Here is a 144,179-nt window from a genome sequence, read left to right on the forward strand (position 1 = left end):
CATCCTCTTAACATTGGAAGCTGCATTCTACAGAGCAAAACAGAAAAGAGCATAAACTCGGGGGTCTCGCTAACGGCCGGGGCACCAAGGACGCCGCTTCGCGAGGACCGCTCCAGTCCAGGCGGTAACCTGCAGCCAGGGCTTTGCCGCCCTAGCCGCGCCGGCAGCTGAGGGAGCGGCCCCAGCAGCGGGCAACACCCGAGCCGCGCACGTGGACGGCAACCCGCGCACGAGACCGGCTCTGGCGGGGCGTGGAGAGAGGCGCGCGCGCCCGGCCTCCCTCCTCCCGGCACGCGCAGCCGTTACGCTCCTTCCGGAGAAACCGAAACCACCTGTGGGCGCATGCGCAGGTTTCGCGCGAGCGGGGGCGGGGGCGCAGCAGCCGGGCCGAGGCGGGAGCTGGCGCAGGGAGGAAGCGGAAGAAGGGAGCGAACGTGGGTCGGGTCGGGTCTGGCCTGGCCATGGACGCGGCGGCGCTAGAGCTGGACGCGGTGAAGTTCGCCCAGCTGGCGGTGCAGAGAGACCAGGGCGGGCGCTACCAGGAGGCGGCCTTTTACTACAAGGTGCCGGGACCCCTCCCCCCGCCGCTGCAGCCGGGTTCGCCCCCCCCCCCCCGGGACCCCCCCCTCCCCGCCGCTGCAGCCGGGTTCGCCCCCCCCCCTCCCCGCCGCTGCAGCCGGGTTCGCCCCCCCCGGGACCCCCCCCCTCCCCGCCGCTGCAGCCGGGTTCGCCCCCCCCGGGACCCCCCCCTCCCCGCCGCTGCAGCCGGGTTCGCCCCCCCCCCGGGATCCCCCCCTCCCCGCCGCTGCAGCCGGGTTCGCCCCCCCCGGGACCCCCCCTCCCCGCCGCTGCAGCCGGGTTCGGCCTCCCGGGAGCTCCCTACCTCCCCGATTTCATGTCTCTGCCCCGGGTGATCCCGTCTCCTGAATGGATGCCCCCCGCCCGCACACATTGTCCGCATCTGTGTCCCACACGCCGTGAGGGTCCTCGCCCACCCAGGGGGTTAGTCCTAGAACTGGACTGTGCAGGGACTGGAAGATCGCCTGGGCGTTTGACACTGACCGGGCATGGAAGGGGAGATGGGGGGCGGGGGAGGTTTGATAAGCGGAGTTCTCCTCCTTGAGTGCAGGCCAAGGTGTAAAGTGGTGGCTTGGGGGAAGATATATTATCCCAGATCCCATGGTTGTTTGTCTCCTCTCCCTTCAGTCAGACAGTCTTCCTCAGAGCAGTGAGTATTAAATGCCTGTAGCCCATCTTCGAAGAAAAGGGACCTGAGTGGCTATGCATGCAGTGGGTTTCCTTTTTGATCTCATCACTGCCCATTTTTCGTCCCTGTGTATTGGGGGGCTTTACCATTACTTTGGAGTACTTGTGGCACCTTAGAGATTAACAAATTTATTTGAGCACAAATGGGAGTGGATGGAGTTCCAGCACACAGAAACCTTAATGTGATCTCATTGCAAAAGGAAGAGAAATACAATGTTCTTCTTCCAGTTTTGTGGTGCATTTCACTGCTAGCCCCTGGAGACATTTTTGCATTTGATCAATAGTGAAGTGGGAAAATTTATCTCTTTAACATCCGAGATCTAAGAACAAAGTATGCTAGAAAACTGCAAGTGAACAAATTTGGGCTCTTAAGTTCTGTACACAGCAGCAATCAGCCTTAACTGTATCATTTATGCATACATAAATGCGAAGCCCCAATGCAAAAGGTTATTAATGGGATGATTTCAAACTACATACTACTTGTGTATTCCCATATAATGATTCTTGGCTTATACTTATGCAGCCGGGTTCGCCGCGCCCCTGTCCCGGGACCACCGCCCTCCCCCCATCGCTCAGCTGGGTTCGCCCCCCCTCCCCGGGAGCTCCGTACCTCCCCGATTTCATGTATCTGCCCTGGGTGTTCCCATCTACTGCATGGATGCCCCCCCGCCCGCACACATTGTCCACATCTGTGTCCCACATGCAGTGAGGATTCTCACCCACCCAGGGGGTTAGTTAATCGAACAGCATTTTACATACCTAACTGCACTCTGAGGTCTCTGTTTTAATACCAGCTGTATAGCTGTGTGAGGTTAGCATGGAGAGGTTACATGACCTCACATTCTCACCTCACATTCGTGGCACTCAGAATAAAATCCTGACTTCCAGTCTCTGGCCACAGCTGCTACACAACACTTCCTCTAAATTATTTTGATTATGTTGAGTTGGAAGTTCTAGTCCAGTTCAGATGTAATACATCAACTTTATGGTATCTGCAGAGTATCCACACTATTTTTTTTGTTTTATTTGGTGCACTCTTGTCCTATCAGTAGGAAATAAACTTTTAAAGACTGACTGTGCAATACTGATTGTTTTCTGTCTAGATTTCTTATTGACTAGCAGTAGTAACTCTGACAGTATGACCCTTCTACAGTTATAGTAAAGTAGCTCTGGATGTTCATCTTTTGAACAGCTACCTTTGTGCTGTAATGGTGCTTATCAGTCTTATCTTTTGAAGACTTTTGCCTAATCAGAAGTGATGGTTTGATTATTATTAGCTAATTTTCTTGTACATTTATTTTGACCTTTGTTCCAAGTGGTGTTTTGTTTTTGTTTTTCGCTGTCTGGGACTACTGTCTTGTGGGAGAATTAGGTCTATGTACTTCAATCAGATCCACTAAGGCAGACTACAATAACTCCTCGCTTAATGTTGTAATTATGTTTGTGAAAAGTGCGACTTTAAGTGAAACGATGTTAAGTGAATCCAATTTCCCCATAAGAATTAATGTAAATGTGGGGTTAGGTTCCAGAGAAATATTTTTCACCAGACAAAAGACTGTATTTACACACACACAGTATAAGTTTTAAACAATTTATTACTGTACACAGCAATGATGATTGTGAAGCTTGGTTGAGGTGTTGAAGTTAGAGGGTGGAAGAGGGTGGGATATTTCCCAGGGAATGCCTTACTGCTAAATGATGAACTAGCACTCGGCTGAGCCCTCAAGGGTTAACACATTGTTGTTAATGTAGCCTCATACTACAAGGCAGCACAAATTGAGGAGGGGAGACAGCATGGCAGAGAGAGACACCCTGTGTGTGTGTGTGTGTGTGAGAGAGAGAGCCGCATTGCCCCTTTAAGTACACTGACCCACTCTGAGTACATTACCTTTTTAAGTAGATCAGCAAGTTGAGACAGCAGCTGCTGCCAGCAAGCTCACTCCATCTGTGTCGCCTTCCCACCGCCTGCTCTGTGGAGATGGGGTGAGTAGGGGAGAGGGGGACACCCTGACATTAGCCCCCTTCTTTCCCCCTCCCTCTTCTCCCCCTCCCACCACACAGCAGGCAGGAGGCTCCGGGGAGGAACTCCAAGGCAGTGGGGAGAGGGACAGCTGAACTGCCAGCAATTGATAGTCTGCTGGGTGGCTGCCGCACAGGAAACTTCGGGGAGCTGATAGGGGGCTGCCGGTCCGCCCTGGTTCCAAGCCCCCACCAGTTAGCTCCAACAGGCCGCTCTTCCTGCAAGCAGTGGAGAAAGCAGGCAGCTGCCAAACGACGTTATAAGGGAGCATTGTGCAATTTTAAACGAGCATGTTCTCTAATTGATCAGCAATGAAACAACGTTAACCGGGACGACTTTAAGTGAGGAGTTACTGTACATTGTTTGGAGCCCTACTGTAATCATTCCATGTTAGTAGATCTTAATTCAAGCTCTATAGGCCTTAAGTTAGATATCGAGATTCTCTACAATTGGTGACAATATAAGTATAATGAGGTTTGCACAAGGAGAACTTGCAAGATCAGGCCCCAAGACAGCTGTGCCTATGTGGAGCCCCGTTCATATCTGGTACAACTGCATGGAGCAGCTTGCAGAATTGAGGCCTGTGTTTGCTATGCTGCTAAATGAAAAGCATGGCTAACTTAAAGTGCAAATTTGTACTATATGCTTTGCACAGTACTTGCAAATTCTTTACAAACTCTGCTAAATTCTGTGTTTTTTTTTTCACAAAAACACGGTGAATGGATGTACAGCTTTCTTTAGCTGATAGCATTGTAAGTACACTTGAAATGAGACTGGTATTGTAGGATATGAAAATCCTTAAGTACTGTGCATCCAGATTTGAGCTGTACAGTCCTTTCTTGTTCAAAACATCCATTAACACAAGTTCATGTTATGTGCATACAAAAACTGGAGGATGAGGCTCCAGGAGCATTCTAGAGTGGTGGACTGTTAATTTTATTGTACATGAAGATTTGGTAGTGTTATGCCAGCAAAATTAGTAGAGTCATGATTGAGATGTTTTGTTTTTCTAATGTATGTCTTACTTTAAGATTCTTGTATATTTGATTTGCTTCTCTTTCAGACTGAAGTTCTTTGTTTTCCAGTCAGAAGTAAATTGATAAATATAGGGAAAAAAACAACTTCAGTTATGCACCTGTCTTTTTTTTTCCATTTTCTGAATCTACAATTATATAAAGAGATCTGAGTCATTAAATAATGAGTGCAGATAATTGAATATTGAATGGGCAACAAGCTCTTTTTAAAAATGCAGGGAGACTGACTTCAGTGGAAGCGAGGCACCTACATAACTTTTGAGGATCTGGGCTTTAGTGACTTGGGCTAAAGGTTTAACTGATTTAAGTGTAGCTACATTTGAGGTTTGCGCTGGTACAGTTAGGTTGATGATTTTTTAAAAATCTATTTAGTTAAGCCAGGGCACTGATCTAATATAGACAAGTTCTAAGAGATGGTTTTATACACTCTCAGGAAGCTCATTTTAATTTTGCAGGTCACTCCATGTGCTAAAATATTAAGTGGAAGGAAAAACAACAGAGGCCTCAGTTGTGACTTGAAACAAGTTCTGTGCAGGCAGAGCCTCCTTGAAGTCATTGAGGCGCTTTGCAGGCCCAAGGGCTCACCTGCATGGCGCTCATTGCAAGTTCATAACCCAGTATTGCAGAAAGGACTTCTTCTTACAGCAAGCAGATTTATTGCATGTTAACTTTTCCCCCAGGAAGCTGCCCAAGCCTTGATTTATGCTGGAATGGCAGGCTCAAACTTTGAAAATATTCAAGAGAAGATAAATGAGTACTTGGAGAGAGTTCAAGCTCTGTATTCAGCAGGTTGGTGAAGAGCTTTCTAATTATATATGTTAGATTAAATTCACGGAGTGGGAAGAGGTATGGTCCTGTCAACCATAAAACTGAATTACCATATTTCATCCGATATCCAGAACCCCCCAACACTTGAGTAAGCTGAGTGTTAAGATGCATCGCAAGTGAAGCTTATGTGGGGGCAATTATTTCATATTAACACGAATCGACTTTTCTTCTAAATATTCTTACATAAGGAAGTGGAGCACTTCTGTCATGGTAAATTTGAGAAAATCGTTTAGCCATAGCGCGTGCAAAAAAAAAAAAGTGCCAAGGACAAATAACACATGCATTTAGGCCCCATTTCTGTACTGAAATCTATGCAGGTGGACTCCTTCTCCTATGTGGAACGCTGCGTGGTCACGGATACACTTGTGATTTCATTGCAGTATTGGTGCTTGGGCCTACAACACACACAACCCCCACTGAGTCGTACCAAGTTCATTTATCTCAACAGGAGTTTTTTCCACCAGAAGTACAGGATCTCACCATATTTTATAGAAAACAATTATAGCATATATAGAATTAAAGTTAACTATATTCATATTTTTATTTCAAAATCACAGTACCCTGACGCACCATGTCTCTAGTTCCTATGTTGTTCCTTTATTGTATTGTCTTTTTAGCTTAGAATCCGACAGGATGTTTAAAAGTGGTGTTGGTTTCTGGCCCGTGAGCAGACATAAGCTGTGTGACTGTTGTGTTCTTGCTTACCTATTGTAATAAAGATTTTTCCACCCAAACAACTATCACAGCTAGCTAAATGCTGTATTTTTTAAAAATGTAGTTCAATCACAGAACACCGACCCTTTGAAGTCAAAACAGCAATTGGACCTGGAGCGTGCCCATTTCCTGGTTACACAGGCTTTCGATGAAGATGACAAAGGCAATGCAGAAGAAGCTATAGAATTGTACTCCGAAGCAGTGGAACTCTGTTTGAAAACAGTATGTTATGCTACAAGTTAACTTGGTGGAATTATGTGTTGGTAAGAAATTCTTCCATTTACACAGGTGACTGATCTTTAGAGGCTGGCTTAAAAATGTAGTACCTGTATTTTGATTTTTGTTTTGTTTTTTGGTGTTTTATTTGCCTTCTATTCTCTACATCCCATTGAAAAATACTTTGCATACATTGGCTACAATCACTTGATCCTGCACTGTTCTTCAACAGTGTAAAATTGATATGTGGGGTTTTTTCTTCCTAAATTCTCTTTAAAATGTATATAAACCCTATAAATTTGCTGGAATATTCTTTTGGAATCTATAGTCTGTAGCCAGTAGAAAGCTAAAACAGTTTAAAGTGTAATTATTCTTCCAAGAAGAAGGTCCTTTAATGTGTCATTGGAGACTTTTTTTTTTAAATATATTAAAGGCAAATGCTTTTTTTTTTTAAAGTAACACTTAACATAATTTAAGTGTTCCTACAGATTTTCACTAATCTTCTTTTAAGACATTAACACTGTACAAATTAATCCCAGTTAAAATAGAAATAAATAATTGCCTAATTACTTTTAGTATTTAAGTGTAACTAAATAATATTACAGGTACTGCTTTTTTCATACTAAGTCCAGTAGCCAAAACTAATTCATTAGAGGAAGAGCTCACCATCATGATGTAACTCCACCAAGCCTGATTATCTTCTTCTGCCCATTTTTTGTGACGTGATATGTTGGGAGGGTAACATTACTATTTCTCAAGGTAATATTTACATAAAACGTTTAAACGTTTTGGTCTGAATCCTGCAAATACTTATGCATATGCCTGACTTCACTTAGGTAAATAGTACCGCAGAAGTGAAAGGGACTGTACAAGCTATGAAGTTAAGCACTTGCGTTTGGTTTTGCAGGATCAGGGTCTAATCAAAGACTAAATGTTTTTTCCCTTTGATTTGTTGGCCCTGAGCTCTTTCTGCCTATGTGGGTATTCATCATATATCATTTTGTTGTCTCCTACTCTCTGTTGTTACCATGTGTTGCCACATATCTTTAGATTAAATATTGTGCATACAATTAATATCACTTTTTAACCATTCTTCTCACTTGGGTCCCTCATTAGATGCAGCTGGTGTCTGAGTTTCCCTTCACTTTGGGTAATCTGTTGCTTTAGCAAGGTGATAGTTTTATGCTTTTGGCACTGCAGGCAGTGCAAGAAGGTTCCTCTCCCCCTCCAAGGTAAAAGAAAGTCCAAACAAACCGTCCGTTCACACTCTTGGCTACAATGGTTCTATCTAGTTCCTTAGCTGTAGGGCTTTCTGCCTACCATATCCAGGTGGAGAGACCAGTCTGTTCTTCTACCCAGGCGGTATGCAGAGAGCAGTTATCTGTTCCAGCCTGAATATTCCATTTCTTACTTCTCCCATGGTCACTTCCCACCCTCAACCTCCACTGGCTCTGTTCCCAAGCCCCTTCCAGCCACAAAAAACTGGAAATGAGACTTTAACTTGTAAGCTGAAGAGTTTTTAAAAAATGGAAGAAAGTCTTCTGATTTCTTTAATCATAAGTTTCTCTGATTTGTGTGTGGGGGGAGGGAGTCAGTTGGAAAACTTGAAGGGACACACTCAAGTTCAATGGTGTTTTAACGTAACATCTTTAATAGTTGCTTTTTTTCCCCTGTAGATTTTAACTTGATTTATTTTCCCCCAGCATTCTATGTGAATTTAGTGCTTCCCATGCTGAAAAATTTAAAACAGTACCTTGCATTCTAACAAATGGTGCACTCTGAGACAATGAGAGAAGCAGGTTTATTTATCTTAGTATGTGGAGTTTGCTTTTTTCTTTTTCTTTAATCTGTGTAGGAAGTATTGACTGATTTCCAAAAAGACAAATTTGGAGGATTTCTGAGGTTAAAATCTACAGGGGAAAAATAACTAGTGGGTATTTGGCAGTATGACTTGCACATCTGGAATTAAATTGACAGGTGTGGTTTACAATGCCTGCTATTTTATTTTTTCTCTTAAGGCTAATGAAACTTCAGATGCAATTCTTCAGTCAAAACTCAAACAGCTGGCTAGACAAGCACTGGATAGGTGAGTACTTACAAAATACTCATGCAAACTATTGGTATTGGGTTACAGTGCATACTTTGAGCTGGATTCTCTGGTCCACTCTGTTCATTTTGTGTTGCTCAGGTAGCACAAAGGGGATGGATTCTAGCTTGAAACGGCCCATGGAGAGCTCTTCTTTTGGAGGAGAGCGCCCCACTGGCATAAAGCTGACAGAATCAGCTCCTGTGTCTACTGGGGTATGGTGATATGCTGGGGTAGGGAGAGGACAGGCTAAGAATGGAATGGAGTTTCATAATGTCAGTTCTCGGCTGACACTAGGTCCCTTAGATCTCCCGCAGCGTAAATTAGAGCAGCCCCTTGGCTACTCTAACTAATGCTGGGGTCGAGCCAACACTGAGCCAACCCCTCCCCTGCACTGAGTGGAGCTTTAATGCAGGGGAAAATTGAACACTTTAGTTTAATCTGTACATATATTTGTGTGTGTGTGTGTATATATAGTAGATTTAGTGGGCTGGATTCCAGTCTCAGTAACACAGGTATAAATGCAGAGTAACTCCGCATAAATCAACAATTGAAATTAAAATATGGTCTGTAGTGTGTTGAGTTCTGGCAGATGTTATTTCAACACCCTTGTCCATCTCAACATGATAAATTAAATCTCTTCATATCCACATGAATAGTGAACATCCAAATGGATTTTGATTTTTGTGTTTAAATTCCAAAACATACGTACATTTTCACATAAATCCTCGAACTAGCATAATTTTAAAAGCGACAGAAACTTGAAAATGAATTATGCCTAAATTGTTTTATATGCTAATTACTTTTGGTGTATTTTTGCCATTCTTACTACAGGAGAAAGTAGAGAGAGATGCTGGCATCAGGAACTTCCTGAGTATGCATTTCACATCTACATGAAGTGACTTCCTTAGCAAGAGCAAAATAGGTGGTTTTGTTTGTCTCTCTATCTGATGTTAATTATATGGAGGCATGAACAAGCAAATTAATAATTAAACCATACATTTTTCGTTGCTGTAAACAAACATAGAATATTTGTTTTAGAGCGGAGGCACTGAAAGAATCTACGTCAAAGTCGTCTCAGAAAGACAAACAAACGGCAGCTAAACCGAATCAGCCAGTCAGAATGTTCTTTCCTTTGGGACCAGATTTTTCCTTGAATGATAAGCCACAGACTATCAGAACGGTGCAAGCTAGTGAACCTCAAGGTCAGAGATACACTGCAGAGGAGATTGAAGTGCTCAGGTAAGATAGTGTCCAATTTTCTCAAATTTTATTATTCATGTAAATCTAGTGCAAAGTGCTAGATAGAGACATGATTGGGTTTTGTGAGGGGAAGGAGGGCTGGGTGTTTCTGGTTTGGTTTTGTTGGTTGCTTTTTAAGGAGGTGGGAGAAACATTTCTGTAGCACTCATTACCACAGTACAGTAGAACTTCAAGAGTTATGAACACCTCGGGAATGGAGGTTGTTCGTAACTCTAAACAAAATGTTATAGTTCTTTCAAAAGTTTACAACTGAACATTGACTTAGTAAAGTTTCAAAGCTGTATTATGCAGAAGAAAAATGCTGCTTTCCCTTTATATTTTTAGTAATTGACGTTTTACACAGTACTGTACTGCTTGCATTTTTTTTTCTTTTTTTTGGTCTCTGCTGCTGCCTAATTGCATACTTCCAGTTCGAAATGAGGGGTGTGGTTGACTGGTCAGTTCATAACACTGAAATTCGACTGTATTGAAAGCTAACACGTTCCAAAAAATAATCTCTTTGTGAGTGAACGCAGATGGCTCCTTGTCAGACGGCATTCTTTGTAAGATGTATTTGATAGAGAATTCAATTCTTCTAATTGGTGAAGTATTTTCTCTGTTTTCTCTGTGTATTCATTATTTCTTTAGTGCAGTACAGAACATAGACCCCACACATTTCATACCTGAATGAGTGTATAATCTAGGGGCCTGACCCTGTGAGCTGCAGAGATCCCTGTAATATTTACAGAGTTCTCTCGAGTAAAATTGACTTCAGTGGGAATTAAGGGTGCTTATCCTCTTGCAGGATTGGGCCTTTACTTAGGCTCACTCCTTCTTGCGTTAACTTTGATGGGAGTAAGATCAGACACATAAATTGTACATGCTTTGGTGTTCAACAATTAATATAGAATATCCTGAGTTGAAATTACAAGTATTGAAAACTCCATCAAATGCATCTTAGGTTACGTCTACAGTGACCCACAGTTTGGCCTGCAGGGGTGTGACTACAGTGCTGCACTGTAACTCGCCTGTGTGGGTGCTGCACGTGCAAACTAAAAGGTTCTTAATTTGTGTTTAATGTAGTCCTCTTCAAAGAGGACTACGTTAATGTGAACCAGGAACTTTTTAGTTCACACCCGTAGCGTCCTCGCAGAGGAATTACGGTGCAGCACTTTGGTGCATACTGCTATTCACATCCCCATAGTCCAAACTGTGGGGCAGTGCACTGTAGAAAAATCCTTCCAAGCGCTGTCTGGACAGATGCACTCTGCTTTTATTTTCAAACAGATACCGGAATGTAAGATTTCAGTGGAGGTTAGTAGTGCCCAGCTCTGTGCCTAAAAACTTAACTCCTGATCCAAAGCCCACTGAAGTCAATGAGTCTTTCCATTGGCTTCGTTGGGCTTTGATCAGGCCCTAACAATATAAATATGTTTGCACAGGAAAAGTTTGACAGTTGTATGAACCAGTTTCGTTTTAAAAACAAAGTTTGCTTTTTTATCTTAACTGATATTTGTGAAATGTAAACCTTTCTAAAGCTTCAAAGAGAACTTTTTCATTGCTTTAAATCCTGTATTTCTTTTGTTTTTGAAAACGTTGTTGTTTTGACTACCTATTGTTCAACATTGGTTACTGAAACTTGTTACGGTCACATCTGACTTGTACATATTTCTTTATTCTTCCTGATCTAAAATAGCCCCTATCTATAGCCCTGTGTGCACTTGACTGTCTCTTTACAAATACACTAATAAATACATCTAGTGTTATCATTTGTACCTTTACTATTTGACTATTTTTTTCATATTCATCCACTTTTGATCAGTTAATCTCTTTAAAAAGTGCCATATCAGTTGTTAGTTATAACTATATCGAAATATATACTTTGTGAAAAAAGAAATTTAAAGACATTGTTGAAAGTAAATTTAAACAAATGTATTTTAAGGCCTTGGATCTCAATGCTACAGATTGATGTGCAGGCAGCAGACTATTGTGCGTCTACAGAGGACCATTGGTCTGCTTTTGTGCATATCTTTGCAGGATTGATGCCCAGTCCAGCAAGTACTCCAGCTTTAGAAATGTGGAACTTGTAGTTATTGCCTATTTGAGGCAGAATGCCACAGTCCTCAAGTGCACCATTTCTTGGCTTCTGTTTTGTCATTCCTTCATTGTTGTTTCCTGGGTGTTGTGCTCTGGAAGGTGGTAAAAACCAAATAGCTTTGAACATTATGGTTCCCACTTTGACACTTACAATCATGTTCTCCTTTTATGATGTGCAGAAAGACATCAAAGATAAATGGTATTGAGTATGTCCCGTTCATGAGTGTTGACCTGAGGGAGCGTTTTGCCTTTCCAGTGCCATTTTCGTAAGTGAGCATCAGTTACTCCAGTTATTTTTGTGCTTGTTTTCTCTCAAATTTTTCCTGTCTTCATTGCATTTCCTTTCTCAAAAATCCAAATTGTTCAAGTACAGCTGTAGCTCAGCCTCTAACTGTTGCCAGCCAGTGGAATGTGCCATTCGCACCAAGTTAGTCTGACAGTAGAAGAGAGTGGTAACAGCGAAAACTGAGGAGTTGCATGCAACTCCTGCTTAAAACTCAGCCATGATTTTCATAAGTGACTATGGATGTTGGGTGCCTCAAACTCTGGATGCCCCACTTGACACCTTAATGAAGCCTGACTTCAAGAAAGTGCTGAACTCCCAGCTTCTGAAAATCAGGCCCCATTAAACAAATTGTCTCAAAGTGAAAACCCAAAACCACCTGCTAATGGAAAATCCCGGCCCTCCTTTGTATTCTCTGAACCTGGTGTTGCTCAATGCATGCTGATCCTACTGTGCTGTGTTTTTTCGCCTTGTCTTATTCAGTTGCTCTTCCAGTTTGTTAGAAATCTTTGGACTTTGGGGGTGCGGGTGGGGGGGGGGTATAAGCCTGACACCTTCACCACATAATTTCAGAGGGCAGCTTTAGTTTCTCTTCAGAGTGGAAATGGAAATGTGGTTTAGTGCAGTGGTTCTCAACCAGGGGACCCGGGGCCCCCAAGGGGCCGTAAGTAGGTTTCAGGGGTTCCACCAAGCAGTTCCAGCATTAGACTCATTTGGGCCCAAGGCAGAAAGCCGAAGCCCCATTGCATGGGGCTGTGGCATAGCAAGCAGGGCAATTGCCTGTGGCCCTATCTCCCAGTGCCAGCCCTGGCTTTTATACGCACAGCTTATTGTGGCACAGGTGGGCCGTGGAGATTTTATAGCATGTTGGGGTGGAGGGGGGCCTCAGAAAGAAAAAGGTTGAGAACCCCTGGTTTAGTGGATAGAACACTGAACTGGGACGTGGGAGGCCTGGCTTCTGTTCTTGGTTCTGCAGCTAGCATTCTGGATGAAGCTGGGCAAGTCACTTCACCTCTCTGTCTCTGTTTCTCCACCTGTAAAATGGGGATAGTGATACTGACCTATTTGTAAAGCACTTTGGGATCTATTGATGAAGTTGGTTGTATAAGAGCTAGGTGATATTAGGAGAGCAGCAACGTGGGACTCAGGTGACTTCCTTGGAAGAGGGGACTGCACTGGGGACAGACACTGCTTTTAGTTCAGTTATGTGAAACTGTTGGGAAGATTTATAAATGTAAAGTTCAATGACAATATGGGGGAGATGGGAAATTATGAGTTACAGTCCAGTGTCTTGAGACCTGCCAGGCCCTGAGTGGAATAGCTCAGCACTTTCCAGCACTGAGTAAACTTCTCCAAGTGCTGATCCAACACGTGTGATTTAAAAAAAAAAAATTGATCTTTGTTGTTAAAGATGGCTACTGGAATTCCCCTCTCCTATTTAGTTGCATATGGGAGGGAAACGTCAACATTTAGTATTTTATGTTTTACTTATGATATGTCCCAAATAATTATTAGCTTTGCAAGGCTATTAACTTAAACTACTTTATAGCTGTATTTACATATGTCATAGAATTATAGAAGTGTAGGACTGGAAGGAACCTCAGTAGATCATCTAGTCCAGACTCCTACACTCAAGTCAGGCCTACATACTAACTAGACCATTCCTGACAGGAGTAACCTTTTCTTAAAAATCTCCAACGATGGAGTCTCCAGAACCTCCCTAGGCAATTTGTTCCAGTGCTTAACTACCCTTACAGGTAGGAAGTTTTTCCTAACTTCCAACCTAAACCTTCCTTTCTGCACTTTAAGCCCATTGATGCTGCTTCTGTCCTCAGGTGAAGGAGAACAATTTTTCACCCTCCGCCTTTTAACAACTTTTTATGTACTTGAAAACTGTTATCATGTCCCACCTCAGTCTTCTCTTCTCCAGGCTAAACAAACCCAGTTATTTCAGTATTTCCTAACAGGTGATGTTTTCTAGAATTTTAATGTTATTTTGTTGCTTTCCTCTGGATTTTCTCCAATTTATCCACATCTTTCCTGAAATGTGATGCCCAGAACAGAACACACTATTCCAGGTGGGGCCTTATCAGCTTGGAGTAGAATGGAAGAATTACTTCTCCTGTCTTGCTCACAGGTTTCAGAGTAGCAGCCGTGTTAGTCTGTATTTGCAAAAAGAAAAGGAGTACTTGTGGCACCTTAGAGACTAACCAATTTATTTGAGCATAAGCTTTCGTGAGCTACAGCTCACTTCATTGGATGCATTCAGTGGAAAATACAGTGAGGAGATTTATATACACACAGACAATGCAAAAATGGATGTTTACCATACACATTGTAAGGAGAGTGATCACTTAAGATGAGCTATTACCAGCAAGAGAGTGGGGTGGGGGGAGAGAAAACCTTTTGAAGTGATAATCAAGGTGGGCCATTTCCAGCACATTTCCAGGAGTTAACAAGAATGTCTGAGGAACAGTGGGGGGAGGGGGAGGAATAAACAAGGGGAAATAGTTTTACTTTGTATAATGACTCAACCACTCCCAGTCTCTATTCAAGCCTAAGTTAATTGTATCCAATTTGCAAATTAATTCCAATTCAGCAGTCTCTCCTTGGAGTCTGTTTTCGAAGTTTTTTTGTTGAAGAATAGTCACTTTTAGATCAGAAATCGAGTGACCAGAGAGATTGAAGTGTTCTCCGACTGGTTTATGAATGTTATAATTCTTGACATCTGATTTGTGTCCATTTATTCTTTTACGTAGAGACTGTCCAGTTTGACCAATGTACATGGCAGAGGGGCATTGCTGGCACATGATGGCATATATCACATTGGTAGATGTGCAGGTGAACGAGCCTCTGATAGTGTGGCTGATGTGATTAGGTCCTATGATGGTGTCCCCTGAATAGATATGTGGACACAGTTGACAATGGGCTTTGTTGCAAGGATAGGTTCCTGGGTTAGTGGTTCTGTTGTGTGGTATGTGGTTGCTGGTGAGTATTTGCTTCAGGCTGGGGGGCTGTCTGTAAGCAAGGACTGGCCTGTCTCCCAAGATCTGTGAGAGTGATGGGTCATCCTTCAGGATAGGTTGTAGATCCTTGATGATGCGTTGGAGAGGTTTTAGTTGGGGGCTGAAGGTGACGGCTAGTGGCGTTCTGTTGTTTTCTTTGTTGGGCCTGTCCTTAGTAAGTGACTTCTGGGTACTCTTCTGGCTCTGTCAGTCTGTTTCTTCACTTCGGCAGGTGGGTATTGTAGTTGTAAGAATGCTTGATAGAGATCTTGTAGGTGTTTGTCTCTGTCTGAGGGGTTGGAGCAAATGCGGTTGTATCGCAGAGCTTGGCTGTAGACGATGGATCGTGTGGTGTGGTCAGGGTGAAAGCTGGAGGCATGTAGGTAGGAATAGCGGTCAGTAGGTTTCCGGTATAGGGTGGTGTTTATGTGACCATCACTTATTAGTACTGTAGTGTCCAGGAAGTGGATCTCTTGTGTGGACTAGGCCAGGCTGAGGTTGATGGTGGGATGGAAATTGTTGAAATCATGGTGGAATTCCTCAAGGGCTTCTTTTCCATGGGTCCAGATGATGAAGATGTCATCCGTATAGCGCAAGTAGAGTAGGGGCATTAGGGGACGAGAGCTTAGGAAGCGTTGTTCTAAGTCCACCATAAAAATGTTGGCATACTGTGGGGCCATGCGGGTACCCATAGCAATGCCACTGATTTGAAGGTATACATTGTCCCCAAATGTGAAATAGTTATGGGTGAGGACAAAGTCACAAAGTTCAGCCACCAGGTTTGCCATGACATTATCGAGGATAGTGTTCCTGACGTCTTGTAGTCAATCTTTGTGTGGAATGTTGGTGTAGCGGGCTTCTACATCCATAGTGGCCAGGATGGTGTTTTCAGGAAGATCACCGATGGATTGTAGTTTCCTCAGGAAGTCAGTGGTGTCTCGAAGATAGCTGGGAGTGCTGGTAGTGTAGGGCCTGAGGAGGGAGTCTACATAGCCAGACAATCCTGCTGTCAGGGTGCCAATGCCTGAGATGATGGGGCGCCCAGGATTTCCAGGCTTATGGATCTTGGGTAGCAGATAGAATACCCAGGTCGGGGTTCCAGGGGTGTGTCTGTGCGGATTTGATCTTGTGCTTTTTCAGGGAGTTTCTTGAGCAAATGCTGTGGTTTCTTTTGGTAACCCTCAGTGGGATCAGAGGGTAATGGCTTGTAGAAACTGGTGCTGGAGAGCTGCCGAGCAGCCTCTTGTTCATATTCCGACCTATTCATGATGACAACAGCACCTCCTTTGTCAGCCCTTTTGATTATGATGTCAGAGTTGTTTCTGAGGCTGTGGATGGCATTGTGTTCTGCACGGCTGAGGTTATGGGGCAAGTGATGTTGCTTTTCCACAATTTCAGCCCGTGCACGTCGGCGGAAGCACTCTATGTAGAAGTCCAGTCTGTTGTTTCGACCTTCAGGAGGGGTCCACCTAGAATCCTTCTTTTTGTAGCGCTGGTAGGAAGGTCTGTATGGATTAGTATGTTGTTCAGAGGTATGTTGGAAATATGCACGGGCTGAAATTGTGGAAAAGCTCCCTGGCTCTCATCAGCACAGCAGTCTCTCCCACCCCTCGGCAGCAGCAGCCTGCTCTGCCTGCCTTCCTATGGTTCTGTGGTTCCCTCAGAGTTCTCCCACAGCCGCCTCAGCTGCAGGGAACAGCATCCTAAGCAGCTCTCTGAGCTCTCCGTGCTGAGGAATGTCAAAGCAGCACAACAGTAGTCCCCCTCACTCCCAGCTGCCTTCCCCTGTGTTCTTTGTGCAGGGGCATTCCACATTAACTCTTTGTTGCTGGAGCATAGTAGCATGCTCAGCTGTCAGATACTTCTGGGAGCTTTGAAAGGGGAGGGGCGCTTACCTGCAGGGCAGCAGAGATCAAAACACTGAGCAGAGCAGTCATGGCGGGCATTGCAGGATGCTGATGGAAACCAGTTATGTCGACAAAACAAACAGCAATGTCTATGCTGACACTTTGACGCTTTAACTTTGCCACAAAAGCTTTATGCCTCTCGTTGAGGTGGTTTTATTTCGTAGGCAAAACAGAAGAGTTTTGCTGCCAAAAGTAGCTTTGCAGTGTGTACACCTCCCCTGTTTTGTTCGGCAAAAGGCAGCTTTTGCCGGAAAAACTTTGTAGTGTAGACAAGGCCTTAGAGATATGTCATTAGGCCCTGCTGACTTGAAAACTTTTAACTTGTGTAAGTAATTTTGAACTTGTTCTTTCCCTATTTTAGCCTCAGATCCTACTTTCAATGGCATTCACTATGTTAGATGTCCAATCACTACTCATCTTTTTGTTGAAAACTGCACATTTAGCATTTCCACATTTTCTGTCTCTCTTCTCCCCCCCCCCCCCCCCCCCAATTGAGTAATGGACCTCGTTGAGTAATGTCTGTGACTGCTGTAAAATGAGATAAACCATGGAAAGTTGTTAGTGATTCTGTCTTTGGTTGATTTTAATTATTTTTTTATTATTTTTAAATCCAGAGATAAATGTGGCAAGTTACCATTGTCACCCAAACAAAAGGCAATGTTTTCCAAGTGGGTGCGGCCAGATGACCTAACAAATAACCCTACAATGATCTATACTGTGTCAAGTTTCAGCATAAAGCAGGTAAGTTGTTTCTAAAATGAAATTTACACCAGCTATTCTGATAATTGCAGAATGAGTTCGGGGTCTTTTAAAGTAATGGGGTACTCATTAAAACCTAGCAAGTAGGAGAACTTTGCTTTGCCCTCTTCTAAGACCTACATTTGTTTTCACTGTGGATCATTTGACTTTGTTACGGCTGTCAATTAATGACAGTTAATGCATGCGCTTAATGGAAAACAAATTAACTAGATAAAAAAATTAGTCATTAATTGCACTGTTAAACAATAATAGAATATCAATTTAAAATTATAAGTATTTTTGGATGTTTTTTCTACATTCTCAAAAATGTTGATTTCAGTTGCAACACAATACAAAGTGTACAGTACTCACTTTGTTATTTTGATTACAAATATTTGCACTGTAAAAAAGATAAAAGAAATAGTATTTTTCAATTCACCTCATACAAGTCCACTCAGTCCTATTTCTCGTTCAACCAATCGCTAAGACAAATAAGTTTGTTTACATTTGCAGGAGATAATGCTGCCCACTTCCTATTTACAATGTCACCTGAAAGTGAGAACAGATGTTCACATGGCACTATTGTAGCCGGCGTTGCAAGGCATTCATATGCCCCTTTATGCTTCGATTTGTAGGCTCTAAAGTTTTACATTGTTTTGTTTTTGAGAGCTGTTATAGAAAAAAAATCTACATTTGTTATTGCACTTTCACAGTAGAGATGGCACTATAGTACTCATATGAGGTGAACTGAACAATGCGACTGAAACGATGATTGATCAAGACTGTTTTTGTATCTCATGATTAATTGTAATTTTTTAAAATTGTTTGACAGCCTTACTTTATTTACTTATGAGTGTAAGAATAAACAGAGGGAAAATATAGGTAAGAATGGACTACCTATTGTACACCTCAGATCTCCATATCCAAAGGAATCTAGTTTAAACTACATTGGGCAGCCATGTATTATGAGCAGCCCATTATAGACACACATGGTATCTGCCTTCTTCAGACCTCTAAGAATCAAGAGTCATTGATCTGTTAGCTGTGGGATGCACGAGGTAAAACTGGACAAGGGGCAGAGCACTCTAGCTTCTGACATGTTAACCGTGAAAATAAAAATCTGTGTTTGGCACCATCCACGAGGGGGGGCACATACAATGGGTTTTTTGAGCAGCAGTAAGATGAATTTCAGAGCTTGCACTGTCTAGCCTGACCTAAACTGTTCTATCCTGCAACCAGCCACAAGATGGCAGGGCCCACCATTCAGCTAGCTTTAATCTCTTTCCATCTCCACTTGCTTCCATGGGTTTAAGACTAGTAGGAGTAAGGTTTGCCCTTTTGTTTCCTAACAGTAGCATATTACACACTTGCTTATTAAAACATATGTAATATTAAACCGTGTGTTTAATTTGATGTCTGTTTGGTTTTTTTTAACCCTTGCTAGGAAAATTAGTGGCAATTTAAGTTATTTTTCTTGTCTACCAAAGATATAACTTTACACTGAGGTTGGTGGAGTTTCGTAATTCGCAATTTTTGCTCTACCAATCCGAATAGCTGTGTCATTGCTCCATTTGCAATCTGAAGTCAGACAAAACTAATTGGTCCTGACAAATGATTAACCAGATTCTGTGCAGGTAAATTTAAATTTAGGCCACTTAAATGGAAACAGAAGTCAGATCACCGAGAATGGTGGAGGGTTTCTGTGGCAAAACTATATAAAATCTGTCCCAATATTAAGCCACATAGGGCCTGATCCAGAGTCCTCTGAAATCAGTGAGAGATTTTCCCATTGTTCACACTGGACATTTAGGAATCATCTGTCTCTGGTCCTCATTCAGTTAATTCCTTACTTCTGTCTCAGTTTATCAGGTTTTAGTTTTGAGGAAACTTAGGTTTCCCAACCCTTTGGGAGTACCTTTGTTATACCAATAAAATAAAAACCAGCAGGATCTTATTAAAGAGGAAAAGGCAAAATACCACATTTATTGTGAATACAGAAAGAATCATAGTAAGCAGTTAGTTATAGCTATAACATTCCATTCAATCTCATATTTATTCACACATTCATTCCTACAAACACACACACACAGGTTCTGCAAGGTTGTTATCCTAGTTACCAGCCTTAGAGTTGCTCATGCCAAGCCACTGACCAGGTGGCCTGGACATGAGGAGGGAGCAGGGCCTTGTCAGAGGCTCATCTGATGCTCCTGGAAGTTGGTTTGCAGAATCAGACCCCAAAGTTCTCACTTTTTAGAGTCCATTTTTATAGGAATTTCTTCCTATGCCAGTCTATGGGAATTGCTTCATCATGCTGTTGCTGAATCAATCAGCAGATGGCACATTCCTGAGGGCTCCGTGCTGCTAGATGTTATCTTGTTCTTTGGTTCTCCCATTCTTGAGGCTGTTGGATGGATTCCAGTCTGCCCTCCGGGGGTCCTCTGGTTATTTCCACTTGACGCCTTCTTCAGCCAATGGACACTGGATTCTTAGGCTGGCACCTCCCTGATCATTCATTTATTATCCACACCAAGCATCCATCCACATACATCCTCTATCTCTATTTTAATCACAACTGTTAATACAACAAAAGGGCGGGGAGTCTCTGGTGCTGTTTCTGTTGTTACAGAGTATTGCTTTGAGTCTCTCTCTGTGCGAATTGCTTTGAGAACAGACTCTGTCTTACAATGTACTAACGCAATTAGCAGCTTGCAAGTTTCACGCACAGAGGGAGAGAAACAGTACCAAAAACCAAGAGACCTCTTAATTAGTAATACCCTGGAATTTAAACTATGGGGAATCAAACTCATTTGTGATTTTAATACAGAACTTCTTTAATATGATCCAACACCTTTGCCTCTCTTGGTTCAGAAATCCTTTTATTTGTTGGAAGCGCTTCTAATTGAACTTTTAACTGTTTAACCTTCACTAGTGTCTTTTTTTGCTCCTAGACAATAGTATCGGATTGTTCTTTTGTGGCATCACTAGCTATCAGCGCAGCATACGAGAGACGGTACAACAAAAAGTTGATTACAAGGTAAATGGCTATTCCTGTCTAAAATCTTGTCAGTTATGCAACATGTTTAAAGCCTGTCTCTTTTTAACATTGGCTATAACAGATAGAAGGCTATATTATGGATGTGATGATTTAACATAGGTTTATGTTAAGCTTGCTTATAAACATACATAAACCTGAGATATTACATTTTGTAGAAAGTCAAAATGTAGACATTTGGTTCAAAATGTTCAAGCTTACCTGCCTAAGTTAGGGACATTTTTGTTTGGGTGCCCAAATATGAATTTAGGAGCCTATTTTCAAATAGGCTGTTGATGTCACTGGAATTTTTGCTGGTCAGCACTTCTGAAAATAAACCACCTTTTTGTACATGCTGAATATGGTTTTTGGATCTTAACTTTAGACACCCACGCTTGGAAAATTTGGCCATTTGGGAGGATTTTTTATTTCACTTTTATCTTCCTTAATCATACTTTGTTCGCTTGTTTTCACTCTTTACTATGCCAACTGCTGTACAATACATGCCACATTTTTACCTCTTGCTTCAGCATTGATGTTAAGTAGAATTGAGATGTTATCAACTAAAGTCCCGATCCCATGATGAACTCCACATGGGCTTAGCAGTCTGTCACATGGAGCCCATTGTGGGATCAGGACCCAAGAGGTTTTTTTGAAATTTTGTTTTAATCAAAATTAGTTTTTTAGCAGTTTTTTTCCCAAACTACTGTCATTTGTCTTTTTATTGCCTTATCCTTTGGGCAATGGTTTCTTAAAACCTTAACTTCTTCACTCATGGTCTTTGATTTGCAATGCATACAAATATTGTATGTATTCAGAAAGATGTATAACATTGCTTGAATGGTAAAGTATACAGTTGCATGCATTTATTTTATTCGATTATCAATGAATGACTAGCTGACTGAGTGAGTGACTGTAGAAAGAATGAGGTATACAGATCTTGTTCGAAATATAAATTAAACCAAGAAAATTTAGTTAAATTTCTCATGCTGTGATTTACACAGAAATTCTAGTAACTTGAGATGGTGGCATGCATTTTTAAATTCCAAAAATAGATCAAATTGATGTAATACTTTTTTAAACATCATACAGTATGTATACATACAACACATTGTTCACAGATACTTTATAATTTTTTTCTTTTTCTAATAGCATAATTTACCCTCAGAATAAAAAAGGAGAACCAGAGTATAATCCATGTGGAAAGTACATGGTGAAACTTCATATCAATGGTGTCCCTAGAAAGGTAATTAGCTTTAAAGAGTGTAGTATGATTATTGGATAAGCTAACTACCTTGAAAGTTCATTCTGTTTCATTGTGAAGGTGTGTTTTATTTCTCAGTAAGAATTCTAGATATACGTTTGTCGGAAAGCATATGCAATTATAACACCTTGCTATATTTCATTCTGGTTACATAATAATGTGTAATATCGTATAGGTGCTTGACCCTCTAAAGATGCTGTAACACTCTGGGGTTCAACGCAGAGCAGTAAGGGGTTTTGCCACCCCCTGCCTTTTAACCCTGGGTGCTGCTGGTGTGTGCTTTGTAGCACAGTAGCCTTACCCTGAGTTTCACCAGCCTGGTTATTCCTTGGAGGGTGACATCAACACCCTTGCAAATCCAGGTTCTCCCCAAAAACATCTTTCTCTGTAGTGCTCAGCCCCTCTTACTGTGGCACCACAAGACATTATCACATTTGCTGCTCCTTTAAAGAGACAGTACTCAGCAGCTTATTCACTGAAGTGGACAAACTCTCCACTTCAATCAAAACACTGACTTGGTTTGTGGTACAAGTAAAACAAGTTTATTCCTATCTCCATTTGTTTTAAATTATGCCAAGTATAAGCAATAAGGATAGAAATAGTTTCAAACAAACAAGTAAAAATACACCTCAGACTGAAACTCAACAAACTAGAATCTTTGGTTCAAAGAAGTTTTGTCTCACCACTGTTCTTCCAGCATGCCTGGCCTGGCCTTTAGCCAGGATCCAGCATATGGAGCTCAGATTACTTGGTTTCTTTGCCTCCTTAGATGAGGGATAAATTATGGGTTCAGTAAACCTTTGAAATGTATTCTTAAGTGTATCCCCAGGTAAAGTTGCTTTCCCTTGCTGAGTGTAGACGCCCTGCTTTCTGGCATAGACACTGTGCTGACTTCACCCTCTGCTTGTGATTTTTACAGTGCAAATGATCTTTCTGCAATCTCCAATACAAATGAATAGCCCATTGTCCTTGGCCACACCTGGCTTGAGGTGGCATCTCCTTTCCTTTGTCTGGAAAAAACTGTTTATCATCTTTCCCTGGCGTGCCTGGTTTAAACACATTTTAGTTACGCATTTCCAGCACCTCGGTATATGTGTTTGTAGGTTAACCATCCATCACGCAAGAATATTAAGGGTCAGTGAGTTATTAGTTTTCCAGTGATATATTACATGATACTTCTTAAATAAATATCATGCCAACTATAGTGTGTCAGCTGTGTTGAGCAGGCTAAGCCAGCTGAGTTTTACATAGCAGGGAGCCTCTTGCCAGTTAGCATTGGGTGCTCCTAGGGTAACACATGCATGTAAGTATCCTTATTCACATGAATGAGTCCCATTGAAGTCACTGGGGCCACTCAGGAGAGTAAGGTTATGCACGTGCAAGTTTGTGGGGTTGGGCCATAAGTATGTGCTTCATTAATGGTCTATACCAATGACAGATTAGTGTCATGGTGAAGCTGAGATATTTTCTTTGTGAAGCAATTACAGACCCTTTTTGGAGTAAAAACTCACACACCGTTCTGCCTAATTTAAAACAAGAGATTTTAATCATTTCAAAACCACCACCATGTGGCTGCTTCTTTCAAGAAAAGGCAAAACTACAAACAATCGGGAATGAAGGAACTGGAGATAACAGATGTGATGAAGTCTGAGGACCTCTTCCCTTTGGACAAATAACTAGTCATATTTCTGATTGACTGGGTGAGGGGGTTTTGTTAGACTTTTCTATACATTTAATAATAATACCTAGCTCATGTATAGACCTTTTCATCAGTAGATCTCAAAGTGCTTTTCAAAGTTGGTCAATACTAGTATCCCCATCTTACAGATAGAGAAACTGAGGCACAGAGTGAAGTGCCTTGTCCACGGTCACCCAGCCTGCTAGTGGCAGAGCTCAGACTAGGATCCAGGTCTCGCAAGTCCCAGTTCAGTGCTTTATCCACTAGGCTACACTGCTGTTATGAATTAATTGTTGTGTTTTTAAGTCAGGGAATGATGTTTAGTTTCCTCAGTCTGAAAGCAGCTATATGAAATAGAATGAGCTTCTGAGGATTTTCGTCTGTTAAGAAAAGTTTGTTTGAATTATCACTTTATGATAATTTCTGTTCGCTTCTTTTGCTCAGGTGATAATAGATGACCAGTTACCTGTAGATCACAGTGGAGAACTCCTCTGCTCTTATTCCAACAATAGAAGTGAATTGTGGGTGTCCCTGATAGAAAAAGCTTACATGAAAGTTATGGGTGGATATGATTTTCCTGGATCCAATTCTGTGAGTACGAGATTATTCTTTGCAAGAGGCAAAAATGTGCATGAGGATCATCCCATAGTACATAGCTTTCCTTTGAATGAATAGTGAAGAGATCTAAATGAATTGTTTGAGGAAAGGAATGACTTTTCTTTTTGTATGCTGCTGTCTGGGTTTATTTTTATATATCGATTTTAAAAGTTATTTTGATGATTTTAGTAAATATAAATTAAGTTGTTTTTAGCATCTCCCAGATCGCATACGTTAGAGACCATGGGCCCGATCTTGCAAATGCTTACACACGTACTTAACTGTACTCAGGAGGAATAGTCCCATCAAAAAGGGGGAACTGGATTTCAGTGAGACTGCTTGTGGGTACAGTTACACAGGGATAAGTCTTTTCAAAAATACGCCCCACACCTGCAAAGTACATGTGTTTATTTTGAGAAGTTTCATTAGGGCTCTTGAATGTTTCATAAAACCATAGTTTTATGCCTTACACTAATAACCCTTTTGGTCTCTAATGCCATTTGTATAATAAGTAAAGGAAACATTCTCCCTTATTAAGTTGAGAGATTGGCTAGGGGAGGAGCACATCAATCCTTTTATGGCTCTTATGCACATGGTGGGAATGGGCACATGTATAAGTTAGTATTATTCTATCAAATAATACTAACATACATAGTTATGTAACTTGGTATTCATATAGTAGTTTCTTTAGCAACCGCAACATTTATATAATGCTCAAGTTTAATCTGAGAAGCAAAACACTTGCAATGAGAACTGGACCTATTTTGCTGAGCCAACCAGACTGGTCTCTAATCACATGAAGAAATGCTTCCTAACATTTGAACTCTCACAGCATATTTCTCAGTTCATACCAAGGTTCACAGCTTGATGATGTCGTGAAAACCAGACTTCATTGCTTTTTATTTTGGTTGCTCATCTTCTTTTGATCTTTTGGGTTGGTTATCGGGGAATTTCTCGTTGAGTTTGGTCTTGTGTAGAGAGTAACAATAGTGTAGATTTTTCTAAGTTTGTTCAAGTCACTACCATGACACACAATTTCAGAGAATAGGGAAGTTGTCCATGACCAGGAACAACTTGACTTCTAGCATTTTTTCAATTAAACATAGAAACTCCGGCTCTTGACAATATGTCTCCTCCTTTGCATAATCAGAGAAGCATTTCCCAATGCCTGCACCGGATGTGTTGCTCTCCAAGGCCTATCTGTCAGTATTGTCCTTAGACAAGTTGGGAGGCATTTCTTTGCGCTTTCATAGTCCTGCTTATTTGGGAGGGAATAGGAAAAAAGACCTTTTTGTTTTAAGTATTTTTGGGGGAGTGAAGCCCTGTATTATGCTTGTAAAGTGCACTACTGCTAGTTAAATTGAAATTGCTTTTATTGTTCAGGCCTTTTCACCATGTAAAGCTAGTTGTGTCTTGGAGACTGTGACGGGTTGGGTCATAGAAACCCCTTTGGGACTGCCACCTGATGTGCTGAGACTACCTCTGAGCCCATCTTACTTGGCAGCCTGGGACATCAGAACCCTGCCTTGTTGAGCCAGACACACCAGTCTGCTCCACCACAGACTCAGGGTCTGAACCACGCTCCCCAAAGCTGCAGACTTAACTGAAAACAGCTTAAGTGCTCCTGACTCTAGCACCCAGACACCTAGCTCCCAGTGGGATCCAAACCCCAAATAAATCAGTTTTACTCTGTATAAAGCTTATACAGTGTAAACTCATAAATTGTCCGCTCTCTATAATACTGAGAGAGATGCACAGCTGTTTGCTCCCCCAGGAATTAATTGCTTACTAAGTTACCAAGCAAAATAAAACAAAAACATGCAAGTCTAAGCCTAATATATTTAAGAAACTGAATACAGGTAAATCTCACCCTCAGAGATGTTCCAATAAGCTTGTTTGACAGACTAGACTCCTTTCCAATCTGGGCCTAATCCTTTCCCCTGGTACAGTCCTTGTTCCAGCTCAGGTGGCAGGTAGGGGATTTCTCATGACTGCAGCACCCTTTATTCTGTTCCACCCACTTTTATAGCTTTGGCACAAGGCGGGAATCTTTTGTCTCTCTGGGTCCCCACCCCTCCTTCTGAATGTAAAAGCACCAGGTTTAAGATGGATTCCAGTACCAGCTGAGGTGGTCACATGTCCGGTGAGACCCCAAGCCTTCATTCTTCCCGGCCTTACTCATAGGAAGGCTTGCAAGTAAACAGAGCCATCTATAGTCAATTGTCCTGGTTAATGGGAGCCATCAAGATTCAAAACCACCATTAATGGCCCACACTTTGCATAATTACAATAGGACCTTAGAGTTATATTTTATATTTGTAGTTTCAGATACAAGAATGATACCTTTATACAAATAGGATAACCCAGTAGATTGTAAGCTTTGTAATGTAAGCTTACAAGAGACCTTTTGCATGAGTGTATTCCAGTTACATTATATTCACAATCATTAGCATATTTTCATAAAAGCATATAGAGTGCAATGTCACAGAGACAAGCTAGAGTAAAAGCTAAACTATTGAGTCTTGCCACAAAGTGCACCTTTGACAGAGGCTTGTTTTGGGAGCTCACTCTGAGAGTGCTGGGCATTTGAAACCATGAGCTTGAAACACTAATGATTGTACTTTAAAAAGATACCAGTGAACAGTTCTGGATTATCAAGCCACTTGTTCGAGAGAATCATTTTTTATGCTTAAGCACAGCCTAGTCTAATGAAAAATTGCTCTCATAAGTGTTATGAGGCTGGTGCAAAATAACTCTGTGTGTACAATATACACTAATTTTATATAAGGCATTTTAAAATACACTTAAAGGTAGCTTAATGTGTCTCTTATGACCAAATATGCTTGCATTTCAGAACATTGATCTCCATGCACTGACTGGCTGGATACCAGAGAGGATTGCTATGCACTCAGACAATCAGGCTTTCAATAAGGACAGTTCTTTCAGAATGCTCTATCAGAGGTAGACGTTTATTCTTCCTTGGTGACAGAAGATGCTTTCAGTGAAACAGATGTGTTAATGATATGAAAGTGACTAAAAATGTGATGGTCTTTGTCACTGGCTCTCAACACAAGCATTGTAGTCCTACCACATATGATCCTTGTAGCCCCTCTCTGTGCTCTCCTTTGAAATCAGCTAGAGGAATAGAGTTATTAATGGCTTTGACATCAGAGGCTAATGGAGAAACAAGGGGGCTCTGTTAATAGATGGAGAACGGGATCCCCATCTCTAGCAGAACTATAACTTTAAAAAAAGAATAGTCCCTCTTCCCTGCCAATGGTGCGGTGGGAGGGAGGAGGCAGATCTGGAGAAATGGGGAGTGGAGGTTAGAATCTTCCCATAGGCTAGATTCAGGAGGAAGCAGGAGCCAGAGAAAGGAGGATGGATTTCCCAGCTATGCAGCATGAAGCTGACTTCAAAGTGGAAACAGGTGTGGTGAGGTTGCTCTAACGGTGCCACCAGAGTCCTTACTAACTGTGCCCAAGCAATAGATCTCCTGTGGAGGAGCACAGAGGTGCTCTGTACCTGTCAGGACCATGATACTAACCCGGGACTTAGTGTATCAATCCTACTGTTGTGATAAGTGTGGCCTAGTTATGTTTTCCAGCTGCAGGCGTTGTTCCTTTTTCCCCCTCCCCAAATTGAGAAAATTTAGCCAACCACTTTCTCCTCATTGTCAAGAAATGCAGAGCACCAACATGATGGGAAAGGATCTCAGCTTGGCCAAAGCATTAAAACAAGCAAACACTGTACACCTGACACAAAACCTCACATTTTCTTCAGTAGATTTGTGACCTCCCGGTACGTTGACAGTCACTCTTACAATCTGTTTCTCTGTATTTAGGCATGGGGGGCTAAATTCTCAGACACTACAGACCTACACTGACATTAAACCAGCATTTGTGCACACAAACTGATGTAGGAATATGGAAGCATGTACTTTTCACCCTCTGGTTCTTAGAAAATTTGCCCCCAAGATCATAAGTGCAGAGATGTATGAATTTCAGTTTGTTGTATATAGCAATTGACTAGCATCAAAGGATCGTACAATGTGTTAGGTAGAAGATTTATTTCACTGAGTATCTTTAATAAGTGACATTGTCAGTGTAAGACTGAATCTGACACGTTGTTTTTATGACAACAGTAATTTTCCTACTAGAGCCTGATCTTAAATATTGAAAAGTAACGATTATACCTTCTTTTATTGAGCTTGTACAAATAATTTGTCTCCTTCAGAAAAGATTACTTACACTCCAGGTTTGCAAAGTTGGGTCTTAACAATACAACAATTTGGAAGAAGAGAGTTTAGTGTTCAATAAATAGAATATTGTTACACTGGTCATTTTACATGTGCTAATAACCTAAACTAAGCTTCCTTAATTTCCCCCTCAGATTTCACAAAGGCGATGTCCTTATCACAACAGCAACCGGAGTGATGTCTGAAGAGGAAGGAGAGAAATGGGGTTTAGTTCCAACCCATGCATATGCTGTTTTGGATATTAGAGAATATAAGGTATCCAGTAAAACAAGAAGCTTTGTACTGGGTGCTTTTTACTTACCTGTCATCAATTGTAATAGATGGTGGATTTAAACATGACTGTCCAGTGACAGTGGAGTTTTGCTCAAAGAAGGGGCTTGAAATCTTTATCTTGCTCAAGAGCTTTATCAAGTTATTCCAAAAAACTTAACAACACTGTATTTTCTTAAGTGTTTAGTTTGTGTACCTAGTAGGTAAGATGCATCCGATGAAGTGAGCTGTAGCTCATGAAAGCTCATGCTCAAATAAATTGGTTAGTCTCTAAGGTGCCACAAGTCCTCCTTTTCTTTTTGCGAATACAGACTAACACGGCTGTTACTCTGAAACTAGTAGGTAAGATTAACAATATGTTCACTCTTATCTTGACAAGATAACCAGATGATTTTTTTTAATTTACTGTTTCTCTAGGGGCTTCGATTCCTCCAGTTGAAAAATCCCTGGAGTCACTTACGCTGGAAAGGAAGATACAGTGAAAATGATGTGAAAAATTGGACCCCAGGCCTACAAAAATACTTAAACTTTGATCCAAGAACAGCTCAAAAAATAGACAATGGTAAAATGAATTAAAAGGATGGTGTCAAGTCAAAAAGAATCATACTTCTCTTTGACTGGGTTTTTTTTTTTTGTTTACTTTTGTTACAAGTAACATTTGAAGATACTATCACTAGAAAATTAGGAAAAAAGATCTTATGTCAATTTGAGTAATTGAGAGCAAGTATGTGGAGGGGGGTCAGTTTCCTTGTTTTTGTGGGTCATTCACACAGCAATAGGGGGAGGACAGTAAACAAGTCTAAAGTAACAAAAAAATGGCAAAGGCAGGGAAGAAGTACCTGATATTACTTTAAACTTATGTTTCAAAATTGACTAGATTTCAAGTAGAGTGGGTTATTTCATATATTTTAAATTTAAGAGGTTATTTCTTAGTATTCGCTTCTATTTTCCTTTTTTTAATCATGTGGTTTTTGCCATCCTTAATACTTCAGAACACATACTGAGAAACCTCATAATACCGTTTACTAGTACATGAGTGGACTCTTCAGTACTTCATTAGCTGTTTTCCTTGCATTCAGAAATACACGTTCATATGCTCCTTGTAAGGAATGTTTTATTTCCTTACACCGAAGAGATCCATGATGTCTGTACTGGAGACTTCAAAATTTTCTCCCTGTGCTACACTTTAATGTACACGAGTCTTTAGTTGCATGCACTTGTTGACTGGATGACTATAAGTGGCTGAGATATTTCTTTGAGCCCAAGAGGATTACTACATAATTATGTAGAGAGATTGGTTGAGCAATACCAGGCCTGTCTTGTTGCTCCATCATCCCCCAGGAAGAACTAATGTACTGTGTCAGGGAAATCAGCATGGGCTTCCCATGTGGCAAGGCAAAATGCTACCACTCGATCAGCCAGTTTCCAAATGCTACAATAGCTGCTCCACTTTGGAAATACAATGTAGTTTTTTTTTTTCCTTTATGCTAACAGTTGTCTCTTGTCTCCCCACTGTAATTAATTAACCTTTTTTTAGTCTGGTGTCATATTGTTTACAAAATGATGGACACAGAGGCACTGAGATTCCATGTTGAGTGTGGTGTAAATAGCTAGGTGGAAAAACGTTATTTATTAGCAGAAAGTAATTCCATCCTGACTCTGGCTTCACTTGACAGTACTTGGATTTAAATCCCTTGGTTCTGAAGTACATTTGTAAAGATGTTACTTTTTATGATTGGATTGGTATCTGACTAGTCTTGGTATCAAAATGTACAGTTCCAATGGCTGGATGTTCTTTGTACTGTAAGTCTGAAATAATCTGTATTAGCAGCTTGTGTTACAGTGCTGTGATCATATGGAGAGTTCAAGGAGCAGGATTTTAGTAGTAGTAGCTTTGGCTGTGGTTGCAGTTGGGTACGCTGGGGAGAGGATAATTATTGCAAGTGACTGTTGTAAAGATAAAGCAAATTCCAGTGTGCGAGAGCGCACCCAAATGAATGTTAAGTGGAATGCTAGGGAAAGATCTCAAACAATGCCATGCGTACTTTCCTTTCAGAGTAAGAGCTTGTTCTGCTGGACAAGTGATGTCCCCTCTCTGATGGACTTTCAGTTAAATAGGTAGAAAACAGTGAGCTAGATGGCCTAAACTGGAGGTTACCTATTAATTGTATCTAATTTTTCAGAATCCTAAGAAAGTAGGGGGCAGCACAGAAGTGATTAACATTGCCACTCTTAGGAGGGCACAAGGATTACAGCTTTTGCTCATCACTTAAAAATACAAAATATTCTTTCTGCTGAGGAAAAGCAAAGGCAGCCTAACCGATCAGCAGAGACAGTGACCAGATGGTGACTCAGAGGTCAACTTCAGTCTCTCTTGGTTTACCAAACTGGCCTGTTTTGGAGGTTGTTTTTAGATAGGGAAGGTGAACAGCATGGACACTTGTATTCAGGTTTACGAGAATGAATTTTATACAAACCTTGGAGCTTGTGTTTAATTAGGGTCCTGCAAAATGCGTAGAGCAAAGATATTTTACAAGCAAACAATGAAAAATGTGTTTCCTTTATAGGGATTTTCTGGATTGCCTGGGAGGATCTTTGCCAGTATTATGATGTTATTTATTTGAGCTGGAACCCAAGTCTTTTTAAAGAATCAACATGTATTCACAGGTTGGTCCAACAGAAAAGATTGAAATGTTAAGATCTACAACATAGTCAAATATATGTATATATTTTAGTAAATATTAATTTGAAGTTTAAAACAACAATATTGATGTGGCATTTTCCTTCTCTCCATTCTCCTCATCAGTGTGCAATTTATGAGCATTGGGTGGAGACCAGTCTCTTCATTCAGAGCCTGACATCCCACTTTAAAAACCATGGTCCAGATTCTGTTCTTCATTGCACTCACATAAATGCAGTGTAACTCCACTGACCTCAGTACCAACTGCTGAGCGGTTGGACTTGCTGTAGCCTTCTGCATCTTCCATCCACGTTTTCCCTGAATACAGTAACCCCTCACTTAATGTCATCCCAGTTAATGTTGTTTTGTTGTTACGTTGCTGATCGATTAGAGAACATGCTCGTTTAAAGTTGTGCAATGCTCCATTATAACGTTTCAGAGTAACAGCCGTGTTAGTCTGTATTCGCAAAAAGAAAAGGAGTACTTGTGGCACCTTAGAGACTAACCAATTTATTTGAGCATGAGCTTTCGTGAGCTACAGTTCACTTCATCGGTGAGCCGTAGCTCACGAAAGCTCATGCTCAAATAAATTGGTTAGTCTCTAAGGTGCCACAAGTATTCATTATAACGTTGTGTGGCAGCCGCCTGCTTTGTCCACGGCTTGCAAAAATAGCAGCCCGTTGCAGCTAGTTGGTGGGGGCTTGGAACCAGGGTGGACCGGCAGCCCCCCATCAGTTCCCCTAAGTTCTCTGTGCAGCAGCTGCCCATCAGGCTATCAATTGCCGGCAGTTCAGCTGTCCCTCCCCCCACTGCCATGGCCTGCGCCTGTCCTCTGCCTTGGAGCTGCTCCTGGGAGCCTCCTGCTTGCTGTGCAGGGGGCAGAAAGAGGGGTGCTAATGTCAGGGTGTCCCCCTGACCCCATCTCCGCAGAGTGTGTGTGTGGGGGGGGAGGGGGCAGGCGGGCAGGCGGCAAAACATGTCAGGGCTCAGGACGGAGGGAGCTTGCTGGCAGCAGCTGCTGTTTCAACTTGCTAATCTACTTAAAAAGGCAGTGTACTTAGAGTGGCATCAGCATCCTTAAAGGGAAAACACACGTCTGTCTGTCCACACTCACACTCTCTCTCTCTTTTCTCCTCCCCCACCCCCCCCCATGCTGTCTTCCCTCCCTCCATTCATGCTGCCTTGTGGAGTGTGAGGCCAAATTAACAACAATGTGTTAACCCTTGAGGGCTCAGCCGAGTGCTAGTTCATCATTTAACAGTCAGGCATCCCCTGGGAAATATCCCACCCTCTGACTTCACCACCTCAACCAAGCTTCACAATCATCCTTGCTGTGTAGGGTATTAAATTGTTTAAAACTTACAGTGTGTATATCTTTTGTCCAGCTAAAAAAATTTGCCTGGAACTTACCCACCCCATTTACATTAACTCTTATGGAGAAATTGGATTCACTTCACATCATTTCGATTAAAGTAGCATTTTTCAAGAACATAAATAGAACATTAAGCGAGGAGTTAATGTAGTCTGCTGAGGGTGCTTGAAGAATAGGGCAGTTACTTTTACTTATCCCATGTTCCTGGGATGTTAGTATGTAGCTTGTGCAATGAATGCAGTCTCTCCCAGATAAATTAAGAATATTTGCACTTTTAAAAAATCACTGAAATTATTAACTTGGGATGGAGTCATCCCATGACCCTAGCCATAACTCTGCATTTCAGCATTCACTGTCATAAGTCATCTTCCTTGTCCATTGATTTGATCACCTCACCCCCCGCCTAAATCCCTCCGGTGGCTCCCCATCCTCTGTCACATCAAATTCTGGCTTCCTGTCACTCCCTTCTAAGCTGTGTGTAACTCTGTCACTCCTCACTGCTCTGAACTCCTCTCACTTTGTGTTGCCACCTCCCCTTTTGCCAGTGTTCTCACCCTGTTGTCCCATGTATCAGATTTACACAAACCTCTTCATGCCGCCTTCTGTGCCACTCGGTGTGCATGGTACAACTTTTGCAAAGGCTCTTGCTGTATCCACATTTAATTCAGTCTTGAAGACCCACTTCTACTGTGCTGCCTACAGCAAGACTCTTTAATGTGTATATTAAGTAAAAAAGAAAGGAAAAACATTGTTTCCAATTTCCCAAGTGTCTGGCTGTCCTTCTATTGTTGGGGACTGTTCCTTCTCTGTCAGGAAAGCACCTGGCACGTAGTGGCCATTACCATAAAGGTGTAACAGTAATAATTGGGACTTGCTAGTTCATAATGCAGCATTCCATGGATCACATCTGAGTAAAATGGAAAATTCTAGACAAGAAAAGAGCCTGCATCCCCATGTTCATCCGTACAGTGTTCTAGGCTTTTTAGTGAAGCATTAATCCCCTTCTGTTGTTTTTCACATCAAGCATCCTCCTCCAGGCAACACACAAGGTGGTGTGAAAGCTTTGAAATTATGATTCAAACTGCTGCTGGTCCAAAGGTGGAGCTGCTAATTAAAACTAAAAAGTCCCCTCTGTGTATAAAAGGGGAAGAGACCAATGTGTGTAGGTTTTGGATCTAACCATATTTTAATAGCTTTTAAACAGTCCTACAATTACAGAAAGTACAGGTTCCCTTCCACATGCCAGCTTTTATGCCATACATGGCAATAACTCATTACCCCGTGGGTGTGAATAAATCATGGTTTTAGCTTTTATAGTGTGTTCTGCATGGTTGTCTTATTCACAGCGCTGTTCCGATTCAGTGTTTGTACTGCAGTACAGCCATCTGTAAAAGAAAGTGTTAGGGATAGTGTTTCTCACATAGCTGTGCTTTGTAACCATTGTCATGCTTATGGCTAGAAGTTATGCAGGTTTCAGTGGGAAATCATTTAGCTTTTGTTACTTACTACTCAAGGAAAACTATCACTTCTGTGCAGGATTTGCAGTTACTTGTAGAAATATGAATTAGTATCTTATTCATCAACTTCTTATTACTTTTAGTACTTGGGATGCAAAACAAGGCCCAGTGAAAGATGCTTACAGCCTGGCTAATAATCCACAGTACAGACTGGAAGTACAGTGTCCACAAGGTGGAGCTGCTGTCTGGGTTCTGCTCAGCAGACACATTACAGACAAGGTATTAAATTATTCTTCTGATTGATATAATACTATTTTTCCTGCAGATTTATTATAATTGAGAATATAGTCAGATCTGGATACAAGATTGTCTGTCTGATTCTCTAGATCCTAGTGATCCTCACTGTCTTTTTCAACTGCAGAAGTAGTGGGGAATTCAGATCATGGTACATAAGTGTATGTCATACAGCTTCTGTTCTGCCCTAATCATGGTGTTTAATTAGTTCATTATGGTAAGATGTATGTAATCTCTCTAACAGTTTTTTTTATTCATATATTTTAAATAAACTTGTCGTGAAATTACTTCTCCTCCTCCAAGCTGTCACGCTGTAGTGTAGACGTGTTACAGCTATAGAAGGATTTTTTCCATCATTAGTAAATCCATCCCTAATCAGGCGTAAGAGCAATATGCTAGAGGCCTGATCTGTTCTCAATGAAGTCCTTGGCAAATTCTTTACTGGCTTCCGTGGGAGCTGGAATAGGCACCTCAGTAAATATAAATGCCAAATCAAGCTACGTTTTTAATAAAAAAGCAGCAATGGAATATGAATTTGAATTACACAATGCATTAGTAGTAGTTTTGGATCTGTGTTCTACTCATTTTAATAATATTTTTTTAGGATGACTTCGCGCGCAATCGGGAATTCATCACAATGGTCGTGTACAAGACTGATGGGAAAAAAGTTTACTATCCAAGTACGTGTGTTTTTTAGATGTCAAACTGATGCTCACGAGTGGATGAAGACTTGCTAATTTTTTTAAGAAGCTGGTTAGAGTCATTCATGAATGGGAAACCCCAAGTCTGAAGGGGGGAGGAGGACTCAGACTTCAGTGTGGTCAGTTGCAGCTTTGATTGACCAACCAATAAAGTCTCAATGTATACTTTGGCCTACTTCCATTGTGGAGAGACCTAAGGGGCTCAGTCCTGCCCTCAGATATACAGAAATCCATTGCCACTTAAACAGGCACCGTTTTTATATCTATTTCTCTTGTAAAACCAGCTGCTGTGCCTGCACAGACAGAGGGTAGTGAATGTTAAAAGGGAGGTGACAATGTGCTCCTGATTATCTAAAGGCACAATCATTCCCTACTTTTGTGGAATAAAAAACTGCAAAAAGTAGAACTTTTTTTTATGGCTATTTGCATTGAGTGGAAGCTGTGGGTGCTCAGCACCGGCTGATAAATGCCTTTTATTTAAAGATCCAGTTCAGCAAAGCACTTAAATCTATACCTAAGGATGTACTTAGAGATAGGCACATGTTTCAGTGCTTTACTGAGTTAAGGGTGAAGTGTTTAACTATCGATTTTCATTGTCTAACTTTACCCCCCCAAAATTGAATGCCTTGGCCCTGGTCACTATGGGCTAAATCCTGCTTGCGTTGAAGTCAATGGGACTGTAAGCCTTTGTCTTCATTGCAGTAATAGGTGAGGTTTCTGTATCAAGATAGCTAACTAAAATCGTAGAGCCCATGATATGGCAAGTCAAGGTCAAACCCAGGTGGGAGGGTATAAAGTTGATCTTGATTTGCTTCTTCAAGGTAGAAACTACCTGTGCCTCATCTCCACTGACCTCAAGCTAGTGATCTCAATGTACAAACCTCACCTCTTGTTGCAGTGAAAACAATCCAAGCAATCAGGACTAAGCCCATTGTTGGTTACAGCCAGGCAGCTCCCTGCGTAAAACTGGGTTTGAGGTTGGGTTGCTGGTGGCTCTTCATGCCCTTTAGGGGAAAGGTTAATTATACTTATACACTACCTTTTTGGTTTTATTGCAGCAGTTGTTAATAAGGGCTGAGCCCATCATCTGCCAGCTTGTTCAGTGAACTCTGCCAATGAGTTCCTCTTTGATTCCAGGCTGTGTTTCTGCAGTGAAGGCCCTTTGGGACCTAGGCAGATAGTCATCCATTTTTGCAAGAGCTGATCTCATTAAAACTGTTTGTGTTCCTTCCTGCTGTATCAGAGACATGCTTCTGGTGTGACTAGCAGCAGCACTTGCATGGCGCGTTAGACCAAAAATATTCTCACCTAGTGTCAGTGCATTTGTACAGTGGAGGAACTGAAGGTTTCATCTGTGTCTGAAAGATCATGAGCGATCTTCCAAAGAGGCTGTTTGACCTCTTACTTTCAACACATGATCTATCCAGTTTTTGTTTTATGGCCCAGTTTTTTTAATGGAGCTTTCAAACTGACAGATTCATCAAACTGCTTTAAAACACTCTTTCCGCTGAAACTGGGAATTGCAACAGATTTGTAAAGCTGCAATATTATTTCACCCGTCTGTTAAAATACAGTTTAATCCTTTGGCATGGAGAGGTGGATTTCCCAAAGCTAAGCTTCAATTTGTTTTCTATTAATCCCTTCCCCCCCCACCCCCCCACCCATTAAAAAGAACAGAGTCCCTTGTCAGGAGAATGAAGGGCCTGATCCTGGACCTATTGAAGTTAGTGACTAGATTCCCAGTGATTTCAGTGGAACAGAAACAATCCTGAAAAGAACCAAGATCCCTGTAAGAGGCTGAATATTCCTGAAAGGTTCTTAAGCATTATCTGTCAGATTATGTCACTGTATTATGTCACTATAGTAAAGCAAACATTTAGACTGCAGCTATGTGGGTTGATAGTGGAATGCAGTCTACAGTTGCAAAATTAGAAATGTACTGTGTCCTCTCTTCTAGGAGAGTGGGGGTAGAGTGAAAAGGGGAATTGAAAAAGAGAAAATATAGCATGTTAGGAAGCTTCACCCTTAAAACCTTTGGACACTTCCACAGCCCAGATCCTGTCTTTTTATTCCTGAACTTGTCTTGCCAGCCCAGCAGGGAGCCTCCATAAGGAATTCATCACAGGAAAAAGTTTGAGAGGGTCTCTTCCCCTCAAATATATTTTAATTTAAGATTCTGGGTCTTATTTAAAATGTCTACTTAAAATCACAATAGAACTCTCTCTAGAGTAGAGATATTGGGCCTGATCCACTCCCATTGAAGTCACTGGAAGTTGGATGAGGCCTATGATGCAAGAAAAGGGCATTAGGTTGCATTTCCCAGTGCATCCTGAAAAGGCATCTATGGCACAATGAGTGGATGCCATATCATACCCAATTCCCAAACACTGGTTGGAGTTGCTCTTGAAAGCCTTTTGAGTGTTTCATTAGTGAAAGTTGAAGATATTATTTTTACCATTAGCTAGTCTGAATGTAGCTTGTATTCTTGAGTCACCAGCTTGGTGCCAGCAGAATGACTTTCCTAGCATAAAGCCCAGTGATGAGACAGAATGGATAGAGATTTTCACCAGTGCTGGGGTTTTTTTGGTGGTGAGGAAACATGCATCTCTTTCTTTCCAGCTGATCCTGCCCCATATATTGATGGGATTCGTATCAACAGTCCCCACTATCTGACCAAGATAGCGCTGACATCTCCAGGGTCCCATACGTTTACACTGGTGGTGTCCCAGTATGAGAAACAGAACACGATCCACTATACTCTCAGGGTATGTACTATAGAGAAACTACAATCATATTATAAGTGGAGTATTTCAATTCATTGGGAAAACATAGCAAAGAGAAAATCCTCCCCATTGGTAAGAGTGATGGGAAGTGTCTGTTGATCCTGGGGACCATTTTTAAGTTGATTGCCCTATATTTCAAAGTATTTATTTTTAGATGAATATAGTTGTGTTTTTGGAAGGGCTCGGGGGAAGATGTGAATCATGGATGGGACGCTCTGGAGAAAGGGAAGCACTGTGTAGGTAAGTGCTTTGGTGCATGTCTGTAGAGCAGCTAGGAGGTGAGATTCCCAGCTCAGACAGACACACTAGCTCAGCTTGAGGTAAGGTGCTAAAAATAGCAGAGTGGCCATGATGGCACAGGCAGCAACTCAGGCTAGCTGCCCACGAACATACCCAGGGGTCAGGTAGGACTATATGCAGGTGGCTAACCTGGGCCACTGCCAACCCTTCTGGCCACGCTGCTATTTTTAACATGTTAGCTGAGCTATAGTGTGTATGTCTTCCTGAGCTGGGAATCATACCTCCAGCTGCTGTGTAGACATACCCATATATGGATCTCCATCTAGTGAGGGCAATATAGAATCAGTTCTTGCATGCAGTGCTTTGTTACATTACCACAGTCCAGAACCTCTCTCGATCATAATTTTATAAGAGGACTAGGTTAAAAAGATGAAAGTATTTGTTTTATTTCCCTCAGCTAAAATTGAACATCTGCTTCCAGGTGCTCTAGCCCTAGCTCATCATTGCACTACCCAGCCTTCATCCACTTCATATTTCACTAAAGATGGTTTAAAGTATTTTCTTCCCTAAATCCTCACATACATAGTAATCAGAATGAAAGGTCATCGTGTAACTGACAAATCCCATGCTAATGTGCTTGCATTTCCTTTGCCACTACAGAAAATAAGACCATTCATACCCTCTCCCCCTACATTCTTTACACTACAGAAACGTGACACTGCATTGGATGCAGTTCAATCGTGCTTGCCCCAGTGCACCTCTGGCCTACTGGATTTCACTGCAGGCCACTTTGACAAGCACTGGTGGAAACGGAGGACTCCACTGCTGCTGTTTTGCACCTGTGTTGAGCTCTGCATTTAAAATGACTGCTCACAAACAATGAGAAATGAGCTGCGTTCTCAACAAAAGAATTGTGAGAAGGACATAGTTCAGAGCAAACAACTGCCCCTTATTTCACTACTCAAATATTAGTCTCAATCCCCACCCAAAAGCATTCTGGGGGAAGGGAGGGCAGTGGAGGATAATAGTTGGAGCCCAAGCACTGTAGCCCAGGTCACCCTATGGTGACTTTACATTTCAAATACACAAACTTTGACAGGCATGTTATTCTGGGTGGTATCTGCTGCTTCCCAGTACTCACTGGGCAGAAAGTGTTTCTGGTTCTCATTTAATGTCACCAGCCTTTTCCTGTCCATACATGATCTGCTTGGTGTCCCTCTGCTCTGCACACTAAACACATTGAGTGGCTAGCTGGAGCTTTAGGGGAGCATGCACTGTGCTATACTGTGTTAAGTATCAGAGAGCATATTAAAGCACCGCTGTAGGTGTTCACAGTTTGCTTTGGTGAAGGGACTAGGGCTTAATAGTTGAAAGGGAAGGAGTACGGGTGCCCATGATTCCGGTTATACTCTGTGCCCTCCAACCATTAGTAAGGTTTGAAGGGTCTGTTTTTTTTCCCCAGTACAAGGAAGAGGAATAGGGAATGTTCTCCACTATATATTGACCGCTATAGCTGATGTCTGATGTCCGTCTGCATGTTTTACCTATCAGAGACAGATGGGGACTCGAAATCTCCAAAGTTGCTGTGCACATAAAGCCACTTTTTCCCCATAATGATATTCGGTCATGGCTTCACACTGTACGTGCTTGGTTGGTTTGTGTGACTGAATTCTTCTTGCACAATCTAGGTGTATTCAGTGTGCAAGTTTACCTTTACCAAGATCCCTACCCCATACACCATCTCCAGACGGGTAAGAAATTGGATTTTCTTCCATAAATCAGTGCTTGTTGTTAATCTGCTATGGGCGTGTGGAATTCTGTCTCTGGGGTTGTTTTATATAATTTTGTATTAGTTAATTTCAAATTATTTTGTTTGGTATTTTCCATGCAAAATGAGCCTCTTGATGAAACACAAATGTATGCTTTGACTTAGAATGTCTGTATTGTGAATCCTCTACAGTAGTGTGATTGGAATAACTTGTGAGCTTCATTTTTTATCTATATCCAGAAACTCTTGCTCTTTTTGGGTTGTTAGGACTAGAAGGTAGTGGCCTGAATATGATCAAGGAAAATATAGATACTGAATTGTTTAATCCAAATGAGAAGGGGTCTGAGGCTTTGATCTAAATAGCTTTAATATTTGTTGAAGTGGAAGGCACTATATAAAAAAAATTGAATTTTTTCTAAACACTGAAAATAATTCTGATCTTATCTATGCTGCTATAAATCAGGAGTAACTATTGAAATTAATGGAGTTACACAAGTAGTCAACTGAAATGAGAAGAATCCAGGACTTCACTTTTTTATTTCTCTGTATTGAAACTAGAGAGAGAAAGCAAGATCTGCCTGAAATAAAAAGGCACCATCTGTTTTGTTTCTTGTCAGGTTAATGGTCAGTGGAAAGGTCATAGTGCTGGAGGCTGTGGAAACTTCAGAGATTCCTACAAAAACAACCCCATTTACCAATTTCAGCTGGAGAAGACTGGGCCACTGCTAATTGAACTAAGAGGACCAAGGTTTGTGAAGAATAAATGCTGTGTATCAGTACAGTTAGAACATGAGATATAGATCAAGTGTAAGCTTTTTTTTTAACTTAACCTGTCAGAACAAACTTTAGCTTTAAAGGCCACTTAATTTCCAGCTGAACCAATCCTTATTACTGGGTTTCCCCCTCATTCTATTTCTCAAGCAGCTTCCACTCTCCACCCAGCTGTTAAACAGTGAATCATTTTTTCTCTTGAAAATCTTTCCCTCTTGAATTCTCCCTATATGCCAGAATCCCCTTTCTATCTGCTGGTTAGGGGTCAGACCACAGCTGGGCCTTGCATGGCACAGGGGGCCTTCCTTGCCCTGGCATGGCCCTTAGGATGGCTAGCCATGCCTGTGGCCCTTTCACCCCTGCAGTAGTCAACATGCAGGAGGACTTCCTCTTACCCCTGCAGGTGTGACAAAAGACATGCTCTCTCGGGATGGCAGGCTACAGCTCACGTTCTGTTTGTGCTCTAAGGCTGTGCCAGTCCACACTGTCACCACCACTGAGCTGCATGCATTGAGGGAGGCATGTATGTAGCACCTAGAGCACCATTCATCCTGAAAGCTGCACGGAGCGTTTGCCCATCACTGAAATGCACTCTGCTCTGAGGTAGCACGTGGTAATTGTGCATCCCCCGTATTGCATCTACTTCCTAAGAACAACTTCTGCTGTTAAAACTGTAGGAGGAATTTGGGAAGGCAGATTATAATATAGACACTGAGGCTACAACCCTTACAACCAATGCAATTCCAGTGACTCTTCATGGTCATGTTATGACCTCTCCCATCAGAAGGCCGGTGTTCATGTCTTCACTCAGTAACAGGTGAAGCAGTGAGTGGCAAGCCGCCTGGCCCCCACTGTCACTTTCTAGCAGAGCCCCAGTAGCAGGCACCTATGCATGCTTCCTAACTGACACTAGAGGGTCCGTGTCTGGTCACTGAACAGTATTATAAGGAGGAGACAGGTAGGTAGGTGTTAGTTTTGGCAAAGCACTCATTCATATTGCTTCAAGGTACATAAGCAACACTTGTCTCTCCAAAAATGAGGATCTGTAGAAGCAGTTTCATGTAGGCAAGACTCGGTTAGTTACTTGTCACAAGCCTGCTGCAGCAGTAACTTGGCACTTTCCTTATGGCGCCCCTGCTCCTTGAGATTTGGATTCCAGGTTGAAGGGGAAGAGGCATGCACCTCCTCTGATGAGTAGAGCCAACTTGTCCTCAGTTAGAGATGCAACTTGGGGAAAATTCCATGGAAGTCAATGAAATCTGGACACATGTAACTTAATTTGTTCTGTGGTCTCGACTATTCATTCAGCACATGCACTGATCTATACAACCACAAGCATAACCCCCTTCGTGTAGTGGATGTGTGCAGCCTAACTGGCATCTCCCACCTATTTCAGTTCTTGGACGGAAAGCTTTTTTGCAGCCAAATATTAAATTTGTGTCTGAGTTTCTGAATGCAAGTGCTGACAAGTGTACTTAAGTGGCAAAAATAATGCTCTAATTAAGAACAGAAATAACTTGCAGATGTGCTAGTTGCTTGCAGTTGTCTTCCAGTTATAGCTCAACTTTAATTTGGTAAATCTTCTATTTGACATTTAAAGTAAGGGTAATGAAACCTGTCTTTACATGTAGGCAGTACAGTGTGGGGTTTGAACTTGTCACAGTCTCTACAGTAGGAGATCCTGGTCCCTCTGGCTTTCAGAAGAAGAGCAGTGGTGACTACAGGTAATGCTCATTTGATTATCGATACACTTTTCCTTTCTCCCTTAAATACACCTTATTAAGCTGGCATTGTATTTTTTTAATCAGATGTGGATTTTGCTACATAGAGGTGGAGAATGTACCAGCTGGAGTTTACAATATTATTCCCAGCACGTTCCTGCCTCAGCAAGAGGGTCCTTTCTTCTTGGACTTTAATAGCGCTACCCCTCTTAAGACATCACAACTGCAATGAGGTGGCAAGTCTCTACATTACTCTCTAGGGAAGAAGTCAAGAGCTAGAGCAATGCCATCTCCTGAAAACACTGGGGAAAATATATCCCCCAACCATTGACACAAGATGCATAAAACTGCACTCTACCTGGAAAAAGTAATAGCCCAAGGCTTGGGCCACCAATCTCACTGCATTAGCCACTTCAGCGTTTACTCATGCTTTTTGCTGTGCAGCCATTAGGGTGAGAGAACGCTTCAGAACCATTGATGGTAAATTTTTGCGTGAAATGTTTGAATGTAAATCTTATTAATCAATAGCAGGCCTTAGCTTACTGCAGTTTGGCACCTTATACCTCATCAAGTTTTGAATTCTTTCCTCTCCCCCCACACAGGGTAGCTTAGTTCTAACAATCATTGCTTAACTTTTACAGTAAACATTGTAGAGAAAAAGGAAGGGGGCTGTGTGCGTCTAGAGCAGGGGTTCTCAAACTGGGGGTTGGGACCCCTTGGGGGGCATGAGGCTATTACATGGGGGGTCATGAGCTGTCAGCCTCCACCCCAAACCCTGCTTTGCCTCCAGCATTTATAATGGTGTTAAAGTGTTTTTACTTTAAGGGGGGGAGAGGGGTGTCACACACAGAGGCTTGCTATGTGAAAGAGGGCACTAGTACAAACGTTTGAGAACCACTGATTTAGAGCCCACAGAAATAATGAAGTAAAAGGCAGCGGGTGCTGTTCTGGATGTTTAAAAAGCACAGTTGTTTATACTGCCCCTTACTCGGATGGTTTTAGGGGGAGAAAGTCAAGTTGTACTCTGATAAGAGCCACTAATAGGGAGCACACTGTACAAGCAATACAACACTCCCGTATTCTGCTTCAGCGGTTGAATAGGTTAGCCAGAGGAGCTGTTGATCAGCTTTAACAAGAAGTTGTCATTTAAATACTAGCTATTTAACTATCCTTTCTGCATGAGCAGGGCTGTGTGGAGTTAGGATGGGAGAGATAAGAGGCTACTCCCTTTTCTATAATAAACCACACATCTGCAGCACTGGCTTTACACCACCACAGACAGAAGACTGCTTAAGACAGCCTTCAGTTAAAGAAGGAACCTTCTTAAGCTGTAACCAGCCAGGAGACCCTATATCTGCAGCTAGGGGTACCAACTGTCCAGGAATTAATTTTTAATTAAAGGTTGTCATGTGATGAAACCTCCAGAAATACATCCAGCTGAAATTGGCAATCCTAGCTACCTACAGCCTTTGACCGTACTTCCACTGGAATCAATGGTAAAACATTGACATTGTGGGGAGCAAGACTCAAAACAACCAATCAAACCCACCAGCAACTTTGGGTTGTTTTTCCCCAAGACAGCACCAGTGCATGAGTTTGGAGAGATTAAGCAGTAAGATTCTCCCCCATTAAAGTTCGCTGCTGCAAATGCATCTAGCACCTTAATAGGCCAGGGATACTTTGCTTGTTTGGTCTCCTCTGGTTAGACAGCAGCTTTGAGGAGAAAGTAGTTTTGGAAAAAAACATTAAGATGTGCCTTTTAATTGCAGTTTTCTGAAAGACTATCTGGGTTAGGCATTACATCACACTGCATCCATGCCAGTAACTAAGTCACTGCTTATCTTCTTGGCAAGGAAGTTGTAAGATAAAAAGTTGTACTGTAGGACAGAACCATTGATTTAAGAGCTGTCCAGTTGCAGATGGTGGGGAGAGGAGGGAGAGAGTGTGAGGAAGTAGCCTATTATGTTCAACTGCAGGAAGTTGATCTTTATGGGCTCTGCAAGATGGACTCTGCCAGCTTGAAGGATGGCTCTTTAGATGCAAAGCTGAATGTCCCATTTAAAACATGTTGTAGGGTAAGGTTTCAGCCCTTCTTGTGCACATACAACTTCGTATGTGCAGAGGACTGCAGCTACAGTTTAGGTCACTTACTCCATTTACAGCAGAGGCAGGCAAACTACAGCCCGGGGGCCACATCCAGCCATTCAGACATTTTAATCTGGCCCTCATGCTCCTGCTGGGGAGCAGGGTCTGGGGCTTGCGCAGCTCCTGGAAGCAATGGCTTTGCATGTTGCCCCTGCCCCAAGTGCTGCCCCTACAGCTTCCAGTGGCCGGGAACCACAGGGGCAGTGCGCAGACCCACCTGGCCGTCCCTCAGGGTAGGAGCTGGAGAGAGGACATGCTGCTGCTTCCGGGAGCTGCTTGAGGTAAGCGCTGCCCAGAGCCTGCACCCCTGACCTCCCTCTGAACTGCTTGGTCCCAGCCACGCCCCCTTGCAACTTAACCCCCTTCCCCAGTCCAGAGCCCCTTCCCACACCAACCCGCAATTTCATGAGCATTCAGAGCCTGCCCTACAATTTCCATACCCAGATGTGGCCCTCAGGCCAAAATGTTTGCACACCCTTGATTTACAGGCCAGGAACAGCTAAGGGGCCTGAATTGGGGGTGTTGCTCCACCTGCTGCTGTTTGCACTTCAAAAAACACATGTTGGCCAATATTTTTGTAAATTACTAGTCCTACCCCTTCAAACCTCTGTGCCAGGCAGGCAGGCAGGCAGGTTGTGAATTTTTTCTTAATTCCCGGTCAGCAAAATAGTAAATTGATTTGCCCAAATCACCTGTTACATCGTCCTCTTTTGGTTAATACGATACAGGCAGTCACTTTTTCCCTCTAATCACCAACATCAGTAATTTGACATGAACAAGCTTGAGTTTCAGCTTCCATGTACTAGTTCACCGAATTTAGTATAGATTAAATAAAGGAACAAAATCTTCAATCTCTACCTGGATTACAAGCTGATAACTGTCCCTGATGCCAGGGCAATATTTGCTACTCAGAATACAAAAGGGTAGATAGGCTGTAAATGCCTGCAGTGGGCCAGTGCTACAAAAACAAAGCATTACAATTTGACTATCCAGATCCCCATTAATATTTAAGGCTAGGTATGCAGAATATGAAAGTCAGTTATATTCTAAAACCCTCTCAAAATATTGCAGTCTTGGGGCTCTCTGACCATTTAGAACCATTTTATATCACGCTACTTCTCTAGGGCACGGAGCACCTTAGCACCAAGAAATTTTCAGTCACAGAACCTCAGACAGTAGCATAGGTGCATGCACTGGCTTTGTGTATGCTAGCCTTAGCTTTATGCCACAAGGACTTGCTTTTTACACTTCATTTAAGGAGTCTCTTCAAAAGAGGAAAAGCAGATTACCCAACTACTAATAAAAGCAATCAGCCTATTGCATCTTTTAATCTATTTCTAGAGAGATTTATCAGATGTAAACAGGTTATTGGGAAATGACTTTATTGCACAGCCAGGAAAAAAAAACTGCTCAGCTAAATCTCCCCCCATCATTCAGAGATTCTGATCATTAATATTAAAAATATTTGTAGATGTTGAGGTAATCCTTCTGGAATGCTCCATTCTAGCACTTATAGAAGGGATGGGAGACTGACTTAAAGGGATATACAGATGTCTGTAAAGTTGCTTGCAGTCAGTTTCTTACTACACAATGATGGATCAGACAGTCTGGGCTGGAATTTGCACATTGTAATTTGCTATTTTGCTATATTTCCAACAAACAGTCAAATATGAGACTCCTACTTTCTTTCTGTATGCAACTGTATCAACTCAAACTTGTTTTAAAGCATAGAACTATAAAGATTCACATTAGTATGTACTGCACTTAGCTAGCTGGTGATTGAAACTACTCTAGTACAGTGCTTCTCAAGCTATCTGATGTGGGGGACGGCGATTTTTTTTTCCAATGTGTGCGCAGACTGGCAGCCGCTGGCTCGCGGACCGGCACCGGTCTGCAGACCACCACTTTGAGTAGCACTGCTCTAGTACATGACAAAGGTGCTACAGCTAAGGAATTGTGTGTACAAGGAGCGTAAGTCACCAGATGCAAACCGAATGCCCTAGAAATGTCTTTAAAGAAAAGGAATGATACTTACTTTGATCCTCTAAGAGCAGGAATAACTGTTTACTGGGTTGCACACAGTAGGAGGAAGGATACTTTATAAAGAGCTGTTTTCAGTATCCTTCAAAAGGATTTTTGGCATGTTGTACACTTTCCCCTTCAATTTAGACACTGTCTGTCTAAACTAGTCTAGACTCTACATAGTTTGCTAGTGAATCCTACCTCAGAGCTGCTGAGGACATCATGCTTTACCTCCGTAGGGTCCAGACTTGGGCCTTCTGTTTTTAAAAAGCTATTAGGTTAATCATCCTTGCTTGATCCGTCTGAGTTCAGAAAGACGGACTTAATGCATGTAGCTACCTTTCAGGGACTGTACTAGCAGCATCCATGTGGTTCTAAAACACAGTAAAGCTGAGAGGCTCCATTAGAAGTTAGACCTCTCCTGCACATAGCAAAATGTTTGAAATTAACATTTTTACGCAGTCTGACGAGATTGTGTATATGCATATTTTGTACAGCAGAAATACCTAAGGCTTCTGTACCCGAAGGTGAACATGCTGCATACAGAAGAGTTTCAGAAACACATTAGAACAGCCTCTGAAAAATGTTAAGATTAAAAAAAAAAATACACTGAGTACCAGTGCATATTACCGAAAGTATGAAGAAGCTTAAAAGGTGAGAAGCCATCAAGTCACCACTCTTTGGTAAAGCTGTTTACATTGCATCTCACTTCAAGGCTGCTAACTTGTTACCACACATGCTTTAAATGTCAAAGGCTTATTTTTATACTTTCAACACCACACTGCCAGCTAGTGTAATATTAAATTAAAGGATGTTTTGAGCAGTCTAACGAAACGTAACTTGACAGAACTTGCGCCTTTGGTATTCCATGGTAATCTGTTCATATCCATTTGTCGTTATGTATTTGATATACAGAATTGGCATTTATAAAAACTTTAAAAATAAAATGGTCACAGCAATTATTTATGAAACTGCATTTTCATTTCTACTAATGTCTGTGCTCCCCAAAACCTGCCTGAACACAGCAAAGCAAGCTATGCACACACACTTCAATTGTAGAGTTAGCTGCTGAATGCCGAGGTGTCCAGAGGAAGAGGCCTTTCCACATATTTACTCTTTAAAACTTAGTTTACCCTTCTGCTGTAGGTTTGCAGGGTACGAGCTGCTAATTTCTTGGGCCACATCACCCCCCAACATACTTTCTGCTAGTAATGTCTCACCCTACTGGAATCTGCCTAGAAGTTTCATGAAGGTACACTGGGTAATAAGGAAAACTTTCTGTTTTGGTGTCCTGTGCAGCACAAATGAGAAACTTTCCAAGAGTGCAGGTGTTTTGGAACTTTAATTAGTAACTTACCTTTTAATAGTAGGAAGGATTTGATGCCAAGGGAAGAAGGAAACAAGGAAGTGCATTTGAGAGTTGGCATGTCTGCAAAAGTAGGTACTCAGCACTTAATTGCTTGGTTGTTTACCTAATAGAGGCAGAATAGACAATTGGTTTAGCTACAAAGATTAGGTGACAACATGAAAATTATGCAGTTTTATTGAGACACTTCCGTATTTTATTTAAGCTACAGTCTATCCATGTTTCCCAAAGTAGTTGTTACTTTGTAAACTGGAGATATAAACATGTCTTCCTAAGTATTTGTCTAGCTCAAAGAGGCTAGTGATCTAAGGGTTAAACCTTTGTTCTGCAAGTTCCAGATCATTGAGCCCATCTCTGCAAATGATCGGTAGGTGTAACACACTGAATCACCATTAATTCTGAGGACAGGCTCCCTTCTCTATGACTTTGCCTTGCTTTGTTACAGCTTTCCATAGTGAAATGAAGCACGGAACTGTTAGTATGCAGCGGGGGAAGGACTTATACATCGTATAAGTGATCTTTCAAAAAAGGGCAACACTGTATACAAAGTTGGCTAATCTTTGGTCATAGGAAATTCATAATACCAAATGAGTCATGCATATAAATCTAGTTACAAAGCTGTAATGAGACAATACCTGTCCACATACTGCAGGGTATTCCTAGTGTTAGGTCTTGTTTGAAAATGTACTGTCCTGATTTGGGTATTCTCCAATACACTGATTCTGGAACTGCATTAAGCCTCTGTTTTCATTTCACTAATTGCCAGTGCATTTGGCATTGGAATCGCGAGAGATGATGATGATTTCATTGAGTGAATGTGGACCACGTGCACATTTTAGTCAAAGTTTTAAATATCAGATTCTGGTTTTACTATGGAACTACGTTTAGAACAGCTACTGAAATATTTAGTACTTAAAATACACTGAAACTGTACAACACAAAATAAAATGTGGAAAACCAAAATGTTTACTGTAGTGTGAAGAGTTTTACATTTACTTTGAGAATAGATACACAAGCCAAGGGGCTGGGACAAAATACACGAGGACTACAAAACAAGGAATAGAAAATATTTTGGGTGATGCTAAATTCCCATCCAATTAACAACAAAAAACTGAATACTTTAGATATAGTAGGATACTTTCAGAAATGTTCAGCCACCAAAACTGAATTGTCCTAGGATTTTTGCTACCACTTATTAGCATAACTACTAGACACCACTACTGCCTAACAGCTGCTGCCAAAACATGCCCCCATTCTCTTTCTATTTTTAGTGAACAGTTTCTCTAGGGGATACTAAAATTATAAGTCCCTTAAACAATTCTAAAACCCCACATTACAACCTACAGAGAAATTAACACGTCATCAATCCACATTAGCAACTCCTTTTCTTCATGCGTATCTTAAGGACAAGCTTCTACTATTCGGTAGGTCGAGATCTAATACGACTTCTCGCTGGCACACGTTAATTCATCTCATTTTACAGTAACAACACTTCAGGTGCTGAAAAATGATACTCAAATTCTTAGAAACAAGTTAAATCTGTCATTTTGGCACTGAATTCACCCTCAAAGTCACCCCGCTCCCCACCTGAAAAGTAGGGGATTAGAAGGAGCACGCAACTATTGAGTAATAATGCCACCCTCTCGGGCCAATACTTTAGGTCATGACTAGCTTCCTCATGAGCACTGGAGGCAGACCGAAGACTTCTAGACCCACACATGCAACAGCTTCCTTGTATACAAAATACTTCTACAGTTTCAGAATAATACAGACAAATATGGTTGTTTAAAGGATATGCCAATTACACTTCAGAGATCCACTGTATCTAAAGTGCATCTCATTCTACAAGACAAGCCAAACTGCTCACCACAAGTGTTTGGCTTAGATTTCACACCCTTACTGGCATGTGTTTATACAGGAATAATGCTAGTTATTGCTTCAGCCAGGCTGCTACAAAACAATTTACAAAGGCTGTGAAATACAGCAAGCACAACTTACACATTTGACAACTTGTCTGTCCTACAAAGATTTTACTGAAAAAAACTTCAGCCCTCAACATCAAACTTCTTTAGTGCAGTTTTAAATTTGTAGAGTAAACGCTTAAGATTTGGCATATATTAAATAGTTATTGGCACAATGTTCTTCAGACATTTTGAAGTTCATGTATATTTATACTCCCATTAACCAGAGCAGCAGGAGGACTCAGCCAATTTGTACAGCTTTTCTATCTGCAATGATCCCCTCTTTGACTTTCATGCACTGGAGCGAAAGCTGCTTCATTCGGTTATCCAAAGCCAGACCTTCAGTGGAGTTGCCACTGCTGCTCCTATTCTTGTTCACTTTGTTGCTGATCTTGTTCTCAGCCCCTTCTGCCCTTTCCCCTGCAAAGACACAATTAAAATGTTATTAAACCTTAAGTCTTAGAATGCTATATGGGTCAAGTGGGCACTCGTACAACTTCCTTCACCAAAGTATCTAAGAACCTAGGACAGGGCTTCTCAAACTGGGGCTCAGGACCCCTCAAGGGGTCACAAGGCTATTACATGGGGGGTCGCAAGCTGTCAACCTCCACCCCAAATCCCACTTTGCCTCCAGCATTTATAATGGTGTTAAATATATCAAAAAGTGTTTATACGGGGGGAAGGGGGGGGTCGCACTCAGAGATTTGCTATGTGAAAGGGGTCACCAGTAAAAGAAGTTTGAGCGCCACTGACCTAGGACAAAGTGTAATATACTTAGGGCTCGTCTACACTTACTGGAGGATTGACGCTGCAGCAATCGATGCATTGGCAATCGTTTTAGCGGGTCTAGTGAAGACCTGCTAAATCGACCGCTGATCGCTCTCCCTTCGACTCCTGATCAAGAAGAGTATAGGGAAATCGACAGGAGAGCATCTCCCATCGACGTCACCTAGTGTGGACCCTGCAGTAAGTAAATCTAAGATACGTCGATTTGAGTTACGCTGTTCACGTAACTCAAATTGCATAGCTTAGATTGACTTTTCCCTTTAGTGTAGACAAAGGCCTTAAATAATGGATGTTGGCCTTCCAAGCTGAGTTTTGTCTTGTGCCCTGAATCACCAAATGCAATGACTGACAGACTTCAGTAGGAGAGCAATTAATCCTCTAAGCTCCGTTTCTCCTTTGGCACCTTATTTGATCAGAACTGGGCAGCAGGATTACATCATTACTTCCCCCCACCTCCAAAAAAAAAAAAAAAAAACAGCTCAGCGCTTATCCTTCAAATAATGTAATATCAGAATCCAAATAGTGGAAGGCAATAACTGATGGATCAGTTAGTTACTGCTACGCCGCTAACATCGTTGCTGTATAGAACATGGGGTCAGCCAGGAGTGAAACTGGGGAACCTCTCATTTTCGGGAATAAATAACGACGTTTTTAAAGAGCAGTAATACTGTGGGATGAAAGTAGCTCTGGCCCCGCCCAGAGAGCAGACCGTGTGTCTGAACCCAATCAGCACAGCATCCCTGCAGGAGTTGAGCACGTTCTTCTGCTCCTTTATAAAGCTGCATAATAAATTGGTCCTGGGCTAACCCAGCTCTACTTACCTCTTTCAACTTCACATTCAGGCGATGATGCCCCACTGCATTCACTTCGAGGGCCTAGAACAGGAAACATCATCCCAAATTCGGACAGGGAGACAGGACTGGGCAGGTCCAGGCTTCCAGGTCGCGTTGCTGGAGGAAACTGAGTGGGCATCTCATAGGGACTTGTAGGACCAGAACTGAAACTGGACACTGACTGGGCCTCAGAATCTTCTTCAGACACAAAGCTGCTGCAGTTGTCATCCTCAAACACTTCAGAAGCCACTGTAATGTTTGGGGGGGAATTCCAGTTAGCCTTCCCATTTCCACAAAGCAGCTTGTTCACCAGCAGGATGTACATTGCTATCTTAAGGGCTGCACTTACACGTAGAGTTTAACTATTTCTCTGCAGTATATTAACATTGCATCTCATTAGCAGGCCTTGGGTGAGGGGAGAAAGATTCCCATTTCTTGAGAAGCTTTTGGGAGAAACAAGCTAACATGATGTACCATCCAATACTGTAGCGACAACTCCTCCTCCTCCTCACTGTGTTGAGATAAAAAACAAGCCTATTTGTACTATGCCTCCCACTTGTATGTCTTGTCCACCTATTATAGTCTGTTGTAAGCCAGACAAAGCAGTTTGGGACAGTGACTCTCTCTGTAATAAGTGTACTGTACCCATCACAATGGGATACCTGACTGGAGCCTGTCAATATTTATCTGTAGTAATATTTTAAAGCCAGATGTGGCAGAAGGTGGGAGCTCAGCTACTGCATATTATCTTACTGCTTATGCAGCTAAAATCCAACAGGACTCACTAGAACAGCGGTTCTCAACCCGCAGCCCAATCAGCACACAGCTGCGGCCCATGTGACATCTTCAGGGCAATACAGGTAGTATTGGTTGCCCACAATGGTAAATACATTGGGAGCCACTGCACTAGAATCTGCCTCGGCCCAGGGATCACTAAGCAACACAAAATCTGTCTCCTCGCTCATTTTGTGTGCAAAATTACAATTAGCATTAACCATGTCAAGAGCAAAGGATAGAGTAAGCCACAGACTCCTCGTTGAGTGTGGGGGTGGGGGAAGAATAAATCAGTAATGTTCCATTTTGTGCATTGTAGGTGCAGTAGGTCTTGTTAAAGCTAAAGTTTCCAGTCTTTGGTCACTGCAGGATTAGGACCCATGTTGCCAAAGGCTTATGCACACATAAGAATAGCCATACTGGATCAGATCAAAGGTCCATCTAGCCCAGTATCCTGTCTTCTGACTGGCCAATGCCAGGTGTCCCAGAGGGAATGAACAGAACAGGTAATCACCAAGTGATCCATCCCCTGTCGCCCATTCTCAGCTTCTGGCAAACAGAGGTTAGGGACACCATCCCTGCCCATCCTGGCTAATGGCCATTGATGGACCTATCCTCTATGAATTTATTTAGTTATTTTTTGAACCCTATAGTCTTGGCCTTCACAACATCCTCTGGCAAGGAGTTCCACAGGTTGACTGTGCATTTTGTGAAAATAATACTTCCTTTTGTTTGTTTTAAACCTGCTGCCTATTAATTTCATTTGGTGACCCCTAGTTCTTGTGTTAGGAGGAGGAGTAAATAACACTTCCCTATCTACTTTCTCTACACCGGTCATGATTTTATAGTCCTCAATCATATCCCCCTTAGTCATCTCTTTTCCAAGCTGTCCCAGACACAAGTAGTCCCATTGCGATTAAAGGGGTCACTCATGTGCATAAGCCTTGGCAGGACTGATGCCTCTGACAGAACCATGCAGGGCTGAACAAGCCACACAACACGGAATTTATAATGACCGGAAGTTATCTTCAGTTACACTTCCTTGCAGTTCTTGCTATTGAAAGCAAAGTTCACTCAGAACCCAGTTAAAAGAACACAAAGCACAATAACAGTGTTAACAAGGAAAAAATTCAAAGAAAAAATTCAAGGCGTCTTTTCTATTTTCTTATAAACCTCTGGCTCTTGCTCATTATTTATAAACATAAAGGGTACAAAAAAGAAACACCCACCAGCTTTGTTGTTTCAAGGATCTCCAGCCTCCATGTACTAGATGTTACAGAACTGACCTAAGAATACTTCAGCAGATGATAGATGGATAATTACAGCAGCCACCTCCTGATATTTTTAAACATTAAGTCCAAGACTGCACAGCAGAGTTCCGTCTCCTCCAGACATAAAACTGGTATGTAACTGGTTCTTCCCACTCCCCATGTTTTATCAATACATGTGGGGCAGTGCCAGATAATTTTGCAGGGGATGAGCAACAGTGGCTACACAAAGTCGTTCCTATTTGCAGAAATGATCTGCTTCGTAAGTAGCACTAATCTGCTAGTCTAGGACAAATACAACTAAAGAAAATTACAGTTCATATTTAATTACCAAAGACAAGCTGTACCAAGTAAGAAACTGAACAGTATCTACTATTGCCAACAAAGATCAGTGTATGCTGCTTACAAGTTTCACCTAAGCCCAGACGACAGAATTTTGTTCTATATTCAAGAAATAAACAGTCTTGGGTAGAAAGGTATCACCCATTATGATGGGCAATAAATTAAATTTTCTGGGTGTAATGTTCTTATTGGACTGGCAGGTCTTTAATCCACAGTCAGGCCCTGATTCTGAATTCTCTCTCTCCAGTGAGAGTCAGGAGTAACTCCACTGAAGTGGAACTATTTGGTCCAGGGTAGACTGATTTAAATCAAAGCAATTTAAATCGCTGATTTTAAATCACCAAGCAGAAAACCCGAATTTAAATCTTGTTTTGCATTTGTTCTTCATAGTGGTCTTTCTAAAGAAAAGCTGATACTCATTAGTTAAAACATGTTGATTTGCAACTAAATATAGCCTTTATGCTAAATTTGGTACTTAGTCTATCCTCCTGGTGAGCAAAATGTCTATGCACATTTAGATATGCAATTATATAGCTTAATATACATTTATTCAGAGTTATCAGCTACGGAATAAGTGCATCATTCACCATTTTAGTGTGTTAGAAAGTAAAGTATTAATTTTCTTTCCTTGTGATTTGTGTCAATGTCTATCTGGATGGAAACTGGAATTCAATGTATAAAACAGCATTTTAATTGTTTATGTTAGTTAATTTTATTTGTGTACTGGATACATAAGAAGTTTATTAAAACATTATTTGCATTTAAAATTGATGTATTAAACAAAGGCAGTATGATCTGTAGTCAGAGAACTGAAGTGATGGTTGCTGTTCACCATGTCCTTCAAGATTTTAGAATTAGTAGATCTCATTCTTTCACACCTACTTTTTATTCATAGTTTGGCAGAGGGAAACACGCTTTCCTGCTTTTTCAAATCCCAATTGGTTTCTGTACTAGTCACTGAACTGAACTAGTTGAATAAATTGAACTAAATAAAAAAAATATTCTCTGCACCTGCAGAAGGGACTACTGCACTGTCAAAAACTGGCTTAGCACTTCAACAAACTCTGGTTCCATGTGCTTAGCCAGTGGCTTCCACCAGTTCAGTTGTTTGATTTTCTTTAAAACTTGGCAGCAAACTGCATAATATTATTGTTTATATTTAATTTAAACGATTTTAACATATTATAAGTATAGGCCTTAACACAGATTGCCATACTTTCACATAAAAACAAAAAAATTTTAAAAATCTGACTTTTTAATTTAAATCGGGGGAAGGGTTTAATCATCAATATGTATTCACCATTATATAGTAATAAGATTGGTGTGAGATCAGAACCAGGCCCGATATATCCCTCTACACAGAATGAGTTGTGGAGTAGTTGTCCTAATGCATCTGATCTTGGGAAGTGTGGGCAGCAAATTGGACACTGCATGCATTTTTAGCTCCTTTACATCCCTGGCCACCAGAAGCGTGCACTCCATGAATGAGATGTAAGCATCAACTAACAGACAATGCAATATTGAAGAAAACTAAATCTAATAATGCCAAGGTGGTGGGTGATATGGCATATACCAGCTTGTATTTATATACAGGGAGGACAGACTGTCTAAAGAAACAAGCCCAGTAATACTTTTGGGAGACCTGCCTCAAAATTTCAAGAAGCCCTAATGGCTGGCTTATATCCATGAGGGCAGCGTATTAGAGCTGCAGGGAGGAGATGTGACTTGGTTATGTAGTTATGAACAAGTCCTGTGATCAGCAGCACTTTGACAGGGTTTTTTCCTCCAGACAAAAGCGGAGATACAGAAAGAAGGGAGCTGTGGGATTGGATTTACAGAAGAGATCATTTTTGGAGCAGAAAACTATAACTGGGGGCGACAGAAAAGGAAGCCTCTTTTCAGTCTCAAGCTATTTTAGTCTCTCCTCTTTAGCAGCTCATTCTTCCTAGTAGAGAGGGGCTTGAATCAGAAACCCAGATCCAAGGCTACACAGAACTTGGGGAATGTTCCAATCTTTGCAGCTCAATATCATCTCCACTAAACAGTGTGACTATCTGGGCCTGCTGCACAATCTTACTGCTGTTTGTCTCTCAAAGAAGATGCATCTCCAGACCTGACATGCAGCACACTGAGCTAATATGTTCCTATTTCTTTGCTTCCCTTATTCAAAGTACCAAATAAAAGGAAGTTCTTCTTCACACAGCACACAGTCAACCTGTGGAACTCCTGACCTGAAGAGGTTGTGAAGGCTAGGACTATAACAGGGTTTAAAAGAGAACTAGATAAATTCATGGAGGTTAAGTCCATTAATGGCTATTAGCCAGGATGGGTAAGGAATGGTGTCCCTAGCCTCTGTTTGTCAGAGGGTGAAGATGAATGGCAGGAGAGAGATCACTTGATCATTGCCTGTGAGGTTCGCTCCCTCTGGGGCACCTGGCATTGGCCACTGTCGGCAGACAGGATACTGGGCTGGATGGACCTTTGGTCTGACCCAGTATGGCTGTTCTTATGGCTGCACTATTCACATGGCAACATATCAAAGGAGCCCACATAATGAAAGCAGCTTGTGTAGACAAGGCCTAAAGACAAGAGTTGTACTGCTTTAACTATACCACAATAGTTTACTATATAGATGTACCAGTGATGTTAAAGCAGCACAGTGCCCCCCAGTATGGATGCATTGGTATCAGTAACCCAGAATACTGGCATAACTGCATCCAAAGAGGGGTTGTACTGGTATATTTCAGTAAAATAAATAAATAAATAAAAAATAAAAATACCACACCAACAGAAACAGTTCTGCACATCATTTTGTAATGGTATATCAGGCCCTAGAGTTACGGCATAAACGTTGTCAGTTGTGCCCCTTTATTTATATGCTTTGAAGTGTATTCATTCTGTTTCTTGCATGCATCACCGTGGTTTGCAACAGCTGTAATGCTAGGAGAAAATAGAGAGTTTCCATTCTTCTCCATTTCCCCTGAGAAGGGAATTCTCAAGTGCATGGTAAATTGTGGGGTTAACAGAAGGTGCAACTGAGTTAACTGAAGTTGTAAAGTATCTGACTAATCACCAGCTGATCAGGGGCGGGGAGTTATATCTCCATGTGGTGCCTTGGCACCAGCAATATTCAGAGCCCAGGGGCCCGGCCCCACCAATATTTGGGGTCGGGTGTCCCCCCAGCCCACTTGCCACCACCTCCCCCAGCTGTCCCCCAACCCCCACTTGCTGCCCCCACGCATCTCCCCAGCCCCGGAGCAGAGCATCCCTGGCTGCCTCTTCCGAGCAGCTCCATGCTGCCTCCCTGCAGCAACTGCTGCCGCAGGGTCCTAGTGCCCCCCATCTCCATTACCAGGGCAGACTAACTGAGCTTGCCCTTCCACCTCAGACCCTTCCCTTTTCCGGCGGGACCCTCCACCAGCACAGGGCTCCCACCCCGCCCCCAGTCACCGCTCCTGCCCCATGCTGGGCAAAGAGAAAGCCCCATCCCTCACCCCCAGTGAGGCTACAGTGAGGGGCAGCAGGAGGGGAGGAGGCGCTCGCAGCACCCTCAGGCACCCACCACGGGGGAGGCGAGATTCCTGGACCTGAGAGGGGCCCTAGGAGCACGTATGGTGACAGTGGGGGGGGTGAGTGTGCTGCTGGGGGGGGCGGGAAAGGTAGGCTCCTCCCCCAGAGCTCGCTGCTGCTGGCAGGGAAAGGGCTGGGGGGAGTCCTCCTCTCTGGCCCCTGTCCCAAAGCAGCCTGCCTGCACCCCAATCTCCTCTTCTCCAGCCCTGCCCCACCCCAGAGCCCACACCGTCAGCCAGAGCTTTCACCCCCCCACGCACACCCTCAACCCTAGCCCTGAGCCCCTCATATACCCCAAACACCTTATCCCCGTCCCAGCCAGAGCCCTCATCCCCCTGCACTCCAACCCCCTGCCTTAGCCCTGAGCCTCTCCAACACCACAACCCCCCAGCCCCAGACAGAGCCCTCATCCCCCACACTCCTACTCTCACCTGGAGCCCCTCCCACACCCCAAACCCCTCATTCCCAGCCCCAGACAGAGCCCTCACCCCCTACACCCCTACTCTCGCCCTGAGCCCCTTCCACACCCCACAGCTCTCACCCCACATCCCACAGCCCTTACCCCTGCACCCCCTCCCATCCCCAAACTCCCTCCCAGAACCTGCATCCTGCACCCCAATCCCCTGCCCCAGCCTAAGGCCTGCACCCCAGACCTCCTCCCCCACCCAAACTTCCTCCCAGAGCCTTGGGCAGGTGGGAGGCGGAGTTTGGGCAGGGGCAGGTTCTGGGCACCACCAAAAATTATACAAACCTGCCGCCCCTGCCAGCTGTAGAATACAAACAAGGTCCTTCATTTCAACCCTCCACTGCCACATACGACACTTACCCATGGGAATTTCTGAACACACAACTTTATACTTACTAGAGATGGAGTCTGACTCCAGTTTACATGCTGAAAGATCTTCCAACGAGGTGTTACTGCCTTCCGCACCCACACCACACCCCCGGGGTCCCATGGCAGAAGACCGTCTTCTCTCGTGGATCTCGTCTGAGATCATCTCCAGGTTTTTCAAGGCTGTTTTGTACTCTCCCTTGGCTAGGGCCAGCTTTGCCTGCAGGTCATCCACAGTCTTCTTGAATTGCTAAGGAGGAAGGCAGATGGGGTTTCTTTAAACTATTGCGGATTTCAAACAAATTCTCATTATATAAGGAGAGACAAGGGGGCTTCATTTCCCCAGCTAAGCAGGCAACACGGCCTAGTTGATAGAGAACTGGACTGGGATGCAGGCGACTTCTATTCCTGGCTTAGCCACTGCCTGCTGGGTGACCTTGGACAATTCATGTCACTGCTCTGTGCCTCAGTTCCTCATCTGTAAAATGGGCACAGTGGGGATCCTTTGTAAAGTGCTTTGAGATCTACCAATGAAAAGTGGTATATTAGAGCTAGGTATTAAATAATGAGTAGATACGTTAAAATGTAACTAATAATTTTGGTGCACAGATGATGAGAGGGGTTTTTTAGTTGAAAAGTACCCCAATTATGCAAAAAGCTAGGGAAGTTGTGAGGGGATACATGGGGAAAAAGCAAACAGTTGTGGTGTTCCAGTTTGAATGAACACTCCAGTGCATTGGAAAGGATTCTGTGTGTGTCACATAGCCAAGAACGGCGTATAAACCTCTATTAGCTGAGGACAGGGTGATCCATGTTAAGATGAAGAGCTAATGAAAGTGCTTAATAATAGACTATGTTTATTTTGACCATTTATTGACGTGAATGGACATGCACAACTAGCAGAAAACTACTTGGGACAGTTCTCCAGTTCCTGATTATCTAGACTGGGCTCTGGAGCAATTTGAGGCATTATTGCCACATGTTGGAATAAATGCCTAAATCTGAATGTGCCTGAGCAGAGCTATCGCATAGCCCCTCAGCAATTCACTAGCTGACAGCATGAATGCTAACAGTCCTTGCCTCTCCCCCTACAGGATCGGGGAATAGGAAAGGCTGAACTGCTCACTTGGCTCCAAACAGATGCAGGAAGTTTTCCGGGCAGAAACAAAACTAACCCATCACTTCCTGGTCATTAAAACTGCACACATGCGTTCAGACCCAGGTTGCAGCAAGCTTCAAAGCCTTGAATATTGTAGTGTGCAGCTTTAACTGCCCCCTTTTCCCCCCTTCAGGCACAATCCCCACTCCACAGCTAGGAGAGAAGACTGTTAAGGAGTACAACAAAAAGCAAACATGAAATAAATCTTGTTACAGGATGGGATATGACAGTATCAATTTATGAACTCCATTTTGTATTGTATGTTGAACACAAGACAACTTGTCTGAGAGCAACCTACTGTACTGCAGTTTCGACAACTGCCCGGTGGCATTTCAAAACCTGGGTAAAAATTACTAAGCTGTCACTTTAATTTTCAGGGGGTTCCTGCTCCTGCTCGCAGGCTAGAGGGCTCTGTAGAAAAGCATGCAATCGGTCTGTGAATAGACAGCCTAGAGGAGCGGTTGGCAAACTACGGCCCGCGGGACCATCCTACCCAACCCTTAAGCTCCCGGCCGGGGAAGCTCGCTCGCCCCCAGCCCCTCCCCTGCTTTTCCCCCTCCCCAGTAGTAGCTTGCGCCCGCCCACCTCCCAGGGTTTCCAATGAGCCTGTCCTGCCACTCCATGCAGCCTGGTAAGGGTAAGGGGACGGGGGGAGGGCAGGAGGTCCAGAGGGGCAGTCAGGGGACAGGGGGCAGTTGGACGGGGCGGAGGGTCAGGAGACAGGGAGCAGGGGGGATTGGATAGGGAGCGTTGGATCGGGGGTGACCATCACTCCACATAAGGACGATGTGCAGGAGAGAGGGGACAGCAGGGATTCTGCCCAGCCTGAACTGCTGACGAGCCACAGGCTTACGGGAAGGGTGAGCTCAGACTAGGGGAGGAAGCGCGCTCCAGTACTGCAAGAGTCAAGTCTCTACGGTTAACAAAAACTCCTTTACTGAGCCGGTGTCCCTTGCTTTCCTGTCACCCTGTCCCAGAAGGGGTTACATTCGGGCTCACTGCCTAGATGGAGCTCTGGGTGAGCATGTGTAAGTGATGAGGAGGCAAGGGAGTGGGCACCTCGGAGAGCTCAGATGCTGATTTCAGGGTTTAGAGGAGCTGGATGGGCCCCAAAGAAGGGCCCCAGATGAGGTCTGAGTCTGGGTCTGCTCAAGGGTCCCAGAGCTAGAAAACAGAGACTAGACTCTACCAGACTCAGTTGGCTTAGAAACACATGGGATCCAGTGGTCCATTTACAGACTGGTGCCTGCACAGCTGGTTGCTACGCCAGGTAGAAATATTGCTAATGTAGCTGTTTCCCTCCCCTGCGTGCCCCACAGGTACTCAGCAATCCCTCCACCGTCCTCCATTGCCTCCATGCACGCACATGACGCACTTCTGTCCTTACTACCATCAGTAGAAATAAACTGCTACTCTAGCCACAGATCACAGCTCCCAGGACACTTCCTGGAGAACAGTGAATACTGCCCACCTTTTTCTGTGAATATTCTACTTTTCCCAACCAATTCACTGTGTATGTGTTTGCCCCCTCTTTAGCTCATTATCCTAGCACAAATTTTAAGCCCGTATCTGAGCCCTGATAGAAAGCTTACTTAAGTGTGCTTTCTGCATATTTGCTACTGGAAACTTGATTGTAAGAACTCTCATCCGATCACGGAGGAGAAATAGTATTGTGTGACTTCAAACACTTAAACAACTTGAACTGTAAACCAGAGAGTAAATGAAATTCACACACTTCAGATTCTGCTGAAAGAGGCAAAATTGGTCAAGTTATTCGCTCAGTTCCAGCAATAAGCAGCAGGGCTCTAATGGGGTTTTGGGGCCCGCCTACTTCACAAGTGGAAACAGTCTTTTTTGGCCTTTTATTTTTAAAATAGGCTTAGTGTATTCCTCAGCATGAAGCGTTTGGAATGGAATGTACTTTGTACAGAAATGCAGAGTGATTATAGCAGCCCGTTGCATTGTATTTAAAATTTTTACTGCAAGCAGTCATTACTAGATCTGAATTAGATACATACCTCTAGCTGTACATAGTACTTCGCCTTCAGTTCAAAATAAGGCCTGTGGAAAAACAAAGAATAATTTGTTACAATTGCTGGGATAACACCAGGGGATTGGAGTATGAGAGAGGCTCTGGCCCAAAGCATTAAAGCAGTTATGTCTTATGCCAGCAATTTAATCCTCAGGGGTTGCCTATCTAAAATGTAAACATCTATGTTTGCACGCTGCAATTTTTTTTTAACAAGACCCCTGTTCTAAAAGTTATACTCTTGAACAATACAGATTACTTGAGCTGACAGAATACAAATCTTTTAGGCTTTGGTTCTGCTAAGTACTTAAGCACATGCCCAACTGTAAGCACAAATAGTCCCACTGTAGCAGTGTGCTTTCAAGTTAGGTAAATGCTTAAGCACCTTCTAGAATCAGGGTCTTAACCTTCTAAAAATGGGTAGAATGCCCCCCCTTTTAAAAAACACAATTCTTGGAGCATATACACAGATCTTTGGTGTGTGTTTTTTTAGAATGCTGGAAGTAAAATGCCGGTCTCTCTCCAGACTACAGGAAGGATTCAGATGAACATCTGCACATTTTTCCCTCCAGCTGCACGACACTCCAAGGTTTTGTCCTTGCTCAGTCACAAAACAGAAAGATTCTACACTTGAGCTGTTTCCTGCTTTATTTATATCATCAGATATCAAGTATACAAAAGGCACAGTTTAGAGCCAAGAATCCAAGTTCTATTCCAAAGCTTTGAAGACAGTCATCAATTTGATGCTACACGGGGCAATAATAAAATTATCTTATTCAACTGAGATAGACTTTTCAAGTACTTGCACATTTCAGGAGCTGTCCCAATCACGGCCAGGCAGTTGAACAGTCAGAGAAGTCCTCACATACAATGAAGACTTCAACCACTACCCTGTATTTCCATACTATGAGCTAGATTCTGACATGCCAAATACCACTGAGTGGCACCTCACTCTGCAAACAGTCCCACTGAAGTTTGTTGGGGAGCAACATGTTACTGAATATAAGGGTGCCAGAATCCAGCTTTCAAATACTAGACACATAGAGATTGTTAACCCTGACCCATAATCTGAGCTCATCTAATAAAACCTGACCTGCACATAACAGCCAAATTCTAGATTTGTCACCAATTCTTTGTTTAGCTGCATCGCACACTCTTTGGGTCCCGTACAGCCCACTGTGCACTACAGCTATCTGTAACTCAACAGCCCTTGCTCCATTACTGTAACACGTGAAACACGCATCTGTTTACTGCATTAACAAAAACATCTAGGGCTGCACCACAACTCTACACCCTCAGGTAAGTCACTACTCCACTGGTGGGCCCATTAAGGACTATTCATATGGCAGTAACTGCCCACCATTGGAAGGAGAGATTCACAATCTGGCTCTAAAAATTAAGAATTCATTATCCTCTTTCCATTTAGCCTCCCCACGTAACTTATCCTTACAAAAGGCGATTAACCTACTCTGAAATTCAAACACATTATATGGGATCTATACACAACTCTGGTTCAATGTGAAGGTTTCTCCTGAGGCCCTGGGTTCCACCCTAGTTTTAGGCTAAACCATGAAAGCCAGTCAAGTCCCACTGCCCTCTCTACTGCAGAGCATGGGAGCAGAGCAACAAAGCTTGGCTCCTGATCTCATTCCTTGCGGCATCTCACCATCTCTTAGCATGTGTGAGAAAATCAGTCCCTTATAATTAAGGCTGTGAGTTTGTCACGGAGGTCACGGACTCGTGACTTCCGCACTGGCTCAGGGGCAGCCCCTGCGCCAGGTGCACCGGCCGCTGCTGGGGCAGCCTCCCCCCTCCCCTCACCCCCCCATAAGCATTCCCAGCAAATGGGAACTGCGAAGCCAGCGCTCTGGGCGGAGGCAGTGCTCAGAGCTGCCTGGCCACACCTCCGCCTAGCAGCTGAGCAAGGGGGGTGTTGCCGCTTCTCGGGAGCCCCCAGGTAAGCGCCGCCCACAGCCCGCTTCACCCGGTCCCGTGCCCCAACCTCCTGCTGGGGGGAGGAGGGGAGGTGCAGAGCCAGGTAGGGAGCCTGCCAGCCAGCCCCACCAAGCCCCCCCGCCCCAGCAGGGGTCCCAGGCCATGCGCCGCCACCCGTCCAAGAAGCCAGGCCGCCCTCCCCCAGCACCCACAGGGCCCCCAGGCAGCGCTCCCCCCCCCATAAGTTTTATTCACTGATATTTTTAGTAAAAGTCATGGACCGGCCAGGGGCCATGAATTTTTGTTGACTGCTCATGACCTGTCCCTGACTTTTACTAAAAATACCCATGACTAAAACATAGCCTTACTTATAAGATTTTATATGTAGGGGGTTTTTTGGTGTTTACCATCTGAGCACTTTGAAGAGTCATTAGCGCAGCCTCAACATCCCTGAGATGCAGGAATTTTTGTTTCCATTTTTCAGATAAAGAATATTAATATGTTCTTGGGGAAGCAGTTTGTTTTTTACATCCCCTCTACCTGAACTCATGGGAAGAGACTAGACAATAGACTCCTATTCCCCATAAAAATTGGTGGGATTGTCTTCTGTTTACATTACGAAGCTCACATGAGAAAATGAAAAGTTTGATGTTCTGAAAAATTTTGCAGTGTTAACTAAAAGCCTTAAGAAAAGGAGGACTTGGGGCACCTTAGAGACTAACCAATTTATTTGAGCATAAGCTTTGGAACTCCTTTGTAAAGTGGCAAGGCATGTAGTATGGTCATTCCACTCACCACTGGCACAGAAAGCTCTGAAGTGAAGTGTTACAGGACACAGCATCCTTACACAGTTTGGGGCAGGAAGTGAGGAAGCTATATCCATTTGACACTGCAAGGTGAATCGAGGGTAGCAGAATGTACCCAAGGTAACAGCTGGTCAGGAGCCAGAATGAACACCCTTATTCTTATGAAAAGGTCCATAAGACCTGAATGGTAAGTTGTCAGGACCTTCGTTTTCTATCCCATTCAAATAAAGGCTCTTTTGGGAACTTAATGCCCCCACCAGCACTCTGATCTAGAGGAAAGAGTGCCATCTACTGAACTGCAGAATATTTATTTCAGCACCGATGGAGGTTTCCCATCCAATACTGGCACCCTGCTTATCTTATCTTATCACAGAAACGCACAGCACAAGGTGGAATGGCTGCAGGCTACACCGTGGCAACAACATGTGAGATAGAATTTCCTGGGAAAGCACTAATACTTCTATATGTATCAAGCAAAACAGTAACAGACATTGATAAAGTAATTTTTAGACTGAGGGATTAAACACTAAATAAATGATCATTGTTTAGTCAAGCTGCAGAAAATGGAAATTAATTATTAAAATTAAAAGTATTAGTTGCAGATTACCTAAAGCTTTTTCACAGACAGTGAGCAAGTATTACAAAAGGCAGCTTTTCTTGACAACCACCACATTTGCATAGACTTCTATGCAGCAGAGGAGAACCACACACCAAACACATTTTATCATTTATCACATACGCTTCTTAGCTATACCCTCTGAAGCATGTGCCTTTCCATGAGAATAGCTCTCACATAGCTTGCCAAGAAGGCTCCGGAAAGCAAACAAATCTAATCTATGATAAGCAGCTCTGAGGTAGTCTCACACCTTTGAAGTTTTTAGTCAATAGCCTTGCTGCTTTCTTAGCCAGTGTAAAGTTCTGTTACGGCATGGGCTGGACTGCAAATCAGACAGTTACAATATCTGTGCAGCCCCCTGGCAGGTTCAGCACGGACGGAGTCCTGGAAGCCACGTGTGTCAAGCACCCCATGCAAGTAGGCTTAGCATGTAAACACACCACCAGCTAAAACACATACTTGGATTTATTGATGGCTCTTTTCAGTTTCTTCTCTAGCTGTTTCATCCGGCCCATGGCAGCATTGTATTTGGCTGCCGTTTCCTTGTGCACCAGCTCACTTCTTGTTTTCGTCTGCTCCGCCTCCATGACCTGCAAGAGAGGAAACAAATGCTTTAAGTTGTAGTAGGCATGTCACATGCTCATCAGTTTCATATAATTTTAATTAACAGCATTTCCATAACCTCTCTGAAACTCTCAGAGTGTAGCCGGGTGGAGGGGAGAAACAGAAGAGAAGAGACATCTTCTTTCAATTAACCTACTTAGAAAAATCTTTCTTGGAAGAAACAGCAGCATGTCTGGTTGGCAAATAAATTATTAATGATACAAGGAGCATACTGCTGCTTCGTGCATTCTGGGGGAGCTTTGGTATAAGCAGCCTCAAACGTGAGAGCTCAGTACCCCCGCAACCCCCGTGAGATGTTCAAGATCCACTAGCACAGCTCCATTCTGAGCTACCATATCATCCCTGTTATTTCCCCATTCTCTTCCACAAGTGAGCTATTTCCTTTACAGAACATTCTTCTTCTGGCTGGGAGGATGAGCCATCACGAATGCTGCCACACGGACTAGGCAGGCAGAGATGCATATATATGACTGGCCCAAAGGCTAAGTGTATCATGCTTTTCATGAACACTTCCAGTCCAACACACACAGCTTCATGGCTCGGGCACAAGTCAAGCAAACATTTGAACATTCATAAATAATGCTCACTGCCTCAGTACTTTAATTTGTGTAAATTTTGTTTTAATTGCTGTAAATATCCTCCTCATCTGCTCCAGTGAGTGTCCTGCTTCGTTTACGATGCCAGAAATGCTATCAGCGATATTTTTGCTTTGCAAATTTGAAGAACCACCTAGCAAATTAGGACATCCATTTTTCTGTAATAACAGGCAGAAAACATAAGAGTGGAGTGAACAGCATAACAGGGTCCAGCCAGAGGATAAACTAATCATTACTCTCTGTCTCCCCCAACATTTTGACAAGACATGAAGGTTTCCATTGCATAGGTGATATATACAGGCTCTCTCACGGGCCAGCATTGTTACAGAAAGTGATGGGACCCTGTTTTCTGTGATATTCCTTTTCCAAGAATTCAGAATGCAAACCAATTTACCCCCCAACTCCCATGTAAATAGCTCAAAGTTTATTCCATTATTTGAGCTATTCCAAGACATGCCAGAAGGGGCAGTCTACCTCAGACCAAAGTAGCAGGCTCTTATTTCAGAAAAGACAACCAATTGCAAATAATTTTGTTTTCAAATAATATTAATCTCATTGGCATTGCTGTGTTCTCCTGCAATCAAATGAGCAGTAACTCTTGGAGGCCAAACCAAACAGTTAGTGATATTCAACACACGCAAAGGGATGGTGCTAACTTGAAGAACACAACTGACCTTTGCTTTCCATTGCGTTCAGAGTAAACCTGCGCATTCCCCCTTTCAATGCTTACATGAAAGACTGAACAATGATTAAATTAAACTTTGGTGTCTACCAATTTCAATTATTGTAATAGTGAGAAGTTTCATTTAAGGCCACATTCCCCTTATCAGCACTACGTATTTTGCAACAAAAAAAATATGCATTTTATTATAGAACCCTCTAACCCAGAAAGAATAATTTTCATAGGCTCTGACTAGATCCAAGAATGTATATTCAGCTCCAGTGCCCCTCAGCTGCCTACATATATAAATAAGACTCTTTCCTTTGGAGGAAAGGTCAAAATTATAAAATATTCAAGATAGATTCTGCTCTACATCCAACACGTTAGTTGATCTCTTTGCTGCTACTCAGCTTGTGCAGCAGTTAGAAAGCTAGAATGATGCTTTGACCTTTCCTAGAGGACTGCATTAGACCAATGATTATAAACCTTTTTTCATTTGTGGACCACTACAAAATTTCAAATGGAGGTGCAGACTCCTTTGAAAAATCTTAGACAGTCAGCAGACCCCCAGGGGTCCGTGGACTACAGGATGAAAACCACTGAGTTAGACAAGCCTGGCTTTGGCAAGGAAGTGTCAGATTTAAGATCGGCATTCTTCTGGGACGGCAAGGAAGTGGGTTTGCCCTCCTTGGGCATGGCAAAGAAATTTAGCCATAGGTGCAGACTCTGGGGGTGCTCCAAAAAAAAAAAAAATAGTAGTGCTTAGCACCCATCAGCAGCCCCCCTATCAGCGCCTCCCCCCTCCAGTACCTCCTGCCCATTGGCAGCCCCGATCAGTGCCTCCCCCTCCAGTGCATCCTGCGCGCCGCAATACGTGGCATGCAGGAGGTCCTGGGGGGGAGGAGCAACGACCACATCCTGACTCATGGCATGATGAATGCTGCGAACACCAACATACTAGATCGCCTAGGCCTCTTCAAAATACAAAAGCCTTTTGTGAGGTGAGCAGATAGACTAAATTATGAACAACCAAAAACATTCAACCAAAATGGTGAAACCTGTCTTACTGGAGACCTTTTTTTTTTTTAAACACTTTGTAAAAGAGGCCAATTGTGAGAGCGGTTGTTTATTTAATCCTTTAATATTATTTATTTAATATTATAATTTCGGATATCAAAAAACCCAACCTTCCTTACTTCCCTAATTCCCACATTGCACAACTAAATAAACAAAGACAATGTGCCAGACTGACAGCCCGGAAAACGTAAGTCCTCTCTCTCCCCCCAAAAAACAGGTACAGGACCGTGGCTCCGAAATCTTCCCCCCATAGCCCAGCTAAGGAATAACTCTACGAGCAATAGGATAGCTAAATCCGTGACATCTCCAGAACAGCCAACTAACATTCGCTTAGGCATTTGATGTAGAAATGAGACAGCCAACTCTTTTCACATCGACCACTAACCAGCCTGCAACCCAGTTATTTAAGAGTCTATTACCAGTCTCCCCACACCTCCACCTCTATGCCCAGGCATTAAGAATGCTGCTCGAGAGGGTTCACATAGGGCATGGTTAAGAATGCTGGTCAGATGAGAGCTTTCTGGAGGTGATCACAGCCTCTCATTATTGTGTTATAGCCTCTCTTTTGGTCTTTTATGAAAGAAGTTGATGCTATTAAAAGTTAAAAACGTATTCATAGAGCAGCTTGGCACAAAAAGATCAGCTTTATATTGGCTAGCCCACCTGCTTGTTCCTTGGTGAGGTCTAGACTATCCCATTAATGTAGTTAGTTACTAGATCATCAACAATGTCAGGTAGAATTCATCACAGCATGGACAAAAACCAGTAAGCTGCTAGATAAAAGACAAAATCCAAGACCATCAGCCAGGTATTCTATCAAAGGGGACATAATATAAAATATATGTTCTTGGAGAGCAGGTTTGTACGAATTGCTTTGTTTTCTCCCAAGTAATCAGGACAAGCCTAAGTGAAGAATGTACCCTCGTCAGAACCTCAAGAGAGAAACAAATGATGCAGTCAAAAGAGAAAAAGCAGGGAACTCCAATGAATCTGTAATTTCTATGACAACTCTTGGTGTCCATAGTCAGGTGCCACGTTTATTCTCTTTCTTCAAAAGCAATCAGTGAGTGTATTGGTTGGAGGGAAATGTTAGAAACAAGGTGGTAAGAAGAGAGGCAATGCAAGATGACTAAAACATTTTTTCTGAATGCCCCATATATTTCTGAGCAACTGAAGGGTGAGATGAAAAGGAATTAGGGGATAAACCAAAGCCATGTTGCATGTCATTTGTTTTTTGAAAGATAAATTGCATACATGAAGGAAATGTGTGTAGGACATTCCTTTTTAATGCAACTAATCTCAGACTCCAGATATCACCCTTACGAATATATATTTGTGCATCACACTGATCTTCTGCCAAAGCATTAATGCCATTATTCCCCCTTCATCCCTCTAAAACCATTTGTCTTTCAGCCCCTATGGAAGCCTCTTTGTACACACCTGTGTGTCTAAAACTGGAAAATAGTGAAGTTGGTTTCTTAAGCTCTGCTATAGAAGGAGACAAACTCACACCCGTCCTCTTCCCAGAAACCTCCCTAAACAGAGGCCAAAACATTGGGTCTACCTCATTAACTGAGAATAGCTACGTCACCATTAAGATGAAGCACATTTCAGCACTTTTCAGAGGAAAGAGTGTCATTATCCCCATTTTACAGGTGGGGAAATGGAGGCACGGAGAGATTAAATGACTCACCCAAAGTCACACAGCAGATTGGGGCCAGGAATGGGACCCTAAATTTGACTCCCTGCTTCCTAGTCACTTGATCATGCTGCATACGAGTGTCCCGGACACCATATGTGTATGTTTGATGGAGTTCTAAAGCATGAAGGTATAGGGGATTATACAGACAAAGTGAGGCAGCCTCTATTTAAATTCAATGGAATTTAGGTGCCTAATTCCTTTAGGCACCTATGAAAATAGGAGTCAAAGTTCAAGGCACAGCCCTCTTCAGCCCTCCCTGTAGCTGTTCATACCAGTCCTGGTTGCTCCCCTGAATAAAAATACCTGCCATATTTTATTCTTCCATCCCTTTAGGATAGGCAATATCGTTTCAGTGGTCCTCCAGGTTTTATTAGTTTAATTTTCTATATTGTTGGTTCTAAAGGTCTTGTGTATACCCTGTTATAGACTGACCTGTTAAAAATATGGACATCAGCAGCTTTTCAATCCCTGAACAAATCAGGGGCAGTCACAACTGCCCAGACCCATCACCATTTCTTCCCAGAGAGAATCTGCAAATTACAAGCCCAGTTTGATATTCTGAAGCCTCAGACTCTGTCCACACCCATCAACCCAAAAGCAGCTGGGGTAATCTTGCAGCATTTCCACAGCATCTGTGTATAACAGAGCCACTTATCCTACACCAGTTCTTTCATCTATCTGTTTGCTTCATAATCTTTGCTTCTATCGCCCTTCAGTTACCTAGTTATTTTTGGGCTCAGTTTTGTACCACGTCAGACAAATTTTAGCCAGTCCAAAAATACCTGCCCTCCCTGTATATGAAGAAAGAGTATGACCTGCATTGTGCAGGCGGTCAGACTAGATGATCATAATGGTCCCTTCTGACCTTAATATCTATGAGTCCTTACTTTACCCTTGCCAGGCGATTTCAAACAAACGAGTTTGTAGCCCACTTTGACATTTATAGATAGGTGCTATTCTGCATGTGATCCGTTGCTGCGCCAATAACTGTGGAAGTCTACTTTGTACCCCACATTTGTCATTTACTAACAAAGAGTGCACAGTGCAATTGAAGTGCTGTAATTTTCCATCAGAGGAGTTCTGCATATGAAGCAGCCATCACAGGTGAACTAGTTCATTTGAAGCCTATTTTTCTTGTTGGCTTCCTACTCCAACCCCAGATTCATAGCTTTGTAGTTTGTTCCCCCTCTCCCCAGCCACAAAAATTCATACGTTCCCAAACTCCTCATGGCATCACCTAGCTGGGTCTGGTACCAGGGAAGAAGGAGGAATCATCCCACATCCAAATGACAGTGACCATTGAGCCCAATGATCGAAGTAGCCCTCCATGCCTCTTATGTGTACAAGCCCTTACATGACCCTGTGCAGAGATGCATTGGAAGACCTCCTGTAGGGCTCTGTGACATGTAGGGGGTGCCCACCTCAGCACACACCATTCAAATCCTGCCTTCCCCTTGCACAGTAGAACCAGTTCCATTGCTGAAGGGGAGACTCCCTGCAGCACTAGCCCCTAAACACAGACTAACTGATATGGTTTGAAGAGCCATGAAACACCCTATAAAAAAATCAGTGGAAGTCATGTGACTAAAATCCTATTGCAGAAGCAGTTGCAATTCTGGTGTCAACATGATGCAGACTACGAGTGGAAATAGTAAGGTGTATATTCCATGAATCAGCATTGATTACACCACCACTTCTAAGATACTGATATTTAGTTTCTTTTAGAAACTATTTGAGAATGAACTTTACCCAGACTGTTCGGTCAACAGCCAGAAGGGATGAGTAAGATGGGATTCTTTCCAATAAGGAAGTTCTCCATTAATGTATATGTTCCTATAGGATGTTTTGTCACTAGATGTTTTAACATCACAGCCAACACACTAGGGTCTATTTCCTATTCTACTCTAGTCATTGGAGAGGTTTCATTATAAGTAAGTCATCCTGACTGGTCCAGATATCATGCAAAAAGTCATGCAATGAGGCGTCACGACAGAATGGCATTGCTCCCAAGATTGTTTTACAGAAGAATGCTGGGCTCAGCTACAGAACAGCCACCATCTCACGCACTAAGTCTCTGGGCTTCCATTGCTCAATTGTATTTTCATCCCTAGATTCTCTCTGAGGCAGCATTAAGGGTTTAGAGAAAATTTTTCATAGAGATTTAGGAGAGAGATTTCAAAAAGATTCTCAATGTAAATAATGGTGCGTCTTCCCCCACCCGGCCCACAACAACCCTAAGCATCCTTTCTAATTTAGTATTAGTCATCATCTTTCTAGACTTCGTCAGCATTAACTGAAGGTCCTTCTCTGGAAAACAAAACATGCATCACTCTCCCTCACGGAGCTTCTAAACAAAAATGCTCATGTCCCATCTCTTTTTGGAGCTTTCCCTTCGCATTCTTTTGACGAACAAGACACACTTCTCCCTCATCCAGAAAGTTGTGCTTGTGGAAGGCGTCAGACTGCCCGCCCTGGAGATGGAAGTTTTCTGGTTTTCCACAGCAAAGGCAGCAGCCGACTTTTCCCCGTACTGACTCACCAGAGCACCTCAACCCTGACTTAGAGTGACCCCCTGCAGAGCTAAGACAGTAGTTCAGTCTGAATATTCATTCATTGCTTGGTATTCCACAGGGAATCAACCAGCAAGGGTGCCCATTGTAGCACTCTCTGTTTGGGAGGTAAGCTGCACAGCTCACACTAGTAACTGGTCACTACCAAGCTTAACTGGACTTTAAGTGGCAGATTAGCAGTGAAATGTTGTATAGCAAACCTGCAGAGTTTTCATCCTCATAATTCAAGGAAGAAAAATGTTAGTGTGTTAGTAGACTTTTCTCACTTCAAATAAGGGCTACAGCTGATCGCTTTGGGTAATCACAATGAAGGGGTGGAGCTAGTCTCGTCATGCAATTTTGAAGTATAGAACCTTAAACACACGACAGTGGTGACAACGACATCAGCAGTGTTCAGTTTTCATATACTAGGTTTCCCATTTCACACAGCACACCTGCTGCCCTTTTGGTACCATGCACCATCTGGCAGCGCTGTTGTATACAATTTATACATGAAGACTATGTTGTCTTATAATCAAATACAGTTTCCACAAAGGGATTAGGATTTCAGCACTAAGATAATGTTACACTATTGCTTCAGCCAGCTTGGAATAGTGGGTTAAGTTTTCCTGGAACATCTGGAGAGGCTTGGAAAGAGAGGTTTTAAGTTTGGTTTGGTTCTTCTATGTTCTTTAAAAAAAAAAAAAAGCCAAAGCCATTTTTGCATTGTTTTAGGAAAGAAAGTGGGAAGAAACCATAAAAAAAGTTAGTAAGAATTTCTCTAACACAAGTGTTTAATGTTACTGCCACCACCTAGCTTTTATGCAACAGTTGCCGTCTCTAGATTTCAAAGCACTTTACAAAGGAGGTCAGTGTCATGATCCCTATTTTACAGATGGAGGAAGCAGAGGCCTGGAGAAGTGAATTGACATGGCCAGGTCACTCAGCCGGCCAGCAGCAGAGCCAGGGAGAGAACTCAGGTCTATTGAATGGAATCCAGGACCCTACTCCCACATGCAGGCTTTTGATGTCTCAGTGCAGTTCTACCCTGCACCCTTTACATTTGGGGGGCTCACGGCACTTAAAACAGCAGCCTTGGTCCTCAAAATACTAGTCTTATTTTATTCTCCATTTCCCCATGGATGCCTCAGTGGAAGGGGCCTTCCTCGGGCACTGACTCTCCTGCTGTCTCTGCAGCCCAGTCACTTGGCATGGGCCAGCCTTGGGTCTTTATTTGCAGTGCAGACATACCTTAAGAGGCCTCTGGATCTTGAGACCTACTGGAGTTGCTTCCTCCCCCCCTTCCTTTGCAGAGGCTCCCCATTCTGGTTCCCTCCCACTCAAATACACCTGCATGTCTGACTCAGCATTCGCATTCCTATTCCTCTTCCTCACCATACAATCGGGTAAGGGAGCGGCTGGCCCAGGGGCTCACATACCATAGTGACAGGCATGGTAAAAAGAATAACCTATGCAGACTCCACTGTGTTCATCCTCTCCATGCACTCCAATCACGGTGGAGCAGCTCTTAGCTTATCCAAAGTGGCTCCCCTTAACCCTTCCCAGAAATGGACAAGCTGCCTTTTTCACCGTCTCACAGGAAGCCCTGTCCTATTTCATCTTTAATAGTGCCCCAAGTACCTGATTCACAATCTATTTCTATTCATTTGCCTGTGGAATTACCGCCCTTCTGCATCATCCCTCACGCAAAGCAAAAAGAATTTAGGCCTTGTGGCATGCAACAAAGCTAACTCAAACTGAGCAAGAGACTTGAAGCAAGCAGCTCCTTATTGATCTCACCCTTTGGGTGGCATGATTGAGCATCTCTTGCCAGGCAGAGTCAAACTGACGCTTGTCATCCTCCAGCAGCCTCTGTTCAGCGAGTGAAATGGTCTCCTTGGCAGCACGCAGCACCTCAGTAGCTCTCTGGAAATCCTGGGTTGCTTTCTGAGCTTCCAGTTGTGCCTAGAAAACAGACACTGCAATTAGGCATCAACGAACTCTTAAGTGTGACAGTACTTAAAAATAGCTAAGACCAGGATTTTAAGGACAAAAACACTCCGGGGTTTTGATTTCCCACCCTTTTGTTTGGCAGCACATACATATTTCCTTGCCTGGGTCACTGCTAGTTCATATCACACATGTCCTCTGTAAAGCATTACCATGCTGTTCACATCCAATAAATCCAAAATGCAGGAGATCAGAGTTCTGCATAATAAGCATCTGGATGACAGATGGAGAAATACTGTGTGAAACAGCTTTAATCCATCAGGAAGAAACAGGAGGCAGCAAGACAAAAACTCCTAATATCTCTGCTCTCCATAGCCAACTTGGTGTTGCATTTCACAAGAATGCAATGGGGAACAACATTTTGTGAGTGCAGAATCTAAGTCAATACCAATTTTTTAGTCACTGCAGTATTTACCAAGCAGAAGAGCATTTCGGAGCGGTTACGTTATTACACAGCACGATGCACAGATTTCCAGGGAAGAGAGCTGTAACCCAGTTCTACATATTCTCTTCTACTCTGTTCTGACAGGGGTAGAGAAGGCACTGCAGGTCCCAGGTCTGACGCATAGGGGAGAGGGAAGAATGGAGGTAGCCAAACAGTTGTTAAGTGCAGTACTTTATACTGTGTAGACCAATGTTCAGTGGATATGCTGATTTGGTTCAGTCTCCAGTCCTGGGTCAGTCGTTCAAACCTAGGGATCCTCTTATCAACAGCTGTGTTTGAAGTAGTAGTATTTAAAAGTCTGGATGAGAGCTATGAAATAACTGGTTTTATAATGACCTAAATTCTAGCTCCATGAGCAAGTATCCTACCAAGATATTAAGTTATAATACTTCCAACCAATGAAAATACAAGTTAATACAATAAATTTGTCCTGTGATACCTTTATCTGACTTTTGAGGGTTGGACATTTACTTAGAAATTTCAAAAAGCTGCTGGTTTTACAAATTAATCTTTTTAAAAGAACGGGGCTCAAGTGACCATATTGTATTCCCAGTCAAAATTGTCTTTAGACTGGGGAGTGTTCAAATCCAGGTTCTCAGTGTTGAACCATCTGGTTTTCATGGCTGAAACACACTACACATCAGTCTTCCAAAAACCCGCAGCCAATGTGGTATCAGCAACCATTTGCCCGTGCGGCTGGACCAGGAAGAAAAATTGGGTGGCACAGCAACCAATAAAATATAAATACAGCCACGATCGCTGCATATTCCTATGAACTGCAGTTACCAGACAACAGGGATTATAAAGTCTAATGTTCATCAGCCTGTACTATTATATTTTGGCACCAATGACTTGTGTTAAATGTTTGTTGAAGAGAGATGGTTGGTTTTAAGAAGATAAATTATAGGAAACAATCGTTTTAAAAAACCTAGTTTCAAGTTACTGGAAATTTCCATATTTTTAAAATGAATACTCCTCATTTTTTTATGGTTATCCCTGAATCAACTCAGCTATCTGGGGTTTTTTGATCTTTAGGTTGTTTTTAAGATTAGAGGTGTTTGTCAGAAGCTCATAATTGAAGTGTTAGGACTACTTTCAATATCATACCACTTACCTATGAACATCCATTTAGTATACCACATTAGAAGCCCTTTTTAGGGTGTGAGTTTTGTTGTTTAACTGAAGGTCATAGCCTTTTATATTCTAAATTTGTTTTGTTTTTTAAATGAAAAAAGGGTTTCCAGCTCTTCTGCCTGGGAAGAAAACCTTTCAATTATAAGCAACTGCATTAGATTCCTTTAGCATACAGCACTGGGGAAGATGAAATTTTCAGTTACACTTCAATAGTTTTTAAATCAAATTAACCAATCTACTGAATGTCAGCTTTGACCAGTGTGACAGGGTTGGGCTAGATGGCTATAGGAGAGTAACAGAAGGCAGATATATTAGCCCCAGGCTAAGTAGGTCCCTTTTCCCTGGGTAAGGTAACAGGGAAGGTTTTTTTGTTTTTTTTTGAAACAGAAAAGAATTTTATTGTGTTACACTTGCAAAGAATTACCAAAGAAAACAAAACAAACTATGCAACAAAACAACGCAAACAGAAGATATAACACAGCAGCTTTCAGGAGGGAGAAGTATTTAGGCTAGCCTGGGCCCAGAGCAGGGGGGCTTCCTCGACACTCGTGGTCTTCCACCCTCCTGAGTTACCTGGTGGCCTAGAGCGAGGGGGCTTCCTCGACACTCGTGGTCTTCCACCCCCTCAAGTTACCTAGTGCCGCGCCCAGTGTCACCGATTATCCCTCTCCTGAGAGTGCCCGGCAAGATGGGCACGGCTGCGGGGTAGGCGGTTTGGGGGTGGGGGGGTAGACACCCATGTATTATAGGACCCCTCCTGGATGACAGTAATGATGGTATCCACAGCGGCAAAGGCTGGGGCTGGCATCTCTCGCTCTTCCCCTCAATCAAAGGTCAGACAGAGGGAACCGGACGGGGTCACCAAGCAGAGAACCCCGGACAGCGCCCACCGCTCCTTGAAGGCGTCAAGGGAGTCGGTGGATGCCGCCCAGAGGAACTCCGCCCGGATACGTGAATGTACTGAGGATCGGAAAAAGGCCCTACAATCGCCGGACGCTTCATGGGCCAACCTCCCCTCTCTGGTTTTATAGATGGCTGTTTTAGCCAAGGCTAGGAGGAGGTTAACCAGGAGATCTCGCGATTTTGTGGGGCCACGGATGGGGAGTGTATAGATAAAAAGGTGAGGGGAGAAATGAAGCCAAAAGCACAATAGAATATTTGTGAGGAGCCGGAAAAGGGGCTGCAATCTGGCACACTCTAGATATACGTGCGCCAGGGTTTGCCTCACATTACAAAAAGGGCAAGTATCCAGGATGGGGGTAAACCGTGTCAGAAACACGCCTGTGCTCACAGCTCCGTGAAGGAGCCGCCAACTGATGTCCCCGACGGGCCTCGGGACCAAGGTGGAATATAGGCTGGCCCATCGAGGTTGCTCACCCTCCAAAGGTGGCAGGAGGTCCCGCCACTTTGTATCAGGGCGGGACACCAGGGTGTGGGCGTGAAGGGTGTGAAGCGTGAGTGTGTATAAATATTTCCGTGGTGCGATTTGAAAACTGACCGGCTGTAGTTCATGCAGCCGGCTTGCAGTGAAAGGGTGAGGGGTTTGTTGGGATCGGGAGGGTAGGGGCCCAATGGAAAGGTCCGGCGGGCCTGGGGTGGAGGATGGGCGGGGTGCGCCCTCGCGCCCTCGCGCAGCAGGGGTCAAGGCGGCCTCACCTCCTGAAGTACACGCCAGGGGGTACGAGGGCTGGAGAGCCCCATGCGCCGAGCGAGCGTCAGGGGATCCAGCCAGTCTCTCCGGTCGTAGTGCAGGAGGTCTCCGACCCTCGAGACTTCCGCGAGGACCAACTTCTGGAGCACCGAGCGAGATTCCGCCACCTGCACACGGAGTTGGGGATTGAGTAGCAGGGGCTCCATGAGGAGATCTGCTCCCACGGTGGCCGCCACGGACCTGGTCGTTAGAAACAGTTTCCAGGTCCGGAGGAGATCCTGGTAGAAGACCGGCAGCCCAGAGAGGTCTCGCGGAAAACCTCTCGGACAAAGACAAAAGAGCTGCCGGTCGTATCGGAGCCCTTGGAAGCGGCGCAGGAAGGCGTGCGCCAATATGCTCCACGTCGAACTACCTGTACTATAAAGGAGCCTCTGCAGGGCCTGGAGGCGGAAAACGCGGACCTGAGTGTACAGACACTTCAGGCCCTGCCCTCCTTCCTTCAGGGGTAAGTGAAGAACTCCAACAGGGGCCCAGTGCATTCCTGACCAAAAGAACTCTAGAATCAATCTCTGGAGGTGGGTCAGGAAACCCGGGGCTGGGGCCAGGGTGTTGAGCCAGTACCAGAGCGTGGACAGGACTAGTTGGTTAAGCACCAGTGCTCTCCATCAGAGGGAGAGACATCGGAGTAGCCTCGTCCATTTCCGGATCCGCTCTATCACCCCGCCCTCTAAATTTTGCCAGTTCTCCGGCGGGGAAGGGTGCGTGGCGGAAAGGTAAACGCCGAGATAGAACAGTGGACCCGCACTCCACTGGATGGTCTGAAGCGCGGGTGGGAGGGAGCTTACTTGCCGCCAGTCCCCCACTGCCAAGCCAGAGCTCTTGACCCAGTTGACTCGGGCGGAGGAGGCTGCCGAATAGATGGCCTGGCATGCCTCCGCTCGCGCCAAGTCGCCCGGGTCCTGGACCACGAGGAGTACGTCATCGGCGTACGCCGACAGGACCAGCCGCAGCTCCGGCTCCCGCAGCACCAACCCTGTCAACCTCCTGCGGAGGAGACAGAGGAAAGGCTCGATTGCCAGAGCGTACAGCTGGCCCAAGAGGGGGCACCCCTGCCGCACTCCTCGCCCGAAGCTGACCGGTTTGGTCAGGGTCCAGTTGAGCCTAACCAAACACTCCGCGGAGGCATACAGCACCCGGAGAAAACTCACAAACTGAGGTCCGAATCCAAACGCCTGCAGAGTGCTCAGGAGGTACCCATGGTCTACTCTATCGAACGCCTTTTCCTGATCAAGAGACAGGAGGGCGAACGACAGACCATCTCTACACCCGAGTTCCAAAAGGTCTCGGACTAGAAATAGGTTGTCAAAAATGCTGCGACCCGCCACAGCATAGGTCTGGTCTGGGTGGATCACGTCCGCCATCACAGACCCTAGCCGCAGCGAGACTGCTTTTGCTACGATTTTGTAATCCGTGCTAAGGAGTGAGACGGGACGCCAGTTTCGTAAATCGCGGAGGTCCCCCTTCTTCGGCAACCAGGCGAGCACCGCTCGCCTGCACGACAGAGGGAGGACCCCGCTCTGCAAGGACTCAGCCCAGACAGTGACTAGGTCTGGGCCGAGGATGTCCCAGAACGCGCGGTAAAACTCCACGGTCAGCCCGTCCATGCCCAGAGATTTATTAGTGGGCATGCGACGGAGGGCTTCCGACAACTCGGCCAGGGTGAGAGGCAGCTCTAGCCGGTCTCGGTCGCCCACGCTGACTGTGGGGAGTTCCTCCCAGAGCACCCTGCAAGCGTCAGGATCGGTCGGATCCGAGGAGAAAAGGCTTGTGTAGAAGTCACGGGCCCTCCCACACATCTGCTCCTGGGAGCAAGAGGGGCTAGGAGCTGAGAGTGAGAACGCGGACTGTTGGAGGACTGAGGAGTACAAGCATTATCAGACACCAGGAGGAAGGTCCTATGGTGAGGATAAAGAAGGGGTTGGGAGGAGGCCATGGGGAAGTAGCCCAGGGAGTTGCAGCTGTTGCACAGCTGTTCCAGGAGGCACTCTAGGCAGCTGCAGTCCACAGGGCCCTGGGCTGGAACCCGGAGTAGAGGGCGGGCCTGGGTTCCCCCCCAAATCCTCCCAACTCCCGGTCAGACACAGGAGGAGTCGACCTGGACTGTGGGTTCAGAAAAACGGCCAAGCTGAGGGCTGTCGTGAAGCTCCAAAGCGAGCAAATCCGCCAATAAGCGCAAGACCCACCAAGGTAGAGCAGGAACTTTGTCACACCAGATATGACAGAACACCCTAAAAACCACGAGTTTACATTTTCACAGACCTGAGGAAGAGCTCTGTGTAAGCTCAAAAGCTTGCTCTCTCACCAACAGAAGTTGGTCCAGTAAAATATATTACCTCACTCACTGTGTCAGGGCCGTCCTCAGCTATTCTGGGGCCCTACGCAGCCCCCTCAAGGGGGGGGTGCCCAGGCCTCTTTTTTTGGGGGGGGGGGCTGGCTTGAGAGGCAGGGGGAACCTCCCCCCAGCACTCACTGGTGGTGCAGCTGGGGCCGGGTCGCTACACTTCCCACCGCCGGTGAGTGCAGGCCCAGCCCTGCTGCAGTCCTCAGGGGAGCGGGGCCGGGGCTGGGGCAGAGCAGGGGCAGAGCAGGGGCCATGGGGAAGGGGCAGGGCAGGGGCTGGAGCAGCACACAACTGCGCAGGGCACCAGGAAATGTGGTGCCCCAAATTTCCTGGTGCCCTACGCAGCTGCATACTTTGCGTATGGGTAGGGACGGCCCTGCACCTTGTCTCTCTAACATTTGGAAAGGGGTTTGGACCTGAAACAGTGCAAAGGATTCTGGAATATACGGTCACGTGGGGGGGAAATAGATGGTTTTGGTGTTGCAGGCAGAAAAAGGTGGTCACTTGGGAAAAGGCTGCTAATCTCTGCTTTAGAATATGAAATAAGCAGAACAGCAATCTTTTGAAAGAGCTGTTTGCAGCTTGTTCTCAGCACCAGATGTATCAGACTTCACGCTTGTTTGTTTTTGTAGTTACAGAAACAAGGCCTCCCAAGGGGAAAAAAGTATCACCTAACTTAAACAAGAGTTTCAAAAGGCAAAAACCACATTCAGTTCCCCTAAAAAGCTTCTGAAATGCTAGCAAGCTCTTTCGACTTCTTCCCTGTTCTATCACACTTCAGAAATGTGTTTTACCGCACACTGATTGTGGATAAATATATTCATGCTGGAGCTTCTCTATTAGCCTAGAAAAATCAGAAGCCATAACAGTAAGGATGTGTTTTTACCCTCACCACTACCAGCCCTGAGTATACTTGGCACACTGCTATGCACACAGATCTATCCAACCAACCCCCTTGCTGCTTTCAGTCAGCTTACAACCTACGGTCCTTTAACAGGTCTTCTTAGCTGCCAGAGCCCTAAAACATTAGAGAGCATTTAATTTCTGGTAAAACTGCACATCATGAACACATTGTGCTTTGTACCAAGATTAGTGGATAAGCGATGTTTTTGCCAGCCCAGTGCCAGTTCACTGTTAAGGCAGTCTGACAGGCAGGCTCGCGACAGCTAAAAAACTCCAGCTGCTCACTCCAAGTGAATAAATGCATTTTATAAATCCTAAACCCCTGTGGGAATGTAATATTTTAAATTAAGCAACTAGCTCTCTGCCTTTGCCTTTGGTATCTAGTGGATATAGAAAAATCTTCAGATGATCTTTAAACAAGGTTTGGTCTGAGCCTTTGATAAAACACGTTAGAGGAGCATAAATCTCAGTCCCAAAAATATCCTCTGTGGCTTACTGGGAAGTCATAACTACTTGTTCTTCCAATAAGTTTGGTCTGTCCTGGTAAAGAGGTCACTGCAACTGAAGGTCAGAAGTTCTCCATAAAAAGTTGGCTGACAGCCGACCCTGGGTGCTGGGAAAAAAGGTTTTCACTTTCAAGAAGGCCATGTGCGAGATAAAGGGCTCTAAGAATTTCACCTGGCTAATCCAATAAAGTAATGTTATGGAATAAGCTTTCTGAAGCCCAGAATCAAGGGTTTTAGCTGCACAATTCTCCCACTGACTTTAAAAGAAGTTGAGCTCCTAAAGCCCTGTGCAACACATTTAACGTTTAATGGTCCTGCAATCATTCATACCTCCTTTCATTATATGTTTAAAATAAAATTGGCTCAGCACTGAGAAAATGCTCTATCTGTGGAGATCTCCATTCATCACAGGTGCGTTTTAGGGCCGATGAAATCATCTAGTCCTTCCCCAAGCAAAAGGACAGGTTGCTCTATCTATTTCTTTCAGTACGAAATACAATTCTCTCTTGAAGCTATCTAGCTTTTATGCCTCACAGCTTCGCCTGGAAGCCACTGCCAAACCGCAATGGAGAATTTTCTTCACTCTGTCACCATACCTTGAATGTTCAAGATGGAGGTCGAGGTCATTATTCGTAGTCTTGTCCTTTTGTGTATGTTAGTAAATTCTTCCCCCACTACCATCCCACTTTTTTTTTTTTTTTACACTTCTCCTCCTGTATTAAAGGTCTGTGTGTTGTGCCCTCCCCCTTTGCCAATTCTCTTCCAAATTAAAGGCATCTCCAAAATGTTTATACTGGAGGATGCAGTTATTGGACCGTGTTCATCCCACTTGCTAAGTGGCTTCTCTACCACTGGAGCCAAATGCCCCATTAGTGTCACAAAAGGCAGCTGATCTAATTCATACAATGATGCTGATATGGCATCAACTCCTACCAACACAAAAAACAGAGATTAAGAATATTAAAACAAAGCCAGCATATTCATTCTTCTTTCTTTCCTTTCATACACTTTTTTTTTTTTTTGGTCTACCAAGTTACACAAGCAGGCGAACCAATTCGTTTATAAAGCCATAATGCAGCCCAGCTTCAGCATTCCTTCAAGGTTAACTGACAACTAAGGATACATTGTGACAGCTATGATCTCCAACTATATGTGGGTAATAGCAGAACTCAAGAGTTGCCAAGAACAGGCACAGAAAGGGCTGCGAGTGGGATAAATCTGCTTGTATCGCAACAGAATTTCTCCTCCTTGGCCCATTTTATTCACCAAGGACCTGAACCTGTGCACACTTACACATATTGTAACTGTAAGGGGACTCATTCAAGTAACTTGTGTGCATAAGTGCTTGCAGAACTAGAACCTAATATAGCAACAGGCAAGGGTTCCATTACGGTCAGTGCAGAGCAGTTATTTTAAAATGCTTTTAAAGCAGCTTCCAGTAAGGAGGATGCAAGTTTGGGTATCAGTGAGGAAAAATCAATCTGCAAATTCAGATGCTGCAGAGAACTTAATATGTGTATTAAAATTAAGATAAAGTACAAAGGTACAGTGTAGTCAACCTGTACACTGCGTAGGTCCTTATAGCACTATCTGCCAAACAGTCATTTTACTTTGGACCTTACAGTGTATCCCAAGTACAGCAGAACCTCAGAGTTTTGAACACCAGAGCTACGAACTGACCAGTCAACCACACTCCTCATTTGGAACCAGAAGTACATAATCAGGCAGCAGTAGAGACAAAAGAAACCAAATAGAGCACATTACTGTGTTAAATGTACACTACTAAAAAAAATATAAAGGGAAAGCAAAATTTTTCTTCTGCATAGTAAAGTTTCAGAGCTGTACTAAGTCAATGTTCAACTGTAAACTTTTGAAAGAACAACCATAACGTTTTGTTCAGAGTTACGAGCATTTCAGAGTTATGAACAACCTCCATTCCCAAGGTGTTTGTAACTCTGAGGTTCCACTGTAAATGGCATACACAATTCCTTTTTATAAAAATCCCTTGACTGAAACAAAGAGAATGTAACTATTTATTTAAATAAGGAACTGGGAAACCACATGTTATAGCCCAAGGTCACTGCTCTAAGCTATTTGGTTTATTAACGTGAAACCCATGTATTTCAGGCCTGCTAATCTTTAAACAAGTGTTTAAAATTTGTCTTGCTACTAGCCAGTACTTGCTTACTACTCAAAAATAATTAACTGGCTCCCAGCTAGATTTCTGAGAGACAAATAGGAAGTTTCATATACTTCCATTTAGGCTATCTCCTCTTACGTAAGTAATTACTCATTTGGTTAAGATACTAAGTACAAGAAAGAACATTAGGTACTCTGTTATATCATCACCAGAGTTGCCATATTTAATTATTTGCAACATGGGGCAAGATCACTCCCAAACTGTTTTTGAACTATTTTTAGCACTATCCAAGGATTTTAGCCCTCGTGCACACTCATTGACCAGTGAAAGCCGTCGTTACATCTTCACCATGGTGAGCCCTTCTTAATTACTACTGGGGTGGGTTTACCTATTTGACAGCCAATGAGTCCTGAGCAAACAAGCACTCTTTCTAGCTACCAGAATTATTGACTGAATATAGCAGCCAATCAATGTCTGTTATTTTGGACCTGGTTTCCCCACTCTTGACTTTACTGTAGCTGAATATAAGAAGTGTTCGATTTTACTAGATAGTCATTCTCCAGTCTAAAGACGGTTTCCACATGGATGTGTTGTCATACTTCACACTGAAGTCAAATGTTGTTCAAATAAGATGGTAATGTTACTTTTCTACAGCCTCCTTCATACACTCAAACATTCCAGAGAGCACAAGAAACAACTAAAAGGAAAAGAAAGGATTATATAGTCCCAGTCATCATAGTTTCCAACCATCTAAATATGGGCCTAAGCACAACTCCAGATCTACAGAATCTTTTGGGTTATCGAATTTGCTGGGAAGCCGTGGAGAAACCTTTGCACAGCAAGAAAGGAAAGTTGCATCTGATGAGTATGCCAAGACATCCTTAACCCCGGGAAAATTAAACAATAGAAATAATAGTTAATTTGAGAGAAGGGGAGATATTTATTTTACCCTCTGTTGAAAGGATCCATGGTCTACTGAGCAGAGGGGATCTGAAGATACTGAACTGCTACCTAGAAATTTGAGAGAGTCTCCAGAAACATGTGACTCTTCAAACTTGTCGTCTCTGCCACAGGGCTCTAAGATAGGCTCGAATGGAAGAAAAGTGAAACTGTCCAGGGAACTATGGGGATTATGGAATGCCTGGAGGGCAAGATCAATACCTTTATAGAGGAAAGGGCTGCAAAGAGGAATCCACTTGAGTGTTTGGGGAGAGCCACAGAATGTGGGAGAACTGGGCCCAATTTCATCCCCTAAATTCAATGCTTAGCAGAAAAATAAAATCAAGAAATGAATGGGTTAATGCTTTAAAAAGGACACTGTTCCCTAGATTTCAAAGACCTACACAGGATTTAGCCACACCGTTTTCATGAGTCTCATTCACCTCTTTGAAAAAAACAATGTGTGCTTAAAAAAATAAATAAATAAAATTTTAAAAAAACCTCTCTCTCCTCAATTATCCTCTCCCCCTCAAAAATAAAAACAAAAAAACAAAAACGAAAAAAGGAGTCAGATTAGAGGGACTGGGATGAGTCATCTCAAACGTAGAACGACCCAGCTCCACACACACGCAAATCAATCGCTTATAAAATTCAAAGCCTGTCCCCTAATGGCAGATTTACGAGAATCTCTACTGAGCTACATAAAAGTCTACAATTATTCTCTGCATTACTGTCAGAACATCCAATTTCTCTACTGTTTCTATCAAGAGCTTGAAACATCTCAGTATCTTTGAAGCTGACATAAGGAGCTATTACACTGCACAGAGGTTAAACTTGACATTTCAAAGACAGGTTTAAGGACTTTTTTAAAAAGTCATTTCAGTCCAACCATAAGACGTCCAACATCTTGGGCACAAACTATTTCCTCCCTGCACCATAAATAATGGAAATGCCTGTGGAATACAATGACCAGGTGTCCCTACTTTGTTATCGGACTCCTGCTTTTGATTAAATATCTTGTTTTTTTCCTTCTTCTGGAGGCTGAATTGTTACAGCTCATCACCTAGCCCAAATCTGAAGCTACATTTCCAGAAATAACAAGGCTCACACATTAACCCAGTGTGGCATCTAATTCAGCCTACCGCCTCTGCTCACATCACGTATGCAGTTGCTTTCCTGCATTCAAGAGATACGATCTTCCATGGCCTCTTAAAGAAAAAAAGATTTTAATCTGGACGAAAACTGAGTATTTAAAGAATTCAGTCAAGTTACAGAGGAGGCCTGCATCAATCATATGGCACTGCAATACGACTGACAAGAAGGGGACTCTATAAACTGGAGGCCCCTTCTCCTATGACAGCATCTATGCACAGACATCACTGCAAGCTCTCTAATTTCAGATGTTCCCATGAAGGCTTTAAGTTCTCCAGTCCTACTCTGGTGGGTGATAAGCCATCAAGCCTATTCCCCTCCATCATGCTCTTAGCCATTCAAAAGCTATTAGAGATTGCTTGATAAAACTGAGGCTTCATTCTCCCCACTCCATTGTCTAGTAAATTATGCTCTTTGTGATGCATTTGAATAAGGCATATATGGAGACCCCAGAAAACGCATCACACATCCAGTCCTCGCTTGTTAGAGAGGTTGTCCCAGGTTGCAAGTCAGACTGCAGTTACTCCCCTTATTTAGCACGTCTATGGCATCAAAGGCTGCCATGCTGTACTCACTAATACTGTACAAACAGCCTTCTTGTGCAGCCAGCACCATCTGTTAGTGGTGTATTTCAGCATGGCCAAAAATAAAATATAGAAACTACCCATCCCTCCCTCCCTCCCTCCGAAAGATGGGTTTACAATAACTTGGCCAGTTGTATAAGTAATCCTTGTTGTCAAGAAGAGAGCTAGAATGCCAGGATGAAATATGGAGTTCTTCATCTAGATTATAAGACCCTGCACAACAAAATCTCTATGGCACATACTGTAAGTCTAAAGTTATATTTTGCAATTGGTTGTAAAGTTCACAGGAGCCTGCCTACATGTTTCTTTGCATCTGACAGCAGCCTTCCCTACTGAAGTCCTAAAAACAGATGCTGCAAGATTTAAGCGGACTGCCATTGTACATTTCTCTTTATAATTACTTGAAATAATAAGTGTTCAGCGAACCAGGCTGCACACTATAATCACATCTTATTTAATCATCAAAGCAGCAGCAGGTTCTCAGAGGGTTGACATTAAGGATCTGTAAACACTTCCCTACCAGAGATACTAGCATAAGCAAAAAGAAAATGTATGAAACATGAAGACTTTGGGTTTCCAGTCTCAACTACAATGGGCTGTTGAGGACATGTGCTCAGTCCTTGGAAAGCCTCACACCAACCAACAGTGACCCAATCCTTTGGTTGGGTAAGGAGCAGCAAGGGTGTGCTCTGAAGGCAAAGCTCAGCCAATTCTACTCCACTACAAAGAAGGTGATTGGTACTTACAGACCATAAAAGATGCTTAAGGGGGCCAAAAGTGGTCAGGAATACAAGCAGACCTGCCAGTAGTAAAGAGCCTAGATAGCAGCAGTTGCGAGAACCTTACGTAAGGATGGATTTTAAATTGTTTGCAGCAACAAATCTTCAAAAAAAAAAAGAAGAAGAAGAAGAAGAAGAAGCTGCGATTGACTACCCCCCTATATTCCACCCTACACGCTATTGTAGTGATCCTTGTACAAAATATGCCTTGTGAGGTATCATTTGAAAACTAAAAACTGACTGGTCAATAATATGGTGAAATGTATGGACACAATGCATATTAAAAGTTATGAACATAAACTGAAATTATGACTGAAGTGTTCTTACCAGACAAGTCTGGGGAGGAGGGCACACCTGTTTCTCAAAGACAAAAGACAACCTGATGCCTCTAGTGAGGTGTCAAAGGTGGTTGGCCATCACCAGTCGAGCAGCCATTCTTTGTTAAAATGCTAATTGATCTGCAAACATCAACATGGAACCTCTTTCACCGTGAGTCTCCATGCCTCCATCCTCTCAGTGGGAAGGAATTTTATCTAAGGGTAACTAACCCACCCTCAGGTGACTGGACTATAAAAGTGAGGGGCAAACACACCCCCAGAAACTTTTTTTCTTTCTCTCTCTCACTCTCTTTTATCTAAGATGACAAAGGAACCAGCCCTTTGAACACCGATCCTGACTGGAGAATTTGGTCAGCCATGTTGCTGGGAACCTAGGGTAAGATTTCAACCTTGAACCAAGTCTAGTTTGTTACGTTTTAGTTACTAGAATCTTTATTTCTCTTGTAACCATTTCTGACTAGAATACCTTGTACCTGTACTCATTTAAAACCTCTCTCTTTGTAGTTAAATTAGCTTGTTTTATTCTTTAATCAAAACTAATCCAGTATTGTGTCTAAAGTGAACTGTTGGGTAACTCCAATAAAAACAGCAAACTGTTGGATACTAACCCCCTTAACAGTGGCAATGGACCTTTAAATTCCAAACTGTCCAGGAGAGGGCTGGGCAGCACAGAACACATGTTTGGGGGGAAAATCCAGGCCTGGGAGCATGTGGGGGGTCACCCTGCTGTGAGTGTGGCTGCTATGCAGCTGACAGGCTGCTGGAGCCAGAGTTGCTGGACCGGGACTGGAGCAATACACAGACACTCAGAGCGTGACCTGCATGCTGTCTGGTTGTTTGTGAGAGGCCCAGGCTGGGAGTAACATCAGCTAGGCATTGTGAGACACCCAAGATTGCAGACAGGTGGTGACACAGCCTGTCACTGGTTTGGACTGCAACCCAGAGTGTCACAGCAGCCCAGAACACTCTTTACCTAATCAAAACTTAAGCAAAGACGAGATAGGGAGGGAGGGAAGAAGTACAGACAGGTCTTCCACAGTCTGCCAGTGACATTTATCTTCTTTCCCATGATGTTATGGCAAGTTACCTTCCTTGAAATAGTGGTTCTTTTATTTCTGCAGCTAAACTACTCAAATATCCAAATCTCAACCCTTCCTGATCCACCAAACGTATAGGGCACAAACTAGCCTCTGCCACCTCTTTCTATCCTGGGCCACTCTTTGCATGGCCTCTATGTTAAGAATAAATAAAACCCACACTCGCTTGTCAGAGCAGCCTCCTACTCACTATTAACAGCCTAATGGGAAGAGGAATATATTCAGGATCTTTAATTCACCAATCTGATCTCCAGTGGTGACTTTTCAAGTCTCACTGGGAAGCATCCATTGTCTTCCCACTGGTTTAGAACAGGTTGTCCAAAACACCCAGTATTCCTCTACTCAGCCAGCAGACAAACCCAATGAATAAATGTTAAATCAAGGCCTAAAGAAAAATAAAGTCAGTCACCCAAAGCCTAATTGTCTGACCAAATAAAGTCTCCATGACCTCCCTTTTCCCTGGTCACACATATATCTGTGCCCTGAGGCAGCAGCAAAACAGAACGTTATCCAGGAATGATCAGACCAAAGACTGTGACGTGTCTTGCCTGATGTACTTGAAAGCAGGATGGGAACTATCACACAAACTTGACTGGTTCCTGTGTTCAGAGTACACTATATAGTGATTTACTGATGTTGATCTGATAGCTCTATGGCAGCACAAAAGGCACTCCATCAAATTTAGAGTGTGGCAAAAGATTTCCTTTCCCTAACCCAGAAGGCATCCTGCTTTGGAAATAAACGCTGCTTCTCTAGTTACTCTATTCCTTAGCGGAAAAGCAAGGAGTGACTTCCCTCCCTAAATAGTGCTATCATGTCAAACTCCCCTTCTTACCATAATTCATCCTGGGCTTTGAGCTGAATTGGTGCCTGGTCACACAGCCAAAGTACACACCGCACTGAGTCTCACAAACATGAAGGAAGACAAATCTGTGCTGAAGGTTCCTTCACGGTCGTGCCAAGGGAACTCCGTGTTTCACAGGAAGACTGACGTCACCCTGCCCTTGATTCCCCATGGGGGTGGCAGGAGGTGAGCATCAAGATTTAATGACGTGCTTCATAATGAACATGAAGTAGTCAAGAGAGAAAAACATTGCCCTTCAGAGCAGGTCCACAGGGAATAAAATACGGGGAGGGTGTGGGAGAGAAAGAGCTGAAATAAAGGCCCAATTTAAGAATCAGTCACAACCCACACTAACTCCAGAAACCTTGACGCTATACGCAGATCCAGCTGAGCAGTTCTCCGTGCACTCTTCACATGGATTTCCCCTCACTAGCAACTCCCTTAGGTTGCCAGACTCCCCTTCATTCCCAGATAGGGCAGAGAGGCTTGGAAGTAGGCTATGAGGTAAACCTCCTTTTCCTTCAGAGCTGTTTCAGCCACCACTTTCTGGGACGGTTCTGTTCTGCCTCAAGAATTGCTCCAATTGCCCTTCACAGCTGCCAAGTGTGGTGGGGTTCTTTTAACCTGACCCTAAGTCCGATTTCTCTCTCCCCCTCAATATGGGCTCCCAGGTTACAAGAAGCCAGCATTTTAGAAAGGACTCTCCACTTTGCAGGACCTCTTTAAAAAGGAACATATACTACTATTACCCCTGTCACAATGCACTTCTGAGATCCACTTTAGATCTAAGCCACTTCTTAGCCAAGTGGCTCCTCTGCACAGGCGATGAGGAAATAGCTTTTCAAACCATTATGCCTGCCTTCCTATAGCAGTCGTCTACAGCAGACTTAAGCTATTTATTTCCACTTCTTAGCAGGAAAGTCTGTAGCATTCAATACAGGTCTGCAAGAGCAGCTCCCACTCTACAGTCTCCCTTCAAGTGTTCGCTCCTATATGAAACCCTTATTACAGCCACACTATAGACCAGGCGACCCAGTACACAGGTTGTGGATTGTTCTCATAGCTTGCCAAAAAACAAAAAAGGTCACAGAGTCGCTTTTACTGAACAGAACATTTACAAAGAATATCCAAGGAAGTGCACTCAAGCTCTTCACAATCACTTCACAAGCGTTAGGCTTTAGTCATCCTCGTTAGAGGAGGTGCTGTTAATTCTGTTCCAATGTTAGTTCTCACAGGCCTTGTCATACTATTTGCACCCATTTTATTTATGAGCTAAATAGTTGTGAATATAAGCAGAACTGCAGTTTGCTAGCAGCAATATTGCATCTAAGATGAATGCAGTTATCCCCCATTTAAGAAGTTACAGTAATTATCCAAACACACTATATCTTACAATAATACTGCTGCATCATAGGTTTTGGCTGTAGAAAGCTGTGGGTCATTTTTTTTTTAATTGAAAGGATTTGCAAAAATTCAAGACATTTAAAGATTCACTGTATCCAACTTCCTTCTTTTGCAGATGCTAAATGGTTAAACACACACTCTCTCAACCAGAAGAGGTCAGTTAATTTGTCTACTGCACCTGTGCCAGTAGTTTTGCATTTCACTAACTCCATGGCAGGCTGCCAAATACAAATACAAGCTTGTCACAGTTTTGCTGACACGTAATTTTTGCTTCTCAAATTCCTCACCCTCCACCTTTAACCAAGAAAAGTTTGCTAGTCAATATGAATGGCCCGTAGCTCTTTGCCTTCTAAACAGACAAAAGCAACAAGATTTTACATTCCAAATACGGTTGCATTTTGTGGTGAAGTGATCCCTGTATATATGGTTTCTAATGCACATAGGGTCTAGTTTGCAACAAAGAGATGTTACATAAGAACATAAGCCAAAAATATTACAAGAGAATTGGTTGTAGAGCCGGGCCAGGGAAGAAGTGCAAGACCTAAGAGGAAACAAACATGCATTCCTTTCAATGAACCTTTCTCCCAACATTTCTGAAACGTACCATAGTGAGAGAGATACATAGATATGACTTGGCACACGTCTTTCACCTCTTTTTGCCAGCAACAAGTTTTCTGATGGTCCTCCGTGGAAGCTGCGCAGAGAACAAACTGCAACCTGGCACAAAGAATAATGCTTCTCCAGACCAAGCTCAATGCTAGAGCTGCACAGCGTTCACCTCTTTCCCCACCCTGAATCTGAAGAATCAGGGAATGAGGAGGTATCAAGAGTACTGTACTGTAGCTCCCATTACCATCAGGGGTGACATTACCAGGGGTTATAGTCTCTATTATTCTGGTTAGTTTCACTAAGTCAGCTTGCTTTTTTTTAACATTTTTTTCCAGTCAGAAGTGGAGCAGCCCATTATTGCCTTCTCGAGTCACTGGTTCCTAGCTTGGCAATCAGTGAGGATCTCATGAAGAAGAATTCTTTACTCTTCTATAGCATCTTCCAGCCAACGGCATCAAAGCACTTCTACATACATTAATAAATTAAGCTTTAGCAGCCCACTGAAGCTGGGATCACCATTTTAATATGCTCAAGGCCACATAACAGTTGGAAATCAAACCTCTCTCTGATTCACAGCCTGTGCTTCACAGGTACTAGGGTGACCACGCTTGCTTTTGCACAGCTTGTTGTTCCCCAGTGACTGACAGCAACATCTATGGTAGCAGCACACCATTCCCAAATTCCCAGCCAGCTGATGAATCAAGACTCGCAGAAAATCCTCGTACAGTGGACCACTCTGGGCCCAATCTTGAGAGGTGCTAAGCAGCTTCAACTCTTCCCAAACTCTCTACAGCATCAGGCCCTGTCCCAGTGATTTCACCATTAATGTATTCTTGTGATTTCCTCTCCTCCATTCCATTTGCAATTAGAAGCAGTCTCATTCTCAGACCAATTATCTATGGCAGCAGGCTAGGAACAACAGATTTCACACAAACACGAAGCACTCGTAGGAAAAAAAAGTGTGATGAGTTGCAAGGACAATGTTGACTTGCTAGCCCATGATGTAGCTAAATCATCTAATCTCGGTGCTCCTGGTTAAGGCAGAGCAAATGCTGGGCTGCTATTTTAGCCAACCTCTCATCTGAAGCCAGAAAAGTGCTAAACCCTTTTATATGCTCAGCTTCCCAGGCAGTACATTTTCCTCCCCAAAGACACCTCACTAAGATATACTGTAGTAGTAGCCTGTAGGACAATATACAAAATAGCAAATCATCCCTGCCACAGACCTTCAAATTCCCCCCAAGGTTTTCAGGTCCTCAGTTTGCAGGATCACTTTGGCCCCATCACGAATTTAACGTTAATGCTTTGGGTGTCAATAATCTGTGTCCCAGTTCCACGCAATGGATTGGAAGTGCAGAAAACCCAACTCCTAGCCCCAAGTGATCATCATTACACTGTACTAGTGCTTTGTCTCAGACAGCCAAAGCTGACTTTCTCCTGAAATATACCAGACAGACAAAACATTACAGAATTCTTACTTAGGAGATTCATTAGTCTTCAGTTCTTGACATTTTCCTGTCAGTGCAGAATTGCACAAGATGGGGTAGGGACAGGAGGTCTCAGGGTTCTCAGGCTGCCGTGAGGAACAGTAAATTCATCCTTAATTGGAAGCCTGATTTCATTTGTGTTTTTATGCTTCATGTCAGAACCCTTGCCTTACTCCATTGTGATTGGCTTCGCCTTAATAAAGGCACTACCAATGTTTTCACAGGAGAATCATGTCAGTGCACTACCGAAGCCAACCATCTCATCATGACTCAACACAGCTTGTGTCAGACAACTCAGATGAGGGGGTGGCAATCATGTAGCATTCTGAATCCAAATTACTTGGGACAATTGGGCATTTCAGCCAATCGGAATGTCAACAGAAAGTCAGATCTTTGTTCCCAGAAGACACGAATTTATAGATCCGATTTTTACTTGCCTTCAAGAATTAAAAAACCACTTCCCTCTCTCCACGCCCACTCTGAAGAGGGAGCAAGTATTTTCAACTTATCTATTTCAGCTGTGGACAGCCTTGTGCTCAAGTTGGGAGGGAACTATATGATTCTATGGTGTTTGGATGAATGAAGATAATTCATATGTTATATAGTTATTAAGGTATAAAGGTAATTAGACAAGTAAGGGGGAGGTGCTCTGGAAAGGAATCATTTTGTTACTTTAGTTCTCATCACTCCTCTACCCTCTGGGAATCAAAGTTTAAAAAGATTCCTGGATGACTGAAATGGATCAATATCCCGGTGCGAAGGAAATCACCCAATGTTTCATGATATCTTCCCCCAGTCTGAATCATTTTCCCTATAGCCTTTTTTAAAATTATATTTTGTTACACAAACTTAATAAAATTCAGATCATAAACTGCCTGGGGCAGAGAATGATTTCTGATAACATGCTTTGTAATCTTATGGCTCTCTCTGTTTTATTACATTTCTTGAACAGTATTCCACTGGACCCTAAAGCTGTTAGGTTACAAGACCTTAGCATGCAAATAATCAAGTTTTTTGTTGGGAAGCAGGCTATAAATAGCTAGAAGATAAGCCTCCAAAAAGGAGGCCATATCAAAGAATCTAAATAACATAGAACAGTATTAGTCTGAGTGAGCAGGCAAGTCTGAAGAGGATAGCATTTTACTTAAGCCTAACAGAATGAACTGAATAAATATGGTAATCTCTGCTGATGAATCTGTCATTACTGGAGTATTAATATTGCAAACCTATAAAAAATTTTCAGTGTTATCCAAATTTTTTTAAATGCAATGGTTACATGTGTGTTTTGGAAAGAAGATCTTTAACAGAGCGCAAGCCTCTCCTTTCATAAGATGCTCTAGCTAGCATAACTAAAGGGCTTTTACAGACAGCGAATAGGTAGAGCAGCGTTTCCTAAATGGTGGGTCTCAACCCACCACAGGTTGCGGGAAGGTTCTAGATGAGTCACCATTTCCAGGGCCGGATCAACACATCACCTGGTGTAAGTAACATACTCCTGGCCTGGTGCAGACAGGAAGCCAGGGTGGGGCAGGGGGAGTGGTTTGGAGGGCGAGAATGTCTTACACTCACCCTGTCCTGTGGGATGGGGCCCAGCTCCCCATTCCAGACACCGCAACCTGGCACATGGGATCGCAATGCCTAGAGCTGGCAGCCAGGCCAGCCCTACAGGACAGATGCAGCCGCCACAGGGTGAATTCACTCTCCAAACCCCTGCACCACCATCATGCCTCCCCTCTGCATTGGGCCAGGATTAGGGTTGCAGTGCTGGGGCAGAGAGCGCATGTATACAATGACGGATCACAAAAAGAGACAAAATCCAGAGGGTGGGTTGCCTTAGTAAAAAGTTTAGGAACCAATGACGTAGAGATAAAAAGTCATTTGCAGGGACTCAGCAGTAGCTGCCAAGTTCCGGTCACAGTGGACATTGTTGTAACCTGGTGCCTGAAGTTATGTACCTAACAAAGTGGTCCAATTTTCAGTAGTACAAAGCACCCACATCTATCATCGACTTCTAAGGGAGTAACTTACAAAGTCTTAAGTCCCTTGGTTTTACGCAGTCATTTTTGTAGAACTATAAAAACATGCTTGATATAAAAATATATGTATTGCACAAATATTGCACATGCATTTCCTATCTTCAGAAAAAATCACCTCTGTGCTTCCAGGAGCTCTCACTCCCTTTACAGCCAGCAGCTCCAGCCACCCTGCTCCGCAGTCCAACTCAGCCCACTCACCTGCCCCAGGCAACTGGGCTTTTCCAATCAGTTAACAGATTCAGGTGCCTAACTTTGAACACCCAAGTTTGGATGATATTGCCCACAGCTGTCACACAAGTGCCATAATTCATGTCAGACAGGAGAGTTCAGACATCCCTGAATATTCACCCATTTCAGAGTAATATTGTGTGTTTATACTTACCAGGGAAAATCAGAGCAGAATTCTCTTGGTTGTGGGAGAGGAGGAGTGGGGTTGAACAAATTCCAATTTTAGTACTTAGCATTAAGCTTTGAGAGAGAGAGAATCAAGAGACAGAAATTCAAGCTCTATAACTGGTTTTAGAGCAATTATAACTGCTGAGAGGAAGAAAGCTGAGTAAGTCTTTTACTGTCTGAAAGGCCACTATTAGTTCTATTCTCTAGCACAAGCCTTTTACTATTGATAGCGTATGCCTATGTGGTTGTTTTCGGTCTAGAGTGCATACACAGTTATTATGGGGGGTGAGAACAGATTTCACCATCAATTCATATGGCAAGCATGCAACCCCAGACATCTATCAAAGCATCAGCCAAATGCCTACACTTAGGGTGCTATTAATAGTACCAGGTGATGCATCCAGTTTGTACTTTCCAGTGTGTGTCTTACCATGATCCAACTACCAGCATAAACTTAAAAGAGAGGGTTCTCACCTGTCTGGCTACCCTCCGGGCCTCCCAGTAAGGTTTAGAGTCTTCCACAGCTTTTCCAATCTTCTTTACTAGTTCATCTAGTTTCACTGTAGCTTCCACCAGCACAGAGCGGAATTTTTGGCGTGCATCCTACAAGAGGGAAGAAAAGACAGAAGAAAAATTAGAGCGTTTGTATAATTTTACTTTTCTTGGTCTGTTGTTCCTAGTGTGGAGATGTTGATTAGGAGTCAAAGAACAGCCAAGAACATTAGGATAGTGGCTGTCATTAGTATTAAGCTAGAACTGTTCTGTCATAAGAATATCCAGTACCCAAGAATGCTCCTAAAAGCTAATATTTCCATTCTGGATGTCAGAACATATCTTCAGAAAGTAGCATATATAAAAACGACAGGACAGCATAAGCCAGAAAGGATTTCTTAATAGGCCAGTGGTTGAGAAATGTCAAGGAGGGGAGAGGAAGAGCAGCAGTGCACCAAGCTCAGAGGGAGGTAAAGGACAAAGATACACCTGGCCTGTTGTGTGATTTTCTAATACGATGATACTCAGACTGAGGCTCGCGAGCAGCAAGTGTCTCTTTAATGCGTCTCCTGAGGCTCTCTGCAGCACAAGATATTAAAATACTGAGCGATTTAATTATTAACCAATCAGGATGCTTTTACTATGTTATTAACCAATTGTAGTTGCTAAAATAATAATATTCGGTCGGTCATTTTGCTATGAGAATAATTATGTATACACATATGTAAGTAAGTAAATGAAACGAAGTCACACTACTGTGGCTTTTTTGGGTAATGATGATCGCTAATTTGGCTCCTGAACCACTGAGGTCTGAGTATCCCTGTTCTAATACTAGAGAGCAATTCACGTTACTGCACTAGATCAGAGAGATTTGGATTTTTCCTTTTGAAGTGTCCTCTGGAAAGAATACAGACATCTCTTGGAAATAATTATGATAACTTAGACAGCTACATGTTTACTAAGGAATTTAAAGAGACTGTCAAAGCAGTTTTCAGAATTCTGGTCCCTTCTTTGAGCATCTCTGCTCTGTAAGTTGGAACTGGGTCACAGTGGGTTCTGCCATCTCATGGCCCAATCCCAGGTTGTGCTGAGATCTCTCAACTGTCATTAACTGCAGCAGAAACTGAAGGCCCTTCATGGTATTTCACAGCAGGGGCACCATTTTACAATGGAAACTAGGATTCCAAGGACCTGCTTTCTCCAGGAGAGAGCACCAGAAACATTTAAAGAGCCTATATGCTAATTTTCAGACAAAAAAAAGTTGATTTAAAACACACCCTCCTGGAAACATCTCTGTAGAGTTTTCAATTCAGTTTTCTGTCATGAAAGCCAACCTTTTCAGTTCTATTGCATCAGTTAGCAAAGATGGTTGCTTCCTATTTGACGGTTATTCTTTTATATTTAAGAAAGCCAGAACTTCTCCTGTCATTTCCAAACTGATTTAGCCCTCTTTATAATTAGATAAGTGGAACAGAAGAATGATTCTAATGACCTCTTATTTTTTTTATTTTTTAAACGGAATGGATCTGATTCTGATTTCAGCATCCAGCATAACTCTGAGTTATTCCAGAGTGACAGATGTAACTGAGATTGGAATCTGGCTCTATATTTAAAGGGACCAAGAGCAAGGACCATGTGAGCTCATGACAAACCTTGCAATTCTAATTAGAAAGAAGGATTTAGGCACACTGCTGGAGTGACATTTTGATTAACTGAGAGCAGCTGGCTTGGAGCTCTGTCTAATTCAGATCCTGTTTCCTTTTTTTCTAAGATTTCTAGAATACAAAGTTATATATTCATTGCCAAGATTTAAAAAAAAAAAAAAAAGATAGCAGGCTAACACTTGACATTTAGAGAGGCAGAAGGGAAAGATTCAAAACAAACTATTAAAATGCATCTTTAGTACACCCAATTATGGTTGATTTTCAGTGTTATCTAAAATCCTAACAGGATCAATAGCATAATTTTTGTCCCCATGTTAATAGTTTTGGCATCTTAAAGTATTCTGATCTACTTTAAAATAATATTTATATGACTCATGTGGCAGCAGCCAATGTTAATTTAGTATTTTAACAGTTCCATTCTATTTTATAACTCTGATCTAGCTTAAGTCTCTTTTCTAGGGGAAAAGTGTTAGTATCAAACTGCATCATGAGATAATGGTCAGACAATATGTGTATGAAATAAGCAAGCTTCTGAATCAGAAGAGTTAAACAAATTACAGCATTTCTAATTAGACTAATGGATTTTATATGGTTCACTACTCAAAATGTGAGCTTCACAAATGGGGGAAATTAAATTGCTTTAGCAGATATGATGAATTCATTGCACAAAAATTACTCTTAAATAGCAAAGCATATTTAGAGGGGGTGGGGGGAGAGAATGTTCTTGCCCTGCTGGGAAACCTACCATTAAAAACTCATTTCTAAGTGACAGTTAGTTGGGTTTATTTTCACTTTCCCCAGATTTTCAGATGGGGGCGGGGAAAGCTGTGTGTTAAAATGTGAGAAGTCCTTAAAGCATGTGAAGAGAACCTCACAGCATCTAGTTCAAACAGCCTCATTCTTAGGTCCATAAAAAACACTCTTGGAAGGAAGAAAACTGTCAACAGCAACTTCTTATAATGACTAATTTGTGCATTGAGACCTTCCCCAGTTTTATTCATGTTCTAATTATATGTACTCTCATCCCTTAGGGAAGGGAATGTGACTATCGCCACATAGAATAAAAAACAGCATGGAACTGTCAAACCAAGAGCAAATCTGGTGAGAAGCCACAGATCTGTAACCAACGAAGCACCTCCTAATTACTGTGCTGTAACAAGAGCATGTCTAATTGGCACCTTAGGCATAGATCTTGCAAACACTTAAACACATGCTTAGCTTAACCCCTGTGAATAGTCCCATTCAAGTTAATAGGTAAAATACACACATGATCCCGTATTCTGAGGATTGGGGTCTTGTTTTAAAAAGAAAAGGAGTACTTGTGGCACCTTAGAGACTAACCAATTTATTTGAGCATAAGCTTTCGTGAAAGCTTATGCTCAAATAAATTGGTTAGTCTCTAAGGTGCCACAAGTACTCCTTTTCTTTTTGCAAATACAGACTAACACGGCTGTTACTCTGAAACTTGTTTTACAAAGACACTCACAATGAGGACCCCAAATGAAATTTTGATCAATAAGAGAAAGTTGGTGGTATCTATGTCAAGTGATAATGGTTTTTAAACCCCATGGTTTATCAGACAGCCCATTTTAACCAGAATATGTCCTCAAGTTTCTGTTAATCAGAAACAGAAGATCCTAATTCTGCATGTTCAACTTTCTTCTGAATGATAAAAATAATCAGCAGACTCATCTTTTAAGTGCCTTGATCATTAGCAAAGGTTTCTAATCATTTCTCAAGCAGGGCATTTTGTGTTAGATCACACCACAATGGTGGTGGTTGCAAAACCCAAAGCACCAGTAGCTCCCAGAGAGGTTACCACCCCTCCATTTCATTCCCACACTCTACTTTCACTTTTCATTAGCTCTGTCAACACAAGAGGCACTTCCATGTTAAATGTTTCAGCTAAGCAACTGTAGCACTGTTTGTCCTGGCAGTTCAGTGCGTCCACACTAGCCAGACAGTTAACCTAAACTGATTCCACTCCCCCAACAGCTGCTGTATCCCCTGCCCGAAGTTCCAGGCTCAGCTCCCCAGAGCAGGGACATACAATGACAGCACAGGCTCCATTCCCTTCTGTCAGAACTGCCTGTGAAGGGCATAGAGCAGTACCATCCAACTGTGCTGACGGACCAATTGAACTAGTGCAGCTGCAACAGCTGCACATCCCACTGACACCAGCTCTGCCACAGTTTGAATTGAGCTGGAGTGGGCAGAAGCACTGACCAGGCTTGCTCAGAAGTGCTGTGACACTTGGAGTGTTTGCTCAACATCTGGAGAACTTATGTGAACAGATGGGCATTCCAAGCACTCCGCTCCATTGCGCAGGAAAGATGATCCAGCACTTGAGGCATTAGCCTGGGACCTGAGACACCCAGGCTCAAGTCTCTGCTCTGCCACAGACTTCCCATGTGCCCGTGGGGAAATCACTTAGTTCCTTTCTGCCTTAGTTCCCTCTCTTTCCAGTGGGGATCATAGCACTCCCCCCCCACCCCCCCAGGTATTGTGAGGATAAATGCAGTAAAGATTCTGAGGTGCTCAGTTACTATGGTCAAGGGGGCCATATAAATACCTGAGATAGATATACCAGACAGGCCTATCACATGCACTGGGAGGACTCTTCTTCATCTGCACCTCCAAATTATCTATTGCCTTGCTCTCCATGACCAGCTCCCATCACTATCCTGTAGGTGTACACGTTTTGCATTTACCTTGTTTAACCGCAAGATACCTCTTCTGCTTCTATCTAATGCCCTAGCCTATGTTTGCTGGGGAAAGGAAGTGAAAAACCTGTAATGCTTCAGCACGGGGCACACGGCAAAGCAGCCACAGGAGCTGTGAGTGCTGCAAGGCTGCTCAGACCAAGCCCACAGAGATTAAGTTCTTTCTCCCCATCTATATTCGGTCTTTCAGTTCCTTGTAAAAATAATTAAAATATTTCATCAACTTGAAATCTGATCAGCTAAAAGTAGTATTCAAAGTAGTTTCTCTGTCGTTTCAGGTACTATCCCTGCTCATGAGTCACCCTGACAATTTTTTGTGGTTTTTCAATTATATGTTTTTCCCCTCTCCTATTGGTATGCTATGCCCGGCACATAAAACAGGGCAAACTACACAGAATGGAGAACAGTAAAGCTAACTGTACAGAGTTTGCTCAAATGCCAAAGTAAACAAGCCGAGCAAAGCAGACTTTTTCCTCCAGTCTCTTTTGGCAAGAGAGTCTGCCAAATGTTATCCCACTATCCTTCAACGTTCCTCGTAAGGACAGCAGGATAACAATATTTCAGATAAGAGTGTGATTTTTAAGTAACTGTGTAACATTTCATTCTCTCTCTCCTTTTTTCAATTGAGACTGTAAGAAGTTTTTCCTGAAATTTCAACAGAAATCAAGGCGTCTTGCTTCTGTATGCATTATGGGTGGAAAGAGGAGAAGGAAAGGGTCAAAACCTAGCTCTTCATACTTGGAGCACTTAATAGCTAGAATTACAGCAGTGGTTCATCATCTAGATAGTTGCCTAGTTTTACAATAGGTGACATAAAAAGCACTAGTAAAGTCAGTATAAACTAAAATTTCATTCAGATAATTACTTGTTCAATACTGCTCTATATACTATACACTGAAATGTAAGTACAATATTTATATTCCAATTGATTTATTTTATAATTATATGGTGAACATGAGAAAGTAACAGGTTTCAGAGTGGTAGACGTGTTAGTCTGTATCAGCAAAAACAACGAGGAGTCCTTGTGGCACCTTAGGAATATAAATATTGTCCCTAAGGTGCCACAAGGACTCCTCATTGTTTTTGATGAGAAAGTAAGCTATGCTTCAGTAACAGTGTGCTGACACTTTTGTATTTTTAGGTCTGATTTTGTAAGCAAATAGTTTTTAAGTGAGGTGAAACTTGGGGGTACTCAAGACAAATCTAACTCCTAAAAGCCAGGTACAGTAATCTGGAAAGGTTGAGAACCACTGCATTACAGGACACGTGGAACTAAAACTGGCAAGTGCCGCACCAATACGGATCAAATGAGGACAACTGGAGTTTACTTTTCAACACAAAGGGAATATTTACTGTCCTAGCAGTTCCCCACTAAGAATTCCTTAGCTCCCTCCCCTCTACCCCTTGCCCAATAGAGAGATTCTAGAAGTGTAGCTTTGGGGAGCATGCCAGTCTTCTACCCAACACATGCTGCTGTTGGAATAGCCCTTTTTGAAAAGCAGACTGTTCCAATAACTGTTTCTTTTGATCAGTGTTCTGCTATTGAACTACAATGGGTGAATGGATGGGTCACTATAAAAAGTAATTTTCCCTCGCCGATACTCACACCTTCTTGTCAACTGTTGGAAATGAGCGACGTCCACCTTGATTGCATTGGCCTCGTCAGCACTACAAAAGTACTTTTCCCTCTCTTGATATTCACCCCTTCTTGTCAACGGTTGAGAATAGGCCACTTCCACCTTAATTGAATTGGCCTCATTAGCACTGACCGCCAACTTGGTAAGGCAACTCCATCTTTTCATGTGCTGTAATATTTATACTGTATTTTTCACTCCATGTATCTGATGAAGTGGGTTTTAGCCCACGAAAGCTTATGCCCAAATACATTTGTTAGTCTCTAAGGTGCCACAAGGACTCCTTGTTGTTTTTGAACTACAATAGAGGACCATATCTGACAAAAAAATGTTCATACAGAAGGCTCCCCACTTGATCCCTCCCCAAAATAAAATACTACTTTGCACTTACGTAGCAGCTGTTAAGAGGATCAAATATGCTTTTGTTCCTTTCTGATGCAAATGCCAACAAGCGAGGTTTGGAGTTAGATTCCGGAAGACAGACAAACTTCGGTTCCTGCCCTTCAGGCAGAGTGTATTTTTAAATGCTGTGTTTAAAAGCAGTTTAAAATTCAAAGCTCTGTGGAATGCAATTTGCTACAGCTTTGCAGTTGAGGGAGAGGAAGGGGCTCAGCTCACTCACTCATTGCTCAGAGTTTCATCTGGACTTCAAATGCTGAGGCTACAATATCCTCTTCACAACTCCTGCAGAAATTAGTATCCTCTTGACAACCCATTATCCAGTAGGAAGGAATTTGTTACACGGCTGTAAAGTAACCCTAACCCTGAACATATCTTGCAGTCAGTAAGTTTCCAAGGGCCAGGAGAAATATTCATTCTGTTTTCCCATGCTACAGATATCTAACGCTGCTATGATATTTAAGATTATCCCTTCAAGGTTAGGGACATACAAATATCTACCTAACTTATGCCCACAAATTCCAGGTGTACCCAATTTGCATGCCCACCTGGTATCTGCACATCTGCATTAGACGCACAAACATTTGTGCATTCCTAACACTGAAAATCTGGCCTTTGAAAACTCAGAACATCAAATTGTTTATCAAGGTCCTCGCTGTCTGGTTTGTATTTTACTAGATCATGTGGAGAGAATACAACTGCCAGCCTTTCAAAAGAAAAACAATCAACCCTTAATACTTAATTTTTTAAATGAGATGAAGATGTCACCTGACTCACCCAGTGATCTATTCCTTTGCCAGCTAGAAAATAGGGATTTGGGGCACCCCGTGTAGCCTCCAGCCCCACAAAGTGTTGCAGGCAGGGTCCACTGCCAAACTGAAGTTTAGTTTTATAAAAAAGGAGAAATTGGGTGGTCTTTCTAAGCACTCTTTTTTTATTAACTCTCCATGCCAGCAGCCCACTTCTGCTTCAGCGGGGGTGGGTCAGGCTGAAAAACCATCTGGCTCTCTTGGGCAGTGGTTCTTTCCAGAAGGGGTAGTCAGAAAGAAATCACTCTTTACTTGTGCAGTCAGAAATGGAAGGCAAAGAGAAGTCCATGTGCAGATGCCTGTTAGCATTTCCACTGCTAACAAATGGAATATCAGAAAGAGCTTGAGGGGGCTGAAGTTAGAAGGTGCACGCACACCCCTCCCCATTTCCATCTACTCCATATTTTTGAACAGGTGAACTTTTCACAAATTCTATTCTGCAGCTATCTCACCACACCTCATGCTCACCAAAGAGCTAGCAAACAGGGGATACAAGTCACAGACACTGCGCTCTCAACTGGGCCATTTTCTAGGTTCTTGTGAAAATGCTGCATATAAGCACTGACAAAAATGATACTGTCTCAGAAGATATGAGCTCTTACAGCAGGCACATACATGCTCTGCACATTAATCAAACCAGCCACAGCTGATAAGCAATTTTTCTAAAATTTGGAGGGGGTGAAGTGATCCTAGCCTAAAATCTTGTACAGCAAGTTCCCACCTGAAGAATCGAAACCCTTACCCCAAAAACAAGTTGACAAATGAGGAGAAAAAGAATTTTATAATAAAATTGCTGACAAAAGATTTTTCCTCCAAGGCACAGAGAATTTAGCGCATTAGCCTTTCACCTTTGCCGAGGAGTTCAAATGCACAAGTGAAAAGCAATTTTGATGATGTGCATCCTAGCGCTCTAACTGTGACCAGCACAAAGGCAACCTACAATTCAGGATGATTGGCAGTCTCTCTAGAGAAGCCCAGGACTAAGCAAGGGGTCTTGCAGGCCAGGAAGGATTAGAGGACATTGGCAATCTTGGGTAGAAGAGCCTGCACAGTGCCTGCTTGTAGTGTGCATGGCTGAATGCAGCACTATTAATCCCACATTTTCATGAAGCATTAATCCCCTACACAGAATTTAAGAGAAGCTGGCAAGGCTTTAGCTACCGCAGTGCAGGAGATCATGCTACAAACGCAAGACACAATTCAGACTGTTGGGATCCGGTGGTGGTTTGTTGTATTTAGGTCACGGTGCTGGTGCAGTGACGCCTGTGGGTCAGCTGCGTCTTTCACATCGGCATCGTACTTTTCAGAGTTTATCAAGGGCATCCTTTTACGTAGTGAATGTGTTCCATACTATGGAATACACGCATTCATTAAAATAGTTTATGATTCTGATTTTGGGGACAAGAGGACACCGCGTTTCTAAGACCCAGGAAGAAAGCCACCAAAGTAATAAAGCGGTGCTCTAACTTGTCTTTGTCTGATTTATATTCCTATCACCACTTTCAGATATTTACAGCAGACTCCCCTGCCTCTTCACGGAGGTTTCAAATATTAACAAGAATATTAGAGAAGCCAAGTGTTAAATCGCTTTCAGGATCCCCATAATCCTTTGCTACATCAGTAACATTCAGTGTTCCACTGTGTGAGAGCAGAGGTATAGATTTTAAAACAAGCCTAATCACAGATTCATTAATAGGCGGTACATTAATTAATCCAGCATGTAACTATCAGCAACCTGGTGCCCTTTATTAGACTAAAAAAAAACATCCTGAATGCACTTTATCAGGAGCCATGATTAGGTCAAGGTATTTCCCCAGGGTTTAAATGGGGGTGGTTCAGAGGGCAAATGGTATACTTATTCACCATCTCACAGAACTGATAAAGCCACTGAAAATGACTTCACAGCATTTACACCCACACCCTTCTAAATTCTATCCCTTGCTTGCTTTGTTTGTTATGTAATTACTTTATTGGATAAGAACCGAAGTGGGGCTCAGCTTCTAAAATAATAGACAGGCTGTTCCTCTTACTGGCTCTCTGGAAGGAACAGCACTGTCTCCACATCAAGCAGCTGAGTACTTGTGGGTCCATCCCTTCCATCACCATTGTTTCTCAGCACCTTACAAACATCAGCGAGTTTACCCCCAGAACACTCCTGTGAGGTAGAGGAGACGTATTATTGCCATTTTACAGATAAGGACCAGAGGCACAAAGATTAATGCCTGATTTTAAGAGGTAGTCAGCATCCGTAACCTCCTTTACAGTCCATGAGAACTGGATGTGTTCGCTACACTTGGAGGGAGAGGGAGATAATCAGGGCTTAACTTATTTGCTCAAGGTCACACAGAAAGCCTGTGGCAGAACCAGTTATAGAACCCAGAATTCATAAGATCCCAACCACTGACTCACCCACAAAGCCATCCTTCCTGCACATCAATAGCGAATCAAGCCACACAACACATACCACCACATTTTTCTGTAGGCCTTTAAAAAAAGGCATGTTCTAGCAAATTGCTTTTCCTGATTATTTCTGGAGTACTCAACACTGAGAATTATGCGACTTACAAGACTCACTTCACTTCCTTGATGTAAGTTAAGTAACCCATCAGCAATGACTGGACTAACAAGAACTAACCTACACAGTCCAAAATGATATGCCTCAAATAAGGATCCAGTCTCCCCACACAGTCACTTTGGTACTCGTCTTGCAGCCTGTTCTCTGAAGATGATCCCTTAAACCTGTGGAGTCCCACCAACATCAGTGCAGCTCTGCATTGGCATGTGGGTCCACCTACATAGGCCCACTTACAGGATCAGGATTTAAATATACCAAAGGAAACCGATATGAAAGTAAATACATAAAACAAAATGGTCAGAAAGAACGTCAAGTGGGCATCCAGTCAGTTAATATTTCAGCGTGAAATTCCCTTCATCCTGAGGTTTGCCTTAGATGCTTAGGGCTCAATCTTTTCTGCATATATGAAGTCGTACACTGTTGCACATTTTAAGTCAAAACCAGTCAAAACCACTATTTCCATAATAGCTGATTTTACAAGATACAGAACGGTGCAGATCTTATCAGTAAGAGCACCAGGACCATAAAGATGTTTCAGTGACCTGAGACGGGAGCAATATTCATAAATCAACACTCAATGTCATAATGGCGGGTAAGTGCCAAGAGTAAGTTTCTTTGGGTCTCCATCCCCCTCCCCTCTGCAAAACAGCTCAGGAAAGGGGAAGCATTCCCAAGTACAGCAGTAGCTGTGGAAAAACCTGTTGCCCCTTGGAAACTGCAAGTATATTTAAGTATGCCCCTTCTTTTGGCTGATAGTCTGGGAAAGGTCAGTGCTGCAAGGGTTGAATACTGAAGGAAACATGCAAGACTCCAGCTAGTAAGGAGAACAAACTAAGGCTCCAAACCTGCAGTGAGATCTGCTTGCACAGACTCCTGCATCTGTGCTGAGACCCATTGTTTTCAATGGAGATAAGGGTCTATGTTCACTTCCACTGAAGTTGTTAGGGCAGTAGCTGGCAACCAACTCATGGTCACTGCCTCCCAGGTTCCCATCCACTTTTGCTTCCCCCACTAATTCTACCCGGTTTGTGAGCAGCAGGTCAAGAAAAGCGCCCCCCCTAGTTGGCTCCTCTAGCACTTGCGCCAGGAAAGTGTCCCCTACACTTTCCAAAAACTTCCTGGATTGTCTATGCACCGCTGTATTGCTCTCCCAGCAGATATCAGGAAAATTAAAGTCACCCATGAGAATCAGGGCACGCGATCTAGTAGATTCCGTGAGCTGCCGGAAGAAAGCCTCATCTACCTCATCCCCCTGGTCCGGTGGTCTATAGCAGACTCCCACCACTACATCACTCTTGTTGCACACACTTCTAAACTTAATCCAGAGACACTCAGGTTTTTCTGCAGTTTCGTACCGGAGCTCTGAGCAGTCACACTGCTCCCTTACATACAGTGCTACTCCTCCACCTTTTCTGCCCTGCCTGTCCTTCCTGAACAGTTTATAACCATCCATGACAGTACTCCAGTCATGTGAGTTATCCCACCAAGTCTCTGTTATTCCGATCACGTCATAGTTCCTTGACATCACCAGGACCTCCAGTTCTCCCTGCTTGTTTCCAAGGCTTTGTGCATTTGTATATAAGCACTTGAGATAACCTGTTGATCGCCCCTCATTCCCAGTATGAGGCAGGAGCCCTCCCCTCACAGACATTCCTACCACATATCTAATGAAATCAAACCACCATTCACAGTAATGTTGTCATTCAATTTCAGTGCCTCAGCATGAAATAAGGAGACTGCAAAAATTTGCTAATAGCCCGTACTACTCGAGACCATTTAACTGGTGGCTGTTCGGGTGAACTGACTATTTATATATTGGATTAAGAGCTTACTTGTGAAATTTAAAATCAAGCGGCAGAGCTACTTAAAAGTATATTTCAACTGCAGAATTAATCACTCTGCATGACATAAGTAGCTCTCTGTACCACTGATAATTTTATTCACCAATACATTCTTCATGATTTACAGACTTAATAGCCACCGACAGAAAATGAAAGCCTGAAAAATGTAAGATAGTTGTGCAGATAGAGGACAAAAGCATAAGTGTTTGATGTGAAAGGATCACTTATTTACTACAGAACTTTGCAAGTCGACTCAACACTGAATGTTACATTTCACTGTAATCTTGTATTTTAAAATTCAAATGACATACAACTAGAGGTACCCATAGAGTGCTCTGGACACCTATCGCATAAATTAAGAAGAAGTCACAACAGAAAGCAAAAGATATACCCCAAAATATATTTGTCTCGGCCCACACCTTTGATGGCTGAAAGAGACATATTTTGGGGCAGTCCTTTTTTTTAATGTTACGATTTTTAATTTACAGGATAGGTACTTAAAGTTGTATTTTTAAAATGTAATAATCATTTACAAAATTAAAGTGAAAAGTAACATCCAGAATTAAACAGATTTACATAATATAGTGAAATATAATTAAGTGATCCTTTTGCATCACTTATTTTATGTTGATTTTCTTCCATCTGCACAGCCATCTTATGCTGTTGCAGGCTTTCATTTTCATCTGTGGCTAATAAAAGAAAGTGGCAGGTAGTTTAGGTACAAAAATTAAATTCTAGTTTTTAAAAAGTTGTACAGAACCTAGTACTAGGGATTTAAAAATCCATTAAGATGTTTTATTTGGATTTAAAACCTTTTTTTTTTGCAATATTTGCAACCCAAACATAGAAACTTTCTCCCACTTGAGAGCCAGAAAGTGAGGACATAAGTGAAATTGACTAGTGAAAAAAAATGGAGAGACTTTCACTATGAAGGGCTAACTAGTGAGTGTATTTTCACTGACTAACATTAATGAAAAACAAAAAGTAAAATATAGAAAACAGTGAAATTATTTTTAAACCATGCTCAACTTCAATCATCTAAACTAAGAAATTCTCTTTTTAAATGTGTTTTTTAATCTCACAGCATCCCTTTACAATTGACCCACTTCAGCTCAAACTCAGATATCTACTGTTTCAGAGTCATTCATCAGGTACCTGGTGTCAAATTATCACCGAGCATTGGACAATCCCGTACCCATTAAAATAAAGATGTTTCTCACAGAAGCCTGTTTACACAAAAGGACAGTATGAGAAGTAGCTCTGTACCTCAAGTTCAGTTTCTCTTCGATTGATGTCATCTGTGGATTGGTTTAACTTTTCCAGTTCCCCCTAGAAAAGAGCAAAAACACAGGCATGCACTGAGAAATCAGACACCAACATGACGGAGAAGGAAAGGTTCTATTACGTGTCATCTGGCATCCCCCAAAGCAAGCACATTAGGGCTCTGGCTGGAATGTTAAATGAAAACAGAGATTTGAGACATTTGGAGGAACTCAGCCAGAGGTTATGGGTCTATTATAGGAGTGGGTGGGTGAGATTCTGTGGTTTGCAATGTGCCTGATGTCAGACTAGATTATCACAATGGTCCCTTCTTGGCCTTAAAAGTCTGTGAGTTTACCACCTAGTCTCAGCATTCAGCTACTCAGGAAAGAGAAAAACAAGCGGAGAAATTTTGCTCATATTCTAGTTTTAATGAAGTACAGTTCTTGCTTTGGGTTATTCTTATTTAGTATTAATAAATATGACATATAATCTGTATCTTAAAAGAACGTGGCTAATGTCAGCTAGTTCCTAGTAAGAGAGTTTTTAAGACAAGGCCATTTGTCTTCACGGAGGTAGGGAAGGAGGTATAAACACAGACAAAGGCACAAAGACAAGGATTAGAAGATAGTGTTAATACTGTAACAAAAACAGGCACATGCAAAGACAGTAAGTATAAAAAGGGACTCCTCTTGCAATACATTAGAAGCAGTTACACCAATACCCTCTTTCTGCAACAGAAGTATCAGAATTTGGCCCTCAATGTTGAATTGTACAAAAAGACCCCCATCATGAATTGATCAACTATTGAGTGACTGTCCACCAAATTACATTAATTAATCTGGTCACAATGAAAAGATGACAGGTTTCAGAGTAGCAGCCGTGTTAGTCTGTATTCACAAAAAGAAAAGGAGTACTTGTGGCACCTTAGAGACTAACAAATTTATTTGAGCATAAGCTTTTGTGAGCTACAGCTCGTGAGCTACAGAAAGCTTATGCTCTAATAAATTTGTTAGTCTCTAAGGTGCCACAAGTACTCCTTTTCTTTTAACAAAAAGATATTAGTTCCAACAATATAGCTTTGTTACCCACAGAAGTCAGATTTGATTTCAGACTTTTAGGATTTTAAAGACAATTTTTTAATTTTTTTTCTAATAGCTAGTTTTCATACATATTTCAAATTACTGTTTTGTTATCTAGATAAGAAGGTTTTGCCCCACAAATGTTAAAGCAACAGACATTTATTTAACCAGATGACCACAAAAAAAAAAACCACCACCACAATTTCATTAACAGCATGCAATCAACATCCCAGTATTGTTTAGCTAAATAGAGCCATATTCCAAATAAAAAAGAACCCAAGGACAAAATTTTAGTCATTGGGAGCTAGTGCACCTCAGTCTCTGAAAAATCAGGCCACTTAAACATTGCTTAATTGTTTGCAGGATCAGACTTATCTTTAGGCACCCACATCTGAAAATGTTGCCACAAATCTGTACAGCTCTGGCAAAGAGATACAGAAGACAAGAGTTATGACAGGTAGAGGCCCGATCCTGCAAAGATTTCTACATGTGCTTAACTTTATACACAGCCAGTAATCCAAAGGGAATACTCCGTGCATAAAATTAAGCCTGTGTGTAGGTCTTTGCAGGATTATGGCCACACTGATCTTTCCACCAAGCAGTTGGTCAGGGCATGAATTTGAAGTGGGACGGGAGGAAGATGGGGAACTTTGTTCAAAAAAAAAAAAAAAAAGATCCAGGAGCATTTTAAAAACACAGGTAAAAGGAAAGTAACATTTTGTATTTCAAGCCTGTGTTTTCCTTTTTAATTAAAATCCCACCTTTATTATTAAGAGTTTTATACCCTCACTCTAGGGTTAAAAAAAAAATCAATCCTTTCTTGTAATCACAACAAAAAATGCAAAAGTCAGAATTTTAATTTAAAAGAAGGGAACAGAGTCATGACAGAGAACATTTTAATAGAAAATAGAATAATCTTAAGCAACTAGCATGAACAGCTTAAATCATACTAATTCAACTTCACAAATGCCCTTGCTCAGCTGCAGGCACCAAGCTAAGAGAGACCATGACCCCCTCCAACAACCTTATTTCAGGTCTCAGCTTCAAACATGTTTCTTTCCCACCTCCAAGCCCAATCTTACTGAACAGCCAAGCCACAAATGATTCAGCTCTGGTCTTCTAACTATTGCACAGCGCTTTGAAAAACACCCTGTACGAAAGGTACTGAAAAAAATCACAGTCGCATTGTCTTGTCTGTGTGCAGACACACACACACACTGCAGAAACCGCTCTTCAGGTATTCTTGCAGCCTGTGCTCAATATCACAGGAGGTTTCCCCTTGGGTTTGCAAAGGGGGCAGGTTGCTTTAAGTCCCAGAAGGCTCAGAAACGCCCCCCCCACCACCACCACCACCACCACCACCCACCCACCCACACGCACCCCCCTCCGATGCTGCCTATCCAGGGTGGGGTGACTGGCTTGTTCCCAGCGCACACAAAAGGGGGGATAACGGGGATCTTTTAAACCCTCTCTCTCGAAGAGGAGCAGGCAGGCAGCCGGTGCTCCAGCAGCCTCTCCACCCATCCGCAGAAATACCCCAGCAGAAACCTAATGAGCTCAGCGGGCAGATGCGGAGCGGCTGCACGCCCCATCGGGGCGGGAAGGGGGATGGAGTAGCAAGGGGGTAACACGGAGGAGATCTAGGGGACACCTGTGCAGGGCTGGGGAGCAACGCAGGGACCTCCTGCCCCCAAAACCAGAATCCCCTCCCCGGATCGCAGCTCCGTGCAGGACCGTTCCACCCCAACGATGAGGCCCATGGCTCCGGGCGCAGGGGCTAGGCACCGTCGGCCCAAAGCGTGCGGGCTCGGGGCTGAGCCAGCCCCCGGCACCGGCTGCCGCCGCCCCGCAGCATCCCCGGGGCTCGCTCTCCTGCCTCACCTGGATCCTGGGGTCCACCTCTTCCTCCTCCTCGGGGAAATCCGCCTCCTCGGGCCGGCTCCTCCGGCCCGCGGACTCCATGGGGCCAGGCTCGGACCTGCCTCCGCCGCCTGCAGCTGCCCGCGGCCGCGCGGGGAAAGGAGCCCCGGGGAGGTGTCGCCGGCCGCGCGGAGGAAATCCGCCCCCTGCCTGCCGCTAGCTCGCTCGCTGTCAGCCGGGCACCGCCTCTCTCCCGCCGGCCTCGGCCCATCCCCCCGGCCGGGCTGCCAAATCAGCGGGCGAAAGCAGCCTGCCCACCCCCACGGTGACAAGCGCCGCCCCCCCCCCGAAAAGCCCGGCCCCGCGTGTTCTTGCCCGCCCCGGGCAGCCGCCTGCTGCGTTCTCGCTTCTGCTTTGTGCGGCTGCTTCTCACGTGGGGAACGGGGGCAAGCGGCCGGGGTGTTCTGCAAAGCGCCGGGCTGCTGGCTCGGCAGGGAAGGCTGCCAGCGGGCCGCTGTCCTCGCCACAGGGGCCTGGCTCTGCCCAGCGTCGATAAGAGAGCCAGCCCCTGGCAGGTGTCACCGGGAGGGAGCGAGCGGGGACGAGCAGCCCCCCCCCGCAGGAGCCAGTCCAAAAAAAGCCGCGACTCATTCTCACCCACTCCTGCCCCTGGCCTAAAGGGCAGCTGCTGCCTTGTGGAAAACTTTGAAAACCAGGCTCCTGAGAAACAGTGGTGCCTGCCTCGTTTGGCCCTGGGGGTTTTGGTTTTGGTTTTTAATTGAGGAAACCCCCTGGGAAAACAGGACCTTGATTGTTTCGCCATGCCTCGCTTGCAAATGGACCTTTGTGACATCACAATCAGCGCCCCACAACTGCGGTACCGCAAACAACGCTTAGGGGCTTCAGGTGCAGGGCCGGGCTAGCTCGTCACAGGGCTTTCCCCCCCGGTGTTTGCTGGTGAGGTTCCAGGGGTTGAAATGTTTTTGCAAAGCACTGTTAGAAGCCTTGAAAATTCAGTTCAAACGAGGTTTCTGAGCCAACAAATTTTGGATCTAGTGCATGCAGCAAACAAATAAACTCCGCCCAAAAAACAAACCAATGCTTGTCTTCATTATAGCAGCAAAGAGGAACGTCGTCCGAGAACCCTGGGTGGTGTGTTTAAAAAAAAAAAAAAAGGCTACTGGCTAATGTAGCAAAAGCAAAGCATACATAGTGTAGAGCTCTGTTTGACATTTGATTTGGTACTCTATGAGTCCTGGGTTTATTACAGGATACCTCAACCCCAGTGAGAAGGTAGTAGAGTTAACCCCTCTCTCCTTAGAACAGGAACAGTAATGGGAGGCTGCAGTAGGAATGCTGGCTCTTGTTCCTCTTGTCATCAAAAACTGAAGATAGGAGAAGTAAAATCAAAGCTCCCACGTCCATTTTGCCTTCTGTCCACACAAGGGATATTCTTGGTCTCTGCTTAAGGTTACCAATTTTCTAATTGCAGAAAAGGGAACACCCTTGCCCTGCCCCTTCTCCAAAGCCCCCCCCCACACCCACACACTTGCTCATCTTCACCAAGATGGGGATGAGGGATTTGGGGTGCAGGAGCAGGCTCTGGGCTAGAGCAGAGGGTTCAGAGTATGGGAGCAGGCTGAGGAAGGGGTGCAAGCTCCTCGAGGGAGTTTTGGGTGCAGGAGGCGGTTCTGAGCTGGGGCAGGGGCACGGGAGGGGGTGCGGGCTCTAGGTAGAACTGACCTCAGGCAGCTCCTGGGAAGTGGGAACATGTCCCTCTGGCTCCTAAGTGGAGGGGAGGGCCAGGGGGTTCTACACACTGCCCCAGGCTGCAGGCATAGGCGCTGACTCCATGGGTGCTCCAGGGCTGGAGCACCCAGGGGGAAAAATTGGTGGGTGTTCTGCACCCATTGCAGCTCCCCACCCTCTCACCTCAGCTCACCTCCTCCCCTGAGCGCACTTTCCCCCACTTCTTCTCCCAGCGCTTGCCACCACAAAACAGCTGTTTTGCAGCATAACAAGCTGGGGGGGGGGAAAGGAGTCCAATAGGGGCAGGGAGGGGGCGGAGTTGGGGCGGGGACATTGGGGAGGGGGTTGGAATGGGGATGGGGCGGGGCGGGGCCGGGGGGCGCGAGCACCCACCGGTGCCAGGAAAAGTTGGCGCCTATGGCTGCAGGCACCGCCCCCGCAGCTCCCATAGGCCAGGAGCCATGGCCCATGGGAACTGCGGAGCAAGCACTTGGGGCAGCACCTGTAGACAGGGACAGCACATAGAGCCTAGGAGCCAGAGGGACATGATAGCCACTTCCCGGGAGCTGCATGGAGCCTGCCTGCTCCGCTGGCACTACGGCCAACTGGACTTTTAGCAGCCCAGGCAGTTGTGCTGACCGGAACCACCTGGGTCCCTTTTCAACCAGGCGTTCTGCTCGAAAACTGGACACCTGGCAACCCCATCTCTGATCATTTAAGGTGATGTGGTACAGAAAAAGGTTTGTTGTGCCCTTTTCCCTTGTTTTGTGATAGATTTTAAAAAAACAGCCCTCCTTTAGATGAGCAAGGAGGTTCTCCCTGGGGACCACCCACCCTCTGGCTAGAAGTATTAGCTTTGGAGTTAACCCCTTTTTTCCCTGGAGGAATGAATTTAAAACCATCTGCCGTCATCCCTATCAATCAGAGATCTTCTTTTTAGAAACTTCCCCTTATCTCAGTAGTTATTCTTTGAGCCAGACATCCTCCCTACACTATTCCTTCTGGCCCTATAACTTAGGCCAGGTCTACACAACAGACCTATATTGGTATAACTACATAGCTTGGGGTGTGAAAAATCCACACTCCTGAGTGATGGAGCTATACTAACCTAGCCCCCCCCCCCCCCCATAGATAGTACTGTGTTGACAGGAGAGCTTCTCCCGCCAACATCGCTACTGCCTCTCTGGGAGGTGGATTAACTAACAAAAGCTCTCTGGCCAGCATAGTAGCATCTTCACTAAAGCACTGCAGTAGTGCAGCTGTGACCCTATAGCGCTGTATGTGACCCTTATTATTTTCAAGGCCTTCCTTCTGCTTGCTAATAAGGACCTTTCTTTACACACGCATACATATTTCCTTAACCAAACTTAAGGTAAATAATTATTTAATTTCCTATTTGTCTTACAACCTCCAAGAGACTTTTCAAAAACGGGTGGCCCTTTGTGAAAGCACTTTCTTTGCCAGAGATTCACCATTCCTACAACTGAGGGCTGAGGAAGCTCCCGCTCCTGTTCTCTGCTCTTCCACCAAATCAAGGAAAGATAAAAGATAATATTCCAGAGATTTATAAGGTGAAAAAGTAGATAAATTACAAATATTGCTCGAGCCTTCTTTTATACAACAATGCAGCAAAAAAAAGGAGGGACCAGGTGTAAACATTTTTTATTTTAAAATACCATACACCTTTGAAGTGACACCAACGGCCTAAAACAATGAGGAGGACATAAAAGCTGCATAAAAGCAGAAAGAGAACACAGCTACAAATCATAGGTGGACTGTTTGAGGTTGCTAAGACAGCTTTACACCACACAAGGCTGTGGCAGAATTTTTTTTTTTAAACTATTTCATTAAAGAAAAACAGTTATGGCCTGATCCTAAGAAGTGCTGAGCACCTACAACTCCTACTGAAGCAAATTAAGGAAATCTACAGAGAAAAACCACACAGATTTCAGGACATCTGTGTCAGATATCAGGACATCTGTGTCAGATATCCTTCATGACAATCATGGAGCCCTCTCATTCCCATGGCAACCGGGCTCCCTGTGAAGCCATGCTGGCCCACTGTCTCAAAGCCCAGAGCAGAAACAGAGAATTAATGCTGACAAGCCCAGAATTCCCGCTACCATTTTCCCATGGGTTTTCTGGAAACTGTTGCTATGTAACATGGATCTTCCTCAGCTTTGCCACCCGCACCCACAACTCACATAGCTCTGATCACTTAGATTTCATATGTAAGGGCAGGCTTCTACAGGGTTAAGGATGGAGGAAAGTCACTGCTTAGTCTTCATTCTCCTCTCACAGACAGATTTTAGGCCATTTGAGTGAGGTCTCTGCTCCTGTCATCTGCCCACGGCACAGAATCCTAAACAGAATACAAAGAAAAAAAAATACAATGGGAAAGATAAGTTGCCTCCTCATTACTAAATTATGCTTGTTATTGATTTAAGTATGTGATGCCTGTGACAGGTTGGACCTCCTGGGATGTCACCTGATGTGCTGGGATGCCACTGAGGCAGACTATTTTACCTGGTCTTGCTGGGCTAGCCTTTTCCAGCCAAGCACACAGGCAGGGCCGCACCCAGCTGCACAGAGAAACAGAGATCTGTTCTGAGGAGGCTCAGCTTAAGGGGCTTGCCACAGCATCCAGATGTCCACCCCCCTTGGAGTACAAACACAAAATTATATGAAATTCACCTCTTCCCTCAATGTGGAGGAGGGTATGCACAGCCTCTCACCCCCCAGTTAGAAATCACATAAAATGGGTTATACTATAAACCAGAAATAAATTTATTAAACTATAAACAGGTGTATTTTAAGTAGTTAAGTAGCAGACAGAACAAGGCAGATTACTAAGAAAATAAAACAGAGCACACAAACTAAGCTTAATACATGTAGCCAGTTTCTTAGTGCAAGTTCTTACCCTAAATGTGGTTCTAATAACCATCTTCACAGGCCAGATGCCCTTCCAGCCTGGGTCCAGTTCTTTCCCCCAGGTTTGTCCTGGCAATCCTCCATCACAATACAGGGTCGGGGGGGAGAAAGGAACATGGCCAAGCCAATTTTGAGTGACTGGCATTGCAACCTGTGCCTGGAGTCACAGCACTAATCATAGTCTTTTTGTTTTTTTCTCCCCATCAAACAGTGCTCACTGGTTAATCCAAGCCTGCCTGAAACATCTTAGTGAAACACAATAATGACTTGTGCTTAATTTTCGGCTTTTTACATTCAAATTGAGTGATTGTTGTAGTGTTGTATATATAGCAGTGGATTTTGTACAAATTTTGCAGGTGGTAAATTACATATTTTTAAAAAAAAATCTATGCTCACATTGATATCTTTGTTCATGCTTCTTCTGAGAGCTCAATTCAACTAAAATGCTTGAGAAATGAAATTAGCACACAAAACAAAGATGCATCACAGCCCCTGAATGTATATAGACACTAGTATTATACAGGCATTTTCTGGACTGATTAATGAATATTTGTTTACTAAAGACCCATTTGCAGTTGATGGAAAACTTTGGAAAAACTGATTTAGAGACAATTCTGCTTATAGAATCCTGTTTCTCTTCCTGAAGGGAAATTTGCATGAAAATAATATCTTTGTTTTGAAAAATGCTATGGCTCCTGCTGATTATTCACATCAGCCCAAAGCATTTTCAAACAATATATATTAAATGTTTTAGAATATTCAAATAGCATTACTGTACAATTCAGTTTTAAAATAACTCTTACCATTGAACCAAATACTGGAAAGACAAACAGTACAATTTTTAAGAAAAATAGACATTTGAGAAAGTAGAATTTGGACCCATTCGTTCTTAAATACACAAATATGTGGGGATAAAATCCTCTAGATAAACCTGTGGAGCAAAAGTCATCCCCGTGGGGTAACTCAATGAATTTTTGTGCAGTTACACCAAATTTGAATTTGGACCACAGAATTGCCCTTGTAAAACAAACATGATACCTTTCTTTTAAACTGCAGTGGAGTTGTTGCTCTATTAACTAACTTTCAAAGCAATTATACTTTTGGAAGTCAGGGAAGCATATTATATGATATATAGCAGTATATTTTAAACACAAAGCAGGATCTTGCCCATAATCATAGGCATGAAGATGATGGAGTTTGTGAAGTTCCTTGGAAGCTTATATATGACATGAACACATTTTTTAAAGTAGTCAAATTCCTATAGTACTTCTGGTTTATGTAGTTATACTGTGCGTGCTACACTTCAGGAAGCTTTGAGTCCTCTAGATTACTCTTATTTATAATCCAATCTAGGAAATCTCACACCCATATAAGTAGCACCCTCCATCCACAGGAAAAAAAACATATACACATTCATTGGTGGGAATGAGCATTTATTCTACAGACAGATCATACCAGGATTTCCCCCACCTCCACTGCATTTTAATTAGAGTAAAAAAAAAAAAGTGAGTGAGATAAGAAAATAAATATTCCCCCAAAAGCCTCTTTGTTTCAATTCTGTTTAACAAGTAACACTTAAGGGTGATTAAAAACCATATACCACCTGGGCTTCACAGAGCTACAATGTAAATAGGCTGATTTAAAGAGATATGCTATTTTCTAGCACTAAAGTTCAAGAAGTTTAATATTCTTCATTTAAAAAGAGAACAATTAGCATTACTAGCCAAATTGTTTACTGGGCTGACTTTAACTGTGTCTTACATTTTTATGCATCTTTTAGACTGAACCGGAAATCACATACATTGGATCATTGTTTATCTTCCTCTTTCAGGGGAACATTTTTCAACCTGTATAAAAATATTTTTTTTCCTTTTTTCCTGCAATTTCTAATTAGATTGAGCCATTATCTAATAGCCCGTAGACACATTTCCAGGCACATTACACCCAGAGAGAAATAGCACAACTTCTTGTGTGTCCAGAAACAAACTCTGAACTACCCTTCCAACCTACCAGGTACAAGAAATGTTGCTTGCAATCCCCCCAGAACACCACATATGTTGGCAAATCCTATTGCTTGAATATGAAACCCTTGATGACAACAATTTGAGTAAACTCATTAGCTAACTATCTCAAGATCAAATCCGCACAGACACACCCCTGGAACCCCGACCTGGGAGATTCTATCTACTACCCAAGATCCATAAACCTGGAAATCCTGGGCGCCCCATCATCTCAGGCATTGGCACCCTGACAGCAGGATTGTCTGGCTATGTAGACTCCCTCCTCAGGCCCTACGCTACCAGCACTCCCAGCTACCTTCGAGACACCACTGACTTCCTGAGGAAACTACAATCCATCGGTGATCTTCCTGATAACACCATCCTGGCTACTATGGATGTAGAAGCCCTCTACACCAACATTCCACACAAAGATGGACTACAAGCCGTCAAGAACACTATCCCCGATAATGTCACGGCTAACCTGGTGGCTGAACTTTGTGACTTTGTCCTTACCCATAACTATTTCACATTTGGGGACAATGTATACCTTCAGATCAGCGGCACTGCTATGGGTACCCGCATGGCCCCACAGTATGCCAACATTTTTATGGCTGATTTAGAACAACGCTTCCTCAGCTCTCGTCCCCTAAAGCCCCTACTCTACTTGCGCTATATTGATGACATCTTCATCATCTGGACCCATGGAAAAGAAGCCCTTGAGGAATTCCACCATGATTTCAACAATTTCCATCCCACCACCAACCTCAGCCTGGTCCAGTCCACACAAGAGATCCACTTCCTGGACACTACAGTGCTAATAAACAATGGCCACATAAACACCACCCTATACCGGAAACCTACTGACCGCTATTCCTACCTGCATGCCTCCAGCTTTCACCCTGACCACACCACACGATCCATCGTCTACAGCCAAGCTCTGCGATACAACCGCATTTGCTCCAACCCCTCAGACAGAGACAAACACCTACAAGATCTCTGTCAAGCTTTCTTACAACTACAATACCCACCTGCAGAAGTAAAGAAACAGATTGATAGAGCCAGAAGAGTTCCCAGAAGTTACCTACTACAGGACAGGCCTAACAAAGAAAATAACAGAACGCCACTAGCCGTCACCTTCAGCCCCCAACTAAAACCCCTCCAACGCATTATTAAGGATCTACAACCTATCCTAAAGGATGACCCAACACTCTCACAAGTCTTGGGAGACAGGCCAGTCCTTGCCTACAGACAGCCCCGCAACCTGAAGCAAATACTCACCAACAACCACATACCACACAACAGAACCACTAACCCAGGAACTTATCCTTGCAACAAAGCCCGTTGCCAATTGTGCCCACATATCTATTCAGGGGACACCATCACAGGGCCTAATAACATCAGCCACACTATCAGAGGCTCGTTCACCTGCACATCCACCAATGTGATATATGCCATCATGTGCCAGCAATGCCCCTCTGCCATGTACATTGGTCAAACTGGACAGTCTCTACGTAAAAGAATAAATGGACACAAATCAGATGTCAAGAATTATAACATTCATAAACCAGTCGGAGAACACTTCAATCTCTCTGGTCACGCAATCACAGACATGAAGGTCGCTATCTTAAAACAAAAAAACTTCAAATCCAGACTCCAGCGAGAAACTGCTGAATTGGAATTCATTTGCAAATTGGATACTATTAATTTAGGCTTAAATAGAGACTGGGAGTGGCTAAGTCATTATGCAAGGTAGCCTGTTTCCTCTTGTTTTTTCCTACCCCCCCCCCCAGATGTTCTGGTTTAACTTGGATTTAAACCTGGAGAATGGTCAGTTTAGATGAGCTATTACCAGCAGGAGAGTGAGTTTGTGTGTGTATGGGGGTGGGGGGGATGTGAGAGAACCTTGATCTATGCAGGAAATAGCCCGACTTGATTATGTAAAGAGTTGTCACTTTGGATGGGCTAGCACCAGCAGGAGAGTGAATTTGTGTGGGGGGGTGGAGGGTGAGAAAACCTGGATTTGTGCTGGAAATGGCCCACCTGTTGATCACTTTAGATAAGCTATTACCAGCAGGACAGTGGGGTGGGAGGAGGTATTGTTTCATGATTTCTGTGTGTATATAAAGTCTGCTGCAGTTTCCACGGTAAACATCTGATGAAGTGAGCTGTAGCTCACGAAAGCTCATGCTCAAATAAATTGGTTAGTCTCTAAGGTGCCACAAGTACTCCTTTTCTTTTTGCGAATACAGACTAACACGGCTGTTCCTCTGAAACCTGTCATTCTGAAACCTGTTATTTTTAGCATATGGTGATTCACACTGTTGAATTAACAGTTTTATGGACTTCCCCTGATTGATTCCTGTTTGTTGGTCTTCACAGGGACTTTCCTTCTTCACTCTCTAGTTCCCTTAGGTGGGCCTTTAGATTGGAGCACACCTACACTTGGGGGGAAGGGGTTGATCTAAGTTACGCAACTTCAGCTACATGAATAATGTAGCTGAAGTCGACGTACTTAGATCTACTCACCGTGGTGTCTTCACTAGGGTGAGTGGACTGCTGCCACTTCCCCGGCGACTCTGCCTGCGCCTCTTGTGGCGGTGGAGTACAGGAGTCGATGGAAGAGTGCTCGGGGATTGATTTATTGCACCTAGACTAGATGCGATAAATCAACCTCCACTCGATCGATCGCTGCCCGCTGATTCGGTGAGTAGTGTAGACATTACATCCATCTGTTCCAGTAACCACAATAAGAACTCTGAAGTCCCATCCTTAGGCATGGACGACTGTATGGAATTTCCCTTTGGAAACCATTAACCCAAGAGTCCTAGTTCTGTCACAGGGATCACTAACTGTGAAGCACTCTCTCTCTGTCCCTCCCGCAAAGGGTAGAATGCACTACCTCTGTTGGATCCATGAAATGAGAGACTAGGCTTAGGGACTCTTCAGATCTCCTGTTTAACAGCCTTGGCTAGTAGCCACAGGGAAATCAGGCCATTCCCCTCCCTATTATTAATTATGGGAGTAGGGGGAAAACAGTATAAAAAACATTGTGAATTTTAAGTGTATCCAGAATCCTGAGGCTACCTCTTAAGCACCCAGTCCCACTGCTTGTCAGATCAACAGCAAATCTCCCACCAATTTCAATAGCAGATCAAACCGAAAGGTATTAATGTGCCCCCAGCAATGTCTCTTAAAAGCAGTGTTGCCGTGTGAGCAGCTGAGTCCTAACAGCCCTTCTTTCCTCCCCAGTCTGAGAATTCAGTGATGTTTCAGTAGCAAGAGAAACACCACGGCAGTTCAATACAGAAAACTCCCTTTCCCCTCCCTTCACTACTCATGGGTCACCTGACCCAAACTCCTTTTGACACTTAATAGAACATAATACCGAGACAGGAAAATGGGGGCAAAGGAGGGATTGCACACATTTAATTACAAACAACAAATTCCAGAAAGCAAAGCATAGGCAGGCCTGATTTTCAAGAAGTAATGACCACCCACAAAGCTAGCTGACTTCAATGGGAGCTGTGGATGTTCAACAATCCTAAAAATAAGGCCCTATACTTCTTTTTATTGAAACCTCCTCGGTTAATATTACTTGAATTCAGGGACAGAATAGTTCTTCCAATTTACCAGAAAGGAGCACTTTTCAGCTGCAAACATTAACATCTGTAAACAACCTTAAACATTCAGAGGCCTCAATTCTGCAAATCCTTAAGGACTTAGCAAAACTTCATTCACCTCAGTCACATCCATGAGACTAGACAAATGGGTGAAGTTAGACATGGGCTTTAGTGTTTGCAGGATTGGAGCCAAAGTATCTAGTCATAAAAGGACCCCCTTATAAAAGCAGTGAGTTCCCCTCACAGTATCCACCTGAGGTTACAGTTATTTCACTTTTAATCTTTGAAATTTGTTTTTAAAAGTGTTTAAAAAGTAGAGGATCACGCTTTGCTCCTCCTGTAGGCTGAGCTGTGCACTCAATGAGAGAGCTACACATGAAGGTGTTGTCTGTGATGTACAGGCAGCAGCAAGGGCACCAGAGAAATTCCTCTGCCTGCAGCAATTTGGTGGCAGGGGAGGCAATGAAGACCAGAAGTGGGGGGGACCAGAGCTGAGGGTCACAGGTGGTTCCTGACACCCCCTCGTCTCTGCACAGAGCTGCTTTGTCCTTTGCCTTCCAGTTACTTGTTAACCTGCCCCTCATCCGCTATTTTTTCTCCTTCTCCCATCACCACTGCCCCATCCCCCTGGTCCCTGTTGCTTTCTTCCCCCTTCCAGTCCACTTTTCCCCTCCCACCCAGATGCCCACTTCCCCCTAAAAGCCTCTCCCGCTAATGCTCCTGATTTCAGTTTGTCTGTCACCTGGAGTCTATTTCCCCACACTGCAAGTTACACTGTTGGCTGGGCTATGTGTAGGCAGCAGCTGGGAGCACCAGGCCATCTAGGCCCTCGTTCTCCTCTGAATCAGGCTTTTCCGATTTTCACCAAAATCAGTAGAGTTCTGCCCATTGAGGCCTAGAACATCCCCTGACATCTTGGAAGTGATTGGCTGCAGTGTTCCAAACTTACTTCTTTACATAGACGAGCAGAAATGCTATGAAGTTGGTCCGGGAAAGCAAGGCCCTACACAATCAAGTGCTTGAAATTTAAGGGCTTAATAATTGTTTGACAAACAGATTGCACTCTTTACTCAGTGGCCGCCCTACCAGACAGGAAATTCACCAGTCACTTAGGTTATTAGGTTAAGATCGTAACATGAGGTGATAATTTGTGCTTCTTGTAAGTGGGCTCCTTCTCCAGCCCTTGAAATCTACCCAGTAAGCCCTTCTGGTGCTTAAACAGCATATGTCCTCTACCTGGGTACCTTCACCAAGTGTCTTGATTATTAGTTCTTGCCTTATGCTTCAGGTACAACACAATGTAGCAGCAGATAGAAGGGGCCCCCTCTGGTTCCCTGGCTCAGCCTTTTATACTGCTTGTTTTCTCCTCCTAGCTAGCCTGCTAGTGAGCTAATTAGCTCATCCGTCTCCTTTCTGGTGTAAGAGATATCAAACCCAAACCCAGACTACCTAACTGCCTACTCTATCTACACCCAGTGCTTTTCCTGCTCTAAGTGACCAGGGTGCTGGCCCCCCAAAAGGGACTCTACAGCTGCCAACACCACCCTGTCACATCTCTGTAGCTTCTCCATCTGAGAATCAAAAAGGACTTGCCAACATTAATTCATTAAGTCATAGAATAACCCAGTGTGGTTTGTACTTTGTTTTACAGCATTGTTCCTACCTTCAGGACCCCTAAATGATTTACAGGGTTAAACAATGAAGTCAGATAGTTAAAATATAAAAGAGCATAGAAAGACACTGAGAAAGACGTTTTCAAAATAGCTTTCAAAACAGGCAAGATACAGAGAGGCAAGCACAGATTAGGGGACAGATACCATTGTTGTGATGAGCACAACATAAAGATGAAGAAAAAGGGTGGATCCACAGATCTACGCCCAGGGACAAACAAAATGTGGAATGGCAAACACACAGGAACAGCTGCCTCCAAAGCACTCAGCCAGGCTGGCAATTAACAAGGAAGCAGCAAGGAGGCCCTGAGGTGGAGGCGGCAGTCTCTTAGCTAGTCAAGCCTTGGTGGAGAGGCATTATAAAGGTTTTTGCACAATGCTTCTGCTTCCTGACCATATTTGGCTGGTCCCTGGGCAGGAGGACAAGAGATAGGGAGAACTCCTTGTGTCCTCCTCCTTCCAGTGCAGGGCCAGGCAGAATAGGGCCTGTGTCCCTTATGCCAAAAACCAAACTCACCTGGTATTTATCTAGATTTCTGTATTAGCACAGCTTGCCAGTTCGGCAAGTTAGGGTCTCTTAGATATTGACAACCATCCACCAAACTCAAAGGGCCCCCTCTGAGTGTCATTGCAGATCTCCCATCAGATATATCTGGAAACAGCAGTCAGAAAAAAAAAAACTACCGTATTTAGGGACACTCCCATGGTCACCTCCCATTAGTAACGAGAGCCACCATTCCACCCTCAGTTTAACAGAATCACATTCCCTAATGCTGCCTGTTATATAAAATCAAACACATGGGGGGTGGGGGGGGTTGCAGTGTTTTGGCATCTAACCTTCATAACCCTATAAGGAACAACATTATCTGCCTTGTTTTTTGTACTTCCTTGTACTGTCGCCTCCCACACCCCATTAGCTCTTCTATTCTCCCACTCTACCCTCTCCCCCTATCCCTTCCTCATCTCCATTGCTTGCTACCCAGTTCTCTTCCCTGCCCCTTTAGAGCTCTCTCCACTGGAGTCCCACCATCTCCTCATTTTCCAGGTCTTAGCCAACCCTCCTTCTCAGCCTGGGATGCTTTTTACCCAGTCTCTTTCTCCTACTGCAGTCTCTCTTCCTTATACTCCTTCCTGTGGGTCTCCCACCTCTCACCCTTCCCACTCTACTCCCCAGGGATCTCTCACTCTTTCATCCTGCTGCCGAGTAGGAGTTTCTCTCAGTTCTCCTCCATAGGGTCTTCACCTCTTGAGCCTACATTTCTTCTAGGCGGCGCTCATCCACTCCCTCAAACACACACACACACACACACACACACAAAAGACACAAAGCACCCAGCAGCCCTTCCACCACCCATCCTCTACAGAGAACCCATCAGCTCTTCTGCCTGATGCACCTCCAGCCTTTCAGCCCTGCACCCAAAGCGTACACACCAGACTCCATTTTGACCTTCGTCCCCCACACTTCAGCAATGCCCTTCCAGTCCCTCAGCACCTCCCCCAGAATCATCCAGCCCTTTGTCTCTTGCTCCTCCCTTTACACTCTAGAATCCCAGCTTTGCAGAGGGATAGCTAAGGTTGCTGGCTGAGGCTTGAGAGAAGAGTGAGGAAGCAGTCAGAAAGGGAGAGACAGGAACACACAGCTCAATATTGTCTACCAGAAGGAAGCCCAAAGAGCAGGCTTATAAAAAGGATAGAAAAAATGATCCCTGAACACTGTTGAGAAGCTGTTTGGGATCCTGTGAGGAATAGGGAGATAGGGCCCCTAATGGCTCCCCATAGTGACAGGTGACTGGAGAGGACAGTAGAGAAGCCAAAGGGGAGGGAAAAAGGACTCAAGGATAGGAGACAAAGGGTATGTCTACACTACGGAATAAGGTCGAATTTATAGAAGTCGGTTTTTTAGAAATCGGTTTTATATATTCGAGTGTGTGTGTCCCCACAGAAAATGCTCTAAGTGCATTAAGTGCATTAACTCGGCGGAGCGCTTACACAGTACCGAGGCTAGAGTCGACTTCCGGAGCATTGCACTGTGGGTAGCTATCCCACAGTTCCCGCAGTCTCCACTGCCCATTGGAATTCTGGGTTGAGATCCCAATGCCTGATGGGGCTAAAACATTGTCGCAGGTGGTTCTAGGTACATATCGTCAGGCCCCCGTTCCCTCCCTCCCTCCGTGAAAGCAAGGGCAGACAATCATTTCGCGCCTTTTTTCCTGAGTTACCTGTGCAGACGCCATACCACGGCAAGCATGGAGTCCGCTCAGGTAACCGTCACCCTATGTCTCCTGGGTGCTGGCAGACGCGGTACGGCATTGCTACACAGTAGCAGCAACCCCTTGCCTTGTGGCAGCAGACGGTACAGTACGACTGGTAGCCGTCCTTGTCATGTCCGAGGTGCTCCTGGCCACGTCGGCTGGGAGCGCCTGGGCAGACATGGGTGCAGGGACTAAATTTGGAGTGACTTGACCAGGTCATTCTCTTTAGTCCTGCAGTCAGTCCTATTGAACCGTCTTATGGTGAGCGGGCAGGCGATACGGACTGCTAGCAGTCGTACTGTACCATCTTCTGCCGAGCAGCCATGAGATGTGGATGGCATGCAGTCCTTCTGCACCGTCTGCTGCCAGCCAAAGATGTAAAAGATAGATGGAGTGGATCAAAACAAGAAATAGACCAGATTTGTTTTGTACTCATTTGCTTCCCCCCCTCCCCTGTCTAGGGGACTCATTCTTCTAGATCACACTGCAGTCACTCACAGAGAAGGTGCAGCGAGGTAAATCTAGCCATGTATCAATCAGAGGCCAGGCTAACCTTCTTGTTCCAATAAGGACAATAACTTAGGTGCACTATTTCTTATTGGAACCCTCCGTGAAGTCCTGCCTGAAATACTCCTTGATGTAAAGCCACCCCCTTTGTTGATTTTAGCTCCCTGAAGCCAACCCTGTAAGCGCCCCTCCCGGCGTCAGAGCAACGGCAAACAATCGGGCATCTGAGAGTGCTGTCCAGAGCAGTCACAATGGAGCACTCTGATGGGGCTAAAACATTGTCGCGGGTGGTTCTGGGTACGTATCGTCAGGCCCCCGTTCCCTCCCTCCCTCCGTGAAAGCAAGGGCAGACAATCATTTCGCGCCTTTTTTCCTGAGTTACCTGTGCAGACGCCATACCACGGCAAGCATGGAGCCCGCTCAGGTAACCGTCACCCTATGTCTCCTGGGTGCTGGCAGACGCGGTACGGCTTTGCTGCACAGTAGCGGCAACCCATTGCCTTCTGGCAGCAGACGGTGCAATACGACTGGTAGTCGTCCTCGTCGTGTCCGAGGTGCTCCTGGCCACGTCGGCTGGGAGCGCCTGGGCAGACATGGGTGCAGGGACTAAATTTGGAGTGACTTGACCAGGTCATTCTCTTTAGTCCTGCAGTCAGTCCTATTGAACCGTCTTATGGTGAGCAGGCAGGCGATACGGACTGCTAGCAGTCGTACTGTACCATCTTCTGCCAGGCAGGCAAGAGATGAGGATTGCTAGCAGTCGTATTGTACCATCTTCTGCCAGGCAGGCAAGAGATGAAGATGGCTAGCAGTCGTACTGTACCATCTTCTGCCGAGCAGCCATGAGATGGTGCAGTCCTTCTGCACCATCTGCTGCCAGCCAAAGATGTAAAAGATAGATGGAGTGGGTCAGAACAAGAAATAGACCACATTTGTTTTGTACTCATTTGCCTCCTCCCCTGTCTAGGGGACTCATTCCTCTAGATCACACTGCAGTCACTCACAGAGAAGGTGCAGCGAGGTAAATCTAGCCATGTATCAATCAGAGGCCAGGCTAACCTCCTTGTTCCAATAAGAACGATAACTTAGGTGCACCATTTCTTATTGGAACCCTCCGTGCAGTCCTGCCTGAAATACTCCTTGATGTACAGGCACCCCCTTTGTTGATTTTAGCTCCCTGAAGCCAACCCTGTAAGCCGTGTCATCAGTTGCCCCTCCCTCCGTCAGAGCAACGGCAGACAATCGTTCCGCGCCTTTTTTCTGTGCGGACGCCATACCAAGGCAAGCATGGAGGCCGCTCAGCTCACTTTGGCAATTAGGAGCACATTAAACACCACACGCATTATCCAGCAGTATATGCAGCACCAGAACCTGGCAAAGCGATACCGGGCGAGGAGGCGACGTCAGCACGGTCACGTGAGTGATCAGGACATGGACACAGATTTCTCTGAAAGCCTGGGCCCAGCCAATGCATGCATCATGGTGCTAATGGGGCAGGTTCATGCTGTGGAACGCCGATTCTGGGCTCAGGAAACAAGCACAGACTGGTGGGACCGCATAGTGTCGCAGGTCTGGGACGATTCCCAGTGGCTGGAAATCTTTCGCATGCGTAAGGGCACTTTCATGGAACTTTGTGACTTGCTTTTCCCTGCCCTGAAGCGCATGAATACCAAGATGAGAGCAGCCCTCACAGTTGAGAAGCGAGTGGCGATAGCCCTGTGGAAGCTTGCAACGCCAGACAGCTACCGGTCAGTTGGGAATCAATTTGGAGTGGGCAAATCTACTGTGGGGGCTGCTGTGATGCAAGTAGCCCACGCAATCAAAGATCTGCTGATATCAAGGGTAGTGACCCTGGGAAATGTGCAGGTCATAGTGGATGGCTTTGCTGCAATGGGATTCCCTAACTGTGGTGGGGCTATAGACGGAACCCATATCCCTATCTTGGCACCGGAGCACCAAGCCGCCGAGTACATAAACCGCAAGGGGTACTTTTCGATAGTGCTGCAAGCTCTGGTGGATCACAAGGGACGTTTCACCAACATCAACGTGGGATGGCCGGGAAAGGTGCATGATGCTCGCATCTTCAGGAACTCTGGTCTGTTTCAAAAGCTGCAGGAAGGGACTTTATTCCCAGACCAGAAAATAACTGTTGGGGATGTTGAAATGCCTATATGTATCCTTGGGGACCCAGCCTACCCCTTAATGCCATGGCTCATGAAGCCGTACACAGGCAGCCTGGACAGTAGTCAGGAGCTGTTCAACTACAGGCTGAGCAAGTGCAGAATGGTGGTAGAATGTGCATTTGGACGTTTAAAGGCGCGCTGGCGCAGTTTACTGACTCGCTTAGACCTCAGCGAAACCAATATTCCCACTGTTATTACTGCTTGCTGTGTGCTCCACAATATCTGTGAGAGTAAGGGGGAGACGTTTATGGCGGGGTGGGAGGTTGAGGCAAATCGCCTGGCTGCTGGTTACGCGCAGCCAGACACCAGGGCGGTTAGAAGAGCACAGGAGGGCGCGGTACGCATCAGAGAAGCTTTGAAAACCAGTTTCATGACTGGCCAGGCTACGGTGTGAAAGTTCTGTTTGTTTCTCCTTGATGAAACCCCCCGCCCCTTGGTTCACTCTACTTCCCTGTAAGCTAACCACCCGCCCCTCCTCCCTTCAATCACCGCTTGCAGAGGCAATAAAGTCATTGTTGCTTCACATTCATGCATTCTTTATTCATTCATCACACAAATAGGGGGATGACTACCAAGGTAGCCCAGGAGGGGTGGTGGAGGAGGGAAGGAAAATGCCACACAGCACTTTAAGCACAGCACTTTAAAAGTTTACAACTTTAAAATTTATTGAATGACAGCCTTCTTTTTTTTGGGCAATCCTCTGTGGTGGAGTGGCTGGTTGGCCGGAGGCCCCCCCACCGCGTTCTTGGGCGTCTGGGTGTGGAGGCTATGGAACTTGGGGAGGAGGGAGGTTGGTTACAGAGGGGCAGCAGTGGCAGTCTGTGCTCCAGCTGCCTTTGCTGCAGCTCAACCATACACTGGAGCATACTGGTTTGGTCCTGCAGCAGCCTCAGCATTGAATCCTGCCTCCTCTCATCACGCTGCCGCCACATTTGAGCTTCAGCCCTGTCTTCAGCCCACCACTTACTCTCTTCAGCCCGCCACTTACTCTCTTCAGCCCGCCACCTCTCCTCCCGGTCATTTTGTGCTTTCCTGCACTCTGACATTATTTGCCTCCACGCATTCGTCTGTGCTCTGTCAGTGTGGGAGGACAGCATGAGCTCGGAGAACATTTCATTGCGAGTGCATTTTTTTTTCTTTCTAAGCTTCACTAGCCTCTGGGAAGGAGAAGATCCTGTGATCATTGAAACACATGCAGCTGGTGGAGAAAAAAAAAGGGACAGCGGTATTTAAAAAGACACATTTTATAAAACAGTGGCTACACTCTTTCAGGGTAAACCTTGCTGTTAACATTACATACATAGCACATGTGCTTTCGTTACAAGGTCGCATTTTGCCTCCTCCCACCGCGTGACTACCCCCTCAACCTTCCCCCCTCCCTGTGGCTAACAGCGGGGAACATTTCTGTTTAGCCACAGGCAAACAGCCCAGCAGGAATGGGCTCCTCTGAGTGTCCCCTGAAGAAAAGCACTCTATTTCAACCAGGTGACCATGAATTATATCTCACTCTCCTGAGGATAACACAGAGAGATAAAGAACGGATGTTGTTTGAATGCCAGCAAACATACACTGCAATGCTGTGTTCTACAATGTTTCCCGAGTACGTGTTACTGGCCTGGAGTGGTAAAGTGTCCTACCATGAAGGATGCAATAAGGCTGCCCTCCCCAGAAACCTTTTGCAAAGGCTTTAGGACTACATCTAGGAGAACCGCAAATGCCAGGGCAAAGTAATCCTTTCACATGCTTGCTTTTAAACCATGTATAGTATTTTAAAAGGTACACTCACCAGAGGTCCCTTCTCCGCCTGCTGGGTCCAGGAGGCAGCCTTGGGTGGGTTCGGGGGGTACTGGCTCCAAGTCTAGGGTGAGAAACAGTTCCTGGCTGTCGGGAAAACCGGTTTCTCCGCTTGCTTGCTATGAGCTATCTACAACCTCCTCCTCATCATCATCTTCTTCATCCCCAAAACCTGCTTCCGTATTGCCTCCATCTCCATTGAAGGAGTCAAACAACACGGCTGGGGTAGTGGTGGCTGAACCCCCTAAAATGGCATGCAGCTCATCATAGAAGCGGCATGTTTGGGGCTCTGACCCAGAGCGGCTGTTTGCCTCTCTGGTTTTCTGGTAGGCTTGCCTCAGCTCCTTCAGTTTCACGCGGCACTGCTTCGGGTCCCTGTTATGGCCTCTGTCCTTCATGCCCTGGGAGATTTTCACAAAGGTTTTGGCATTTCGAAAACTGGAACGGAGTTCTGATAGCACGGATTCCTCTCCCCAAACAGCGATCAGATCCCGTACTTCCCGTTCAGTCCATGCTGGAGCTCTTTTGCGATTCTGGGACTCCATCATGGTCACCTGTGCTGATGAGCTCTGCATGGTCACCTGCAGCTTGCCACGCTGGCCAAACAGGAAATGAGATTCAAAAGTTCGCGGTTCTTTTCCTGTCTACCTGGCCAGTGCATCTGAGTTGAGAGTGCTGTCCAGAGCGGTCATAATGGAGCACTCTGGGATAGCTCCCGGAGGCCAATACCATCGAATTGTGTCCACAGTACCCCAAATTCGAGCCGGCAACGTCGATTTAAGCGCTAATCCACTTGTCAGGGGTGGAGTAAGGAAATCGATTTTAAGAGCCCTTTAAGTCGAAATAAAGGGCTTTATTGTGTGGACGGGTGCAGGTTTACATCGATTTAACGCTGCTAAATTCGACCTAAAGTCCTCGTGTAGACCAGGGCAAAGAAAGGTTAGTAGGTTCTGGGTGAAGGAAGTATTAATTTGGGGATACAACTGAAAATTTGAGGAAAGGCAAATTTTTGTTGGATCTAAGGACTGGTTCGTTTTAATACATCCCTGGAGTAAGGCTGTTCCAGACGGCAGGAGCTGCAGAGGAGAAAGTTCACATACTAACAGTGGCAACAGTAAAGGGACATTGAGAAGGGACATTGAAAAGCCTTGTGCTAGATTAGAACAGAGAACAAAGATATATTATTGTCCCCATTTTGGAAATGGGTCAGCTGAAGCACAAAGAGATTAGATGACTGCAGAAAGTCAGTAGCAGAGCTGAGGACAGAACTCAGGAATCATTCCTTATACCAGGGGTGGGCAAAGCTTTTGGCCCGAGGCCCACATCGGGGTTGCGAAACGGTATGGAGGGCTGGGTAGGGAAGGCTGTGCCTCCGCAAACAGCCTGGCCCCCTCCCCCTCCCCACCTCGACTGCCCCCCTCAGAACTCCTGACCCATCCAACCCTCCCCCCGCTCCTTGTCCCCTGACCGTCCCCTCCCGGGACCCCCCATCCGCTATCCAACCCCCCCGCTCCCTGTCCCCTGACTGCCCCGACCCAGATCCACACCCCCGTCCCTGACAGGCCCCCCGGGGTCCCCGACCCATATCCACATGCACACACCCCCACTCCTTGTCCCCTGACTGCCCCCCCCAGGACCCCACCCCTATCCAACCCCCTCTGCTCCCTGTCTCCTCCCCCCAAACCTCCACCCCATCCAACCGCCCCCTGTCCCCTGACTGCCCCCGGGACCTCCTGCCCCTTATCCAACCCCACCCCCCGCGCCCCCTTGCCATGCCACTCAGAGCAGCAGGACAGGCTTATTGGAAAGCCTGGGAGGTGAGCGGGTGCAAGCCGTGCTGCCAGTGTGGCTACGGGGGAGGGGCCAGGGGCTAGCCTCCCCGGCCGGGAGCTCAGGGGCTGGGTAGGACGGTCCCATGGGCCGTAGTTTGCCCACCTCTGCCTTATACTCTGGTCTAGCCACTTAACACCACTCTCCCTGGTGGATGGGGAGTCCTCCTTTCATCCCCCACTCTTCTCACTCACCAAAAGTCCTTTATTTTGGGAATTAATGTCCTCAAACAGCCCAACCTTGTATTACACAATCACAAACCTTTAAAAAAACAAACAAACAAACAAACAGTTCTTCAAGTCTACACCAGGCAATATCTCTTGCTGAATACCTTTTTATTGGTAGGTTTCAGAGTAACAGCCGTGTTAGTCTGTCTTTGCAAAAAGAAAAGGAGGACTTGTGGCACCTTAGAGACTAACCAATTTATTTGAGCATGAGCTTTCGTGAGCTACAGCTCACTTCATCATGTGAGCTGTAGCTCACGAAAGCTCATGCTCAAATAAATTGGTTAGTCTCTAAGGTGCCACAAGTCCTCCTTTTCTTTTTATTGGTAGTACCTAGTTAATAGCAGGGTGCTAAAATCCTTTAAAAATCACACTAAGATTTCCATAACAATGTTTCTATAGATAAAAACAACACTACAGTGACAACTTGCTGTAAAAAGAGAAAAGTTTCATGTTTATATGCCCTATACCATTAGCAATAGTTCGACAAAGTGTTTGATTAAGGCTGTACGTGAGAGTCAGCTAGTCTAGCCGTAGTATTTTAATTCCCATTTTTGAGTCATTTCTTGACTGGTTTAGGTGCTATGGACCAGATTAATTCTTGCTGGTGCAGGGAGGTGTACATTGTACTCACTGGGCCAGCCTAGCCCCTTGTCCCAGGGGGATGATTTACCCCTAAGGAGGGTAAAATGTGGTATTACCACCTCTTCTCCCTTGAAGTTCCTCCAAAGTGAGGGCAACTTTAAAATCCATTTGCTCCATAGAAATCCCACCAGCTAAGGTAGAACAGGGGATCGTGAGGGATGCTTTCAGTCAGTGGACCTCCTGATTTTCCATCTCAGATCATGGCCCTCACCTTGGCATACTGTACTCTCCAGCATAGAGGAAAACATGGCAGTTTTAGGCCACCTCACCCTACCCTGTGGACCACCCACCTTGTGACCCCAGCTCCTTGTGTTATCTCAGCAAAAGCAGGTTTAAACCTTGGCAGGGGGGAAGGGGCATGTGATACAGGACTCAAATGGGACATTGTCTTGCATACCTATAAAGGAGCCCCTTCCTAATTTCTTTATCCAAAGAACTTTCCCATCACCCTAATTATTTGTGTCATTCACAGCCAATTAATCTACCTGTACAATGCTTCCATTTTCTAGTTGAATTATACAGGCAGGCAATTTCCTCACAATGTGTAGTGCATATTCTGAGGGCGGGGAGGTGTCAGTAACCACCCCAAGCAGCAGCAGGAGATCAGGGACTGTTTCAGCACTTCATTGAACAGCTCTGTGGCTGCTAGAGAGGACTGAGGGGAGCTTTACAGAGCCCCCTTAATTAATATGCATGTGTACACAGATAATTTCAGGGTTAGGAGTCAGAGTAGCAGCCGTGTTAGTCTGTATGCACAAAAAGAACAGGAGTACTTGTGGCACCTTAGAGACTAACAAATTTATTTGAGCATAAGCTTTCGTGAGCTAAGTCTCTAAGGTGCCACAAGTACTCCTGTTCTTTTTTTAGGGTTAGAAGTGCATTTCCCCACCTAAATGATGCCTGAGAGCTATCTTTGTCCTCTACCCTTCCTCTGCTTCTCTTTCTAATCCACCTCCATTTCTTACTTCTTTCAGAGGTTTGTTCCAGCTTCTTGGAAGTGACTGATGATTACAGGAAACTTTATTTCCTAATAGGTGAGATTTCTGATCTGCCACTTCAGGGGCACAGCGTAGCTTTCTCATAATGCATAAATCCTTTAATAATGTTTGCTCCTAAGACTGCAGGCACAATGGGTGCCTAAAGCAGTCTGGGTATATGAATGTGAAATTCGTTCTGTGTCTCAAGATTTTCTGGCAGGGTCAGTTGCTGTGTTCGTTTGAAGTTCTAAGAACTTTGTTTGTAAAAAGAAAAAGGAGTACTTTTCTTTTTGCGAATACAGACTAACACGGCTGCTACTTTAAAACCTTTGTTTGTAAATGAACTATTCAAACGCTGAGTCTACCAAGGGAGATGATTGGTGACAATTTTTAGGTGCTTTCTCATCAGGACAATTACAATAGATCATCGCTTCTTGATCCATACAGTCTGATATTGTGATAAAGGTTGGAGATAGAGGTAGGTTTCCAGGGCAGGTTGGTGGTGGCTGAAGGTTGTTATAATCTGATGGTTGTATGGTGGTCTCAGTCCAGCTCCTGCGTAGGAAACTATCCACATCACAAGACATTTTGACAATGTGGTAACCTCCTGGCTGTCTTAACACTGAACTACCCTCTTGCTACCCGACCATGTCTACAGTAGAGAGTTTTCATGCTAAACCACATGTGGACCCCATACATGTTGCACATCATACATCCACACACAAAATTGCTGTCAAAGGGGCATAGGCAATCACACCATCATGACGATTACACTTGCTCTGAGCAAGTCTAGCAGCCATATCATCTGCCTCCATGTCAGTCTCCACTGATATAGCATCACCGGAGATGGCAAGCCCTCTTGTAATTAGTCCTCCCACGGTGCAAGTGATGCTGAGTGAGTTGGAAAAGAAACACACAGGTGGGAATGCCAGAAGCACAGCAGCGGGAGAGAAGATGATTTTCTGAAGCAGGCATCTTGGAGAGAGCTGAAGGGCATGAAGCAAGCCAGGGACGCTGCAGTCTGGAAGGTGAGAGATGACAACCCCCTTCACAGGGATGATTCCTTCAGAGAACATGCTAATCTTCAGAAAGAGAGCAGCTTTAATGCTGTCTATTTCCTCCCTCTGGAGGATTACAATCTCCTTTGTGCCTAGGATGTGGAAATTGTTGAAAGTGGCAATCCCCAGTGACATTAACTTTAATAAGGAAAGGATATTAACACAAACCTCGTGAAGGCTTGATCAAGGAACAACTGGAGACATGATGCTGTGTCAGCAACCATTTACGTTGGCAGAAAATAGTATGCAGTGGAGAACCCTTACAGGAATACATACATATTCATCAAACATGCTTATACAGACTGTATGCAGGGTCGACACAGAGCAATTACGCTTATCAAGAGATAACACAGCAGCAGGCATGTGAATTACTGTGTAATTACCATTTTCTTTTCACTTGAGTAACTTATTATTTTGCAGCAGCTCTATAATTAGCTTGCATTTCTGAAAGGGAAGGTTGTGCCCCAGGTTTATGGTCACATGCATGAGAGCCAAACAATCTAGAACCAGTTCTTCATAACAGAAAGATTTTCAGTATAAACTGGATGGATGGAATTAGGTGATTGACACTACCACTAAATTCAGAATAACGGGAGATTGCAACAACTCTAATTAATGAAACTTAAAATGTTAAATTAATGTAGGATTCCATGTATATCACTTGCAGACTCTGCCTTGCATCTAGATACCAAAGAATTGTCAGTTCAAGATCACAGTGAATATCAGATTAGTTCCTAAACACTTTTAGGTAACACATAGGAAATGCCACCCTGAAGTCACACTAGCACCAATTAAGTTAATAAGTTTTAACCAACCTTAAATAAATCATCTGAGAAATCATCTACCAACCTCTACATTCCGTTGCTTAGATGTCCAGAATCTAACTGGTGATTATTATTACACATTTTATTTTAACTATTAAAATAACCCAACAGTTATTTCACAAAGCAAAACCTTTTATTGTTTAGATGTGTTTTTTTGCATTTCTTTTTGGAACATTTAAGAAAGCTCTGGGCATTGACTCTCTCTCATACAAAACGCTAACATTTCAGTTAAATCTGTGAATCAAGAACACCAAGTATGGTACTCTAAATTATAGCAACACCAATAATAGCAACTCATTAATCTTATTTTACTTTTGAATGGTCCAATTATCATCATGTCCCCAAGCACAGTCTGCACTGAATTGCCAGGACACCTGCTAGGAAAAGCAGCATAAATATACACCTGAACTCAGCAAATAAGCTGGCAAGGCTGGGGTTTTAAGGATCACCTTTCACACAAAACTAGAAAATGGCAGCCTGTCACACCTCTGAGTAAATGCCGGCATGGCTGAGATCAGGAAAGACGCTTTTACAGCTTTCCCCACCGCTGGAGCATTACATGCACAGAAGGTTAAAGGACAAAATTGTTGCTCTTTACATACTAGTGGGGTCTGGATGCACATGCATCACCTTAGTTGGAATGCCTAGACACAATGAGCCAGATTCTTTGCTCCTGTAAATTGGCACAGTTCCAGTTAAGTCAATGGAGTTATGTTAGTTCACATTATCCGAGGATCTGAACCCATGTGCCTTGCTCAGGCATATACCTTGGGGAACAGAGGTAGAGCAGTCAGTGCCGCATCTTTTGGAATGGAGTTAACTCCTCCCATGTTGACCTAGTTTGGGTGACCTGAGCAAAGGGAAGGTGCTAACCTCACACAACCCTTGTTGCCATGCCCAGTCAAACCAAGAATAATGTTACATTATCAGCATAGGGCCCACACGGGGCTTGTCTGCATACAAAAGTCATATTACGTCAATGATACAGGTATAGTTGCAGTAAGCACCCCACACCCCCAATGTGGACAAAGTTACACCGTATAAAGGTGCTCAAACCAGTATAGCTTATTCTTGTAAGGGAAGGGGAATAAGATATACCATTTTAAGCATTTTTATGCCAGTAAAACTGTGCCCATACTAGGGGTTGTATTGATTTAACTATTTCAGTAGAAAATTACACCCCTAACCCATTACTTAAATCAGTATAAAAACTCCGGTTAGTTTGGGCTTCAGATTTCTGCTAGAGGAGAGTGCACTCTTATAGCACTCAGAGGTGTTAAAATGCCTGGCATGGTTTTGATGGTGGCTTGTTTTTATATGAATCTTCCACATCCCAAAAATGTGTATGTGAGAGGTCATGTCATTATTTGTGATTCATGCTGCTGTACGAACATGGTTAGAAAAGAGATTATTATTTTAGATCCTGTTCCAATGACCCTCCACCCACTCTTCCTTGTTACTTTTGTACTGAAGATTTGTCCCTAATTGGTACCCAAAGTGTGCACAGTTGGATCGTGTCTCTTCAAAAATAAACTTCTCCTATCTATGCTGGTGCGAGCAGATACTATGGACTTCACTCTGAGGATTTAATTTTTAAAATTACTATAATTATGCTTTGATGGGATCTCTGAAGAGGGATGTGTGACTAATTTATTTTCTGATTTTTATGGTAATTTTAGAGAGTGAAAAGCAAATCCATGCTTTTAAAATTAAACAGAACTTTAATTAGGTATTCATTATGAATGTTAAAACTGTAAAGTACAGAAGACTTCTTTCTGCTTAAAGTTAAGCCTTATTAAAAGTACAATAGCATAGACTAAATAAGGTTTAACGATAAATACCCTTTTAAAAAGCTTTTGAAATTTGGACTCCTGACCAGAGTATATTATCTTGTTATGCAAGAGGCAATCTTTGTTATATATTTACAGCCTGTTTTCATGACCAAGAACTGTTATTAGTCAAAAGAAAGGCAGACTTAAGTTTTTGGACTAAGAAATCGTCTATCATTTGTCATGTTCAGGTATAGCTAACAGAAGTTCTTTTAACTTAAAATGTTTACATATCCAATACAATGTTTACATATCCACACATCCAGAGATGTAATTTACTCTAGGAGTATAATTTACTGTGTTAAGAACTCATTAAAGTGGAATAAATTGTTAAAAGCACTGAAATACTTTTGTACCAAACCATAATTTTCAGACAGGGTCCCTACATTCAATATTTTCCTAATTATTAAAATGGCAGATTACAATATATTTTCCTTTCCATATATACTCTCAACTCTCATTAAACAGCAATGAAAGTTGCAGGAGCACATCAAGGGGGAAAATAAACCACTCTGAAAGAACTAACATTTGAGCCTTAAAGCACCCATTTTTTCAAAACGTACCACAGAGCCTAATGTCTGTCTCAGTGTAAAACAAATTAGGCACAAATTACAACAAAGACTTATTTCAGAGGAACAGCCGTGTTAGTCTGTATTCGCAAAAAGAAAAGGAGTACTTGTGGCACCTTAGAGACTAACCAATTTATTTGAGCATGAGCTTTCGTGAGCCACAGCTCACTTCATCAGAAGTGAGCTGTGGCTCACGAAAGCTCATGCTCAAATAAATTGGTTAGTCTCTAAGGTGCCACAAGTACTCCTTTTCTTTTAACAAAGACTTAGAATCTCTAAATTGCTTTCATCCGTTACATATCTCACCTCTGTCTTTAGAAACTACAGACCCAATTTGTTTCCCTGAAGGATAGAGATCTATTGTAGGTGTTTCTAGCATGCCCGTCACTCCGAGCCCAATCCTTCAAACACTTGCGTGCCTGAAGCACATATATAAGTGTTTGCAGTGTCAGAGCCAGAATATATTCATTATGTCCCTGGAATGGTGGACACACAGAACCCCTGCCAGGGGGAATTGCAGGGACTGTCTGAAAAGGAGAGGGATGGGAGGGTAGCATGCAGAGTTTGTGGGAGAAAACAGAGGACTGGAAAGAGCTCCTGGAGTGTGGAGTAAGTTCAGCCTACCCAGGGACAAAGTGTGTGACCCCCCTAGTTATATGTATTGTATATAATTCCTTAACAAAACAATCATTGCTAGAGTTAAAGTTAGAAATAAATGTACCTTAAACAAGAAGCTCATTAGAATGTTGTAGTTAAAAAATGAACAAAAAATTGCTTGTAAATCAGGTTTCAGAGGAACAGCCGTGTTAGTCTGTATTTGCAAAAAGAAAAGGAGTACTTGTGGCACCTTAGAGACTAACCAATTTATTTGAGCATGAGCTTTCGTGAGCTACAGCTCACTTCATCAGATGCATACCGTGGAAACTGCAGCAGACTTTATATATACACAGAGAATATGAAACAATACCTCCTCCCACCCCACTGTCCTGCTGGTAATAGCTTATCTAAAGTGATCAACCTGGATTTGTGCTGGAAATGGCCCACCTGTTGATCACTTTAGATAAGCTATTACCAGCAGGACAGTGGGGTGGGAGGAGGTATTGTTTCATATTCTCTGTGTATATATAAAGTCTGCTGCAGTTTCCACGGTATGCATCTGATGAAGTGAGCTGTAGCTCACGAAAGCTCATGCTCAAATAAATTGGTTAGTCTCTAAGGTGCCACAAGTACTCCTTTTCTTCTTGTAAATCAGGAAATTCAAAGTTAGTTTCTACAACCAACCAACCATAATTTTGATTTCATATACCTGCCCTTTGTCCATCTAGAACAGTGGTTTTCAACCTGGTGGTCTGCGGACCACTGGGGGTCCACAGATTACATCTAAGGGATCCGCAAAAGGTTGTTGTTACCATAGGACAGTGTTTTTTAACCTGTGGTCTGTGAACCCCTGGGGTTCTGCAGACTATGTCTAAGATTTCCAAAGGGTTCCACATCTCCATCTGAAATTTTGTAGGGGTCCACAAATGGAAAAGAAAAAAAAAAGAAAGGTTGAAAAGCACTGATCTAGAGGGACTGTATGTGTTTTTTTCCCCCTGACTCTGTGCTGTACTAGCAACTGCAAGCATTCAATAATCATGAGTCAGGCGTCATAAAGTCATGAGATGGGTTTAAAAATCATGAGATTGAAAGAAAGAACAAAAAAACCACCCCACATTGTTGTACCTTTCCTCGTCTAACTTTGTTGGTATAGTTGTGTTTAAAAAAGGATTTGAAGAAAGATTAATGTTCATAGATATATTTAAAAAAGAAGCAGGACAGCAGGGCTACACCCCATTCCACAGCAAAGACATAGCTAGCATTTACTTGGTCTGGGATGAGAAAAAGCCTGCCTGTGACAGCCGCATTTGTCAAAGACTAAGGCTACATCTACACTGCACTCCTCTTGCAGTGGTGTGTAGAGTGTGTGTAAAGAGTAGTGAAAAGCAAATTGTGTCCCCATTGTGCTGTGTAGCTACAGCTGTTGGTGAAAGGCTCTGGCAGGAGGGAACACAGCAGGGAAAGGCTCAGCAGTGGGGAGAGCCTGCCAGCATGTTCCACTGCCTTTTCCGGAGGCAGGGACCTGACCGAGCCTTTCCTCTGCTGGAGCTTTTCCCTTCTGCCTCCCACCATTGGAGCCTTTCAGACTCTTTTCCTACAGCAGGGCACTAGACTGATAGAAGTAGCAGTTTAAGAGGAGGACACACTGCTTGGGTGAGTAGAAAGCGTGTAGATATCTGGGTACATATGCCCTTCAGGCATGTCTTTTCTCACCTAAGCCATGCCTCTCTATCTACACTGCTATTTATATCCATGCTAGGGGGACTATTCAAGTACATACTCCAAATGCTGCCAAAAAAAGCATGCAGCATAGACGTACCTTAACAGTAACCACCTCATGTTAGTCCGTAGCTCATTGTTTCTAACTTAGCTCTGCTCCTCCCCCACCTCCCCTTTGTCTCTAGCCCTTTGTTTTTTTCCATCCCCCCCCCTTTTTTTTTACTCCCCTCCCCCTCAGAATGTCAGGTTGTCCAAGGGGCACCTGTAGCCTTCATTCAGGCTCCTTGTGCTGCGTTTGGGGAGGGACTAGGTCTGCCTGCTGCTGCTTGCGTTCAGTGTATCTGCACGGCAGCTCACACCTGCCCTTAGGCCTTGCAGGCCTGTCCCTGCTGTTCCCTCCAGTAGCAGCCCTGTTCCGAAGCAGACCCCTACTCATGAGCTGCCATTTAATAATTCCCCCAATATTTTGATCAAAGAATTTAACAGTGCCATGGTTCACAGCAGCATTTCTAAGTTACATGAGCAGGAGCTATCTGGCTTGTGGAACTTACACTGGTTATATCTGAGTGCTTGAAAATTCCTTGAACCATAGTTATTGGTGTGACTTATACTGTCTTGACTCTGCTGTACACTCTGATGTTCTCTTACTGTTAATAGCTTTGAGCACATAAATGTGTGCAAGGTGGCACACCTCGAAACAAGTGAAAACACCACCCCCTTCCCTCCTGAGTATACATGGTAAATACAGACAAGATCCAACAGTCAAAACCAAAAAGGATAAGGGCAGAGACTGTATCTTCCTATGTGTTCAGAAGGAGAGAGACAGGAGAAAGCTTTCAATAAGATCCTGTTGTCATTCAATAGCCACATAATAGGCACATATTGATGGTTCCATGTATGTGTTTTAATTAACTAGTCACCAAGCCACTTTCTGTTCCTAGTTCAAATCCCTCCTAAAACCTCACCATGCCTCCTATGAGAAGTGAATTAGGTTTTCAGTGGATATTCCATGCACAAGGAATAACGTCGAAGAAGGGATGGAGGCATCAATGGTTGAAGGAAACTAAGACACAATCCTACAGTGAACTGTGTAGGCAGCCCTCTTTATCCATGTGCAGCCCCATTAAAGTCAGTGGGTGTCCATATGGACCCAGAGATTCATTAGCAGAGTTCATTAGAAGACCAGGGCCTAAGAGCACATTGAGACTGGTTTACATGCCTGAAGAGAGGGTGGTGGGTAGGAAGTCCAGATTAAAGCAGTATGTTGGGGCTAGGTGACATAGGGTCTGGAATGTAAGAACGGACTGCTTGAAGTTGATAGCCAGCTTAATGGAGAGCCAGTGGAGGTTGTAACTAGAGCCGTGCAAATCTGTGGATAGCCGCAGATGCAGCTATCCACAGGTCATGTTTGCGGATCGGCTGCAGATACAAATTTTGTATCCACACAGGGTTCTCATTGTTACTGCTAATGTAAGAAAACTCCTACTGGCAATGTTTGTGCTTAATACAGAAAGGATTAAAATTAAACTAAATTTAATTAAACTAAAAATAAAGAACTAAAATCAAACATATGTCGAAGAAAGATATAATGAGCAGCAATTAACACTGTTTGGTGAAGTTATTTCCTCCTCCACCTCCTCTTTGCAAATGAGACTTCAGCACAGTTGGAACTTGGAACAGTGAAGGCAGCGTTTTGCCAGAACATTTGTCCATAGAATTGATCCTCTTTAATTTCTTCCACTCTTATTTATCATTCAAGCTGCAGTAGCACCAACAAACCCTATGTAAAGCAAGGCTCCATTGTATTAAGTGCTGCATAAACATAATGGTAAACAAAATCTCTGTCCCAAACAGTTTGCAGCCTAACAGAACAAAAACCAAAATAATGTAAGGAATGGGGAAAGGAATAGAACATACAAGAGAATGGCGAGCAGGGTGGTGACTGGGAAAAGTCTACTTGCATGTTGTTTGTGTTATTACGGAGCAGACTATCCTCATTTCTTGGGGCCTAAGGGGTGGTGGTGATAGTGCTGGGTAGACACAACACAAGCCGCTGCTGGTGAACACTCTTGAAGGCTGGCCTCCTCTCCTTTACATGAAGGCTTTTTCTCCCACTGGTACTAGAAAGAGGAAGAGGATGAAAGGATGCAGTGCTGCACAGAGAAGGGACAGCAAGGCTGGCATCAGGCAGGATTTGGGGAGTGGGTGACAGGAGGAAGTTGAAGCAAAAAAGTCAATTGGCAGACAAAAGAATATCTAGTCCAAATTGTAGCATACAGTCTGTTGATACCCAGGGGATCTGAAGGGATGCAGGAGGCTCCAGGTAGAGAAGTGGACATATTTGAAACTTGATGTCCCCTCCAGCTCATCTATGGATACAGGATCCAGGAGTCTAGGCTAGAGCTCACTGTGGTATTCCTCAGGGTACAATCAGGACTGTTGAATAGTTGTGTCCCCTTAATTCTCCAACTTGGGGTGCCTTTTACACTGCTTTGCTGTTTCTATTTCCCTTACCAGAAATAAGCAAACAGAAAACAAACTGTAACCCTTTTTTAAAACTATTTCCAGCCACCACACTTGAGACTCACTTAAAATCACTATACCAGTGCTTAAAGTATAACCTTCATTCAAAACAACTAGCTGCACATATAGCCTGCTCGCTGTACCACTGGGACATTCCCCAGGGTACAATCTGGACTGTAGAACAGCTGTGTCCCTTCCATTCTCCACCCTAGGGTGCTTTTCACACTGCTTTGCTGCGTGAGCAGCTACATCTGGCCTGTTCACTAGCATGCAAATCACTCCCAGCTGAACGATGTGTGCTCTAGTGTGTCTCTCCTGAATTATATTGCAGAGTGACACCAGCAATTTCTCAGTCCAGTTTGTCCCCAGAAATGTGCGTCTTGTACTGCCCAGCTCTTTCCTGCTGTGCAGTACAAGCTCATAGAAAGTCTGTCATTTTATGAATAGAAAATGATATGCACATCATTAGATAATAGAAAATGATATGCAGATCACTATTGTTATCTCAAATAGAGGTCTCCCATCACTTCAATGCAAACACACACTGGTTTAGATAAAACAAGTTTATTAAACCATAGAAAGATAGATTATAAGTGATTACAAGTAAATCGGGCCTAAAGAATTGGTTACAAAGAAATAAAAAGGTAAAATGCAAACTAATACCTAACTTATCAGAGTGGTAAACATGTTACTCTGGATCTGTAAAAGCGGCAAAGAGTCCTGTGGCACCTTATAGACTAACAGATGTATAGGAACATAAGCTTTCATGGGTGAATACCCACTTCATCAGATGCATGTAGTGGAAATTTCCAGAGGCAGGTAAAATTATGCAAGCAAGAATCAGGCTAGGGATAATGAGGTTAGTTCAATCAGGGAGGATGAGGCCCTCTTCTAGCAGCTGAGGTGTGTACACAAAGGGAGGACAAACTGCTTTTGTAGTTGGCTACCATTCACAGTCGTTGTTTAATCCTGAGCTGATGGTGTCAAATTTGCAAATGAACTGAAGCTTGGCAGTTTCTCTTTGAAGTCTGGTCCTGAAGTTTTTTTGCTGCAGGATGGTTACCTTTAAATCTGCTATTATGTGTCCAGGGAGATTGAAGTATTCTCCTACAGGTTTTTGTATATTGCCATCCCTAATATCTGATTTGTGTCCATTTATCCTTTTTTGTAGGGACTGTCCAGTTTGTAGATGTACATAGCAGAGGGGCATTGCTGGCACATGATGGCGTATATTACATTGGTGGACGTGCAGGTGAATGAACCGGTGATGGTGTGGCTGATCTGGTTAGGTCCTGTGATGGTGTCACTGGTGTAGATATATGGACAGAGTTGGCATCAAGGTTTGTTGCATGGATTGGTTCCTGAGTTAGAGTTACTATGGTGCGGTGTGTAGTTACTGGTAAGAATATGCTTCAAGTTGGCGGGTTGTCTGTGGGCAAGGACTGACCTGCCTTCCAAGGCCTGTGAAGTGAGGGATCGTTGTCCAGGATGGGTTGTAGATCACTGATGA

At 43.7% G+C, this 144,179-nt stretch overlaps 2 protein-coding genes and 2 long non-coding RNA genes across 8 annotated transcripts in view; 2 read left to right on the forward strand and 2 right to left on the reverse strand.

The window, feature by feature from the left end:
- Positions 1 to 394: 394 nt before the first annotated feature.
- Positions 395 to 47,450, forward strand: CAPN7 (calpain 7). 4 transcript variants are annotated; one of them, XM_048838734.2, is made up of 21 exons: positions 396 to 563; positions 5,001 to 5,109; positions 5,927 to 6,084; positions 8,097 to 8,164; positions 9,206 to 9,406; positions 11,683 to 11,769; positions 17,313 to 17,439; positions 20,385 to 20,470; positions 21,620 to 21,713; positions 23,854 to 24,000; positions 26,861 to 26,967; positions 28,399 to 28,519; positions 28,952 to 29,096; positions 31,102 to 31,201; positions 34,187 to 34,322; positions 34,942 to 35,017; positions 37,658 to 37,803; positions 39,750 to 39,812; positions 40,447 to 40,577; positions 42,232 to 42,324; positions 42,409 to 47,450. In XM_048838734.2, exons 1-21 carry the CDS (start codon positions 462 to 464, stop codon positions 42,551 to 42,553), a joined length of 2,442 nt encoding a protein of 813 aa, XP_048694691.1. In that variant the 5' UTR covers positions 396 to 461; the 3' UTR covers positions 42,554 to 47,450. The 4 variants fall into 4 exon arrangements, with proteins under 4 accessions (XP_048694692.1, XP_048694697.1, XP_048694691.1 ...); XM_048838735.2 differs by lacking the exon at positions 11,683 to 11,769 and having other exon boundaries at positions 395 to 563; XM_048838740.2 differs by lacking the exons at positions 34,187 to 34,322; positions 37,658 to 37,803 and having other exon boundaries at positions 395 to 563.
- A 1,347-nt stretch (positions 47,451 to 48,797) lies between these two features.
- On the reverse strand, positions 48,798 to 111,431 carry SH3BP5 (SH3 domain binding protein 5). 2 transcript variants are annotated; one of them, XM_048838743.2, is made up of 9 exons: positions 111,190 to 111,431; positions 108,233 to 108,295; positions 95,304 to 95,432; positions 73,775 to 73,939; positions 65,225 to 65,355; positions 61,398 to 61,440; positions 58,251 to 58,470; positions 51,423 to 51,683; positions 48,798 to 50,235 (listed from the first exon to the last, which is right to left on the reverse strand). In XM_048838743.2, the coding sequence occupies exons 1-9, from the start codon at positions 111,268 to 111,270 to the stop codon at positions 50,057 to 50,059; spliced, it is 1,272 nt and encodes a 423-aa protein (XP_048694700.2). In that variant the 5' UTR covers positions 111,271 to 111,431; the 3' UTR covers positions 48,798 to 50,056. The 2 variants fall into 2 exon arrangements, with proteins under 2 accessions (XP_048694700.2, XP_048694701.2); XM_048838744.2 differs by lacking the exon at positions 111,190 to 111,431 and adding an exon at positions 110,391 to 110,488.
- A 3,131-nt stretch (positions 111,432 to 114,562) lies between these two features.
- Positions 114,563 to 120,576, reverse strand: LOC142070862 (uncharacterized). The gene is made up of 2 exons (XR_012666781.1): positions 120,375 to 120,576; positions 114,563 to 115,279 (listed from the first exon to the last, which is right to left on the reverse strand). It is a non-coding gene; the product is annotated as an uncharacterized LOC142070862 (long non-coding RNA).
- A 19,342-nt stretch (positions 120,577 to 139,918) lies between these two features.
- The window catches only part of LOC142071155 (uncharacterized), a 7,745-nt gene continuing 3,484 nt past the window's right edge, over positions 139,919 to 144,179 (forward strand). Inside the window, exon 1 of the long non-coding RNA XR_012667183.1 lies at positions 139,919 to 140,080. This is a non-coding gene — a long non-coding RNA (uncharacterized LOC142071155). The remainder of the gene's footprint in view (positions 140,081 to 144,179) is intronic.

This window comes from Caretta caretta, chromosome 2 (genome assembly GCF_965140235.1).
Source record: "Caretta caretta isolate rCarCar2 chromosome 2, rCarCar1.hap1, whole genome shotgun sequence".
Classification (NCBI taxonomy): domain Eukaryota; kingdom Metazoa; phylum Chordata; order Testudines; family Cheloniidae; genus Caretta; species Caretta caretta.

What these genes read in the sequence shown, in the direction of transcription:
- CAPN7 (XM_048838734.2), top strand. Translation starts at nt 462, where the DNA reads ATGGACGCGGCGGCGCTAGAGCTGGACGCGGTGAAGTTCGCCCAGCTG. An exon ending in TCAAGCTCTGTATTCAGCAG is followed by an intron (nt 5,110 to 5,926) that starts GTTGGTGAAGAG and finishes TTAAAAATGTAG; the next exon opens with TTCAATCACAGAACACCGAC. An exon ending in GAGGAGATTGAAGTGCTCAG is followed by an intron (nt 9,407 to 11,682) that starts GTAAGATAGTGT and finishes TATGATGTGCAG; the next exon opens with AAAGACATCAAAGATAAATG.
- SH3BP5 (XM_048838743.2), bottom strand. Translation starts at nt 111,270, where the DNA reads ATGGAGTCCGCGGGCCGGAGGAGCCGGCCCGAGGAGGCGGATTTCCCC. An exon ending in GAAGAGAAACTGAACTTGAG is followed by an intron (nt 95,433 to 108,232) that starts GTACAGAGCTAC and finishes TCCCTCTTGTAG; the next exon opens with GATGCACGCCAAAAATTCCG. An exon ending in AGAGCCATCAATAAATCCAA is followed by an intron (nt 61,441 to 65,224) that starts GTATGTGTTTTA and finishes GTTTTTCCACAG; the next exon opens with GCCTTATTTTGAACTGAAGG.